The sequence below is a fragment of the Caretta caretta genome, chromosome 9, assembly GCF_965140235.1.
Source record: "Caretta caretta isolate rCarCar2 chromosome 9, rCarCar1.hap1, whole genome shotgun sequence".
Classification (NCBI taxonomy): domain Eukaryota; kingdom Metazoa; phylum Chordata; order Testudines; family Cheloniidae; genus Caretta; species Caretta caretta.
The window spans coordinates 8,322,338-8,459,139 of NC_134214.1; the positions used below are offsets into that span (position 1 = coordinate 8,322,338).

General features: G+C 59.7%; 4 protein-coding genes across 13 annotated transcripts in view; 2 read left to right on the plus strand and 2 right to left on the minus strand.

Moving 5' to 3' along the window:
* Positions 1 to 3,468: 3,468 nt before the first annotated feature.
* On the plus strand, positions 3,469 to 49,060 carry FAM131A (family with sequence similarity 131 member A). Of its 6 annotated transcripts, XM_048864580.2 has the most exons (6): positions 3,483 to 3,613; positions 17,656 to 17,795; positions 32,605 to 32,698; positions 33,030 to 33,212; positions 38,090 to 38,218; positions 42,192 to 49,060. In XM_048864580.2, exons 1-6 carry the CDS (start codon positions 3,583 to 3,585, stop codon positions 42,692 to 42,694), a joined length of 1,080 nt encoding a protein of 359 aa, XP_048720537.1. In that variant the 5' UTR covers positions 3,483 to 3,582; the 3' UTR covers positions 42,695 to 49,060. The 6 variants fall into 6 exon arrangements, with proteins under 6 accessions (XP_048720538.2, XP_048720537.1, XP_048720541.1 ...); XM_048864581.2 differs by lacking the exon at positions 17,656 to 17,795 and having other exon boundaries at positions 3,469 to 3,613; XM_048864584.2 differs by lacking the exon at positions 17,656 to 17,795 and having other exon boundaries at positions 3,524 to 3,613; positions 33,041 to 33,212.
* A 455-nt stretch (positions 49,061 to 49,515) lies between these two features.
* LOC125642663 (heat shock protein beta-7-like) lies at positions 49,516 to 51,701 on the plus strand. The gene is made up of 3 exons (XM_048864341.2): positions 49,516 to 49,737; positions 50,761 to 50,912; positions 51,115 to 51,701. Exons 1-3 carry the CDS (start codon positions 49,557 to 49,559, stop codon positions 51,301 to 51,303), a joined length of 522 nt encoding a protein of 173 aa, XP_048720298.1. The 5' UTR covers positions 49,516 to 49,556; the 3' UTR covers positions 51,304 to 51,701.
* Positions 51,702 to 52,312: 611 nt separating this feature from the next.
* CLCN2 (chloride voltage-gated channel 2) lies at positions 52,313 to 97,916 on the minus strand. Of its 3 annotated transcripts, XM_048865456.2 has the most exons (24): positions 97,817 to 97,916; positions 83,229 to 83,385; positions 69,000 to 69,131; positions 68,431 to 68,559; positions 68,115 to 68,248; positions 67,755 to 67,832; positions 66,886 to 66,964; positions 65,311 to 65,436; positions 64,815 to 64,899; positions 64,475 to 64,576; positions 64,066 to 64,150; positions 63,582 to 63,737; positions 63,269 to 63,338; positions 62,362 to 62,472; positions 61,659 to 61,872; positions 61,181 to 61,314; positions 59,577 to 59,761; positions 58,166 to 58,268; positions 58,010 to 58,083; positions 57,775 to 57,834; positions 55,811 to 55,849; positions 54,228 to 54,332; positions 53,787 to 53,873; positions 52,313 to 53,463 (listed from the first exon to the last, which is right to left on the minus strand). In XM_048865456.2, the coding sequence occupies exons 1-24, from the start codon at positions 97,865 to 97,867 to the stop codon at positions 53,254 to 53,256; spliced, it is 2,706 nt and encodes a 901-aa protein (XP_048721413.2). In that variant the 5' UTR covers positions 97,868 to 97,916; the 3' UTR covers positions 52,313 to 53,253. The 3 variants fall into 3 exon arrangements, with proteins under 3 accessions (XP_048721413.2, XP_048721414.2, XP_048721415.2); XM_048865457.2 differs by lacking the exon at positions 57,775 to 57,834; XM_048865458.2 differs by lacking the exons at positions 66,886 to 66,964; positions 67,755 to 67,832; positions 68,115 to 68,248; ... (2 more) ...; positions 83,229 to 83,385; positions 97,817 to 97,916 and adding an exon at positions 66,044 to 66,872.
* Positions 97,917 to 125,220: 27,304 nt separating this feature from the next.
* The window catches only part of CHRD (chordin), a 21,432-nt gene continuing 9,850 nt past the window's right edge, over positions 125,221 to 136,802 (minus strand). For all 3 annotated transcript variants that reach the window (XM_075132087.1, XM_075132086.1, XM_075132088.1), the window contains exons 13-23: positions 133,820 to 133,976; positions 133,393 to 133,625; positions 132,973 to 133,086; positions 130,243 to 130,443; positions 129,108 to 129,201; positions 128,756 to 128,812; positions 128,521 to 128,624; positions 128,041 to 128,143; positions 126,939 to 127,093; positions 126,552 to 126,645; positions 125,221 to 126,097 (exon numbers count right to left, since the gene is read on the minus strand). In XM_075132087.1, the coding sequence (XP_074988188.1) occupies positions 126,039 to 126,097; positions 126,552 to 126,645; positions 126,939 to 127,093; positions 128,041 to 128,143; positions 128,521 to 128,624; positions 128,756 to 128,812; positions 129,108 to 129,201; positions 130,243 to 130,443; positions 132,973 to 133,086; positions 133,393 to 133,625; positions 133,820 to 133,976 (1,371 nt within the window). In that variant the 3' untranslated portion in view covers positions 125,221 to 126,038. The remainder of the gene's footprint in view (positions 126,098 to 126,551; positions 126,646 to 126,938; positions 127,094 to 128,040; positions 128,144 to 128,520; positions 128,625 to 128,755; positions 128,813 to 129,107; positions 129,202 to 130,242; positions 130,444 to 132,972; positions 133,087 to 133,392; positions 133,626 to 133,819; positions 133,977 to 136,802) is intronic.

The following is a 136,802-nucleotide window of genomic DNA, read 5'->3' on the forward strand; positions in this document are numbered from 1 at the left end:
AAGGCAATTTGACTGACCCTAAATCAGCAGGGATGCCGTTCGGGATAAACCAAAATCCCTGGCAGCCTGCCCTGACCTGAGCAGAGCTAATCTAGCCTCCAGCGAACTCACAGTGAACCCACACTGAGTCCCAATATAATACCCCTAGGTCAGATAAAGACCCCTTACCTACCCGCAGCCCCAGCCCATTACATGGGTGAGTAGTGAATTAATTATGGGGCACTTCCTGAGCATAGGCTCCAGCTTCCAAAACGAGCCCTTTGCAAGGGGCTTTCTGGCTCTTCCCAGGAGCAGAAATTTCCTGCATCCCAATCTGTTCGCTCCTTCCTGTTTGTTTCGCAGGCTTTCACTATGTAGTTCAGCAGCAAATGTGCATGAGAAATGTCCCCTCTGAGTCCCTAACTGGTGCTGTTGTGGGCTAAGGGGATGTTCGCGGTGTCAGGGCTGTTTAGAATTATTGCTAATTGTTTGTGTTATGGTAGCCGCAACTGGCCCCAGGTGAGCAAGGCGCTCCATGATGCGAGATGCCCTATAAACACCTAGTAAAAGGCTAGCTCTGAAGAAGAATTGACAGTCGAAATAGACAAGCCAGACGGGGGTGGGAGAAAGGGACGTTAACCCCATGCCTGTATTTGAACCCCTTGCCAAGAGAAACCCAGAGGTATCATTTCCTAGTTGTTAGTCGCCTCCCAAGTGCTTCTCTCTCTAGGAGGCTGCAGCTAATGAGAGGCCCTGCCTCAGAGAGCCGACAGCCCGAAAGCTTGATCCGGTGAGGACCAGGTCCTATCAGATGTTTTTAAAGCTGCTCTGCCCTCATTTGGAAGGGCGGGGTGGGGAGCTCAGCACCTTGCCCTGCACCGCGACCTCATTGAGATACAGAGCCATAGCTCTTAGAGACGGAAAAGGCCGATGGTTCCAGCTGGTGCAAAGCAGGGCCCCGTGGGAGGGTTCTTTACAGTCTAGTTCCCAATGCTCTGGCCACGGGAGCCCACCACAGTCTAATTGGCTGTGACAACTCTGCTGTGAGGGCCTGATTCAAAAAGCTATTGAAATGCCATGAAAAGGCTCCCATTGGCTTCAGTGGGCTTTGGAAAAGGCCCGTACTGTGTAGCACTCATAAGATGAAGCAAATAGTCTCCCCCTAGCCTTGCTACAGTGAACAAATTGCAGAGGAGTTCATCAAATAAGGCTAGCATTGAAGCCACTGGAATTTAAAGGTACTTCCTCTATGAAGATCGGCCCCACGCACTTCAGCTGGTTTGCTTAGAAACAGACATTTTTATCACCCCAACAGCAATTTCCTCCACATTGTGTCCAGCAGCCCGAGTGCAGGGGGGGGGCGGGGAGGAAGCAGGGGGGGCACCTCTTCCCAGCCCCTTTGTTCTGCAGAATTTCATTTCTTATGTCTGCGGAGGTTTCCTCCCCAACCTTTTGCTGCCTGGATTTATCAGTCCATTTCATCATGTTATACTTGGTCACCGACGTGACACCTCTGTCATAAATACACAGGCAGGGGCTGGGCTGGGTGCCTCTTTGTGAATGTGATGGCTGGGGGGGCGGGGGGAATGCAGAGCAAAAGAGGGCTGGAGCCAGCTGTTTGTCCGCAGCGCCAGCAGAGCGTGGGCATCAGAAGGGCCTGGCTGCCCCCCCTGAACTGTCCCTCAGGGTATGTCAATCTTAAACTGGAGGGACCATTTGAGGAGTGAGCGGGGAGTTCTGCCTTTGTGCTTGTTTACTCCTTGGCCTCTGCTGGGCCTGCCAGCTGGGGCACCGCGCGACTGCCAGTTACCCTGGGGTTTGTGATGGGCATGCCTTGCTTGCTAAAACTGTGCCCAACGTCCCCCATCCCCTCCCCCCCACTACTCTCAAATGGCAAAAACTCCCTGTCACTGGTGAGCCTGGCTGGATGGGAACCAGGCTCCATAACCCATTATGATCACACCCTGAGCCAGCCGGGATTTATGACTCACAGCTAATACCAGGGACAACAGTCACACAAGGAGCCATTGAACTGGGGCGTGATCGATGCTGCTGAGTGCTTTGCAGCCAGCTCTCTGCACGGCCGGGAAATGTCAGGGTGTACCTTGCTCTCCGGTCCTGGGAGCCCGAGCCCAGCCCTGTGACAGGTGCCGTGTTCGGGGTCCCTTGTGTAGCTGCCATCCCAGGGTGCTAGATGATTGGGCTGACATTTCTGGGATTGGTACGAACACCCGGGAACCACGAGGAAGGGCATAGCTACTCCCAACGCAGCTGCGGTGGCTTGGGCAGCTGTTTCATGAGCCTGTCTCATCTGTGTAGGGATGAAGGGAGAGTGCAGAAGGGCTGGGGGGTTGCTGGTGAAGAAGCAGTGGAATGAAGTGGGGCTTTATTCTTTGTTGGGGGAAATGTCTCGATCAGGGCCCCGGGGTCCTGGGGGCTGCACACACCCAGTCCCTGCCCCACAGAGGCTGACAGTGGGTGGGAGAGAGGAAGGAGTATCCTCTCTTGGCTGATGGGGAACTGAAGGTCAGAGAGCTGGTCACCCAGGCAGCTTGCAGCAAAGCCAGGAACTGAGCCTAGATCTCCTGAGTCCCTCCTCGTTCCACTGACCCAGGGAGGCCACCAGACCCAGCAAAGAGATGGGATGAAACCTCTAGCGAGGTTATGGGGCTCGTGTTTGCCGGAGCGGGGGTGGACCTTTGGGACCTTTGCACCAGAGGGAGGTACTCGAGTAACTACAGGTCCCCTTGCGATGGCTCAGCGCTGCCCAGCCCAGCCTGGCCCAGGGCTTTTTCAATGCTGGATGCTTTCCTTCTGGATCATGTCCTGGGCCGTGAATCCCCGGGCAGGCAAAGGCGGGTGGTGTCTGTTGTGGCAGAGAGGGACGACATTACTGCCGGGCTGGAGTCCCTGCCAAACCGGAGCTGAGGGCCCCTCTGCCTGGGACCATTTCAGGTTCAAACTGGGCTGACCTGGACCCTTTAGCAGGAGCAAACTCCCTGGAGCAGGAGAAGGAACCTGGGCGAGTGTCACCCCACCGGGGTCTATTTAAATGCCCAGCGGTCTTGGGGCGCCGAGCCCCTTGCACCCCCAAAGTCCCTGGCCCTGCTTTCTGAGCCGCCTGGGGTCTGTGCGGGGCGAAGGAGTGCGCTGGCTCTGCTTCTGGGCCAGGGGCTGCGGATGGTTTGGTTTCAACTCGGGGTTGAGCAGGGGCGGCTGGATGGGCCAGCCCCACTTCTGGGTGCAGCCCTCCCGCTCCCGTGGGGGCTGGCTGGGCGGGGGGGACTCTGCCCCCCCCCCGCAGTGGGGGAGCAAGGCGGGGGCGGGCCGGCGCCCGGCGGGTCCCCGCGCCGGAGGCGGGCTCGCAGGGCCCGGGGCCGAGCGGCGGGCGCTGCCCAGCGTCCTGAGCCGGGCCCCGGGCAGGCCGCTGGCCCCGGTGCTGAAGCCCCGCCCCGCCGCGCGGCGCTGACGTGGCCGGGCGAGCAGCCGAGCCCGCCGCTCCCGGGCCAGGCAGAGGCGGCGTGTGGCCGGCGGCGGCGGGTCTGCGGCGATGCGAGCGGGCTGCGCTCGGCTCCGCTCCCCGCCAAGCCGCCCCGGCCGAGCATGGGCTGCATCGGCTCCAAAGGCACCCTCGGTAAGCGCGGCCGGGCCCCGCGGGACGCCCCGAGCGCAGCAGCCGGGGCGGGGGGACCCCGCGGCCGCGGGATGCAGCGGGGAGGGGGCCGCGCCGCAGCCGGGCGGGGTCGCGGGCCGGCGGGAGCCGGCGCGGTTAGTATGCAGCCGGCAGGGCCGTTGCCCCGGCGCCAGTCTCCTTAGGAGACCTTCAGCTCCCCGCGATCCGCTCCCGGAGGGAGGGAGGGAGGAAGCGGCCGCGGCTGCGGACGCCGGGCCGGGCCGGTGGGGAGCGATTTCCCGCCTCGGTGGAGCGCGGCCGAGCCCGCTGCTTCTCCTGGCCCGGCTCGGCAGGCGCTGGCCGGGCTGCGGGAGGGGGCTGGCGGGGACGCGGCGCGGAAGCACCAGGGGTAGGGTCAGCCCGGCTCGGCTCGGCTCGGCTCAGCGCTGGTTCGGAGCGGGCTGGCCGGTGGCAGCGGGGCGGGACGCGCTGGGAGTCGCTGTGCCCGGTTGGCCGGAGTGCGGGGCCGGGGGGCCCCGGGCTGCTGCGCTGCGTCAGCCCCAGGGCCCCCATCCTGAGCTTGCACTGCTCGCTGAGTTGCTCGAAGTTGCTAGGAGGGAGGTGGGCCGGCCCCAGAGCTCTGCCTTGGCCGCTGCGGGGAGAAAGCCCCCGGCCTGGATGTGATTGACCCACCCCCCTTCCCCAGCGCGCAGCCCCGGAGCTCGCTCTCCCTTCCCTGCGTACCCGGCCCCAGCAGCGGCTCTGCCAGACCCACACCCCAGTTGCTGGGCCAGGGTGGTCCTGGTGCTACTGGGGCCTGCCTTGTTGCTCTCTGGCCAGCTCGTCCCTTCTCCAGGGGGCAGCTCTGGGGCCTCTTGCTGTGAGGGTGAATCTCCTGGGCCCTGGGATTGCGGGGAGCCCTTCCCCAGACAGGGCCAGTCCCCCAAGGGGAGGGATTCCATCAGCTGGGCCGGCCAAGGCCATGGGGAAATGCCCCTGAGCCCCCACAGCACAGGGGGCTTGTTAGCTAAGGCCAGCCCCAGCCATGAAGGCGGGCAGAGGGCGGCTGGGGCCTGTCTCTATATGGACACCCTATACTGCAGCCCCTTCAAAACTCATCTGCCTCCGAGGCCTGGCAATCCTAGTCCCGGGTTAAACCACAATGGTTCCCAACGTCCTGGCCAGCTGGGCTCAGCTTCTGCCGGGGTTGGGTGTACTCCCCCGGGGGGAGGGGACCAGTCCCAGGGTCTCTTACCATGTCAGCATCATTGTGTGCAGATGCACCCAGACACCCCACTTCCTCCTCCCTGCTCTCTGAGACCCCGTCCCAAGAGCGATAGGGACTCGGGGTACTGGTGGGTTAACGGCTGCTGTGGACTGGTCGGGCACCATTACTGCCCCGGGGAACCCCACTGGTACCCCTGAGCAGCAGCTGTTCAGGGAGATTGTCTCTTCTCGCCGAGCCTGTTTTTGAGAGGAAGGATGGTCTTGTGGATAAAACCCTGGACTCAGACTCATGCCCGTAAGGGCCTGAGTGGGGCTTACGAGATGCCTAGGCCTCGTCCAGCTCTTTGCAAGGGTCGTCCCCCCCTGCCACTGCATACCTGGTGCCTCTACTTTGTCTCCTGCAGAGCCCTAGCCTGGGCCCAGGAGTCCCTGTGCTCCAGCTTCCCCAGCTCAACTTCTTGCTTTGAGGGCACTGTTCTGTGGACACCTACATCGGCAGGGGGGTTTCTGCCAATGTAGTTAATGCGCCTCTCCGGGAGTCGGTAGCCAGCTGGCTGGAAGGATTCTTCTGTTGCGTTAGCTGCAGGGATTAGGTCTGCACTTGGGGTGCAGAGAGCTTCACAGCCCTGAGGGGGTCCCTAAGCCAATCTGTTTCCTAAGTGGAGACCAGGCCTGAGTTTCTCTCATTCTCTTTGGAGGCCTCACTGATTTGCCACCCCTTGTGTCTCCGGCCCACCAGTATCCCCATCGCTCAGTGTCCCACAGCCTGGGGCACAAAGTCTGTGCTACCCTTCTTCACCATCCCATTTTGTCACCCCCTGGACAGCCTAGGGCCCCACAATACCCTATGCAACCGCTTCACGCCGAATGCATCCCCACCCCTTTGGATATATCTAGCTCTGATGACCTGTCCTTCGGCCTCTCACTGCCTTTTCTGGGCCTTTGTTTTGATCCCACTTAAGTCAATGTGGGTTTTTGTCCAGTGACGTCAGTGGAAGCAGGATCGGACCTTTTCTTTCCAGTGCGCATCCAGCCGGCACTGGCTCAGGCTGTTAGGAAGGATCCCTGCTTTGGAAAGGCCCAGCACGCTCCTGTGTCTCTCAATTTAACTCTCTGCCTCGCTGTTTCGTTTGCTCCGAGGTCTAGGCAACCAGCTGTGCCTCTAATCCAAGGTTTGAGGTAGCCTCCAGCCTGACCCTGTGTGGTGAGCTCACAACTCAGCCTAGCAGCCAGCTCCTTCACTGGCTTTAAAATCTGCCCCTTTAAAATCAACCCTGTTTAAACATCCACCTCTTTTAGGGTGTTATTACACCAGACCTCCAGGCCTGTGCAGGCCTGATCCTGCACGATCCTGAGCCCCCTCCGCTCCTGTTGAGTTGGGTCGCCATTGCGGGTGCACCGCAGGATGAGGTCCTAATTATATCTCTGGTGCTCAGTGGGTCTCCAACGCTTCCATCGAAGGCTGGTTGCATTCCCCTTTGTCGGCTCCCAAACAAAAGCTGCTCTCACCAGTCATAATCCAGTCATTTTCCCTGTTGTGCCATTCAGCCGGCTAATAGCAGGGTCATTACAATTGCCGGTGAGTCTGACTGTCCCCGTGGCTTTTGCTGCTTGGACGCTCTGAGTCCCAGGGCTTGACCCCTACCGGACCGGGAGGGTTCCTGTTACCTGGCAACTTGTAACCAAACTGAGTCGGCTTTGGTAAGCTTAGGCTGTGTAACTAGCTCCCCTCCCCATCTGTTGGTTTGTTTCACTTGTTGCATTGGGTCTGAAACCAAAGAGATAAGCTCCTCCAGGGAAGGGAATCTCTTCTACTCAGGGCGTACAGCTCCGAGCACGGTCGGGCCTGGAGCGCGCAGCTGTCCCCAACGTGGGATAATCTTTGGGTTCCTTGTTAGGTAGCGAGCGATTACCCCACCAGCCTCCCCCATGCTGATGTAACGTTTCCTTCCTGTCAAGTTTGGAGTCGTCACCATAGCCAATTGATTTTTATCATCTCACCACGCAGCGGAGGCATGAGTGATGAGCTTTGCTCCCCCCGGCAAGCATTCCAGCGAAGCCCTTTTTTGGCCTTAAGCTTTTACTCCAGCATTAGCATCAAGCCGGTTGTCACTCCCCTTGCTATGAGCTCCGTTTAGCTGACAGCTGGCTTTCGCTTGGCACAGGGCCATGCCTCACCGTGTGCTCTTAGCCTGGCTACTGGAAATGTCACGCTTCCCCACACAAGGCAGTGCGCGCTGGGAGTGACACACGGCTGGCTGGGTGGAGTCTGAGGGCTGGGGCCTGATTCTGCTCCCACTGAAATCAACGGTACAACTCCCAGGGACTTCAGGTGGAGAGCAGTATCCAGCCTGATGTGGGAGCTAGAGACCTCATCTAGGAGGACCTCCAGCTGGGGCTTGGGTCGGGAAACTCCAGCTAGGGCATGGACCTTACTGGACAGGCTGTTCTGAGAGAAGGAGGCTGCTCCTTTCTCGTCTCCCTGTCCCACAACTGACCCAGCCCCTAACACAGAAATGCTGAAACCCCCCGACTAGCCCAGCCCCTGCCTACGTCACGACATCTGTATAGTGTGTGCTCACACGTGCCACACTCAGCCACGCTCACTAGCATGACACACTTACTGTACCCCCAGTTAGATCAAATCCACATTTGCTAACGTAGCAGCAGCCTGGATACCCGCCGGGGGTCATGGATACATGGCTGTGTCCAGGCAGTGTTAGTCATAGCGGGTGTCCCATCCTGGGTCTTTGGCAGCTGTTGGACTGGCACTGTAGTGCCAGGTCTGAGACAGGAAAGGATCCCACCTCATGTACGGGATCTGTCCCCAGCCCTGGTGCCCGTGGGTCTGGTCCACACCATCAAGGTTGCAGTTTTGTAGTCCCAGAGCAGTGACCAAGGCAGGTGGGTCCTCTGATGTGGCATGGAGACAGAGCTGTGCCTCTCCCTGGCTGTGAGACGCTCCTGGCCAGGATCAGCCCCCCCGGGGCTGGCGGGGGTGCATGAGTGGGGTACCCAGGAATGACTCCAAGTGGGTGGGTTTGAGGAGTCACTGTGGCTGTTGCGTGTGAACGTGGAGGCAGGTGTTGCATTGCCTGAGTCTGTGTGTTCCGGATGAATTTGTCACGTTCCATGTGCTTAGGGCAGTGCTGGGGGGGGGTGGGGGGGTCCCGGGGACAGTGCCTCCCTGCTCTCTGTCCCTCTGCCCACCCCCTCCCCAGCATCCTGGCTCTGATATACCATCTGGGGGGAGGGGGGAATGAAACCTTCCCCGTCCTTGGTCCATTCTGTGCCTCTCTTCTCCTCCCCCGCTGTTAGCAGCGGGAGGTCACCTTTGCAGGGTGCTGCGGGTCAGCCCCTGGCCCTCTCTGCTCTCCACCCTGTGGGATTCCAGTGCCGGCTGACGCACATTGCCTCTCCCTGACCCCGCTCCAGCTGGCCACATGTGCCCAGAATCTCTGATGCTGGGGCTGTCCGTGCTGGGCCAGCGGGGGGAGCCTGTCCCGGGAGGAGGCGTGTGGGAACTGGCACCCGGCTGGCTCATGCCCGACACTGGGCAGGAGGCTGTCTCCTGTCCCAGCCCTGACGTGTGCTCGTCAGAAAAACTCACTGTGCCAGAAGCACCGTCTCCCCCCTGGAATATTAATGGCTCCATGGTGGGAACATTGTGTCCCTCGAATGGAGCAGGCTGTAGCAGAATGCACGTTCCTTGGAAGGAATCTTGGCTGGAAGGCACATTTCCCACCCCCCATGCAGTGGGGCTGCCCCTCACCCCTGATCTGCGGGGCCCACAGCCTCCTTCCAGCCCCCATTGCCTTCTCCTTGCCCCACCCCACAGGGCTGAGTGTCTTGTCACCCCTCACCAGGGTCCAGTGCCTTCTCCCACCCCCCCCACTCCCCTCCCCGTCCCCCCCCGCCACATGGCTCAGTGCCTCCCCCGCATGGCCTGCAGGGCTCGGCCCCTCTCCTGGAGGGGTGAACAGGTGGTTCAGGGGCGCAGGATTGTCTAGGATCAAGCACACGACAAATCAAGCCCTGTCCCCAGAACTTATGCCGAAAACACCCAGCTCCCTGCGCCCCACTCCCCTCCCTGCCATGGCAATCCCGTCTCTCTAGCCCCTAGCATCCCAGCCGGCGTTCACACCCTGTGTCACGGAGTCCCCGGGCGCTGCTCTGGAACTGCTCCCTACGCAGCCAGACAGGACTCTGGGGAAGTCTCCTCTCTGGGAGCAGCCTGTCTGCAGGACACACAGCTCACACGGCTTCCACCTTCCTGGGTCTAAGCTCGGAGCATTCAGCATCCTCTGCCCCTCTGTGCGCTTCCCACAGCCAGTCTGCCCAGGTGGGGTCCTGGGGAAGCCAGAGGGTCCTGCCCCCCAACTTCGCAGTCAGACATGACTCTCAGCCAGCCAGTAAAACAGAAGGTTTATTAGATGACAGGAACAGAGTCTAAAACAGAGCTTGTAGGTACAGAGAACAGGACCCCTCAGCCGGGTCCATTTTGGTGGGCAGGGAGCCAGACAACCACGTCTACACGTCCCCAGCCAGCCCCCAACTGACTCATCCTCCACCCCCTCCTCCTCTGGGCTTTGTCCCTTTCCCTGGCCAGGAGGTCACCTGATTCCTTTGTTCTCCAACCCTTCAGCTCTCACCTTGCAGGGGGGAAGGGCCCAGGCCATCCGTTGCCAGGAGACAGAGTTTTGGCCATTTATGTACACTGGCCCTTTGCTCTTCAACAATTACACCCCCTTATCCCACCACCTAGAGACTTAAGAAATGCATAGGGGAAACTGAGGCACCCCTACATTATTCAGAGGAAACATTAAGAACAGTCCTGCTTCGTCACACCCAATCACTAGTGCAATGCAACCACTGCTGGGGTGGAACGGGGACGTGAAGAAGAATCCTGTATCCTGAGGCAGACAGGCTATCCTTACGCGAGCTGGGAGTTGTCCGGGTCTGTGGAGATACTGTCCCAATGCGCGTAACAATGACCACGGTCCATTGGGTTTACATCGCCTGTCCAGCGAGCCAGGGCCTCCTAGCACCAGGCTGGGGAACTGACTGAATGCTGACACGGATGGAAGGGTGCCCTTTGCTGAGTCACCCCTCCCTGTTTCTGCAGCTAGCTGGTCCTTGGAGGTCTCCCATCCACACTTCAACAAGGCCTGCCGCTGCTTAGTGCATATGGGCTCCTGGTGGTTTGGCTCTGTGCCTTCCTTCCTTTCTTTTGGGCTGCGAGCCCGGTGCACTGCCAGCCGCCACGGCACCTGCCCAGGGTCCTCGGCTCTGCTCCTGATTTGCCACGGTAGCACAGAGCGGTTGTGCCCCATGGGGAAAAAATGCTACGGCCACGGCCATCCATGCCCAAAGGTCACCTGCCAGGTGGCCAGGAACTGCAGCAGAACCCAAGCCGCAAGCCCTTTGCTGTTCCTGTGGGATGCAGCCAAGCTTCTGGGAAAGGGGGGAAGCACTTGGCTCTGGCTAGTGCAATTCCACCTTCCCAGCTTCCAGGCATCTCTGCTCTTCCCCGCTCTAGTACAGCAGCTCCCCAGCTGTGGGAAGACTAGCGGTGGGTCGTGCGTGCCCCAGAAGCGCTCTCCCCCTTTGCCCCGTGCTCTCACTTCCCCTGGTGCAGCAGCAGCCCTGCAGAGGAAGTGTCCAGAGCCTGGCAGTGATCCGGGCCCAGCTGGGGGCATGGCTGAGGAGAGCCAAACACGGGGGCTTGGGCTGAGAAGGGGAGTGGGGAGCAGGGGGTTGGAGAGTGGGGGAGGGGAGTGGAGAAGGGGGTCAGGGGGCTGGAGGGCCCCCACTTTAAAGGCACTCTGCAGCCTGGTGTGACAGCTCCTAGCAAGCCCGATTTGTTTTCTCTCTCACTGTCTCTGTATACGTCACGGGGGATCCCTCAAAAGACACGGTGCGGCTGGTGGGTCACCTTAGTAAAAGGTTTGGCAACTTCTGCTCTAAGAGGCAGCGCTGTCTAGTGGTTTGAGCAGAGGACTGGAATCGGCTCCTGCTTATGCCTGGGTAACTGGGGCGTGACCCCACTGGTGTCAATGCGAGGAGCCAAGCCTGGGGAAAGAGGAAGGGTTAATAACATGGACAGAAGCATGTCGGTGCTTGTGGGAGAAGTGGGCAAATCTGGGCGTGAAGGTGGCATTGCTGGCGAAATGGAAGGGGCTGGGGTCTCGCCTCCAGTGTAGAGGGTGGCCTGTAAAGATGGGCCCCAGGATGAGAATCTTCCTCTTGCTATGCTTGGCCTGTGGGCCTAAACCCACAGTGAGGGGTGCACCCGGCTGGACAAAGAGAAAGCATTGCATGCTGGGAAATGCAGTCCCTGGATTACAGCTCCCCATGCACGCTGAGCTCTGTCATGGGCCCCGCTGGAGTACGGTGTGGGCTGCAGCTGGTCCGATGCAGCGTTCCTTTTCCTTTTTCAATGTGTGCATTGTGCCTGCCGCTGGGAACTGCTGTGGTATAAAGCCAGGCCTGCCTTTGCCTCTTGGGTGGAAGATGTTCCCTGCTGGCACCTCCCCAATGACTGCGGGGCTGGCTTTGCGGGAGCGTCGAAAGCTCTGGCCAGGATCAGGGCCCCATGGTGCTGGGAGCCGCACAGACACGCCGGCCCTGCCCTGATGAATTTACAACCCGGTGAAAAGCGGGGGGGCAGCGACTGTGTTAAGCAAGAGGAGAGAGGAAGGGTGAGAGGGTCAGCGGAGCTTAGTGACCTCCTGGAGTAGATCGGAGAAGGCGTTAACCTGGGCTGAATTAACACTAGGAAAACCAGATTGGTCTTCTCAGCCCTGCATTGACAGGCCGTGGGGCAGGTTAACCTCCCATGGCTCATGCCTGCCATTTCTATGCCTTTCACAGGGTGTAGGTCTCTTGTTGTGGCTGCAGGGTGAAATGCACCCCTGACCCGGAGGGGAGGCACAAGGCCTAGGCACTGCTTATGACTTGTGCTGGCCCCTGTGCACCGGGTGAATTACTCCCCTAAAGAACCTGGCCTGGTTTGCAGCAAACAGCTACAATTTTCCCGGCACTTCTCCAGGGAGGGAAGCTCTGCTTGTGCTTTGGGGGCTCTGTGCTTTACATAGTGACCCAGGCAGCTTTGTAAACGAAGGCACAAAATTGTCCCCACCGGCAGAATCCACATGACGCTAAGATGCAGCAGGCCGAGGCAAAGGGCTGCTCTCGGTGCTGCCTAGGGAAGCCTCACGCTGGGATTCTGCTCCATTCCCTACCTGTGCAGGACTGGGACTTTCCCATGGAGCGGAGCTGGGAGGGTACGCAACCCGTCAATCCCATCCTCCTTTACTGACCTGCCAAGTCCTTGTGTTCTGGACCCCCAGGGGTTTTCCTGCCACCCGTGAGGACATCCACAGCCTACACTGGAGGCTTCCCCTGGTTCATTTGAGGGGGTCTGGGATGACGTCAGCTCTTGCAGGGGAACCCAGAGCCCTTCTAGTCAGGTCTTGGCAGGTACGTAGAGAGGACATTGGTTTTTCAGCCCTTTTGTTCTGCAGTGTAACAGTGTGACGAAGTGGGACTGTTCTTAATGTTTCCTCTGAATAGTGTGGGGGTGCCTCAGTTTCCCCTAGGCAGTTCTTAAGTATCTAGGGGGTGGAGTAAGGGTGTATGATCATTGCAGAGCCCTAGAGGGCAGGTGTGTGCAGGGGTCTGGACACAGAGAATGGCCGACACCCTGTTTCCTGGCAACTGATGGCCTGGGCCCTTCCCCCCCTGCAAGGTGAGAGCTGAAGGGTTGGAGAACAAAGGAATCAGGTGACCTCCTGGCCCGGGAAAGGAACAAAGCCCAGAGGAGGAGGGGCTGGAGGGAGTTTTCAGTTTGGGGCTGGCTGGGACATGGAGTGAAGTGCAGACGTGGTTGTCTGGCTCACTGCCCCCCAAAATGGACCCAGCTGAGGGGTCCCGTTCTCTGCACCTGCAAGCTCTGTTTTAGACCATGTTCCTGTCATCTAATAAACCTTCTGTTTTACTGGCTGGCTGAGAGTCACGTCTGACTGCGAAGTTGGGGTGCAGGACCCTCTGGCTTCCCCAGGAGCCCCGCCTGAGCGGACTCGCTGGGGGAAAGCGCATGGAGGGGCAGAGGATGCTGAATGCTCCGAGGTCAGACCCAGGAAGGTGGAAGCTGAGTGAGCTGCGTGTCCTGAAGACAGGCTGCTCACAGAAAGGCGACTGCCCCAGAGTCCTGACTGGCTTCATGGGGAGCAGTTCCAGAGCATCGCCCAGGGACTCCGTGACAACTGGTGGCAGCGGTGGGATGTACTGCACCCCGTGGATGGTGCTTCCTGCAGTAAGTGACTGGGGAGCAGTAACACGAAGGGGGATTGCCGAGGACCAGGCCTGCTGAAGGCTCAGAGAGGAGCGGTTTCGGGGGGCGGTTAACCCCTGGGAGTGTGTGACCAGCGAGAAGGACTGTGCAGTAGCAGGGTTCCCCTGGGGATTGCAGCGAGCAGTCCAAGGGGCGGAGGAGTCTGCAGCTCGACTCTGGCAAAGAGGTGGTGACCTCGAGAAGGGCTGGCACACTAGGGGTTCTCCCTGGAAACCGTGGGGAGCTGAGAACACACGGGCCTGTGAGTCCACAACAACTTGGGAGGAGCGGAGTGATAGCCTGTCACCGTCTCCTTAAGAAGGACATTGTAACCCTGTGCAGAAAGAGAGGGTTGAGCGTTGGAAAGTTCACCAAAGCAGAGTTAATCGTGCAGCTGGAGGAGGATGACCGCTCTAAGGAACAGATTCCTGACCCCAACTGGGGCTATAGCAGGATCTGAGAGCAGCTGAAGCGGGAGCCAGGCATCGCCAAGACTCCTGTCCCCGACCAGACGAGGGTCTTCACGATCGGGTTCCCCATCGGGGGATCGAGACGGACGGGATTGGAGCTGAGTCTGAGAGAGTAAGAGGACCGTGGGAGACAGCGAGAGCCCGAGAAAGAGCTGCAGAAGCAGCAGCAGGATGAACTGGCGGTGGGGGAGCGGAGAGGCCTAGGGGACCTCCCCGGGGTGAGTGGGGATAGATCCCGGGGGGCCAGTTCCGCAGGGAACCTCGAGACTAAATTGCTGCCCCTGGTTAAGGGGGGGGAGTTTGGATGCCCACCTCACTGCCTTTGAGCAGGCTGGCGATTTGAACCAAGGGGACCCTGCGGAAAAGCCCCGGTGTCTAGCTCCCTTGCTGGGTCCCAAGGCCATAGACTCCGTCAGCCAGATGGTTGGGGATGTGGACGGGCTCCCACTCCTGACCCCAACCTATATGTCTGTGTGGAGTTTCCTGGGGCCAGGCCCCTCGGACCTCCAGTGGGAGTAGAAGGTGATGGTCAATGGGGAGACATTCTTGGGGTGGCCAAAGGGCATGGGCTGCATAAACCTTCCCACATGCGGCCTGCGAGTGCTATCGACCACCCTGACCTAAGGGAGGGCGTGAAACTGGAAGGGCCTGGTGTAACTCCTACCAAGGAATGGGAGAGATGCTGGGGCATCCATGGGAACGTTGGTGGCTTCGAACTTCCCCAGGTCACCGGCTAAAGTGACCCCGCTCAGTTCGATCTCGAAGGGGGGAGAGATGTGACGAAGTGGGACTGTTCTTAATGTTTCCTCTGAATAGTGTGGGGGTGCCTCAGTTTCCCCTAGGCAGTTCTTAAGTATCTAGGGGGTGGAGTAAGGGTGTATGATCATTGCAGAGCCCTAGAGGGCAGGTGTGTGCAGGGGTCTGGACACAGAGAATGGCCGACACCCTGTTTCCTGGCAACTGATGGCCTGGGCCCTTCCCCCCCTGCAAGGTGAGAGCTGAAGGGTTGGAGAACAAAGGAATCAGGTGACCTCCTGGCCCGGGAAAGGAACAAAGCCCAGAGGAGGAGGGGCTGGAGGGAGTTTTCAGTTTGGGGCTGGCTGGGACATGGAGTGAAGTGCAGACGTGGTTGTCTGGCTCACTGCCCCCCAAAATGGACCCAGCTGAGGGGTCCCGTTCTCTGCACCTGCAAGCTCTGTTTTAGACCATGTTCCTGTCATCTAATAAACCTTCTGTTTTACTGGCTGGCTGAGAGTCACGTCTGACTGCGAAGTTGGGGTGCAGGACCCTCTGGCTTCCCCAGGAGCCCCGCCTGAGCGGACTCGCTGGGGGAAAGCGCATGGAGGGGCAGAGGATGCTGAATGCTCCGAGGTCAGACCCAGGAAGGTGGAAGCTGAGTGAGCTGCGTGTCCTGAAGACAGGCTGCTCACAGAAAGGCGACTGCCCCAGAGTCCTGACTGGCTTCATGGGGAGCAGTTCCAGAGCATCGCCCAGGGACTCCGTGACAAACAGATGCCTTGAGAATGCGGATATTAAAATCCCCTCCCTAGGCCATGAGCAGGAACCTGTTCAAGTCACTGGCAACATTCTTAATGGGAGCAGAATCAGGGCCTTAAACTGCTAAAAAACCCAATTCCAAACCGCCCCTGTAAATAAGAGAATGTAGTAGTGTCCCCTGGTGGGAGCCCAGCATCCGACCTCGTGTGTGTGTGTGGGGGGGGGGGCGGGGGCAGCAGCCCAGCCCCACCCCAAACTTCATGCCTTTTTAACAAACAGCCATGAGTGTGAGGATCAGGCCTTTGGCATTTCACACTTGCAGTGAGTTTTGGATGGTCTCAGACACACACTAGGGAGAATCCTGGCTCCCAGGATTGCCCTAACTAGTGAGATTTCACAGCATGCCGAGTACGGCATTCCAGGCCATCCTGACCCTGGTGGTGCCTTGTCTCCCATCGATGTGGCCACAGCTCGGAGACAGAACCCCCCCCAACCAAAACCACAGCGCCTCTGAAAGGGTTCCAAGCAAGCCACATGAGGATGTGGCTGGGATGGCAGGGTGACAGAATCTCTGCTGGAATAGCATGCTGAGGATGGGCCTGGCTCACAGGCCCCAGGGTGACATTCACCCTGAAGCAGAGGGCCAGCAAACTGCCTATTCATCGCTTACGCCCTGTGGCCTAGTAGAGCGAAGTGCAGACCTGCCCCTCCTGAGATAGAAACGCACGTGACCCACTGGTGGGTGAGTGTGTGGTCAGTCCCCTTTCATGCCTGATCCACAAAGAATGGGATCCTGTTCCAGCTGCTGCTGGGGAGCCCGGAATCCAGTTGTGTGTGTAGCTTTGGGGGGGGTCCCAGTTGGACCCCTGGTGTTTTGACCAGGATGGCAGCTGTCACAAATGCCTTCTATGATAAGTATTACAGTAGGGCGTAGGGGCCCCAATCCCACTGCGCTAGGCACAATGCAAACATATAACAAAGGGAGGGTCCCTGCCCCCGAAAGCATGCCGAACTAAGCAGAAGAGTCAACAGGTAGATGCAATAGACAGGCGGACAGGAGAACAATGAGACGATTGGGGTCAGCGGCGCACCAGTTGCCGATCGTTTATGTTCCATCCGGTTGATACAAGAGAGAACAACACAGTTAGTGCCGACAGCGTGTCTGCTAGGAAATCCGGCAGCCCTGTTCGGGTGTGTCTGTGCACGGTAGCCTGTGTGCGCGTGCGTGTGCATTTGCACGTGTAGGGACTTTATGCTGTTCTCTTTTGCTAGAAGAGTGCAATTCGCTCCCTCTGCGTGGCAGGTTTGTTCAAGGTTCCACACACACCACCTCCCGCCGTGTGGAGGGTTTGCTGCCCTGGGGTTTACATGGCACTGCGTTGGGGTGGACTTCACTGGACGCACTCACAAAATCGAGGGGGATAGCCCTGGGGAAATGCAAAAGATTGGCCTTGGATTCCGTGCTGCAAATCCTAGTCCAAAATCCCACCCCCTTTCAACACGGGGGCTGAAACCCACAGGGAGGTCCGCGCACCGAGGTCCCTCTTTGAAGTTGGTTTGACATAGCTGCGTTGGTTGGAGGTCTGTGAAGAAACCACACCCCGATGACACGTTTATACCGACCTAAGCCCCAGGGTAGATGCAGCTCTGTTAATGGAAAAAGGAAGGCTTCCGTCGATTGAGGCTCTGATGACAGGCTCTCGTGGTGCAGCTGTACGATGGCCGTGGAGGGGGTTCTTCGGTCCTTGCTGTAAATCCACCACTCCACGAGGTGGTCGCCAGGTTGATGGAAATTTTTTTTTTTATTTTAACCTAGGGGTGTCTACACCAGGGCTTAGGTCAGCTTTATTACATCCCATTTTTCACAGCCCTGAGCGTGAGAAGTGAAGCGGACCTATCTCGGCAGTGTAGATCAGCCCGTAGCAATGGTCGTTCGGGGACGTGGTGTCCCTACACGGACAGAGAAACCCATCCCCCTTCCCCATCGCTGTCTGCACTACAGGCTTATGCTGGCCTAGCTATGCCGCTGTTGTCTCCGGGTGTAGACACAGCTGGGCCTCCATGGTGCCTTAGTGCCTGTTAATACTTGGACTAAAACATTAAACCAGCCTCTCCTCTCCCCTTCTCATTGCTTCTATTCCCCTGGGGAACAGAAAGTAATACCCCCTCTGTGCTTTTATGGTCCCACTGGGATGACTAACGTTAACCCCTCGTTGTCACTGCCCGCTGCCTCCTGATGGCGCTCGGAGACCTTAGAAAGAGGCTCGCTGGTAACAACGGGGTGACATTTACATTCAAAGTCTGGGATTCCTTAAAGGGAAGAATCAACCCCCGCTGTTGCCCAGAATCGGAGAGATCTGGTCCCAGCGGAAAGCGCAGAGCTGGAGTCTGGTGCAGAGCAGAGGGGACACAGCCAGTGTCCTGCCCACGGCAGTCACTTTCCTGGAGGGAGCAGTGCAGTTTAGGGTCCCCAGAGGGCCCCGCAGCAGGGCTAGGCTCTTGGGGGCTGACGTTTCTCTGTGCTCTCCCCACAGTGGCTGTGGACACGACTTTGCATGTGGAGTGGAATGAGGTGAAGGCCCTGCCTGCCCTCTCGCCCTTGGGGAGCACCAGGACGTCGCTGGTCCACAGGCTGGTTCGGCAGAGCTCGGTGGACAGCCAGGACTCTCTCGAGGTGCCACGGTTCTCATCCCTCTGCCTTTGGGGACGGGGGGTGCTCCGTAGGTGAAATGAGCTATGAGTGGGCGTGTGGGTCTATGGGGCAGCTGTTTGGGGCAGGGGGAGATGGGGAGGAGGGCCATGTGCGTAGCTTCTCTGCCTTTCCAATTCAAGTGAAAGCCAGCTGCCGGTTATCTTAAGGCCCCAGCTGCTGGAGTCAGGCCTAAGTCTCACTTCAGCCCTACTTACGTGGCACGTAGGCCTTGTGCGATGAAAACAGCACCTGGGGTTTGGCTGGGGCTGCTGTCCTCCCTACCATCAGGATAGACCCACAATAGCAACACTTCCCCCTTTGCCAGTGCCTTGCAACTGAAGATCCCAGAGTGCTTTGCAACCCAAGAATGAGCCTCACCTTGCAACTTTCCCCCGGGACGCAGGTGGCAGCGGTAGGCCTATATTGGAGGAGGGGAAACTGAGGCCCAGAGGGAGTACGGCCTCCGTTTTCCACTGTAGCATCCAAATATCAGTGGCTTGTTTTGCAATCGTGGATCTAAGAGACTTGCTCAAGGTCAGGTCCAGCGTGGGCAGCTTTGCCAGCCCAGCCCCATCTTGCACCAACCCACCCTGGTGTGGCGCTCAGATCCCACAGTAACTGTCGACTGTGTGATACATCAGAAATCTTTATTGGCATGACAGGCAAGGGTAGAACCTTTGGGCAGGGAGGAGCTGGCTGCAGGGGGACATTACTGAATTCCAGTCATCTCCTCCCCTGGCCTTTCGTTTCAGGGTCTCCCACATCTCACGGCTGCCTGGTTTAACTTTCTGCCTAAGGCTGCTGTATCCCCGGGGCTTTCTGAGGTTCTGTCTACACTGAAAGTGAAGATGTGCTTATAGCACGGGTAGGCACCCCTGTGCTAGCTTTAACCTGGGCCACGATAGTAGTGGAGATGTCCATCCAAGGCCTCATGTTCGTACCCATCCCGCCGCTGTGACCAGCTCCAACCAGAAAACTGGCTGTCCCCTTTGCCCTTGTCTGGGCTAGAGTATTTTGCCACCGTGAGCACCACTGCGTGCTCCAGGCTCACGTCACCGGGCGATTGCGCGCGCCCTGGGGAGCAAAGCTGCCTCCGCGGCCATGTCCCTCGGCATCGTTGCAGGGCCAGCGTGCACAGGAATAACAGGCTTTGGTGGTACAGTCGGTCTTCCCGCTCTGTCTGTCTCCCTGCCCGGTACTCTAGCTCTGCTCCCTGCAGCTGTGATGGGTTGGGGATCACTCACATCCGTAAGGGGCTCTGTCACCACCCGTCTTGTAACTTAGGGTGCTGTACTGTTTTGCTGCTGTGGCTCAGAACCTTGACACCCATAGCTGGTCCTTGAGTATAAAGGTCACATCGTGGCTTCCACCGGCCTCGTTACACCTTGCAGGGTGACCCCAACAGCCCTTCTGGTCCCCAGATCCGTGTAACCTGAGTTCTTAATGACTGGCCACACGGATTTTCCCCTCTGGCTCACCGGATCAGTTCGCTTTCGGGACACGTGCTCCAAACAGTTTGCACAAAGGAGAGCTGCTAGGCGTAAAAATAAAAAGTTTATTTAATAGAAAAATCCCAGGTTCAAAGATGAGCTAGTGAGGAAAAACAAACCCAGGCAAGTAACGAAGAGAATTAACAGACACACAACTCCAGGCTTCACGCTTCTGTGTTAGTTAACTTGTATTAGAAAAGGGACATTGTCTATTGCCCCTGCACGGTTTCCCCGCATGCCCTTATGATAGAAGGGATCCAACCTTTCCTCAGCTTCCCATTTAGAGGCTGTCCCTCACCCCCATCGTTTCTGGATAAAAACCCTCAGACGCAAGCCTGATTTTAAAAGGCTTTCCCCCCTCACGCCTCTCTTTCTCCTGGCATGATGACTCTCAGTTATTCAGAGCAAACTCCCTCCTTCCTTAGGTTTCCAAGACTGGGGGTTTCTTGTCAGTTTCAATGTCTGTCCATTAACTTTAATGGTCCCCCATTGTCTGTTCCTAGCTGGACAATGGGTCATTGCTTGGAGCCAGTTTCATGGAAATATCTGGCTTGGGAGAAACCACCCCTTCTGGGCGGTGTGTGTGAAATCGTAGAACAAGTCATGAGTTTAGTACTTTAGATACATAGATTGATCACCACAATGTGTCTCCATATCTTATAATACCCATCACGCTCAGAACATCACAGGCTTTCATAAGAGACTTCACTCGCTGCACTTTTCTAGTACGATAACGTTGTGTGCAAGACATTGGTTCAGTTACTTGCTCTCTGGAGTTCAGCCCCCCTGGTTTCCCCTTGGAGTGTCTGGCCCCTGATTGTCACAGCAGCCTCTCTATGGTTAGAGTGCTGGGGGACTACGGCTCCCCCAGGGGTAGAAATGGGTGCCCAAAATCAGGGGTGTCTGGGCCAAGCTAGGAGGCCAAGTGGGTCTGCACACGCTCTTCCCCCTCCCCCAGCCCGCCCCCCAATGCTTACACCCTCAATGTACTTACACTGCCCGAGCCACCCGTGGACTGCCTCAGCCGTGTCCCCCGTGCTACTGAGACCTGAAAAAGTAAGAGCGGGGAAGGGTCCTTGTAAATCCACCTACACCCCAGGTTGCTCCAGCACCCACTTGTCCTCCCCGTCACCCCAAGCAGCAATCTATCCCCCCAGACCCCAACTGCGCTAGGTCAGGGAAGGAAGGGAATGTCTCCTCTCCAGACCCAGCGAGTGCAGATGGATGCTCTGTAAAAATAGGACACGCAGTGTGACTGCTCTGCACTGCTGCAGCTTGCAGGGGCTGTGACTGGACCAGGGCTAGCAAAATCTGGGTGTCCTTGTTCTGCTCTGGTTTCTTCCTCCATGCAGCTCCCTACCCCTGATCCAGTCAGACCCACATGCCCCCCACTCTGCTCAAAACTCTCTCCTGATTTGACAATAAAGCCAGTCCCTTGCCTTGGAGTAATTCATCAATTCCCAGGCCAGAAAGGACCACTGTGGTCATCTAGTGTGACCTCCCGTATCACCCAGGCCAGAGGACTTACCGCAATAATTCCTAGAGCAGATCTTTTGGAGAAAACATCCAATAGTGGTTTAACAATTGTCAGGGATGAAGAATCCACCGTGACCCTTGGTCAGTTTTTCTAGCGGTTAATTAGCCCCATTGTCAAAAATGTACACCTTGTTTCCAGGCTGAATTTGTCTAGCTTTAACTTCCAGCCATTGGATTGTGTTGTACCTTTCTCTGCCAGACTGAGGAGCCCATTATTAAATGTTTGTTCCCCCTCATCAGTCTGGATTGTAGGTGGCTTTGTCCTCCCAAGTCCAGACCAGGCTCAGGGCTGTAGAGATGGTAGATAAAGTGAATGCCCAAGCTGTGGGTCGGCCCCAGGGGCATTCTCTGCCGCTCATGAGCACCCTGCTTCGGCCACATAGGCGCTAACTCTGGGGGTGTTCCGGGGTTGGAGCACCGATGGCCGGCAGCCTCCCCATCAGCTCACCCCCCTCCCCCAGTGCCTGCTGGCGGGCCCTGCAGATTAGCGCCTCCCCACTCCCTCCCCATGCCTTTCACCCACTGTGATCAGCTGCTTTGCGGCATGCAGGAGGCTGGGGAGGGAGGAGGGGGGAGCAGTGAGGATTAGGTGCGCTTGGGGAGGGAGTGGAACTGGGCGGGGCCGGGGTGGGGCCTTGGGGGAAGGGGTGGAATGGGGTGGGGCCTGGGGCAGAGCCAGGGGTCGAGCACCCCCGGCGCTTTGGAAAGTCGGTGCCTGTGTCCTGCCAAGCTTCCTTTCTGAGCAGGGGAGAGACCTTGCTGAGCTCAGAACATGGGTCTAGCCCCGAGCTCTGCACCCAGGAACCCCCTGGTTCAGCCCTGGGGAAACCAACCCTTTTGCTGTCCTGTGAGGAGCAGCGCACCCACAGTGCACCCAGCGGAGGCTGGGGCAAATGAGGCAGAGAGATGTTGGGAGTGTGGAAGCAGCTGAAGTCTGTCTCTTTCCCCCTAGGTACAGCCTCCATGATCCCCAGTGGGATTGGGGGTGCTCAGCAGTGCTCATAATCTCCCGCTTTGATGCAGGGGCCTAAATACGGCTTTAGGAGCCAGCTCTGGGGTTCCAGGTTTGCCAGTGCGTGAAGCCCCATCAGAGCAAGGCAGAGCCTTTTAATGGATGCCTCTGGGATGGCTCTCTGGGTACCCAGGGCAGTGAGTCCCCCTGTTCTCCCTCACGCTGGAGGCAGGGGGATACTTGCTTGTGCTTAGCTGGGTGTCGGCTGCCTGACACCTCCAGCCTGGTAGTCCCCAAAAGTGCCCTCCTCGGGGCAACGCCAGCCCTCCCTTTGTCTTGCAGGCTAATGATAGGTGCACCCCACTCCCGGAGCCCCTCTGCAGGGTGCCCTGTAGTGTCCAGCCCCGTATCCACTGAACGCCCCCAGAAACACCAGGTCTGCTGTCCCCAAGGGACCAGTGCACACACCAGTTTGTAGGATTCAGCTCAGGATCGGCTCCTTGCTTAACGTCACAGCTCTGAGATAGTCAGAGTGAGCCATGGAGACGTTTAATATCAAAGATTCAAGAGGGAATGGGAAAGGATGTTGGAAACAAACTCGTAATGTGCTTTCTGGGGGGCCAGGCTGACCTCCCGGCTAAAGCTGTTTACCTTACCCCCAAAGTCCTCTGCAGCATTTCAGACAAGGCTGGTTGTGGTCCCATTTTCATGCCTGTCCGCACGCTGCCCGGTTACTTCCAAAGTGCAGGCTGACGGGGGTCGTCTTCCTTGGTTACTTGTGTCCTCAAAGTAACCAGGGAGCTAAGCAGGGGGCAGCATCCATTGTGTTCGCTGAGAGTGCTTAATTTACAGCTCAGCAGAGAGACAAGTGAGTAAACATCCCTTGGCTGACAGAAAACCTGTTTGTCAACTCGGCTTTGAGACGGAGTCGAAACCTTGTTTGCTGTACACATCATAACTCCTCGGGTTGTGTCTGTACCTACCATTCACACCACGAGTAATGACCAGTGTGAGCCCAGCTTTCATTTAAGACCTCCCAGTGACGTTCCTTGGTGAACCAGAATGGACACACCAGAATCAGGACGTGCTTGTAACCGCTCTAACCCATTGGCATTGAGGGATTCTTGGATTACAACCTCCCACGTGGTTTATGTGCGGGTGACTCCCTGGGCCTCTGGGCATTGGCATTCTGCAGCCGACTGAGAACACAACCCCCCCCCCTCACTCCAGCACCCCACATACCCTGTCCCTACACCCTCCCTCCCCTCCTTTCCCCAATGCGCAGGCCACTCTGGCCCCCGTACACACACTGCCCCGTCCCTGCCCCTCTGGGGTGATGGGCTTGGAGGCTGCAGAATGTGGGAATAGGGGGATCCCAGTCCCAAGGGGATGAGCCTTCCAGTGCCCTGCTGATCAGGGCAGGACGGCGTGGAGTCGCACCAGCATTCAAAGCCCAGAGGAGACTAAGGTCTCGGCACCTTTAGACTTCTCGGCATTCCTCCCCAGCATGTAGCCAAGCACCTTGGTCAGCCTTGCCCACTCAGTTGGGTAACCAGAGCCCTTGCCCCTGGGCAGGTGCGGTGTCTGGGCTGAGCAGACATGGGCCTTTGCACTGGGGAAAGGGCAGGAACCATGGTGAGCCCCAGGGATTCCTGCTGGCACCATCCCCAGGGATTTGGACCATGTCCCTGGGGGCTTGATTGTCCTGGAGCTCTCAGGCATTCCTGGCATCACCATTACCCCCCAGAAACCCAGCGCTTCTCTTGTGGTCATTCCCCAGGGCACGGCTGGTCCTGACACACCCTCTGCTGTCATGACCTGGCTCCCGGAGCACCCCTGGGGTTGGGGCGGATCCAGCACTGGGCTCGATGGGAGGGGGGGTCTGTGTCTAAACAAAGAGAGAATTCAGGGAACCCCCACAAATGTGCCGGGGATTGGCACCGGGCTGGGCTGGGCTCATAATCAACAGAGCGAGTCCTCTGCAGGCTGCAAAAGGCTTCTGGGCCCAAAGAGCCCAAGGGCGGCTTCTAGACTCCAGCCTGAAACTGTCCTTTGGATCATCCTTGTTTGCTCTCTTATGGCTGCCTCTGAAACAAGCCTCCATCTTCTGCCTCCCCCTACCCTCTGCCACCCCTCCTCACTCAGTCTCCAGCTGGTGCACCCCTTTCCCCTCCTGTGCCCTTTGAAATGCAGCCTGGAATGCGGGACACGACTGGGAGCTCTTTAGGGCAGGGCCTGTCTCTTGCACACCTGTGCGTGGTGTGCCCAGTGCCATGGGCCTCTCTCACAGCTGCAGTGACACAAGCGCACAGAACACCAGTGACTGGTCCCAGGCAGGGGCAGCGAGCTGCTGAGCGGGCAGGTTAGTTGCTCTGTTCGGTGCCCTGAGCCCGGGACTGTATTATTGGGTGCTCTTAGCTCAGTGCCCCCAGCCTGCTGGCCCCTGGATGAGACCCAAGTGCTGGGCAGTGAAGTGGGGTCTGGATATTGGAGAACCAAGGAGCAATTTAGCCTTATCTCAATGAACCGCAGAGCAGCAATAACTGCCTGGCCTGTGACAGCCTCTGCCCATAGCTCAGCCAGCAAGGGCTGGGTGCTCAGCATGTGCCCTGCACCGAGGGACCCGGGGGAGCCTGTGCAGTGTCTCTCCACTGACCCCCTCACCTCCTGGTCCCTGACTCCCTGCTGGCTTGGCTGGGGTATTGATAGTCCCTGGTCCCTGACTCCCTGCTGGCTTGGCTGGGGTATTGATAGTCCCTGGTCCCTGACTCCCTGCTGGCCTGGCTCGGGTATCAATACTCCCTGGTCTCTGACTCCCTGCTGTCCTAGCTGGGGTACTGATACTCCCCGGTCCCTGACTCCCTGCTGCCCTGGCTCGGGTATTGATACTTCCTGGTCCCTGAGACCCCAGCCAGGCCAGCAGGGACTCAGGGACCAGGGAGTATCAATACCCCAGCCAGGCCAGCAGGGACTCAGGGACCTGGGAGTATTGATACCCCAGCCAGGCCAGCAGGGACCGGGGAGTATCGATACCCCAGCTAGGCCAGCAGGGACACAGGGACCTGGGAGTATCGGTACCCCGACCAGGCCAGCAGGGACTTAGGGACCTGAGAGTATCAATTCCCTGCTGGCCTGGCTGGGGTATTGATACTCCCTGGTCCCTGAGTCCCTTCACGTGCTCGGGCCAGACTGGGTGTCAGGGCTGCAGGATCAGCGGGAGGGGAAAGCTCAGGGCTCACTTCACACTGACCACAGCCACGGAGGGCTCCTGGCAGCAGGGGCAGCAAGGAGAGGCCTTCCCGGCATCTGTGCGAGACAGATTCACTATCACGGCTCCAGCCTCAGGGGACGGGAATTTGAACATCAGCAATGAGGGAAGAGATGTGCCCCAGTCAGGCCAGCAGGGAGTATCGATACCCCGGGCAGGCCAGCAGGGACTCAGGGACCTGGCAGTATCGATACCCGAGCCAGGCCAGCAGGGACCAGGGAGTATCGATACGCCAGCTAGGCCAGCAGGGACTCAGGGACCTGGCAGTATCGATACCTGAGCCAGGCCAGCAGGGACTCAGGGACCTGGCAGTATCGATACCCCGGGCAGGCCAGCAGGGACTCAGGGACCTGGCAGTATCGATACCCGAGCCAGGCCAGCAGGGACCAGGGAGTATCGATACGCCAGCTAGGCCAGCAGGGACTCAGGGACCTGGCAGTATCGATACCTGAGCCAGGCCAGCAGGGACTCAGGGACCTGGCAGTATCGATACCCCGGGCAGGCCAGCAGGGACTCAGGGACCTGGCAGTATCGATACCCGAGCCAGGCCAGCAGGGAGTCAGGGACCAGGGAGTATCAATACCCCAGCCAGGCAAGCAGGGAATCAATACTCTCAGGTCCCTAAGTCCCTGCTGGCCTGGTTGTGGTATCTATACTCCCAGATCCCTGTGTCCCTGCTGGCCTAGCTGGCGTATCGATACTCCCTGGTCCCTGCTGGCCTGGCTGGGGTATTGATACTCCCTGGTCCCTGAGTCCCTGCTGGCCTGGCTCGGGTATCGATACTGCCAGGTCCCTGAGTCCCTGCTGGCCTGCCCGGGGTATCGATACTCCCTGCTGGCCTGACTGGGGCACATCTCTTCCCTCATTGCTGATGTTCAAATTCCCGTCCCCTGAGGCTGGAGCCGTGATAGTGAATCTGTCTCGCACAGATGCCGGGAAGGCCTCTCCTTGCTGCCCCTGCTGCCAGGAGCCCTCCATGGCTGTGGTCAGTGTGAAGTGAGCCCTGAGCTTTCCCCTCCCGCTGATCCTGCAGCCCTGACATCCAGTCTGGCCCGAGCACGTGAAGGTTTTCCCACGAGCTTCGCTGAGCCTGTCCTGTGCAGCCAGCAGCCTGTGAGCTCGGCTGGGGCCTGCCCCCTCCATCCCCCACTCTGCCCCCTTCCCCACGCCCTGCTGCAGCCCCAGCTCCCTGGTATCTTTTCCTGCCGTGCTACACTGACGTCAGTGCCAAGCCAGGCCTGTATCCTGGGAGAAATCAGTCCATGGTGACTGGTTGCCATGGAAATACACCTTGTTGCAAGCTACAAGTCCAGAGTCACTTCCTAGGAAGCCACTGGCTGTGAGCCACTGGGGCTGGGTCTAGGGCTGCTGCCAGGGAGGCAGGGGGCAGCTGGCAGTGCCAGGTAAGACCACGCGGAGGCTGCGCTTCTCCCGGGTGGTGCTGGGACTGTGCCCAGGGGCCATACACGGTGACAGGAGCGGAATTGGCTCCTACTGTCCCTGGCTGTGGGAAATGCATCCCCAGCTGCTGCTGTTCCTCTTCCTCGCCCCTGCTGGGATCTGACCGGCCGCCGGGACAGCACCCGCAGAGCATGTGCCTGAAGTCCCTCTTCCATGCTTGGCACCTGTTGCATGAGTGTTTGCAGAGGCCCCGAACTGCATGTGGCTCCCAGGGTCTGTCTACGCTGCACAGTAAGCCCGGGCTCTGACTCAGGCTGGAGCTCAAGCCAGTCTGGCTTAGGTCAGCAAGCACTCAGGGCCCGGGTCCTAGGATCCTGCTAGGGGGGTGGGTCGGAGCCTTGAGACCTGCTGAGACCTGGGGCCAAGCAGTGGCTGCAGCTCAAGCCGCAGAGCCGAGTCTCTGCGTAATGCAGTATGGCCTCAGTAGCACAGCCTTGAGACCCGGGTCCAACAATGGCAAACCCAGGCTTGCACGGCCGTGCAGATACATCCATAGAGCTCTGCAGGTGCAGGTCTCAGGGGAGGGGGTTTAACTCCCTGGAGCTCGCCTGTGCTGGTCTCCCCAGGGTCCGCCGTGGGGCTTAGCAAGTCCAGCAGCTGCTGCCAGGTTCCAGGCCATGTGCAGCCCCCGTGCTTCTGTATTTAGGGTGAAGAGCAGGAGGCCCAGCCCCGTCCCGCGTCAGAGCTGTTCGCTACCTCGGCTGCTGGGGTGGCTTCTCCTCTCCTCTCCTGCAGAATGGCAGGCGCTTTCAGCAGGGGTGTGCGAAGCGCGCTTCCCCGGTCCCAGCGGGTGGCTAATTGCGAGGGCGGCTGCGGGGCGTTCATGACTGAAGCATTCGGAACCATTATCTTGCTTTTATTTTCCCTCCTGTCACTCGCGATTGCTCTCCCGCACGCAACCGATTTACTTGTTTTCTTAATGGTGCTGATAAAATGATGACAACGCTGCTCCCCTGCAACCCTTTCCTAAAGCTCTGGGAGTTTTCCAGGCTGTAGCTCCGGGCCCAGGCCAGCCCCTGCAATCCTGCCACGGGCAAATCCACTCCAGGGCTTAGCGGGAACCCAAGAAAATATTTATCCCGAATGATGAAATAGTCTGCAAAGTTACAGGAGCAGCCAGCTATACTCAGTTAAACAGCCTAATGCTATCAATGCTCTTCTTCAGCACCCCGCACAGCTTCCTGCTGGGGGGGAGGAGGCAGGCGTGTGCGTGCATGTGTTGTGTGGGTGTGTGTGTGTGTGAGAGAGAGAGAGACTGTACGTGTGTAGTGGCAGAATGTATGTAGGTGTATATACAGTATGAGTGTGTCTATATATATGTATAGTGGGAGAATGTGTGTGTATATATAGATAAAGATGCAGGTAACGTAGGAGACTGTGTATACTGTCAGTATGTGTGTGTAATATATAGATACACACAGTGTGTACGGTGTGAGAATGCATGTGTATATTTAGTGTGTGTAGTGGGATAACGTGTGTATAAAATATACACGTATCTACACGCCTTTGGGCCTAAAATATACACGTATCTACACGCCTTTGGGCCTAAAAACAGACTAGCGCCATTGTTGAATTATAGACGTCAGAGGTGGACAAGGCCTAGTGGTTATTCCCCAGTGGCCAAGGCAGGTTCTTTGTCTAGTCTGGTTTGAGCTGACTTGAACGAAAGGATTTCCATCTTCGGTGTAAAGGGATGATGTTCAGGAAGGACACCGGGAAGAACTGTCTGAATGTGACATCACCCTAGGCGCTGACTCTGTACTGAGGGTCGCTTTCCCCTCAAACCCCGATTGTATTTCCCCAAAAGGACTCTCTGGTGCTGTTATTTCCTGCACACCCCCTCTCGTACTATTTCACAGTCATCTGATGTTTGCAACACCTCCAGGGTGAGTGTCATTGACAAGCAAAATCTACACGCTCTTTACCCATTCTTGCAAATCATTCACACTCGCTGTATGTACTACAGACAATGATGGTAAAAGAATATTAAGGTTGCAAATTGCCCGTGCAAACTTAATTCAGCCCCCTTGTGTCTATGTTTTATGAAACAGTCTTTAATGACATGATCACATACATTTTTTCCCTGCCTCATTCAATATTTCTTTTTGTCCCCTCATTCACTGTTTGACCCCCGACCTTATTTACCACATGCTGTCCAAACCCTGCACTGAATACAAAACTATTCATTTCCTCAGGGGTGTTTCTAAGGTGCTCTCATTATAGTATCCGAATGCTTCACAAACATTGATGAATTTATCTTAACCGCCCCCCTCTCTTGGGGTTACTATGATCCCCATCTTACAGATGGGGAGCAGAGAGATAGAGTTTAAGGCCAACTGTCCATTATCTTTGGATGCCCGACTTGAGATAGCGAGGGCCTGACTGAGAACTTAGCAGTTTTATAACACTTGATACCGTCAGAGCACAGCTGTGATCAATTTCAGTTGCAGTTGTGAGCATGCTGCATTTCTGGACAGAAGAGCCCAGAGTCTCAAGTCAGAAAAAGAGGATCACGCAATTAGTGATTTGTGAAAAGGCTGGAGTACGTGATTTGCCCAGAATTACACAGGCAAAGGCAGGGATAGAATCCACTTCTCCAAGGTGACATTCAGCTGCCTTAACCAGGAGCCATCCTTTCTCATCCTTCAGTTCCTTCTCTCTGTCACTAGCCACCTTCCAATTATTGTGACAAACGAACCAGCGTCCCGGACAACAGCCTCATTCACTATACAACCATGATTCATCCCTGAGCAGATCTATCCCCTCCACTGAGTGAGGGGGAGGGGTCCAGTGGAGAAAAGAGTATGTGATCATGTAATGAAAGACTGTGTCAAAATAATGGAGTGGTTAATACAGGACTCAATTAATAAAGAACTAAAGGTCGATAATATAATGAATGCCAATAAACATGGGTTTATGGACAGTCGAGCTTATCAAACTAACTTGATGTCTTTTTTTGATGGGATTACAAGTTTGGTTGATAAAGGTAATAGTGTGGATGTAATATGCTTAGCCTTCTGGAAGGCAGAGGACTTGGGACCACGCAACATTTTGATTAAAAAGCTAGAATGATACAAAATTAAAACGACACACATTAAACGGATTAAAAACTAAGAGAGCGGTCTAAAAATGTGATTGTAGTTGGCACTGATGTGACCGCTGCTGGAATCCTGTTTCCAGTTCTGTTGCCTACAATTCAAGTTGTTGATAAATTGGAGAGGGATCAGAGAGGGGCTATGAGGAAGATTAAAGGATTAGAAAACATGCCTTATAGTGATAACTCCCAAGAGCTCAGTCTAAACAAATAGAAGGTGAAGGGGTGACTTGATTACAGTCTGTAAGTATCTACATGGGGAACAAAGAATTAATAATGGGCTCTTCAAGCTAGCAAAGAAAGGTACAACATGAGCCAATGGGTGGAAGTTGAAGCTAGACAAATTCAGACTGGAAATAAGCCGTAATTTTTTAACGGTGAGAGTAATTAACCATTGGAACAACGGACCAAGGGCCGTGGCAGATTCTCCATCCCTGACAATTTTTAAATCACTAGTGGATGTTTTTCTAAAAGATCGTTTCTAGGAATTATTTTGGGGCAGTTCTCTGGCCTGTGTGATACAGGGGGTCGGATTGGATGATCACAAAGGTCTCTTTTGGCTTTGGAATCTGTGAATCTGTAACAAGATCCAATGGCTGGAAGTTGAACGTAGGCAATTTCTGACTGGAATTAAGGCACAAATGTGTAATAGTGAGTGTAATTGACCATCGGTACAATTTACCCTGGGGCATGGGGGACTCCATCACTGGGAATTTTAAAACTGGATGTTTTTCTCAAAGATGCACACTAATTCTGGGAAGTCCTATGGTCTGTGTTACACAGGATGCTAGACTGGATGATTACAATGGTCTCTTCTGGCCTTCTGCTCTGTGAATCAGTGAATAATGCATACGCACAAGAGGGGGCCGAATTAAGGTTGCACAGGTAACCTAAATTCTGGCATTTCCTAGCTTCTGAGTGCTTGCCTTTGCAACCTTATTCTTTGAACATTTTAAACATAATTTCCCAACATAAAAAGCAAACAAACTAAACCCCACCATCAAACCTAAAAAAGAAGAAGAAGAAAAAAAAGAAAGAAATTCCATTATGTGGAAATATGCTGACTCCAACTGGACACATCAGCAGGGTTCAGACCTTTAGATCCACAGCACAGACTGTGATGACTTATGCTCACAGAGTAACTGGTAACAGCAGTAGGCTGTTATCCTCTGTCTACTAGAGGCAGGATGAGACACGCTTTGCTGATGGGTTTTATAGCTATTTTCGGACAGCAGAGGAGACTCAGGACTCCTGGTTCCATTCCAGAGTATGTAGGGGAGTGTTCGCTAGTGCTTATAGACCCTTCTGACCCATGCCCCCAGCCTCTCCCTTTCCCCTCTGTTCCTATCTAGCCCTCCAGTTCCTGCAACCCCCTCCCTCATCCCCATCTGTTTTTCATCCCGCTGTATTCCAGTGTGGCTGCTTCCTCCTTCTCCATCTCCTCTCTGACAGCTGGGGGAGCACTGAAAGCATAGGACAGACAATCTCCCTTCTCTCAGTTCTGGTCCCCAACAGAGAGAAGCAATGGCAGGGAAAGTCCTGCTCAGGCCCTGCCGTGCAGCCCCTGGCTGGGGTATGCTCAGTTGCTTTGTGGGGATGGTGTGTGCATGGTCTGGTCATACAGTAGAACTTCAGAGTTACGAGCACCTTGGGAATGATGGTTGTTCGTAACTCTGAAATGTTTGTAAGTGAACAAAACGTGATGGTGATTTGTTCAGAAGTTTACAGCTGAACATTGACTTAATACAGCTTTGAAACTTTACTATGCAGAAGAAAAATACTGCTTTCCCTTTGGATTTTTTTAGTAGTTTATGTTTAATACAGTACTGTACTAAATTGCTTTTTTTGCATGTCTCTGCTGCGGCCTGATCGCGTATTTCCCTTTCCAAATGTGGTGTGTGGTTGACTGGTCCGTTCGTAACTCTGGTGTTTGTATCTCTGAGGTTCTGCTGTACTTAGGAGCTGTGAGGGGATAGAGCGTGCTCAGTGCAGATAGTCTCTTCAGAGAATTTAGTTGCCAAACTCTAACGAGTCTTGACTGAGTGTGTACACACAGATTTTTTCAGAGATGTATAACTTGGTCAAATTTGGGCGGATTTGCCTGGAAACAGGAAAAGCACATCTCTGACACCAGTGTTATGCCCCGGCCAAATGTTGTGACCCCCCTGCTCCAAAGGATGGGGGTGCTGGAGCTTCCAAAGAAAACAAGTTGTGAGAAATTTTAGCAAATGCAAAACAACATATTTTTTCCTAACCTTGCTCTTGGAAATAGCTGAATCATTTTAGCTGAAAATTTAAAATATATAAATATATTCAGCCTGAGGCAGACACCTCACATGGAAAATTTCAACCCAAACAGTTAAAGTCTGGCAAGTTATAATCAGCTGAAAACAGGGACCTATAATGATAAATGTCAGGTAAACTTAACTATACACATCACTATCAGCTCCACCTATAATATATGGTGTAGATTTTTAAAGGCAAAATGATATTTAGGCACCTAGTTCCTACAGAACATCAATGAGTCTCGAGCCATCGGTCTATCTGGCCTCTGTTGTCACTGCAAATATCTGAGCACCTATCAGGATGCTCTGAGTAATCTCTTGTCTACGTGGGCCATGCCATGTTCAAGCCAATCTGTATTAATGTTTCAAGTGAGATTTCAGGCTGTATCAAACATTTTGGGAGAATGGGGTGTGTCTTTCAAGCCCCCTGCTGCGTTTCCCTCTAGTGCTTTTACACTGTAACTGATAAAGTACAGTGGGGCAGAAGACAGAGAGAGGGTCCCCGTCCTGGACTCAGGGTGGAGCCTCTGAGGCAGCTGGACTCAGGGGTTCCTCTGTGGGGAAGGGGGTTAATTGAGTCAGGGAGTGTTGATTGATGGCTCTCTCCCTCTCTCTCCATATGGGGTCTCTGTCTCAAGGGATAGCAAATGGCAGGTGCCCAGAGTGCTGGGGCGGGGACTTACCTACTTCTCTTCTGTGTTGAAGGTAAATGTTGAAGACACTGTCGAAATGTTACCCAAGTCCCGGCGAGCGCTCACAATCCAGGAGATCGCTGCCCTCGCCCGGTCCTCCCTGCACGGTAATGCCGGGGGGCCTCGTGTGCGTCTCTCAGAGGGGTGTGTCATGAGGGTGGAGTGGGACTGGGGTGTATCCTTCTAGGAGAGGGGCGTTTTATGGGATTTGGAGTGGGGGTGGGGATGTCTCATTGGGGTTTGTGTCACCCGTGGGACGAGCTTATGGGGACAGAGGGTGTCTGATGGGGGGGTGCCCCAGGGATATCTCATTAGGGGGTGGGGGGTGTCCCATTGGGGGTGACATGGGGTGTCCCATTGGGTGGGTGCTGGGTTTCCATAGGTCCCCCTCCTGGTCCCCTGCCCACTGCAGTCCCTGATGCTGCCCGGTGTGTTCAGGTATCTCACAGGTGGTGAAGGACCATGTCACCAAGCCCACAGCCATGGCGCAGGGCAGGGTGGCGCACCTCATCGAGTGGAAAGGCTGGTGCAAGCCCACGGACTCCCCGGTGGCTCTGGAGAGCGCCTTCAACTCCTACTCGGACCTGAGCGAAGGGGAGCAGGAGGCCAGATTTGCAGCAGGTGGGAGTGGTGTGACGGGCCCGGGCACATGGACCCCAAGAGGCTCACTTGAGAGGGAGATGGAGGCGGGGTGTTCCCCCCCGCTTAGAGGAATGGTGGGAGGGTTATTGCCAGGCACGTCACAGAAATGGGGTGAACAAGGACTAAGCCCCCACTAACCCGGGCACATGGACCCCAAGAGGCTCACTTGAGAGGGAGATGGAGGCGGGGTGTTCCCCCCCGGTTAGAGGAATGGCGGGAGGGTTATTGCCAGGCACGTCACAGAAATGGGGCGAACAAGGACTAAGCCCCTACTCTCGGTTTGGGCAAAGAGGGGGGTTAACCCCCCCCCCGATGTTGGGGGAGTTATGGGAGTTACCACCTAGTTGTGAAGCACCCCTGTGCGGTCCTCTGCAGAACCTGGAGGTGGTGTGGCTGAGCTCTGAACAGCGTCCCCTAGCCCCTGGCTGAGCACGGCTCCCTCCCTGCTGTGGTAGAGATGGGCACGCCCTTCCCACCAGATCCACCCTCATGGCCGTTCGGTGCCACTCCCTTGCTGGTGGCGATCCCCATTGTCCCATCCCTGCTGCTCAGACCTGGGCCGGGGAACAGGGGACAGCAGGGCGGCGCTGTCGTGTAGGGCACCCCCTCTGCCCGCTGTGGGGGTTCGCCCTGACGCCTCAGTGAGGCCTCCACATGCGCTGTAGGGATGGACACAGCAGCCAGGCCACAGCGAGGCAACATGGAGAGCGTGTCCCCCCCGGCCATGGTCTGCAGACGGCACAGACAATAGCCAAGGCTCTGCGCTGACCCCAAGCGCCCATGTGGGCTTTGCTCACGAGCTCTTTGCCCGGCACTGTTTGCAAGTGGCTCTGTTTTGCTGCAGCCCACAGGGGATCCGGCCTGCCAGGGAGGGAGGTGAAGAAGGGCCTGTGTCCAGGTTATCGCTCTCTGTTCCCCTGGGTGGGCTCTTCTGAGCTGGCAGGGCCCGGCAGGCTCTGTCCTTGGAGATCCAGGCTGGGAGCTGAGTCACTGAGCGAGTGGGAAGGAGGGAATGGAGCCAGAGAGAGAATCATTAACCTGCCCCACCCCAGGTAGGCAGGGGCTGAGTTTAGTGCCACCCGTCTCAGCTGACCGCCAAGCGTCCCAGCCCCGCAGCACCACCCTGGCCACTGCCCCGGGACAGGCAAGTGCCCGCTCAGTGGAGCCCTGTCATGTGATTGTCACCCAGGCAGCCAGCCAGCCCCGTGGGCTGCAGAATTCACTGGCAGAAAGAGGGAGCGGGGGCACAAGGACATGCATGTTGCCAGATTTGATCAGCTTATTGTCTAGCACACAATTTAACCGCCTGCCCCTGGCAGCGGGAGAAGCCAGTACCCTATCGCTTCGCCGGGAGGGGAACCCCCTCACCTGGCTGGCAGTACATGGGAGTGCAGTGCAGTGCATGGGGGTGTGCATCCCTTGCGTTTATTAAGGGCCCCATCCAGGAGCTCTGCCTTTGCTTAATCTGCTAATCCCTGGGCTCTCAACCTGGGGGTCACAAACCAGTGTAAGGGAGACACAGTTACCCTGCCCTTCCCATATTGCTGCTACGTGGGAGGCTGGCTGCCCAGATGGAGAAGGTTGGGAGCCAGTGCATGAATTATACCGACCTCAGATAACCTGAGCTCCTAGCCAAATCCAGCCTCAGTAACAAGCCAGGACCCCCATTCCACTGCAGACCCTGATGACGGGGGTGGGGGAATGGGGGAGGGAAGCATTCCTTCCCAACCCCCACCATCGCCTTCCCTGCCCTGGCAGTCTGGCATCTGCTCACCCGTCCAATGCTCCTATCTAGAGAAATGTTCCTGGTGGCTATCAAATGATCTAGTCTCTTTAAAAGTCCAGGCACAGAGTCCGTCTGCACGGCCAGAGCATGCTGCTGCCTTGTGCTGAGACACAGACCAGACAGGGCTGGAGCCGCTGTCCAGCCCTTGCCTTTGCTGCTGTAAATCACCACCAGCTTCGTCCCCACCCATAGCACCAGCCGTCTGGAATGAGGCACAGCCGGCCTGGTACCATCACCACCCTTCCCCCTCCCAATGTGGTCTTTCCCTTGTCTCTCCCATCCTCCTGTGGGGGTCTCTCTGTAAGGAGGTCTCTGATCTTCAGTGCAGTCCCTGGGGCTGTGGGGAAGGCAGATAGGCAGGTGAGACACGCAGGGCAGGGGGAGCAGGGGCTGAGGCAGCTGCTGGCCACTGGGAGGAGGCTGCAGGAGCGGCACCCCCTTGGGTTGGAGGCCAGGGTCAGGGTGAATACCCCACATGGGACAGGTGAAGGGTAGATTTTAACGAGCCCCTCGCTGCCATGCAGGCTGCATTGCAAAGAACAGCAGGCAGGGCTAGGTGGGAGGCAGGTGGGGCTGGACTTGGGGAGCAGGGGGACCCTAAGTTGTGGAGAAAGACAAGATCTGAAGGAAGTGCCATAAGTAGCCAATGTGGGCCCCAAATCTTCCCCAGAGCCCTGGTTGCAGGGCCAAGGCGGGAGGCTGAGTCAAAGGCTGGGTCGAGGCACATTCCTATAGTGGGCCCTACTGGCTCCGGAGGTCACACAAGACCGGGGAGGGGCACAGGGCTGCTGGAGGGAGCAGGGAGTCACCTTGGGGTCCGTGTGGGGGCTGCATAGGTATGTTCATAGCTGCTGGGCATTTGCCTTTCTCTGAAGTATCAGGAACTGGCTGCTGTTTGTGGGAGGAGAGGTAGACACGCTGGAGGGTAAGGATAGGATACAGAGGGCCCTAGACAAATTAGAGGATTGGGCCAAAAGAAATCTGATGAGGTTCAACAAGGACAAGTGCAGAGTCCCGCACTTAGGACGGAAGAATCCCATGCACCGCTACAGTCTAGGGACCCAATGGCTTGGCAGCAGTTCTGCAGAAAAGGACCTAGGGGTTACAGTGGACGAGAAGCTGGATATGAGTCAACAGTGTGCCCTTGTTGCCAAGAAGGCCAATGGCATTTTGGGATGTATACGTAGGGGCATTGCCAGCAGATCGAGGGACGTGATTGTTCCCCTCTATTCGGCATTGGTGAGGCCTCATCTGGAGTACTGTGTCCAGTTTTGGGCCCCACACTACAAGAAGGATGTGGAAAAATTGGAAAGAGTCCAGCGGAGGGCAACAAAAATGATTAGGGGACTGGAACACATGACTTATGAGGAGAGGCTGAGGGAACTGGGGATGTTTAGTCTGTGGAAGAGAAGAATGAGGGAGGATTTCATAGCTGCTTTCAACTACCTGAAAGGGGGTTCCAAAGAGGATGGATCTAGACTGTTCTCAGTGGTAGCTGTTGACAGAACGAGGAGCAATGGTCTCAAGTTGCAGTGGGGGAGGTTTAGGTTGGATATTAGGAAAACCTTTTTCACTAGGAGGGTGGTGAAGCACTGGAAGGCATTACCTAGGGAGGTGGTGGAATCTCCTTCCTTAGATATTTTTAAGGTCAGGCTTGACAAAGCCCTGGCTGAGCTGATTTAGTTGGGAATTGGTCCTGCTTTGAGCAGGGGGTTGGACTAGATGATCTCCTGAGATCCCTTCCAACCCTGATATTCTGTGATTCACCCAGAGCCCTGCGTCTATGGGTCTGACCTGGCACCCCAGCCCCTGAGCCTGGGTTTGACCTGCCTCTCATGCCCCTTCCACTAAGCTTGGGTCTGTCTCAGCACCCAAGACCCTGCTCCCACAGCCTTCCCCACCCCCGCCAGTCCCACCACTGAGCCTAGGTATTTCTCCTGGCAGTGGACAGGGCTTTGCAGACCAGAGACAGCTCAGCCGACCAGCCCTTCAGCTGCATTACCTGCGTGGATGCAGAGCCTAGAGCCTGGCAGAAGCTGCAGAGTTAAGCCTGGTTCCCGGGAGAGCTGGAGCATCCAGCAGGGAACTGCCCCCTCCCTGGCATCTGGGGGAAGGTGACGCACAGAGGCAGCTGCAGCCCTGAATTAACCAAACAAGCGGCTCTTAACAACAGGGTTTGTTGTTCGCTGACAAGCAAAATTAGAAAGAGCGGGGCCGATCCTTCATGGTGCTGAGCACCCATTGAAACTGATGGGCCCGATCCTGCGCTGAGCCCCACCGCAGCCCCCATTGACTCCAGTGGGCCCGATCCTTCACGGTGGTGAGCCCCCACTGACTCCAATAGGTCCAGTCCTGCCTGGTGCTGAGCCCCTGAGTCCCCACGACTGATGGCCACAATCATGCATGGTGCTGAGCCCTCTCTGCCCCACTGATTCCACCAGGCCGGTCACCCTGTGAAGTGCTATCGGTTCTCCTGGGCCCAGCTGCCTCCACGTGGGCTGCAGTGTCAGGCCCCCAGTGAGAACAGAGGGGTGCCCTGCCTTGCTCCCAGACCACCTGTGGTCTTCCTTCAGCTCTCCCATCGGGGGACACACAGTGGTGGGTTCCCTAGCCTGCCTTGGTAGGAGGCTTCTCCCAGCAGTGGGGAGCCCCGGGCAAGCCGGAAGCCATCTCTTAGCACAGGGCTGGGCCCAGGGGGCCGAGTGACACACGAGGATCCGGAGTTGCGGCCTGTGGGACCAGTCCCTGCACAGGTTTCGGTGGACAGCGCAGGTCGTGCCGGTGGTGTGGGGTTCCCCCGCTCTGGGCCGTGTTGGTGACGGGGCTTCCTACACACCTGCTCTGAGATTGAGGGGCCAGCGATCAGGAGTCCAGCCTGGGCTGTGGCTAGGTGGCCAGGGCATGTGATGCTCAGCCTTGCTTCTCCTGGTGCAGCAGTACCCCCCCTGAGGGGTCCCTGCCCCGCATCCTGGGACGGGACACCCAGTGTTACTCTGCAGCTGCGGGGGGCCAGCGTCTCCCCATGGGGCCCCTCCTGAGAGCTCATTGGTCTCCCTCCCTGCTTCCCCAGGTGTGGCCGAGCAGTTTGCCATTGCCGAAGCCAAGCTGAAAGCCTGGTCTTCCATGGACGGGGAAGACTCCAACGACGAATCCTACGACGAGGACTTCGGGACAAACACCAACAGCACCCAGCCAGCTGGTGAGTGAGCAGGAGGCATTACCCACATCCGTGGGGACCCAAGGGCCCCCACCTACAGACTCTGGGGAGCAGGAGGCCCCACGCATGTCAGGCAGTGGGGCAGGGGCTCCCCACCTGTGTCACGTGCCAGAGCAGGGCCTACCTCCACGCCCCCCAGGGGAGACGTGGGGGGGGCTCTGGGGCCTCTGGGTGCCAAGCTGGACCGAGTAGATCTGTGTGGGTTAGTGCCAGACACCGTGGGGCCGACCCCTGGCCAGTAGGTAACTAAATATAGATACCCCCTGTCACGGAGTGTGCGGGAGTCCAGGCCCTGCACCCCTCTTCCTGGGATTCACTGAGACTCTCAGCCAGCCAGTAAAACAGAAGGTTTATTGGACAACAGGAACACAGTCCAAAATAGAGGTTGTGGGTACAACCTGGACCCCTCAGTCAAGTCCTTCTGGGGGAGCAGGGAGCTTAGACCCCAGCCCTGGGGTTCCCTGCGCTCCTCCACCCAGCCCCAAACTGAAACTAACCCCCCCCAGCAGGCTCCCTCCTGCAGCCTCTGTTCACATTCCTGGGCAGACCCTCCTGGCTCAGGTTACAGGCTCTCAGGTCTCCCATCCCCAGGGCACATTCCCAGGTCAACACTCCCCCCTCCCTGCTGCGTCACACCCCCTTTACAGAGATGGGGAAACTGAGGCAGGGAGCCCAAGGCCTTGAGTCAGTGGCAAAATCAGGGATAGATCTCTACAACTCAGCTCCTGGGCCTTCACCTAGCCCCCAGCACCCGTTTCATACCCACAGACTGACGCTGCTATTTCCTAGGCCAGGGGCGCCTCAGGGTCTGCTGGGTCTGCAGTGACCAGAGCTTAACGCCTCATTCCCAGGGAGGGCGCACTGTACCGCTGGGGGCTCTTCCGATCGGCGCGCTTTGTGCTTTGCAGGCGAGCCGAGGGGATGGCGCTGAGATGTGGTGGACCGAGCATGTCGTGCGTCATTCCCACTCGAATCGCCCTTGTGGCCTTGCAGAGTGTTTGTGAGCGGGAGCTGAGTAAAGCAGGGAGAGCTGGGTTGGGTGCGCATTCGGCACATGGGGAGCAAGGAGAAAAGCATGCAGGCAATGGGCCATGGAGGCCAGTCCCAGGGCTGGGTGCCGAAGGAGCCCCTTCCAGCCACACACTGGGCTTGTCTTACGGCCGGCTGCTGTGCACAGGGCAGGGGCTTATCGAACCGGCCAGGCGACGCCCAGGTCCCTCCCCTGAGAGCGCCAGGCGGTGCTGAGTGGTTCCCCTTCCAAAGCACCAGCGCTAGGCGTGCCCTGCCAGGGCGCTGCCTGCTCTCCTGGCTCCGCCAGGGCCCGAAGACATTCTCCACAGCCTTCTGCAGCTGGCTAGATACGTATGTCTCCCCGGCCCATGTAGCTGCCTCACTGCTCCCCCCTTTTCCAGGTCATTCATTCGAGCCTGGTCCCCCTGCAAACCTTGGGCCATGCTGCAAGTTGGCCATTGACTCCTCTTTGCCTTCTGCCCCACCGCTTGTGTCTCTCAGGCACCGCACCTCACCTCTCCCCACTCTTGTGAGCAGTGGGGACCAGCGCCTGCACAGGTCTCAGTGGGCAGCGCAGGGCCTGCCAGTGCTCCCCCCTTTCCGAGGCTCTGCGGGGGGCCAGCCTGAGAGGGACCCCAGGGCACGTCCCCTACATCAGCCCCTGCCGCTGTGGCAAACAAGAAGGAAGGAGAGGCCAATGCACGTGTCCTCTCCAGGCGTGTAATCCGTGTCCTGTGCAAACAAAGGTGCTTTCTCACAGTCATTAGATGCCCACTAATCTCGGGCAATTTGCATATCAAAGGCAGTCAGCAATAATCTGCCCACACTCCATCCAGAGAAGGGTCTAATTGCTCTTCTGTAATTAGAGGCAAAGTGGAAGAGCTGGCGGATGGGCGCCCGCCCCTGATTGGGTTTGTGGGCATGGAACGGCACCACGGGCATTGGTCCCGTGGCACCCTCCCCCACTGCTGCTCTGACATGCCCCCAACCCCTGGGCATACTGACATGCTGCATTCCCTGGGAGGGACCCTGGCTGGGGCGCATCCTTCCCGGGGGGTTGGGGCTCTGAGCCTCAACAGATGGCGGCTTGTGGGAGAGGGAGCAACCCACTGATTACTGCTGCAGCCCCAATGTCCAAACTCGTTGCAATTTCATGTGTTAGAATCAAACGTTTAGAAGGATTTTTTTACAAAGTCCCTGGTTGGATTTTCAGGAGCAGGGAGGGTGAGAGGGTGGCATGGCTGGGGAGCGGGCTCTGAGAATGCTGGCGAACGTTAGGCACAGTATGGAAAGAGGCCTCCCCGCACACGGCTCTGCCCGTGCCACTCAATCCCGACTCCCTGAGCTCCGCACACACAGCTCTGCCGGTGCCCCTCGGTCCCGACCCCCAGAGCCCCTGAGCTCTGAGAGTGCTGCTGTGGGGTGACCTGGCACAAAGCCCCCCAGGACATGTGTGTCAGAGCAAGTGCTGTGACCTGCCCCCTCGCTCCTGGGCATGGCCTCCCCCGAAGGGGCCTTCCAAGCTGCCTCTCCCTGGGGCCAGTCAGGCGTCACTGAGCTGCCCAAAAGGGTGCAGGGCCAATCCAGAGGGGTGGAGAGAGCCAGGCAGAGGCTACAGGGGCAAGAGAAGGGGAGTCTCTGCGCTGGGCAAGCTGCAGGGCCTCTTGCCAAGTGAGCCAAAATACCCCTCCGCTCAGAGGGTCTGATTTGCAGATCCCCTGAGGCACCCAGCTAAGGGCCAGGGTTTCCGACATGCCCCACAGCTCTCATGGGGACGCTCATGGGCAGATTTCCCGAGGGTCTGTGCACCCAGCATGCTGGGCACTGCACAGAACCTGGACCGTCGTCCTTGCAGGTGAGCAGGGCTTTGGCTCGGGTCAGAGGCTGCCCAGGAGCACAGCACTCACTGGGGCTTAAAGGCATGGGCCCTGTGGGGCTAGGGTCCAGCCCTGCCTCTAGCCCATGCTCAGGTCCTTGGGATGTGTTTGTTTCTGTTTAACCAATTTATTTGAGCATAAGCTTTCGTGAGCTATAAACACCCATTTTTTCATGGTCTGTGTGTATAAAAACATCTTCTGTATTTTCCACAGTATGCATCCGGTGAAGTGAGCTGTAGCTCACGAAAATTTATGCTCAAATAAATGGGTTAGTCTCTAAGGTGCCACAAGTCCTCCTTTTCTTTTTGCGAATACAGACTAACACGGCTGCTACTCTGAAACCTTTGTTTCTGTTGCGTTTCCTTGAGTCACCCTTTTCCACAAGTTGCTTCCCAGGGGCTGGGCCTGTGGCATTATTCTAGCCATTGCGGGATCTCCAAAGGCCTCCCCCGAAGAGATCAGCCCAGCCCAGCCCTGGCTTGGGTCAGCCATAATGCTGTCACTTCCTGGCTCCCCACCCTTCATGTTCCCAGTGACACAGCTACGTGGCTGGATGCACACAGCTGCCAGCAGCCCCATCTGTCCGGGGCGACTGCTGGCCTGGTCAATGTCCTGGGTGCATGATGAGCTGCTCGTGTCCTGGCCACAGCTCCCTCCCTCACCCATCCCTTGGCTGCAGCTGGTATCGCATCTCAGCTGTTCGCAATGGGGCTGCAGGCAGCTCTTGTTGAGAGACAGAGGCAGCCAGGCTGGAGCAGGGGAGGGCGTCTCTAAAGCTAATGGGAGAGGAGGTGCAGTGCATGGGACAGAAAGCTCCCTCCCTGGGGGCCATGTGGGGAGGGGGAGTGAAAGGGCCGGGGGAAGCAGCCAAGGTGGGGGGAAAGACCCGCTTTAATCCACTTCTGCCCAGCAGCAAGGATTCTCCCCTTGGGCACATGCAGGAGGCCTGGCACTGCCTAGCCGGCTGCCAGGATACTCCCCCGCCCGGTGCTGTGGGGAGAGAGGGAGGCCAGGCCGGGAGGGGGAAACCGTGCTGCTGAAGCCAGGTCCCCCCTTGTGTGTTGCAGATGCTGCAGGCCACCTGCCGCCCGGCTCCTTCCTGAAGGATCTCCTCCGCAGCCACCCGTGCCAGCTCAGCGTCCGGCAGGGCTCCTGCGAGCCCGAGAGCGACTCCTCCCAGACCATCTCCCCGGAGACCTTGTGCTCCAGTCTCTGCAGCCTGGAGGACAGCCTGCTGCTCAAGGAGCTGGGCTCGCCGGGCGAACTGGCCGCCAAACTGCTGGGCTCCATGGCCGGAGGGGAGGAGATGCTTCTCTCCAAGCTGCCCCCTCAGACTGGAGAAAGTGCCTTCCAGAGCCTAGGACAGCTGGAGTGCCAGGACTCCCTGTACTCCATGTCCTGCACGGAGTCCTGCCTCTCGCCCACGGGAGACGACAGCCTGTCCTGCAAGGACGACCACACGGCATGCCCACTGCACGGGGACAGCTGCGGGGTTCGGAGGAAAGTCTCCGACGTGGCCTCTTCGGGGGTGGTGTCACTGGATGAGGAGGAGGAGGCTGAAGAGCAGTGAACTGGTCTTGGTCTGTGGCATGCTTCACCTGCCATTTCTGTCCCACTCCGTGACACCCCCGCCCCCCTCCGGGCCCCGTTCCCTGTTCTTCTTGTGGGCGAGTCCTGTTTGGGGTTGGCGTGAGCCTTAGCCGGGCAGAGGAGGATGGTGGAAGGAAAATCCAGCCCCCCCACTGGCGGAGACTGGTGAAGCCTGAGGCCTCGCGGCCGGCCACCGGATGGATTTGCTTGCTGCGTCTCTCTCTCTCTCCCCCCTCGTCTGTTTTTTTGCATGAGAGTGTTTTGGGGATAACCAAAAGCCCTGAATTGGAGCCAACTGGACGTGACGCCATCTGAGACGGTTCTGAGCATGTTCTGCACCCCACCTCCGAACCCCTAGGGAGGCGCCTTTCGCTGTCGGGGGGCCTGGCTAGTGCTGTTAAAGCAACACGTGTACGTTCCTAACGAAGAGTAAACCCCCTGCTCCGGCCCCCCAAGCCCCGGCTCAGAGCACTGTGTTGGGCTGCTCTGCACTTGACTTGGGAGGCCGTTTTTCAACCCTTTGGCACAAACCAGCTCTTTGCTTTTATTGTACTGGGTTTTATATCGTGAACCGACTCAAGGAGACGGCCGAGGGCAGAGCAGGTTTGTCGGGACGGAGCTGGACAGGAATCGCCATCTCTGCCGGGACAAGGGGGCACGGTCTGAGTTGGTGGGAGCGCGAGAGCAGATCTTTTTCTATATTTTTGTATGTTGTCTCTGTGTGGCCCTGGCCGGGAATGTTGGGGGACGCTCCAGGGTGACATGGTGCAGGGATTGGTACCACCCCAGGCTTGGCAATTAAGTATTAACTTCCCCATTGGACATCTTGGCCTCCGGAGAGCTGCCGTCTTGGGCTGGGCAGTGGGTAGAGCTCACGTTCCCCTTGCTGGAGTAATTTCGAATGATCCCAGGGATACTTTCTGCATGCACAGACACGGGCATGCACCTGTGGTCCCACGTGTGTGCACACAAATGCACACAGACCCCCCCCCCCACGTGCGCATGCACATGCCCCCCACCCCCACTGTTCATGAGGGTGCTCAGCATTTTACAACCCCCATTCCTGCCTTGGAGAGCTGACCCTCTGCTCCGAGCCCCAGTGAAGCTTGGGCTGGGGTGAGATCCAGCCCTGCCCCCAGGTCTGAGTTGGGGGCTGGATCCAAATGGGCTGTTTTCTGGTTCGGCCATGGCCGTGGGATTTCATGCAAAGCCTCGCCCCCAGCTTGGGATCAAACCTAGCCCCTAATGCCCGCCCCAAATCCAGCCCTGGAGCTGACTGCCAGCCCTTGGGTCTGCCGGGGCGCACACGCAGATCTGAGCGCACACAACAATGCCAAGCGCCTGCCACAGGCCAGTGGGAAACAAAACCCAAGTCCCAGCTGTGGTGAGTGCCACAGGTTCCTGTCCCTCTAGCTGAGGTGGGAGCCCCCTCCCCTCCGGCAGGGGGGCTGTGGCTGGCTCCTGGCAGCTGCCGCTTTCGGCCTTACGGTTCAGGAATGCTGAGCCTGGCACCCAGTGGAAATGCAGGGGCCCGGCGGGATCTCAGCCTCGCCCTGCAGGTTCTCCCTTGCTGTCGTGGCTGTGACGGCCCCATAGCATTTGCCGCCCCATGTCAGGCTGTAGCTCCAACGAGTCGGCAGGCACCAGCCCCTGATGTTTGAGAGGCGCGGGGGGGCTGGGCTGGGTGCGTGGACTATGACTCACGTCTGTGCTCCTTCACTCAGGCGCTAAATGGTGCCACGTGTGACCCTGGGAGATCTTGGGCATCGGAGCCCCTGCACTGTGCGTGTGCCCACAGCCTGGGGAGACAGCCGGGCGAGGTGGGGGGGGAGGAGAACGTGGCAGCCACCCCCAAACTGGGCTTGTTCATGGTTAAGGGATCCTGCAGCTTTAAGGGTCCTGCTTGGCTGCTAGCTGGTGCTCACAGGTAGGGCCCTGATGGGGAGCTGGCTAGGAAGGGACGGCAGCGCCCCTGGGCCTGTGTGGGTGCCCAGGGGGAAGGGGGGGGCTGGACCATGCCTTGCAGGGGCAGCACCCAGGCACTGCCAGCTGGAGCAAGACTGGCTGGGTGCTGATGGGGCTGCTCGCCCTGCATTGCTCCCAGCAGTGATTCCCAGGGACAGGGCAGGGCCCCAAGCAAGGGGACTACCTTGGGCAGCGAGAGCTGCAGCTTCTGCCCCTTCTGCTCTAGCCAACCCCCGGGCCATAGGGAGCCCTAGCACCCATGGCCAGCCTGGGCGGGCCCAGGCCCTGGTGTGCTTGGCCTGGCCACTCTTCCCACCCCCCATGCTATGGCCTCCCCCATGCACCCAATGGCTTGTGTCCATCCCCCCTCACTATAAGCTATGACTTGTCCCATCCCTCCCCCCCCCACTGGCTCGTTCCACCCTCCTACAGGTACACAATGGTCTGTCATTCCCTCCCACCATGGCCTTCCCCATGCATCCAATGGCTTGTGTCCCCCCCCAAGCTATGACTTGTCCCATCCCCCCTGCCTGTTCCACCCACCCACCCACACAGACACAGTGGCCTGTCATTTCCCCCTCCCGCCCCCCCACTCTATGGCCTTCCCCAATGGCTTGTGTCCCCCCTGCCCCCACACACAATGGCCTGTCCCCTGTCCCTGCTTCACAGTGGCTTGTTTCCACCTCTCACACACAAAATTGCCTGCCCCCCCCCACTGTAGCCTGTTCCCTCCCTAGCCCCGCCACTGACCTGTCCAGTTCCCCCCGACACACACTCTATGGGCGGTTTCCCTCTCCCGCCCCCGGCACACACAATGGCTTGTCTCCCCCCCAGTGCCGGATTGCACCCTGGCCAGTTCCACTGTCAGCTACGTTATGTTTACCAATGCAATTCATTAAAGCAACGGGTGGGCCGGGAGCATTGCTGCCTGGCTGCCGTGGGACCCTCTCCTCCCCAGTCCCCGATCTCCCCCGACACTTCACACTGCCCGGCAGTCCCCAAATGTGCCAAACACTCCTCCTGCAGGAGCCAGTGCGGGATCTGGGTGCAGGGAGCCCCAAGGGTATGAGGCAGCCTGGGGCCCCTGTGCTGCCCCCCAGGTCCCCAGAGCTCCCAGCAGGGCCTGCCCCCTCCTGCTTTATTGAAATTCAACCAGCTGATCAAGTGCCTAAACTAGGGTTCAGGCCCGGCCTGTGGAGCTCCTGAGGAACTGACTCTGGGCAAGGGGAGGTTGCATCTGACCCCGGGGCTCGGCCCGCTCCCCAACCTGGCTCTCGAGCAGCCAGTCCGTGCCTGCACCTTGGCAGAGCGTCTGCCTGCCTCAGAGATGCCTGCTGGATGCTGAGTAGCACCGGGCATTGCCCGGGACTGCCCCAGTCTCTGGCCAGTGCGTCTGCTCAGGGCCCGGGATGGGGAGTGAATGGGGGTCAAGCTGTCACCGTCTCCCTGCAGAGAACCGGGGATGTGGGAGGGTGTTAGCAAGCTCTTGGGCCAGAGAGTCAGTGTCCGGGGTCCAGGGATGGATCCCAGGGCACTGGGACACGTTGTGCTGGGAAGCTGCCTGACCCAGGGAGGCGGGGGGTGCCATTGTCCCGTCTAGGCCATGGGCCTGAGGAGGAAACGTGCCCCTGATTGGAGGGCTGATGTTGCTCCCCGAAGGCAGCAGTGACTTTCCAGCCGGGTGACATGAGGCCAAACCTGCTTCCGCCAGCGGGCACGTGCCTTGCTCACAGCCCAGGGGCAGGCAGCGGGGCCTGAGGGCTTGGGGACGGTGTCCCAGAATGGCTGGCACAGGCTTAGCGCTTGCAGTGACCTTGTAGCAGACAGCAAGGGGACATGGAATCAGGTTTTCTCCACTGTGCCTGGTGGTTTGTTATCGTAGGGTCGCACGAGTGCTGTGGGCTGTGCATGCTGCTGTATTATTACAGGGTTGCTTGAGAGCACTGGACCACGCATGCTGTTTTGTTATTGTAGGGTTGCTGACAAGTGCTGGGCTGGGCTGAGCATGCTGGCTTGTTATTGTAGGGTTGCTTGCACAAGGTCTGAGTCAAAGCCCTTTGAAGACATTGGAAAGCCTCCCCTGGCTCCCCCAGGCTGTGGATTGGGCCCAGAGGCGAGCACGAGCGAGCTCTGTGCCTTCTCTGGATTGCTCGCCTGCGAGCCCTGGACCCTGCACCCCTGACGGGCTGGGCTGGAAGCTTCTCCCCAGGCCCTGGTGCCTGAGCCAGCCTGAGTGGGTGGCACGGTGGGCTACTAGATCTAAATGCTCGGGGGGGAGGTGGTTCTCGCTGGGCAGGGGGAGCAACTGGCTCTTTTAACTCGGCCAGGGAACCCCAGGATTTGGGGGAGGAAGGGGAAGCTGACCTGCTCCTCCCCAACCCTCTGCCACAGACCCCTTCAATCTTCCCTCCCATTCAGGCTAAGGTCTATATGGGCCCTGGGCAGCAGTCTCTCCTGGGGCACTCCCCACCCCACGTTTCCCCACATAGCCCAGGCCCCACTGTGCCCCACCCCGGCAGTGCCCACACGCCGCTCCCCACCGCTGTTGTCGGGCAGCCCCCCGAGCAATGAGTCTGAGTCTGGTCCCAGCAGGGAGCAGGTGTTTGCACCCCCCCCCCCCCGGCCCGTGCCCTCACACCATGGACTCTGGCCCCCTTGCTGATAGGCTGTGGGCTCCCCACCCTCTAAGGGACTGAAGCCTCCCTCGCTCTGGGAGACACTGGCAGGTGGGCTCCCCCGGACACACAGATGGGCACTACCTGCAAGGTCTGAAATGCCCCTTCCCCCAGGAACATAAGGCAGCTCCGCCCGCCCCTGCTCCCTGCTTGGAGTGGGCGACAGTGGCCCTGTGCCAGCGTGCCGGAGACTCGGCCGTCAGAGGGGCAGCTCCCAGCTGCAGCCGTGGGGCAGAGGTAGTGGGAGACCATGCTGGTTGCTAGCCCCTCCCGTCCGAGAGACTCTGGGCACATTCACAAACACTCCCATGTTAACCCGGCCCATGCCCAGGGCGTGGGCATCACCCCTTTATGACAGCTGGGGAAACAGAGGCCCGGGGAGGAGACGGCCCAGATCCTTAAAGGTATTTAGTCACTGAATGCCCATTGAGTTCAATGGGAGTTAGTCTCCTTCATATCCTTGCTGATCGGTGCTGAAGTGGCTTGCCCAAATGAGGAAAAGAACCCAGGAGTCCTGACCCCCAGACATCTGCCCTACCCATTGTAGCACGCTCTCTCCTAAGGAGCCTGGCTCACTGAGGGGCTGCCCGACACCCCAGAGAACCTAATAACGCAGCATCTGGAAGGGGAAAGGCAACTAGGAGGGGGTGGCTAGCAGCGCTGGGCAATTGCTAGTCCCTGGGCCTTCCCCAACCTGTGGCAGGAGCGGGTGACTCCGATTGCACTTCACCTGAAGGGGCTATGCAGGCATGTGGCCGCGTGGTGTGCGTACGTGTGTGCTTGTGTTGCCCACATACAGGTGGGTGTGTGTGCACACGCATGTGAGAGGTGGGCATGTGCATAGGCACATGGATGTGAGGGGAGATGTGTATGTGCCGGGAGGTGAGGTGTGGGTGTCCATGTCCATGCACAAATGTGGGGGGGTGCGCGTGTGTATGTTGCACAGGTCTGAGGGGAGATGTGTGCATGCACACTGCTGTGAGGGATGTGTGTGTGTGTGTATGAGGGGGAGGAGGTGTGACCACACATGATGTGAGGGGAGGGATGTGTGTGTTCACACAGATGTGATGGGAGGGGTGTGTGTAGTCAGCGATGTGAGGGGAGGGGTGTGTGCATGCACACGGCTGTGAGGGGAAGGGGGTGTGTACACACACAGTTATGATGGGAGGAGTGTGTGTACTCACCGATGTGAGGGGAGGGATGTGTGTATTCACACAGATGTGATGGGAGGGGTGTGTGTACTCACCGATGTGAGGGGAGGGATGTGTGTATTCACACAGATGTGATGGGAGGAGTGTGTGTACTCACCGATGTGAGGGGAGGGATGTGTGTATTCACACAGATGTGATGGGAGGGGTGTGTGTACTCACTGATGTGAGGGGAGGGATGTGTGTATTCACACAGATGTGATGGGAGGGGTGTGTGTACTCACTGATGTGAGGGGAGGGATGTGTGTGTACACACAGGGATGTGCTGGGCAGAGTGTGTAGTGGGGCAGCAGGCTGGGAGTGGGGAGGAGTGTCCCATGGACCCTGTCTTGGTCCCCAGGAGCCAACCCCGGGGCCGCGTGGCCTCGCACTGTGCTTGGGGACCGTGAGCCGCCGGCCTGGCCCTTTGGCTGCTGAGAGCCGCTCTCTGTTGTCCTGTGTCCCAGCTGCCTGTGGCCGTCCTGCCAGGCCTTGAATAAAACAAGTCTTGTTACTGCAGTGCCGTGTGGGCGCATCCTTGGTGGGTCTCATCCACTTCCCTCCATGGGCGCCTTGCGTTCCCCAGGGGCCCGACCCCGGCGGGGACAATGGCCAGCAGGGGCCAGGGTGACCACCTCTGAGCGGGCCGGATCTCGAGGGAATGGCATCCCAGGGTCCTGCCTCCTGCGCCATAGGGTCCTGCTGAAGTACCCCAACCATGGCCAGTCCTGCCCGAGAGTCCCCCTCCCTGCTCCAAAGGGGATCCAGCCCCTTCTCCATCCCCGGGGGCTGCGGTGGCCATGGTGATGCTGCCCCCCCCCCCACTCTCCACATGCACGCGGCCCTGCCAGGCGCTATCTGGGAACAGGGCCGCCTTATCTCGCATTCCAGGGGCCGGTGCCATCGGACACCTTGCTAATTATGGGCATCTCCAGGCTCTGACCGCCTTCCCGCCCCTCCCCTCGCTCCCTCTCCCAGCAGTGACCCGTCTCCTCCGCGGGCCGGCACCAGCGCCATGGCGTCCGTCAGCTCGTCCTCCACCTATCGCTCGGAGCGGATCAGCACCTACAGCCAGAACGCGCCCCCTGCCGAGCCCTGCTTCGAGCCCCGCGGGCGCTTTGGGGAGGAGGGGGACAGGAGCTCCCTGCGCCACGGCCCCTTCGCCGCGCGGGCCCGGGACTCTTATGGATACACAGGTGGGGGCCATGGGTGTGGGGGGACCCAACCCCGCACATGCCTCAGGGTGCTATAGCCACTGCTTGCACAGGGGCAGGACGGTGGGGAGGGGCTCGTGGGCCAAAGAAGGTGAGAGCCTACTACTGCTACCAGCTCCCGGAATCCCTCCTGTTGGGCGAGTGGGCGAGGCCTGTGCTTTCAGCGCTATGGTGCTGGTTCAAAGCCCCTGACCACCCAGGCAGGTCCTTGCCTTTACACCCAGGGAGGGGAGGGAGATGCAGCCCCCATGGGGTGTGGGGTGGCCAGTCAGCCTCTGCAATCCCGAGGCCCAGGGTTGTGCTCACCCTTTGGGGTGAGGGTTCTTCATCCCATGCCCCCCTTCCAGCCCCCCCCCGCTTGTTAGCCAACCCCCCCACACTCAATCCTCCCATCCCCCACTAGCCTGACCCCCACCCCAGCAATCATGCCTCCCCCCCCCCCCCCGCTAGCCAGATCCCCTTCCAGCCCCTGGCTTGCCAGCTAGATCCCACCCCCATCAATCCTCTGATCTCCCAGTACTCAGACCCCCCCCTTCAACAACCTCCCCCGACCCTGGCTTGCTAGTCAAATGCCCCCTTGAGTCAGCCCTGACTGCCAGCAGACCCCCTACCAAAAGCCAGAGAGCCCCATGAGCAGGCAGCCCCTCCCCCATGCCTGCTCTACAAATAGCCTGGGTGTCCTGAGCAAAATCAAGGGACCCCCCCCCCCCCGCCGCTGCAAAGGCACCTCGGGGTGACAGACCCAGTCAGCACCGGCCACACTCGCTGCACCAGCAGTCCACCATGGGAGGCGGCAGCTTGGCTTTCCCCCTGCCTGCCGGGTGCCAGCCCCCGCCTGCCCCCCCCCACTGCCCCCCGACACCCCACTGTGACCCCTCCCATAGCTCCTACTGACACCCCCACGGCTCGCCAGGCCGTCTCAGCACCTGCCACACGGTGCAGCCCCCGGGCCTCTGTTGGCTCCTGGGGCCTCATCCCTCCCCCTCACTGCCCCGCTCCGTGCAGGGTCTCCGGGCTCCGTGCGCCCCTGCAGCCTGGGCAGCAACGTGCGAGCCGGGGGCGACACGTACCAGGTGACGGCCGACGTGAGCCAGTTCGAGCCGCAGGACGTGGTGGTGACCACGTACAACTACCACATCATCATCCAGGCCGAGAAGGTGAGGAGCTGGGGTCGGGGGGAGCGAACAAGGCACGGCGGGAATGGGGTGGCTGGGACAGGAGCAGGGAGCTGCCCGCTGCCCCCACGCCTGCCCCAGTCCCTATGGCGCCCCCTCCTGGGAGAGGCGGGGCTGAACGGGGCTGTGCTCAGCAGGAACGTGGCTCGTACCCGCGCTCACAGGGTGTTTGTGTCCCTGGTAGGTGGCAGAGGACGGCACCGTCTCCAACACGTTCACCCACAGGTGCCAGCTCCCCGAGGACATGGACCCCCTGTCTGTCAGCTGTGCCCTCACCGACGCGGGCCTGCTGGTCATCAAGGCCAAGCGGGGCGTGGCTGCCAAGGCGGGCGAGATGCCCCTGCCGCTGTACCGCACCGAGGTCCAGCTGTGAAGCCCCTGGGCACATCACCTGCCCCCCCACCCCGCAACCTGACAGATGAGCTGGGCAGGTGACCCACCACCCCGCCCGGCCACATGTGTCGAGGGCGGGGGCAGCTGGCGGGGCCCAGCATGCCCCGGGGTAAGGCAGGCTGGCTCAGTAGGCGGCCGGGCAGGCTGGGACCACGGGCTCCATGGGCCTGCCCGGCTGCATGGCTGGGGCACGCACGCTGCTCCTGGCGTGCGAAGGGCTGCCCTGGGCCAGGCTGAGCCAGTCACTCACCCAAGCCCGTTGCACTGGGGCTCCCTGGGCCTGGCGCCGTCCTGTGCGGGGGCCCGTGCTACTGGCTCCCAGCACCTGGCTGGTGGCTCACCCCGGCTCCTGTTTGGAATAAAGGTTTCTCCCACACATGGCTGTGTCTGGGCCATTCCTCGCGGCCTGCGGCTTGCCCCAGCCCCCCCCACTCTGGGCGCTCACCCTCCCCTTGGTACAACACAGCAGCCTCCTCTGCTGGTGACGCATGTCTCAGCCCCTTACCCCGACTCGCCAGGACCCTGCATCCCCCCCCCCGTGCGCTCTGGCTGCTCCCTGAACCCACTGCTGGCTGCAGAGCTGCCTCCAGGGTGGTGCCGGCCCAGGGAGCGGGCCAGCCGGCATGGGGAGCTCCACACCCCAGGGCCAGCGCCAGCGGGGCTCCCCCGGTGGGGAGCACACAGGCTCCTCGTTTGGCAGTGAAGGGACAGGGAGACCCAATTCACAGCAGCGTGGGGAAGGCCAGGCCTGTTGCCAACCTTCCCACCCGCCAAGCCCACCCGGCCCCCAGCTGTTTCGGTGCAGCAGCTCCCTCCACTGGCTGGTTGGGGTAGGAGCGGCATGCAGGCCCACCCCCCCTCACCCCCCCGCTGGTCCCCTTTGCAGTTGCAAGGCTGCTGAGCAAAATCAGCTGGTGCCAGGCTGTAGCAATGTGCCCCACCCCCCAGCCCAGGTGCATCAGAGGTGCCTGGCATGCAGCAGCCGCTCGTTGAGTTACTTTATTGCTCTATTTATAAAGTCCTTTTATTAAATTAATATAAAAATCTCTGTATTTACATCCTGGCCCGCGCAGGGCCCAGAGAGACCCGGTCGCTGCCCGCCCCCGGCTCCGAGCCCCTGGGACCCTGCCCAGGGCCAGGCAAGAGCAGCCATGCTGGGGAGGGGGGCTCAGTGAGACTGGGGGTGTGGGGGGGGGAAGTGCTTGTGCTGTTCACCCTGGGCTCCAAGCCAAACTCACCTCTGGCCTCGGTTAAGCCCAGCTGCCCTCTCCCCACTGCGCCCTTGCCCCGTACCACAAACCACCCCCAGAGGTAGCATGGTTGACAGACTCGACGGGAGATTGACTAGCGAGGGGGGGGCCTGCGGCTCAGGACTGAGGAGCACCGGCAGGTCGAGCCAAGGGGGAGGGCTGTGGGTTGGGATTCAGGGGCACTGGCAGAGCTGGGTGGGGGGCAGAGCCCGTGGCAGGTGTAACCAGGGGAGGGGAGCAGCTGTGGGTCGGGATTCAGGGGCACTGGCTGAGCTGGGGCTGGAGGGCCCGGGGGTGAGACAGTTGCAGAGTCGGGGGCGGGGGGATTAGCCCTCAGTGCTGTTTGGGGACCAAGGGGCCCCTGGCAGCGGGGGGTAGTGCTGGATACGGCCTTCTGCCCCCAGGAGCCCCGCGCCAGCTGCCCAGAGAACCTCGCATGCGGAGCCCGGGGGCTGGACTTGGTTCACCCTTCCTCTTCACCACACGGGGGCTGCCGGGGCAGCTCCGGGGGCAGGGCTGACGGCAGTGGCTTGCTGGGGCTCCGGCTCCGGCTGGCAGTGCAGGGTGCCAGGCCTGCAGGCTCCAAGGTGCAACGGCACCGGTGCCACCGTCGCGGGGGCTGGCGGTGTCTGTCGTGTCCATCAGCAGCCAGGGCGGGCTCTACCCGCCGGCCCCGCCCCTCACGGGCTCTTCTCGTCCGTCTCGGCGGGGCTGGACTCGGCGGGGCTGGACTCGCGGGGGATGGAGAGGCGCCGACACCGGTCCCACAGCTGGCGGACGTCCGCGGCCTCCACCTCGCTGCTGCTGGCAGTGCTGTCCCGGAAGCTGGCCAGGGGCGGCCGGACCTTCACGCCCTTGGCAGTGACTGAGCCCTCGATGGCCTTGCGCAGCTGGGGGCAGAGAAGGCTCAGCCACGTGGCATGAGGAACTCTCCCCGCCCATGTCCCCAGCTGCATGAGGGCACCTGGGGCCCTTCTCCCCCACCCCCAGCTGCAGGAAGCACAGGGGAGCGGTGTGCAGGAGGGTCTCCAGAGACACCCTCCCCGGAGATTGGTGGCACCCTATGCTCCTGGGCTCAGGGTGGGGGGAAGGCACCATTGCTCACCCCCCAGGAGGGCTCAGGGGTTCTGTTCCTGCCTCCATGTGATGAGTCCCATAGGGCTGATTCCCCCCTTTCCCGGGGTGTTTGGGAGGTACCCCAGGACCTGCTCACCTCTTTGAGGGACACCATGCCAACGAGGCGCCCAATGCTGGTCACATACGCGTGGTCCACGCCCAGGAGCGAGAAGATGGTGTGAGTCTGCAACAGAGACGGGGCTCAGGGTCTGCGGGGCGGGGAGCTGGCCAGGCTCCACTGGGGCTTGGGGCCTACAGGGTTGGGAGAGCCAGAGGGGACCCCGCACTGGGGGAGTCTGCTGAGACGCAGCCCTACGCACACTGCAGAGGATATGGGGGGTGGATCTGCAGAGTTCAGAGCTGAACCAGCCATGCCAGCATGGGGAAGGGGCAATATTGATGAGCCCGGGGAGCCAGGCCCCAGGGCAGAGGACACCAGATGGGGAGCTGGGCTCAGGCTGTCAATGCACCCCTGTGCTGTGCACATGCAGCCAGCTGCCAGGCGCCCCAAGGAGCACGGGACCCCTGCCCACCCCACCTTGTGCAGGGAGGTGCTCTCCACCAGCTGGAAGGGAGCAGGGTCGATCTTGCTGTTGTTGAAGTTCACGGGCTGGTCCAGCTGCTGCTTCTCCCACTCCATGATCTGAAAGGCAGAGGGGCTGTGAGCGCCAGAGACGGGGGGAGAGGCAGGGTGGGCCTCAACAGATGGGCAGGGCAGTCCAAAGCCCAGTGCTCTCCCAATGCTCCACCTGCAGCCCCATGCCCTGCCCAAGGGGGGGGGCGTGGGGGGGAAGGGAGGGCACTGCCTGGCTCAGGGCCAAGGAACAGGACACACGGAGGTGACAGTTTTGATCCAGGCCCAGGACCGGGGGACTGGCTGGATATGGCAGGCAAGGAATCGGACATGCAGCCTTTCCCCCTAGAGGACGCTGGCTCCGATCTGGCTCCAGGGTGGAGGACTGGCCGGCTCAGGGGATGGGGAATGGGACGCCCCCACTAGGGGGAGATGGCTTGGATCCAGCCCACCGGGAGCAGGCCCCATTGGTTACCGGGGGTTGCGTGCCCAGCTCGACAGCCCCCCAGCGGGTGCCCGACTGTCACTCCCTGGCCCCGCTCAGCACAAGGCCAAGGCTGCATGGGCCCATGGGCAGAGCCTCCTCGCCCTCAGCTGCACGGGGCAGCGGGCTCCCCTGGCGGGAGCGGGCATCCCGGCCATGCTGCCTGTGGCCCAGCAGGGTGGTGCATGCGGCTCCCCCCGAGCTGCGGGGGCTGTTCGAGCCCAGCCCTGCCATCAGCCGCTGCCGCAGTGGGACCTGCCTCCTCTGCCTGGCACATGCACAGAAGCCCCGCAGCCTCGCCCCACACCTGGGGGGCTCCGCCTCCCCTCCCCAGTGCCCAGGGCCTCCCCCCGGGCCCCGCCTGGCCAGGATTTGCCCACGGAGGGGCAGCTCTGACATTTAATGCGAGGGAATTGAGGAGATCCTCTCCCAGCTGCCTCCCCCTACAGGACTGAGCCTCTCCAGCCAGTCCCTCTCCCCTCCCCAGCTCCTCTCCTTGTGCCCCCACTGCTACCTCCCCACATTCCCTCCCTTTCTCCACAGGACCCATGGGCAGCATGGGGGAGGGGAAGAGCAGGGGGTGGGACTGCCCTGCCTCCAGCCCCCTGGAGAGCAGAGCTGGGCAGGGGCCCTGGGGAGCAGGACCTCTCAGCTCCTGGCAGGCGGAATGGCTGGGGCGGGAGGGGCATATTCGCTGGGCGAGTGACACGGGTGGTGCCATGAGGACTTGGCAAGGCAGAGCAGGCTCCCCAGGGCCCGGCGGCCCCCAAACTGTGTGTGTGTGGGGGGGTGGTCCCCTCGCTGCGCCCAGGAAGTGTGGGCTTCAGCAGAGCCGGGGGAGCAGGGCAGACAGATCCCTTTGCTCTGTGCCAGCTGGCCCAGGGGCAGCTCCTGACCAAGGGGTGAGGGAGACTCAGCCCTGGGCATCCCACCAATGTGGCCCTCACCCTGGGGAGGGACAGGGCCCAGCTGGCCTGGCCCCCAGGAAAGGACTCAAGTCCCTTCCATCTGCAGGGTGCCACAGTGGCAGGGCCTGGCGCATGGTGCCCCTGCTGGCACTCACCTCGGAGGGGCTCATCTCGCCAGGCAGCTCATACTGGTCCTGCAAGGGAGGGAGGGAGGCGGAGTGTTAGCCAGGCTGTGGGGACGTGGAGCCGGTGTGTGCCACGGAGCCAGGGTGGGCATGATTGTGCCCGATCCGGCTCTGACTCGGGGAGCTTGTGGCTCCCTACAGCCTCCCGGCTCAGAGCACAGTGCTGATTGTGGGCAAGGAGCAACCCGGCCCACCAACACTACCTGCTGCGCCCAGATCCCCACTCTTCCCCCTTCAGCCCAGCTCAGCTCCCTCGCCCTGCCTTGTCTCAGGCCCCTCACACTGCCCCGCTTGAACGTGGATTTTCCCCCTCCCATGCCCTGCATCCCAGCTCCCGACTCTGGCTCTGCAGGACACTGCTGGCCACAGAAGCCAGGCTGCACCCCACTGCTCAGCTCCCCCCTCGACGCCCCAGACACCTGCTCTCCACACTCCCTCTCCCCATGCTGCTCCAGAGCTCACTCCTCTGCTGCAGGGAGCAGTCCCCCTGCCTGCCCTGCCCAAGGCCCAGGGCCCAAGGAGGGTGCAGGGGTTCAGGCTCGAGCCTGGGAGCTGCAGGTTCTAGTCCGTGCCCCGCCATATATTCCCCTTTGGTGAGTCCCCCAAGCCCAGAGGCCCAAGGTATTTAGACACTGAACTCCCATGCCATCGATGTCAATGGAGGTTAGGAGCCCAAATACCTCGGAGGGTCTGGGCTTTTGTCCTTCTGTGCCTCAGGTCCCATCCAGTGCTCAGCTGCTCCTGGGTCAAGGGCAGAAGCAGGGGGATCTGCCTCTCTGGTTTGCCTGCCCGGGTGGGAGCTGGCTGCAGTGTTACTCCCCCTCTCAGCCGACTGCCGCCCCTCGCTCCGGGCCTCCTACACCTGGGGGCCTCCCGTGAACACACTCCAAGCTCAGCCCCCTCCCCCAAAAGCTGGCACTGTGCCCCTCTCACAAGGGGTTGCATGTAGTTGGGGGCGCCTGGCTCTGGGGAGGGATCACAAGCCCCTTTGCGCTGGCAGCCCCTCGCTGCTCGCAGCCTGGCGTGCCCTCAGCCATGCTCCTCTGCCCTCAGGGGCTCCCGGAGCCGCCTCTGCAGTCTGGCTCATCCCAGGCCAGAAAGGCACGGGAGGGGAGCACCCACAGGCGTGAATCGGGAGAGCTCACTGGGGAAGGGGAGGTAGATCGGCAGGGGAAGGAGCGATGATCTAGGATGTGCTAATTTCCGAGTGGATCGTCGCCAGATTGGTCGGTTGGAAGGAGCGTTAAAAGGCTTCCATTGGATCAGCTGGGAGAGGGGAATCAGATCAGCTCAGGAGGTATTGATTTCTGATTGGCTGGTAGGAGTGGATCATTGCCAGATTAGTCGGTTGGAAGGAGCGTAATTAGGCTCCCACTGGATCAGCTGGGAGAAGGTGAAATGGGATGGGGGGGTCAGATCAGAGACCATACTGTGCTGAAAGTCCCCAGAGCTCAGGATGGCTCCAGGAGTGGAGCGGGGGGTGTGTCTGTGGGGTGGGGGGATGGACATAGGAACTCCGCTCTCCTTGCCCATCCTCTGCACGTGGCAGACAGGCTGTATAGGGGCGGGGCAGGCAACGGCCGGGGCCAGTCTCTGCAACACGGGGATGCTTCTGCTTCTTGCCCCTTGGGCCACCCTGATCGTCACCCGTGCGCTGGGAGTCAGGACGCCTGGGTTCTATCCTTGGCTCAGCCACTGCCTGGCCATGGGGAGGAGGTCCCTCCCCGCCTTTGCGCCTCGGTTTCCCCACCTGTAAGCCGGTGTGGTGACCCCACAGCAGGGCCCGGGGATTCATTAAGGCGTGCCAGGAAGGGCTCTGCAGCTGGAAATCCCGAGGGAGGCTGCAGATGGTTGGAGGTGTGGGGCGCCCTCAGCACAGTTTGGGGGAGGGTGGCGGCTGGCCTGTGGTTGGCCAAGGCGCGGCACACACTTACCGCGATGGAAATGCGGACGCGCTTCAACTTGCGCTTTTCGGGTGGTGCTGAATTCTCAGACTTTTTAGCCACGAGAAAAACAGGAGAGAAGACAGAGGCATTATGGGAAACCACAGCGGCCTGGCCGGGCGCCATCGCCCCAGGGCCTCGGGTGGGGGCTGGGCACAGAGCAGGGGCCAAGGTGCCATGGTGGTGGGGAACACCGTCTGGGGGGGGGGGGTGGAGGGGCACTCACCTCAGCAGGCTCCATGGCAGCGCTGGTGCAGAAGAGGCTCTTGAGGGCAATGCCCGAGTGATCTGGGCTCCTGGCTGGGGACACACAAGCAGAGAAACCGTTAGTGCAAAGAGCCGGGAGCCTGGCCGGCACTATGGGGCCCACGGGGGGGCTCACCTGTGGGGCTCTCCACGGTGCTGGGACTTCGCTTGAGTGCCGGCTTCAGGGGCTTGCGGGACGCTCCGTGTGGCGGGGCCGATGAGGATTCCTCCGTGCTGATCTGGGGGCAGCATGTACAGGGGGCTTGAACCAGCACCTGAGCCTGGTAGGGTGGGGTGAGTCCAGGGCATCCCACCCCGAGTTCCCCAGGTGGGATGGGGAACGATGTGACGAAGTGGGACTGTTCTTAATGTTTCCTCTGAATCGTTTGGGGGTGCCTCAGTTTCCCCTAGGCAGTTCTTAAGTATCTAGGTGGTGGGATAAGGGCGTATGATCATTGCAGAGCCCTAGAGGGCAGGTGTGTGCAGGGGTCTGGACACAGAGAATGGCCGACACCCTGTTTCCTGGCAACTGATGGCCTGGGCCCTTCTCCCCTGCAAGGTGAGAGCTGAAGGGTTGGAGATCAAAGGAATCAGGTGCCCTCCTGGCCCTGGAAAGGGACAAAGCCCAGAGGAGGGGGTACTGGAGAGAGTTTCAGTTTGGGGCTGGCTGGGACATGGAGTGAAGTGCAGATGTGGTTGTCTGGCTCACTGCCCCCCCAAATGGACCCGGCTGAGGGGTCCTGTTCTCTGCACCTACAAGCGCTGTGTTAGACCATGTTCCTGTCGTCTAATAAACCTCTGTTTTACTGGCTGGCTGAGAGTCACGTCTGACTGCAGAGTTGGGGGGCAGGACCCTCTGGCTTCCCCAGGACCCCGCCTGGGCGGACTCGCTGCAGGAAGCGCACGGAAGGGCAGAGGAGGCTGAATGCTCCGAGGTCAGACCCAGGAAGGTGGAAGCCGGGTGAACTGCTTGCCCTGCAGACAGGCTGCTCCCAGAGAGGAGACTTCCCCAGAGTCCTGCCTGGTGTCGTAGGGAGCAGCTCCAGAGCAGCGCCCAGGGACCCCGTGACAGGCGAGTCCAGGGCATCCCATCCCCAGTTCAGCAGGGGTGGGGGGCAGAATTTCCCACAACCAGCCAGGTGGGATGGGGAACCATGGGCCTGGGGCATCCATACCCCATCCAGCCCAGCCCAGTTCAGGGAGGCATAGTTCTGTGATGCCCCATTACCAGGCCAATCCAGAGCATCCCAGGCCAGAGGGAGGGCGGGTAGGCAGGGGCCCAAGGTGCACCATCCAGGCCAGGAAGATTTAGACCTGCGCTCACAGCCAGCCCAGACTTGACCAGATTGGCGTGAGGAACCGGGGGGGGGGGGCACTCCCAGACAGAAGCCTCTCGAAGGCCTGGGAGCGCTGGGTGCTTTGGAGTTTCCAGCCAGCGGCTCCCTGCATGGCAGTGGGGTGAGGGTGCAGCGGGCCCTGGGCATCCCATCACCAGCCCAGCCCTGGCAGTCGGGCAGGGGATCCCCATGCTGCCCCCTGCCTCTCACCTGGAACTGCACTCCCGGGTGGGAGGCCCCGTGGCCGGCCTTGTCCTGGGGCTTCTCGGTGACGCTGCTCCTCCCGGCCTGCGCCCTCTCCTGCATGTACTGCAGGCGGTGCTGGTAGCCCAGCTGGCTGCTCAGCAGTGCTGCCACCTGGGCCCGCTCGATGGAGCCCAGCAGGATCATGGACTCTGCAGGAGACCAGCCCCAAAGGGCCGCCAGCCCGTCAGCTTGGGGGTCACAGCTGGGAGCGGCGTTAGCTTCCCCGGGGGCTAGATCCACCCCCTCCCCAGCCCCCAGGGTGGAGACCCAAACCTGAGCCCTCAGGAGAGCTGCCATGCCTCCTTGCAGGAGAGCTCAGGCTGCCAGCCCATTGGCAGGGCTCGGGGAGGGGATGCGGGGAGGATGGGACAGGTGTGCCCTGCAGGACTCCTGGCTCCCAGGCCTGTCCGTCCATCTGTCCATGGAGCAGTAGCTGAAAATGAAAAACCCAGTCCCACCCAGGCCGGAGGCACCGGGGTCCACCCTCCCCGGGCAGGGTGGGGTGTCTCTAAGAGCAGCTGCCACATGGGACAGAGCCTGCTTGGTCTTCCTGTTTCAGCACGAGGATGCGGGAGGCCCAGGGCTCTGAGCTTGGGGCTGGGAGACAGCAGGACTCCTGGATCCTATTCCTGGCTCTGCCCCAGGCTTGCTGGCTGACCTTGTGCCAGTGCCTTCCCCTCTCTGGGCCTCAGTTTCCCCTATTGCAACCCGGGGATAACTGCTCCGGGGGAGGGGGCAAAGGCGCAGTGCCCAGAAACGGGAAGGGACCATCAGGGTCTCCTACAGCTGGGCCTGAACTCCCCGCTCTGTGCCCAGGTCTGCTCCCTGCCCACCAGTGTGCCCACGGGATGCTGGGTCCAGGCTGATGAGTCTGGGACCTTTGGGTCTGCTTGCTCTGGAGCAGGGCCTGGGACTCTGGGGCAAGCAGGAAGGCCCCACGGTGCCCACAGGCAAGAACTGAGAGGTTCTGCTTCAGGCACCAGCCCATGTGTGAGGAGTTGTGGGGTCTCAGCTAACAGAAGAGCCCTGAGCCCCACCCTCTGCAGTTAGGAGGCCCATCCTCCTCCCCTTCCCCACCACTCCTGTTTATTTGCCGTCTGGCTCTGAAGTGGGGTGAGGAAGGATCCACTGAAAGAGGCTGCACTGGCCTTCCTGTTTCCGTTAAACTTTACAGATTGCCATGGTAACGCAGCATCCTTTGTCGCCACAGTAATGGGCATGGCAGACAGGCAGAGGAGATAAACGTCAGAGTGGGCTGTCGTCTGGCACAGGGCCGGGCAGAAGCTCAGGATGATCTCAGTGCCCGGCCCCTCGCCAGGGAGACGGGCCCAGTGCCAGAGCACTGCTGACCCGGGAGTCTGCTGGGGGCGCTGGGTGGGGAGGGGCTCCTGATGGCCACTCTGCGGGCAGCCTGCTCTGCCCAGGAGGGCTGTGCTGGCCCAGGGGCTGGGCACACATGTTGGCACGGCCCAGAGTGAGCTGGGCACAGCCCAGGCTGGCCAGGGCACGAGGCGCTCTGGACCGCCCCCGCGGCGTCGCCTGCTCCCTGTGCAGCCCCCACATCTCACCAGCCGACTCCACCAGCGCCAGGCTCTTCAGCTTGGTGTTGCACAGCACCTCCTGCAGGTTGCGGTACTTGCAGTTCAGGGTGAGGTAACGCACGTCCCGCACCATGATGTCCTCCACCCGCATGTTGTACTTCCTGCAGAGAGGAAGGCACGGCCCTGAGCAGGGGGCGGGAGGGCTGCTGCCGAGCGCTCAGCCCTGCCGCGCGGGTCCCGTCCAAGCTACGCTCCCCCAGCACCTTGGGGGCAGGTGAGCGGCTCATCTGGGTGTGAACAGGCTGGGTCCCGGTCCCAGCAGTCCCCCAGGCCTGGGAACCACAGCAGCTGCTGCATGGTTCTAGTGCCCATCACCAGTGTGTCTGGGCACCGAGCGGAGCTCCTGGCCTGGGTCCCCTGAGCTCCCAAGAGCCTTGGCTTTGAGAGGGGCTTCCTGCAGAGGCTCCGGCTCCCCCCGGGGAAGGAAGCCCGGGCAGGCCCTTACTCCTGGTGCCCCCAGCCCAGCTCAGGCAGGTACGGCAGCTTCTTGATGCGGATGATGCTGTCGTAGAGTGAGGGCTGCAGGCTCTGGGCCACGGCGTTGGCCAGGATGACGGCAATCATCACGGGCAGGATGTGGGAGATCTGGCCCGTCAGCTCGAAGACGATCACGGCGGTGGAGACTGTGTGGGTCACGGCGCCAGAGAGCGCGGCTGCTCCTGTGCGTGGCAGAGAGCGGCACAGTGAGACCCTGGCAGGGCTGGAATGGCCCTGAGCCAGACCCCACGGAGCTGCCCCACAGTGATGCCCCCCAATGAGCCCCAGCCCCCCCCAGCAGCCCCAGGGAGGGGGACCAGTATGTGACCCCATGGCATAGCCCCCCCCACACCCCGAGGGAGCCCTCAAGCTGCTCTGCCAACCCGTCTGCACCAGCCACCAGCCTCCTGCTGCCGCCTGCTCCCATCACGGGCCCAGAGGAGAATTGGGCCCTGGCTCCCTGGTCCTGGCGCCCTGGAGACATCCCCCTCCGGGGAGGAGCCTAGACACGTCTCTGTGGTCGTACAGATTTGGGTTCCCCTGAACAGCCTGGCTCACTCCAGGGGCTGGCAGGAGGGAGATGCACCTGCACCACGAGTAGGTTCTTTGGGCGGTCGGACTGGCTGGAGCCCGTGGCAGCCTCTCCTCGGCCACGGAAACGTGGCGCTTACCTACCACGGCGTAGCCCCCCGGCACGATGCGGTAGGTGTTGCTGTCGGTGTGGATGCCATCCGGGAACCAGGCTGCCATGCTCTCTCCTACCAGCCGACCGAAGGCCGCACCTGCCCAAGGAGACAGGGGTCAGAGGGGGTCTGGGGGCAGCCCAGGCATCTTCAGGGAGGGGAGAAAATCGGTTGTATCCTGTTGCCTCTGGCACGGTGCCCATCCCTGTGGCGACGCGGCTGCGCAGGGGGCAGTCACTGCTCCACCAGTTCTGAGCTCCACAGCAGGGCCCTGCCCAGGGCTGCCAGCTGCTGTGCTCTAGGGAGCCAGCTAAGCAGACGTCCCAGCCCCTTAGTGCTGCTGGGGAAGTGGGAGCCGGAGCAGCACCATGAGAGGTGGCCCAAGGTGGCACTAGGGTCTGTACCCCCTATGGCTATTCCCTGCCCCTTCCTTCCCACCCTGGGTGGTTGGGGCTCTGGAGCGAGGATGGTGCTGGCTGCATGCTCCCGCAGGGGCAGGGGAGGGGTGCTGTGCCACCCAGCGCTAGTGAACACTGGGCCACCACCACTCCGACCAGGGCTGAGAGGTACCAAAGCTCCTTCCCAAAGCCCTGAGCAGGCCTGGCACTCCGGGAAAGGGCCTGCCCCGAGGGGCAACCCCCGGCATCAGGACCCCATCACACTCACGGGGCACCAGCCACACCAGGGAGCTGCCACTGTTGCCGGAGGACAACGGCCAGCACAAGGGGACTGTGGGCAAACCAGCTCTCTCCTCTCTGCCTGGAGGGGCTGGTTAGTAGCTCGTGGAGGCGCTGTCCCTTTGGGAGCTGGGTGGCATGGGTAGGGCTGCCCTGGGCTCTGCACAGGCAGGCCGGCTCAGGGCGAGGCCAGGAGTGCCTCCGGGGCTGGTACTCACCAATGACAAAGACGGGCATGAAGGTGCCGCAGGGCACTGGGATGGTGGTGGCCAGGGCTGACATCCAGAACTAAGGGCAGAGACATGAGTCAGGGGTCATCCAGCCAGCCAGATCCTCCGCACACCCACCCAGCCAGCGCCATGCCCATGCCCACCCAGACCACACGCACCCATCCAGGGGCCTGACCACACCCCAGCCAGGGCCACACCCATCCAGCCAGGGCCCCTCCCACACCCCAGCCCCGGTGCGGGGGAAGGGGAGGAGGAGAGGGGGTGTGAGCTGGACAGCCCCAGCCCTGGCGCGGGGACCCACCTTCATGAGGATGAAAACCAGCAGGGTGACGAAGACGTTGGCGTGCGAGTGCTTCCAGGCCTCAGAGATGCCAATGTACTCGAACTCCTCAGCCAGGCCCTGCTTGGCCCAGGTGCGGTTGTCAAACAGGGTCACCAGGGTGTCCTTCTGGCTGAGCTGCGGAGAAGGAACGTGGCAGACAGGGTGAACCCGGGGCAGCGCCTCCACCCCATCTCCCCACCCTCCCGAGGATGCTCCCTGTCAGGGACCTCGTGGGGGCTGGGTGCCCTCCCCAGCCCAGCCCAGCCCATCACAGCATCTGGCCCTCTGGCTGCTGGAGATCTGGGAGACATCAGGGCTGACACTACTGGAGCTTTGGCTCCAGATGCCAGGGTCCCGGGTTCAAGTCACAGCTGGGGCAAGCACAGAGCAGCAGGTTCTCCAAATGAGTGCCAATGATACCCACTGGGCAGGGCTGCCAGGCTAGGGTAGGGGAGCAGGTTACCTGGCCGGCCATGAACTGTCCGAAGCCAGGCGGGAAGGTGAGCGTGGAGATGAGCAGAGTGACCAGCGCGGGGAAAAGCAGGCGCCTGCGTGGGAGCAACATACACAGCAAGTGATCCCACCGCACCCACCACAACTGGCCCCAGCCCTCAGGGAAGGACTAGCACCACCCTGTGCCCAGCAGCTCCCATGCCAGCAGCTGCTTCATAGGGAACCAAAGAGCCCAGCCAGCATGCAGCGCCCCACCCAGCTCAATCCCCTGCTCCCCAACCCCAACTCGCCCCAGTCTGGGTTCTCCCTCCACCTGCTCTTCAGCCAGGCCTGGTTCTGGGGGTGCTGTACTCAGCGCCCCCTGCTCTGGGATCAAAGGGCCCCTAGTCTCAGGGAGGGAGCCAGCAGGCACCACTTACTTCTTCATCAGGAAGCGGTTGATGGTCTTCTGCTTGCGCATGAACTGGACGATCTTGCGGTTGAAGTAGACAAAGAGTGCCCCTCCGAAGCCACTGGCAATCCTGGGGAGAGGGGCGTCCGAGTGAGCCACCACCAGGAAGCTACTGCTGGGGTGGTCCTGTCAGGGATGGGGGGGGCACTGAGGATGCCCCCTGCCCCAGCACAGGGGGCCCAGAAAGAGGGGAGAGTCCCCTCATATATCCCTCCCCGTCCCACCCAGGAAGTCTGATATCTCTCCCCCCTGCCCCGCAGCAATGCCCCCCCCAGTGGGGTTGGAGTGACAGAAGGCACTGGACTCACCCGATGACAGCAAAGGCGGGCAGCTCCTGCAGGTCGAAGGGGAAGTCCAGCCGGAAGCGGGTTTTGAACAGAGCCGTGATGGTCTCTGGGGGGGACGAGACACCGCGGGGGGGAGCGTGTCACCCAGGGGACCTCCAGGGAGGCCTAGCACCCGGACGCCCTGCTCCAATACTGGGCAGCTGCTCGCCACTCAGAGCACTGCGGCCCCTTGGGCCCATGCCATTAGGCCGGGCCTGGCTGGAGACCCCCATGGCCTTGGTTGGACTCTGCTCCCCCCCAGCTCTGCCAGTGCCCCTTAATCCCACCCCCCAGCTCTGCCAGCGCCCCTCAATCCCAACCCCCGACTACCCCAGCCCTGGGCTTTCCCCACTCCCCAGCTCTGCCAGCGCCCCTCAATCCCAACCCCCGACTACCCCAGCCCTGGGCTCCTGCCAGCAGGGCAGTAGCCGGTGCAGGCTGGAGGGGCCGGTTCCCTGGGGGGCTGGGCGGGCTGTACCTTCGTCCTTGTTCCACACGGCGAGCACGCGGAAGATGAAGGCACTGAAGGTGGCGGCGAAGAACCCCCGCCAATAATTGCGGACGGCGAAGAAGGTGGACGTGACCTCGATGCTGAAGAGGACGCCTGGGGAGGCAGAGGGGAGGGGAAGAAGCAGTGCCACCATGGCCCCTTGGCACACTGGGGGCTCCGCTCCACACAGCCCGCGGCCCCAAGATGGGCCTCCCGGCCTGCACAGTCCACGCAGGGGCCGGCACAGGGTCACCAGACCCAGACACACCTCCTGGGGCATCTCCACTTCCCCAGGCTTTACATTTGTGTGCCAAGGCCTCTTGGGACCAGACTATAACCGCATGGGCAGCTCCTGGGGTTAGGTGGGCACCTTGGGTCCGTGAGGTTAGCCGCGTATGGGCACGGTCGCAATTTGCAGCTGGCTGGCCCTGAGGTGAGGATGGCAGCTGGGAGAGGGCCCTGAGCCACCCCCTGCCAGAGCCAAGTGGTCCCCTCTCCAGCCAGCTGGGCAGCCACCCCCAACAGCGAGCGGGTCCCGCCTTGGGGGCACAGGGGAGTGGTGCGAGTGAGTGGGCAGTGCTGGGGCATAAGCAGGGACCAGCCCATCTTGGGGGAGAGGGGGCAAGGCACTGACAGTCCAGCTGGGGCAAGCAGGAGGAACAAGCATACACAGACAGATGGACAGAGGGGGACACTGCAAAGAGTTAGACACGTCACCAACCTAGGAGCGCAAAGCAGCGAGGGAGCCATGGGGCCGGAGCTGGGCCTCCCTGGAGCGCAGAGAGGAGGGGAAAGGAGGAGATATTACATCTTCTGGGGGGATCGCCCTCCACGCAGTGGCCTCTGCCACCCCCGCCATGGGCACAGAGCCTTGGGGACCCCCCTAGGCACCCGGGAGGCCAGTCCTGGCCGGTGCGTGTCTCTGGAGCCCAGGGTACCTGCAGCGTTGAGGTGTGGGGGGGTTCTGGGGGCTGCTGGGCTCCGTCCCGGGAGGCCCGTACAGACTGGGTTGGTGCCCTGGGGCCTGTGTGCCCGGGCATGGGCAGGGCAGTCGGGGAGCGGCTTCCCTGCAGTTGGGGGGAAAGCGAGAGGCAACACAATGGCAGAGTGCAGGGGGGATCGGGGGCTAGTCCGGGCACAGCTGTGAGGAGAGAGGAAAGCAGGGGGCTGGGCCCAAAACCCTGTGTTCATCTGGCCTGCACGCCCCATAGCATCCACCTGTGTCCACCCGTCCCGCCGCTTGGGGGGTGTCAGGTGGGGACCCCAGCGACTTGGGGGGAAGAGGCGGTGGCCTGTCCCGGGCCTCGCTCCCGGCCAGTTTGGTGGCCAGCCAGGCCCAGGTATGCAGGGCCTCCCCTGCCATGTGGCTGTCCCCACCAGATCAGGGTCTTGGGGACACGAGGTGCAAAGGCCTGTGAGGGGGATGGGGCCCCCTGGCCAGGCACAGCTCCCATGCTGCCCTGCTGGAGGGCTGGGTTAGCTCAGAGCCATGGGCAGCTCTGGGATCAGGCAGGGCAGGGGCAGGGGAGGGTCCAGCCCCACAGCCCGCATGGCCGGCCCTACCTCCGATGGGGGCGGCAAAGCAGCAGCCGACGCCCACGGCACAGGCAGCCGCCAGCATCTCAATATTGCGAGACTCGTTCTGCAAGGCAAGAGAGAGCAGGAGACAATGGAGGGCAGCGCCGGGACGGGAGCTCCCTGCGGGGACACGCCCCAGGCAGCCGTGGCCAGAGAGACCCTCCCGGGGCTCACCTCTCCCCTGCCATGGCCGGAGACACCCCCGAGGGGCTCACCCGCTCCCCTGCCAGGGCCAGAGCCACCCTTCCACCCCAGCCAGCCATGGACAGAGACACCCCCCGTGGGGCTCACCCTCTCCCCTGCCATGGCCGGAGACACCCTCCTGCCCCACCCAGCCATGGACAGAGACACCCTCCCTTGGGGCTCACCCTCTCCCCTGCCATGGCCGGAGATACCCTCCTGCCCCACCCAGCCATGGACAGAGACACCCCCTGTGGGGCTCACCCTCTCCCCTGCCATGGCTGGAGACAACCCTGTGGGGCTCACCTGCTCCCCTTCCAGGGCCAGAGCCACCCTCCCGCCCCAGCCAGCCATGGACAGAGACACCCCCTGTGGGGCTCACCCTCTCCCCTGCCGTGGCCGGAGACACCCTTCAACGGGCTCACCCTCTCCCCTGCCAGGGCCAGAGCCACCCTCCTGCCCTGCCCAGCCATGGCCAGAGACACCCCCCATGGGGCTAACCCTCTCCCTTGCCAGGGTCAGAGAGAACAAACCTCCTGCCCCCCAGCCCAAAGGTCCCTCCGCATACCTGAGAGCCCCCACCCCCCGCCCAATAGACCTGCATTCCCAGCCCAGACCTGCCCCCGGTACCCGTTTGGTCAGCACCCGCAGGCCGCACAGCGTCAGCCTCTCACCTTGTAGATGCCTCCAAAGAGGGAGAGGAATTTGCTGAGCAGGGTGGCACACATGCTGGCAATGTGGACAAAGGGCCCCTGTGGGAAGAGTGCCAAGGACCGGTTACCACGGGCACCCAGCCTCAAAGCAGGGAGCCTTGTGGGAAGACTTGCTCATGGGCAGAGCTGCCCACCCACTGCACCTGGCACACGCCCCTCCAGCACCGCCCACCCACTGCACCTGGCACATGCCCCCCCAGCAGCGCCAACCACCCACCACATCTGGTACATGCACCCTGGTAGGGCCACCCGCCCACTGCACCTGGCACCCAGCTTGTGCCCCCTCCAGACATGGCCCAGTAGCTCCTCTGCCCCTCTTACCTCCTTGCCCAGGGGCATCCCGCTGCCCAGAGCACAGGTCAGGCCGATGACCTTGGCCACGAAGGTTTTGAGGGTGAGATATTCCTTCAGCACCACACCCCGGAGAATGGTCTTCATCTCGGGAATGCCAGAGCCTGGGGAAGGGGATGGGTGAGCACCCAGACAGAGGGTCCGTACCCTTTTGCGGGGGAAGGGAAGATCCAGGTTCAGCCCCCCACCCCCAGGCCGGAGAGCTGGGCACAGGAGGGGTGATTCCCCCAGGCGTGGCCTCGCACAGCGGGCTGGGGGATCCCAAGGGGCAGGGGCTGGCTCCTACCCACAGCCTGCGGGGCCAGGATCTGGGTGAAGCCGGCCGAGAAGGTGATGAGCACCACGGGGTAGGTAACCCAGGCCATGTACTGCAGGAAGATGTTGGTGTCCAGGCCCCCGTACATCCACTTCTGGGCTGCAGAGAGATAGGGGGAGTCACTGAGGGGGCTTGCTGGGATCAGGGTCACTGACTCCCCAAAGGGACTGAGCCTGGCCCAGCCCAGGGGAGGGAGGGCACAGATGGGGCCCCACTCAGGGTGACAGGGCCCCATCCAGAGGGGCCAAATGCTTCCACTGCCGGGAGCCTCTGCTCAAGGCAGCCACCATGTCACGGGACTGAGCCCAAACCCACGGGAAGAGACAGCACCCCTGGGCAGCAGCCTGCCTAGCCATGCCTCGGACACATCCCTGCCTGGCTGACACCTACCCAGCTCCACACCTGGGCCCAGCCCCCTGGCTGACAGGGTACCCAGCCCCCCACCTGGGCAATCCTGGCTGTGCCCTCAGGGTGCCAAGTGGACCAGCTGCCTGGCTCAGGTTGTGGGCATAGAGGCGAGTGGCCCCGGCCCCCCTCACCTTGCAGGCAGGTGGCTATGGCGAAGTCCATGGCCCAGCTCACTAGCGCCATGACCAGCCCCAGCAGGATGAGGAAGATCCAGTCCTCGCCCACCTTGGAGATGAGGAACTTCTGGCATCGCACGGTGCAGACTGTGGGGAGAGCGCGGGAGCTGAGCGTGGAGAGCGAAGGGCCCACCCTCCCTGCCCAGCCCCTGGAGGCAAGATTAACCGACCCCCCGTAACCTGTCTCCCACACGGCCACGGGGATGGGCACGGCTCAGACGCATGGAGAATCCGCACAGATCTCTTTGCAGCGATCCAAGCTCTCCAGCAGTGGGCCACTGGGGCACCGGGGGTGGGGGAAAGGGGAAATTGTGGGCTGGGGGAGCGTCCAGGACCCAGGCGGCCAGGTGGGCTGGGACACGGCCCCGGCAGACCCTCAGGGGTTAGCGCAGCCTGGGTATCTGCACTGAGCTCCGGGTCAGCTCCTCAGGACAGGGCACAGGGGATGGGCAGAGCCAGCCTGTGCCCGCTCCGGCTATTTGCCCTGGCTCCTGCCCTGGCCACAGGGACCTTGCAGGCCGGGCTCAAGCCTCTGTCGCTCAGGGAGAGATGGGGCTTGGAGGAGAGAAGTCAGAGCAGTCGGGCGCAGGGCCAAACTCCAGGAGAAGGGACACCCTCGGGTAGGGCTGGCCAGGGGTCCAGGAGGGTGCTGAGCCTGAAGGACCCAGGGGAGGGAGGAGCCGGCTCAATGCTCCCTGGGGACCCCAGCTGCCTTTGCATGGGTCAGCTCCTAGGAAAGGCATGGGCTGTGCCCCCCGGGGTGCCCTGAGCTCAGGGGGCACAGGCTGAACTGGCTCCAGGGCAGCGAGCCAACCAGCAGCTTGTGTTAACTCACCTGCTCTCGCCCAGACCTCAGCCGTGCTGGGCAGAGCAGCCCAGCCCCATACCCCCAGCTGGGGAGAGAGACAGGGAAGTTCTCACCCCCAGGGCTCTGCCTGGCCAGGGAACCTGGCACAGGATGGCAGAGAGGAGCACTCAGCAGGCGGGTCACCTGGGGCCCACCCACCCACGACTGACGCTGCCCCAGCCCAGAGCGCCCCTCAGCCAGGAACGCATGGGCACAGAGCTGGGAGGTTGCTGGGCAAATGGTCCTCCCACCCCACAGCTCTGCCAGCGCCCCTCAGTCCTGACCCACAGCCCCCTGCTATCTCAGCCCTGGGCTCCCCACCCACAGCGTCGCCAATGTCCCTCAGTCCCAGCCTAAGCTCCCTCTAAGCTACGTGGCCACGCAGAAGGCTCTAGCGGGCCACGCAGGCAGGGAGAGGCACCTCTCCCCTGGCCCCAGCCTTGGAGTTGCTGCAGCTGGAGAGAGGCGCCTTTCCCCCGGCCCCAGGCTGCTGCAACGAGAGAGGGCTGGGGGCAGTCCTCTCTCCCTGCCGCAGCCCCAGGGCAGCCTGCACCCCAAAGCCCTCGTTTCTGGCCCCCCTCCCAGAGTCGCCCCCACCCGCCCCGGAACCCTCACCCCCCTGCGTACCAACCCTCTGCCCCATCCCTGATCCTCCTCCCGCACCCCAAACCCCTCATCTCTGGCCCTACCCCAGAGCCCACAGCCCCAGCCAGAGCCATCACCCCCGCACACCCCAACCCCTCTGCTCCAGCCCTGAGCCCCCTCCACACTCCGAACCCCTCGGCCCCACCCCCGCCACACGTCACCTCCATCTTGGTGCACATAACAAAATTCATTCCGCACATGGATGTAAAAATTTAAGGGAACATTGGTCCCAACCCACATCCCCCGCTGCTATCCCAGCTCTGGGCTCCCCCCATAGCTCTTCCGGTGCCCCTCAGTCCTGACCTACAGCCCCCACTGCTATCCCAGCCCTGGGCTCCCCTGACCCATAGCTCTGCCGGTGCCCCTCAGTCCTGACCTACAGCCCCCACTGCTATCCCAGCCCTGGGCTCCCCTGACCCATAGCTCTGCCGGTGCCCCTCAGTCCTGACCTACAGCCCCCACTGCTATCCCAGCCCTGGGCTCCCCTGACCCATAGCTCTGCCGGTGCCCCTCAGTCCTGACCTACAGCCCCCACTGCTATCCCAGCCCTGGGCTCCCCTGACCCATAGTTCTGCCGGTGCCCCTCAATCCTGACCTACAGCCCCCACTGCTATCCCAGCCCTGGGCTCCCCTGACCCATAGCTCTGCCGGTGCCCCTCAATCCTGACCTACAGCCCCCACTGCTATCCCAGCCCTGGGCTCCCCTGACCCATAGCTCTGCCGGTGCCCCTCAGTCCTGACCTACAGCCCCCACTGCTATCCCAGCCCTGGGCTCCCCTGACCCATAGCTCTGCCGGTGCCCCTCAATCCTGACCTACAGCCCCCACTGCTATCCCAGCCCTGGGCTCCCCTGACCCATAGCTCTGCCGGTGCCCCTCAGTCCTGACCTACAGCCCCCACTGCTATCCCAGCCCTGGGCTCCCCTGACCCATAGCTCTGCCGGTGCCCCTCAATCCTGACCTACAGCCCCCACTGCTATCCCAGCCCTGGGCTCCCCTGACCCATAGCTCTGCCGGTGCCCCTCAGTCCTGACCTACAGCCCCCACTGCTATCCCAGCCCTGGGCTCCCCTGACCCATAGCTCTGCCGGTGCCCCTCAGTCCTGACCTACAGCCCCCACTGCTATCCCAGCCCTGGGCTCCCCTGACCCATAGCTCTGCCGGTGCCCTTCAGTCCTGACCTACAGCCCCCACTGCTATCCCAGCCCTGGGCTCCCCTGACCCATAGCTCTGCCGGTGCCCCTCAGTCCTGACCTACAGCCCCCACTGCTATCCCAGCCCTGGGCTCCCCTGACCCATAGCTCTGCCGGTGCCCTTCAATCCTGACCTACAGCTCCCACTGCTATCCCAGCCCTGGGCTCCCCTGACCCATAGCTCTGCCGGTGCCCCTCAGTCCTGACCTACAGCCCCCACTGCTATCCCAGCCCTGGGCTCCCCTGACCCATAGCTCTGCCGGTGCCCCTCAGTCCTGACCTACAGCCCCCACTGCTATCCCAGCCCTGGGCTCCCCCGACCCACAGCTCTGCCAGTGCCCCTCAACCCCGACCCTGCAGCCCTCTGCTCTCCCAGTGCTGAACAAAGATGCCCCTGGTGCCAGTTCATTGTGGGAGCTGCGCTGCGGGCAGTCCAGCAGAGACGGCTGCAGACGGAGACCCACAGTCCACTTGTCTCACACGCCAAACAACCCTGGACGTTGACATTTACATCACTCAGGGACCTGCCACAGCAGAGTGCCCTCAAAGGCCACGCTGGGGCAGAGTGAGAACTGCAGGGCCCCTCAACACCAAGCTGGGGTGTGGGGGAAAGAGAGGCAGGGCAGCATCTAAAGCAGCACAGCGCCCCCTAGTGCCAGGCTGGGCACGCGGAGATGGGCAGGGTGCGGCGGGGCAGCAGCACAACGCCCCCTAGTGCCAGGCAAGGGTGTCATTTCAGAAAATCCAAAGGATGTGGGGCAAACTAGTGTCGGCATATGGAACATGATAGGTGATTATATTATATCCTGCAAAGTGGGGAGGCAAGTGGAGCATATTGACCTATGACAAGTCTGGGGGACAACTGCCCTCTTGCCCCATAGCCAGTGATGCCACTGAGGCTGGGTGCAGGGACACGGGCTGGGGCCATCAGTCTCATCTCTCCTGGAGCGAGGTCTCTCACTCCCCACCGGCCGTGTTTCTTCCTCCCAGCCCTGGCACGCAGGGCACAGAGTGCCTGCGAGGTCTCCAGGGAGCGGGGTGTTGGGGGAAGTGAGGCAAGGCTGCTCACAGCACAGAAAGCCCTCCGCTGGGATAGCAGCGGGGGATGTGGGTTGGGACCAATGTTCCCTTAAATTTTTACATCCATGTGCGGAATGAATTTTGCAACGGGGAGATGTCCCGGGGGGAGAACAGAGCAGAGGAGGGGGCATTGCTGCGGTGCAGAGGGTGAGGCATGAGGCAGGCCAGAGGGATGGCTTCCAGGGCTCTGAGTGGGCCTCTAGAGACCCAGCCAGCGAGGAGCCAGCCCCAAGGCTGAGCAGGCACCTAAGGGATGGGCACCTCTTGAGCCCCGATGGCTGGTGGCTCCCTGGCAATGAGCCAGCCGGTCTCCTGGCCGATGTCTGAGCAAAGCAGGGGCTGATGCCGATGCTGCTGTGCCCACAGCAAGGTGCCCCACGGCAGCTCCACGGCCCAGAGCCACAGTGCTTGGCAGCATCGTGGCTTGGCAGCCCCAGCTGGCCCCAGCAGCCAGCCCGAGACTGAGGCTTCTCTGCCCCCACCTGTACCTGGGGCAGCTGCTCCGCTCAGCCTGCCACCCTTGGGCCTGGGCTCCCATAGAGATCCCACAGCCCCCATGCTCCTGGCCTGCAAAGCACTGGGGTCTGGGGCCGGGTCCTCAGCCTCGTCCGCCCTCTCGTGGCCACTACCATTAGTGCAGGCCCAGTGGATTGCTGCAGGGAGTCAGCACTTGGCTAACACCGGACAATTGGCACCAGCACTGGGAGATGTGTGTGTGTGTGTGGGGGATCAATCAGACCCAGAGCCCAGAAGAATGTGGCCTGCAGTGAGCGGCCCGGGATCAGATCGCACCCCATACTGGCTCCCCCAGCCCTGGCGCCTACGCTCAGGATAAGCCCAGAGGGGAGGTTGGGGGAAGAGGGAGGTGTTTCCAGGTCACCTGTGCCCCACTCATCCCAGCAGCTCAGAGCCTGCAGACACTGTGCCAAACTAATATGTAGATCCCAGACCCTGGGTATCCCTATGTGATGTTATTGATTTGAACGGGGACCGTACAGAACATTGTTGCAATCAAGGTCCTGTAGTGGCACCAAATCTTGTAGAAAGGGAGTCAAATAAGGTGTCTCAGACAAGGTTATGGTTTGCTGGTTATGATTATGCTGTCTGTGTATGTGTATCATTTTTGTGGTTAAAGTTATGAATATTGGCTCTATACTGTCTGTAGTTCAAACTTGTGCTGTGCTTCTGGGTGACACCCCAGACAAGTTGGTGTCAGCTCTGCCTAGCCTGCTTGATGGCCCATGAAGAACCATCAGCTACACAATTGACCCATTGAGAGAAGGCAGATACGCCTGGTGACTCAGCAAGGCACGCAGGGACATGCCTAGGGACAGAACTCAGGTTTTTCCATGCCATGTGCTGGGTAGCTTGTCTTTGGAACAAAGAAATAAAGACTACATGGCAAGAGACTATAAAAGGCTGTCAAGTATCAGGGGGTGGCCGTGTTAGACTGTAGCCACAAAAACAACAAGAAGTCTGGCGGCACCTTAAAGACTAACAGCTTTATTTGAGTATAAGCTTTTGTGGGTAAAACCCCACTTCTTCAGATGCATGGCGTGAAAATTACAAATGCAGGCATTACATAATGACACATGAAGAGAAGGGAGTTACCTCAAGTGGAGAACCAGTGCTGACAGGACCAATTTGATCAGGGTGGATGTGGTCTACTCCCAATAATAGGTGAGGAGGTGTCAATTCCAGGAGAGGCAAAGCTGCTTTTGTAGTGAGCCAGCCACTCCCAGTCCCTATTCAAGCCCAAATTAATGGTATTAAATTTGCAAATGAATTTTAAAGTTCTGCTGTTTCTCTTTGAAGTCTGTTTCTGAAGTTTTTTTGTTCAAGAAAAGCTACTTTTAAATCTGTTACTGAATGTCCAGGGAGATTGAAGTGTTCTCCTACAGGGTTTTGTATGTTACCATTCCTGATGTCCGATTTGTGTCCAGTATTTGCAACCTGAAGCAAATACTCACCAGCAACAACACACCACACCACAGATACACTAATCCAGGAACCAATCCCTGTAACAAACCCCGTTGCCTACTCTGTCCCCATATCTACCGTAGTGACACCATCAGAGGACCCAACCACATCAGCCACACCATCAGGGGCTCATTCACCTGCACATCTACTAATGTTATATATGCCATCATGTGCCAGCAATGTCCCTCTGCCATGTACATTGGCCAAACCGGACAGTCCCTTCGTAAAAGAATAAATGGACACAAATCGGACATCAGGAATGGTAACATACAAAAGCCAGAGGGAGAACACTTCAATCTCCCTGGACATTCAGTAACAGATTTAAAAGTCGCTTTTCTTGAACAAAAAAACTTCAGAAACAGACTTCAAAGAGAAACAGCAGAACTAAAATTCATTTGCAAATTTAACACCATTAATTTGGGCTTGAATAGGGACTGGGAGCGGCTGGCTCACTACAAAAGCAGCTTTGCCTCTCCTGGAATTGACACCTCCTCACCTATTATTGGGAGTAGACCACATCCACCCTGATCGAATTGGTCCTGTCAGCACCGGTTCTCCACTTGTGAGGTAACTCCCTTCCCTTCATGTGTCATTATGTCATGCCTGCATCTGTAATTTTCACTCTGTGCATCTGAAGAAGTGGGGTTTTACCCACAAAAGCTTATGCCCAAATAAATCTGTTAGTCTTTAAGGTGCCACCAGACTCCTTGTTGTTTTTATAAAAGCCTGATGCCTCATCTCCATCTTATCTGCAGTCCTGCTTCTTACTTCTGGAGGGACTTTGCTACAAATGGAAGCTCTACACAAAGGACTGAATGATCCATCCCAGCTGTGGATGTTCTCCAGAGACTTGATTTGAACCTGCAGCTTATTCCATTATTGCTACAAGCCTGAACCAAGAACTTGGCCATCACTGTATGTCATTGATTCCATTGAACCCATTCTCGCTCTCATCTCTAGCTTTTTCCTTTTATGAATAAACCTTTAGATTTTAGATTCTAAAGGTTTGGCATCAGCGTGATTTGTGGGTAAGATCTAACTTGTATATTGACCTGGGTCTGGGGCTTGGTCCTTTGGGATCGAGAGAACCTTCTTTCTTTTACTGGGGTATTGGTTTTCATAACCATTCATCCCCACAACGAGTGGCACTGGTGGGGATACTGGGAAACTGGAGTGTCTCAGGGAATTGCTTGTGTGACTTGTGGTTAGCCAGTGGGTAAAACCAAAGTCCTCTCTGTCTGTCTGGTTTGGTTTGCCTTAGAGGTGGAAAAACCCCAGCCTTGGGCTGTAACTGCCCTGCTTTAAGCAATTTGTCCTGATTAGCACTCTCTGTTGGGTCCCGTCAGAACCAGCATCATTACACCCTATAACCCTTATGCACCTCTCCGCTGCCCTCTGCTAGTGGGCACCAACAGATCCCTAGGGCACAGACACTCCCCCCATCCGATGGTTCCTCTCTGCCCTGGAGACTGTGGTCACCTGAGCTCACCCCCTGAAAGTAGACAGCCTCTCCTCACACCACTACCCACTCATCACCTCCAGGCACACCCAGGACCGAAAGCACATTCCCTGAGCAAGAACAGCCTGGCTTGGAGGGGTGCACTTGGGACCCTTCCACACCACACGTTGCGGCCAGCTGCCCTGGGCTCGGTTACAGTCATAGCGAAGACAAGGCCCTGGGCAGGCTTGGCGAGAGACAGGAACTGCCCCCATCACGGCCTAGCCAGCGCGGACCCAGCCTAAGGACACCAGCGATAATTGGGGCAGGCAGTTCGGCAGTGCCGATGCAGGCCCAAGGAGTTCCCAGCCTCACGTTTGCCCATGGAGTGATGCTCCCTGCGACAGTGACGAGAACTCTGAGCTTGGCTACTGCATCAGGGCCCTGGCAGCAGGCTGGCAATGGTTGCCTGGAGGAGTGATGTGACTTGGGTTAGGAAATCCCTTTGCTGAGCCTGTTCTTAGCTTTCCTGCCACGCTGTCCCTGAAGGGGGGAAGCCTGGAGCACCCACAGCCTCCACAGAGCTCTGAGGGAACATGGGAGATCAACTGGGGGGCTCAGATACTGGTGCCCCTTGTCCTAACAGAGGATGTCAGACAAAGGTCTTTGTCCCGGGGTGTGTCTTAAGGCCCCAGAGCTAGAAGCCAGTGACAGGACTCCACCCAGGCTCACGGGGCTTGGAAGCACGTGGCACCCTGCCACTGGATCCACTTGCAGCAAACTGGCGACTGGCTGCCTGGGATTGGCCCGCCAGGGTCTCCTCCTGTTGCATGACAGTAACCCCTGGATTGTGCCAAGCTGGCATTGTGCCAACCGCAGCTGCTGCAACCGGTCCCTACCAGCCTCACACGGCCCAGCCTCCTGCGACACTCGCTGGGGAGGCTGGACTCACTGGACACAGCATTCCCCAGAGCACTGCCCCCTCTGGGCTGCCCAGCATGGCCTCACGGGGCAGCTTCAGCACCCAGCCCTCACGACTGGGGCTTGGAAACAGACAGCAGCATCCGGGGCCCTTCCCTCCTGAGCTGGGGCCCGGGTGCTTGGGGGAGCCCACTTGTGCCCCCCTTCTAGGAGCTCTGACATGACACAGAACTGCTGGGCTGAGGGATCATGCGGGTGAGGGGGTATCTGACATTGCCTACGGGCTAGTCCTGAAGTGTCCATCACCCTGGTCTCCCAGCTGCTGGAGTCCCCTATTACCAATTGCCCAGATTCAAATGTGGGGGGTGAGGGGTGCAGAATAAGCCCATACGGGGTCAGACCAATGGTCCATCTAGCCCAGTACCCTGTCTTCTAACAGTGTCCGGTGCCAGGTTCCCCAGAGGGAATGGACAGAACAGGTAATCACCAAGTGATCCATCCCATCGCCCATTCCCAGCTGCTGGCAAACAGAAGCTAGGGACACCCAGAACATAGGGTTGCATTCCTGCCCATCCTGGCTATCCTCCATGAACGTGTCTAGTTCTTTTCTGAGGCCTGTTATAGTTCTGACCTTCACAACATCCCCAGGCAACAGGTTCCACGGGTTGACTATGCATTGTGTGAAGAAATACTTCCTTTTGTTTCTTTTCTTTTTTGAGGTGTGGCGACCACATCTGCCCGCAGTATTCAAGATGTGGGCGGACCACGGATTTATAGAGAGGCAACATGATATTTTCTGTCTTGTTATCTATCCCTTTCTTAATGGTTCCTAACATTCGGCTGCACATTGAGTGGATGTTTTCAGGGAACTATCCACAATCAGTCCAAGATCTCTTTCCTGAGTGGAAACAGCTAATTTAGACCCACTCATTGTATATGTATAGTTGGGATTATGTTTTCCAACGTGCATTACTTTGCATTTATCAACATTAAATTTCATCTGCTATTTTGTTGCCCAGTCACCCAGTTCTGTGAGATCCCTTTGTCACTCTTCGCAATCTACTTTGAACTTAACTATCTTGAGTAATTTTGTATTGTCTGCAGATTTTGCCACCTTACTGTTCACCCCTTTTTCAAGATCATTTATGAATATTTTGAACAGCACTGGTCCCACTACAGACCCCTGGGGGAAACCACTATTTACCTCTCTCCATTCTGAAAACTGACCAGACTGGAGAGAGGTAAATAGTTTCCTATCTTTCCTACCCTTTGTTTCCTATCTTTCAACTAAAAGAAAAGGAGGACTTGTGGCACCTTAGAGACTAACCAATTTATTTGAGCATGAGCTTTCGTGAGCTACAGCTCACTTCATCGGATGCATCGGATGAAGTGAGCTGTAGCTCACGAAAGCTTATGCTCAAATAAATTGGTTAGTCTCTAAGGTGCCACAAGTCCAGACTAACACAGCTGCTACTCTGAAACCTATCTTTCAGCTAGTTACTGATCCATGAAAGAACCTTCCCTCTTATCCCATGACTGTTTACTTTGCTTAAGAGCCTTTGATGCGGGACCTTGTCAAAGGCTTTCTGAAAGTCTAAGTACACTATATCCACTGGATCCCCCTTGTCCACATGCTAATTGATCCCCTCGAAGAATTCTAGCAGTGCTGAGGCAGGATTTCCCTTTACAAAAACTATGCTGACTCTGCCCCAACAAATCATGTTCATCTATGTGTCTGATAATTCTGTTTGGTACGACAGTTTCAGCCAGTTTGCGCAGGACTGAAGTCAGGCTTACCGGCCTGTAATTGCCGGGATCGCCTCTTGAGCCTTTAAAAAAAATTGGCACCACATTAGCTCTCCTCCAGTCATCTTGTACCGATGCTGATTTAAATGATGGGTTACATACCACAGTTATCAGAGTAGCAGCCATGTTAGTCTGTATTCGCAAAAAGAAAAGGAGGACTGTGGCACCTTAGAGACTAACCAATTTATTTGAGCATAAGCTTTCGTGAGCTATAGCTCACTTCATCGGTGAACTGTAGCTCACGAAAGCTTATGATCAAATAAATTGGTTAGTCTCTAAGGTGCCACAAGTCCTCCTTTTCTTTATACCACAGTTAGTAGTTCTGCAATTTCACATTTGAGTTCCTTCAAAACTCTTGGGTGAATCCCATCTAGTCCTGGTGACTTATTACTGTTTAAGGTATCAATTTGTTCCAAACCCTCCTCTACTGACACCTCAAGCTGGGACAGTTCCTAAGATTTGTCACCTAAAAAGAGTGGCTCAGGTGTGGGAATCTCCCTCATATCCTCTGCAGTGAAGACTAATCAAGGAATTCATTGAGTTTCTCCGCAATGGCCTTTTCATCCTTGAGTGCTCCTTCAGCACCTCGATCGTCCAGTGGCCCCACTGGTTGTTTAGCAGGCTTCCTGCTTCGGATGTACTTAAAAATTGTTACTTTTTGAATCTTTGGCTAGTTGCTCTTCAAATTCTTTTTTGGCCTTCCTAATTATACTTTTACACTTCACATGCCAGAGTTTATGCTCTTTTGTATTTTCCTCACTAGGATTTAGCTTCCACTTTTTAAAGGATGCCTTCTTCCCTCTCTCTGCTTCTTTTACTTTGTTGTTTAGCCACAGTGGCAGGCACTGCTTTGATCCTCTTACTATGGTTTTTAATTTGGGGTGTACATTTAATTTGAGCTTCTATTATGGTGTCTTTAAAAAGTTTCCATGCAGCTTACAAGCATTTCACTTTTGGGCAGAGGTGAAAGTAAGCCAGTATGCCCCAGTACGGCGTACCGGCAAGAGCCGGTGCACCGTACTGGGGCAGCCCGGCTTCCCCAGGGGGCAATTTAAAGGGCCTGGGGCTCCCAGCAGTGGCTGGAGCCCCAGGCCCTTTAAATTGCCTCCAGAGCCCTGCTGCTGGAGCCCTGGGGTAGCGGCTGCAGGGCTCCGGCAGCTATTTAAAGGGCTTGAGGCTCCCCTGCTTCTATCACCTGGGCCCTTTAAATAGCCACTGGAGCCCCGCCACCACTACTGCAGGGCTCCGGCGGCTATTTAAAGGACCGAGGCGGTAGAAGCAGGGGAGCCGCGGGCCCTTTAAATAGCCCCCGGAGCCCCGGGCTGCTGCTGCTACCCCGGGGGGGGGACGGGACGTACCTTACAGGGTGGGCTGGGGCTGGCTCTGACCCCCTCAACCCCGCCCCTTCCGGGGGCCAGAGCTGGCCCCAGAGTACCCTCGACTTACTTTCACCCCTGCTTTTGGGGCTGTCCCTTTTAATTTCTGTTTCACTAACCTCCACATTTATGTGCAGTTCCCCTTTCTGAAATTAAATGCGACCGTGGTGGGCTACTGTGGTGTTTTCCCTCCCACAGAGATGTTACATTTTATTGTGTTATGGTCACAATTACCAAGCGGTTCAGTTATATTCACTTCCTGGACCAGATCCTGTGCTCCGCTTAGGACTAAATCAAGAATTGCCTCTCCTCTGGTGGGTTCCAGGACCAGCAGCTCCAAGAAGCAGTCATTTATGGGGTCAAGAACATTTATCTCTGCGTCCCGTCCTGAGGTGACATGTACCCAGTCGATATGAGGGTAGCTGAAATCTCCTGTTAGTATTGAGTTTTTTATTTTTAAGATTTTTACCACATTTGACTCTCTCAGAGCAGAGCCTGCCTGCAGAACACCCCCACACCCCAACTTTCCATGTCCTCCCCGCCCCATGCCGGCACATAGCTCACACTCCCCCCAGCCATGGGGGCATTCAGGTCCCTTCCTCACCCATAGAGGCTCTGTAAACACTGCGCTCAATACACACCTGCCCATCTCACACCCCCCTGCCCGGCAGCGCTCATGCCCCTTGAGTGCATCAGATGAGCTTGCCAGGGGCATGAGGCCATAGGGAATCTGGGCATGGCAGAACCCTAAGAGACCCCCGCAGCTCAGCAGGGGCCAGGAGCCAGCTGAGGGGCTGAAACAGAGCCCCCAGCGCCCGCCAGAGCAGCTAGAGAGGCCTGCTCTTTGCCCAGTCTCTAGTAGGTGGGAGCAGCTCCTCTGATTTCTGCCATGGGCAGCGCCAGGGCAGCACCCCCAGACCCGGCCATGGAGCCAGGCCTGGAGCAAGCACATGAGGGACCCAGACCCAGAGCCAGGAAAACACGTGTCACAACATTGACACCACAGCCCTCAGCGGCACAGTGAGCCAGCTGGCCAGGGGCTCCACCCTGCCCAAGCAGCCGGGCGAGGAGCCAGCGGGGCAGGGGCCTGCTGGGTGGGGCCCTGGGACACATGGGGCCATCGGAGCAGGCTATGCTCTGACAGAGAATGTGCCTCAAGAACAATGCGAGCCAGAGCGACGCCAGTTGTCAAGGGGACTATTTTAGGGCCCCCAAGGGCGGGGGTGGGAGGTGCCCAGCGCCACAACCATGCCTGGGGGAGCCAGGGAACAGAACGTCCCAGTGCCGGGAGCCCACAAGTCAGCACAGCACGGGGATGGAGGGTAGGTGTGGGGGGAGGACCCCTGCTAACCTGGCACTCAGAACAGAGCCCCCCCTGCAGAAAACACCCACACCCCTACTTTCCACGCCCTCCCTGCCCTACGCAGGCACACAGTTCATACTCCCCCCAGCCATGGGGATAGTCAGGTCTCCCCCTCACCACACACATCCAGGCTCTGTTCACACTGCACTCAATACACGCCTGCCCAGCTCGCCCGCCACCCCCTGCCTGGCAGTGCTCATGCCCCCTGAGTGCAGCAGATGAGCCCGGCTCACCCGTCTGGGTGAGGAGTCACGGGACTTCCCGTCACAAAGGGAAATGCGCGTAATCGAAAAGACCAAAAGAAATCACACATCTCCCCTGCTCCGACACACATGGGGATGGGGATTGGCTCCGTGTGCTGAGAACAGGGGATCTGGGTCCCTCACGTGGGCACGGGCAGGGAGGGAGAATCATCCCGTCTCCACCCCGGCGTGGGCACAGGCAGGGAGGGGCCGCTAGTTATTTTTGGGAAGGCCACGTTTCTGCGGGTGCCCAGTTGGGCGGGTGTCGCTGCCCTCATTTGTGAGTGTCCGATGACAATGCGTGAGTAATTTTCTCTCCAGCGGCCCGGTTTGCGCCAAGGACACGGCCCAAATCCCCGTGTTGCAGAGGGTGAGGTCACGCATGCTTAGCCTATTGTTACGGGTCACTGGCTGCTCTCCCTCCAGGAGGCATGGCCCAGCTCTGGGTCTGCGGGGCGGGCAGGGATGGAGACTTGGAAGGAGACCCAGAGCCAGGGAGCGAGAGAAAACAAAGAAGAAAGGGGACTGGTGAGCTCAACAGTGCCTGGCTGGGGGCTGTGAGCCCCGGCACAACCACTGAGCCAGCAGCACAGAGTGGGCCAAATGGGACAAGAGAAGAGAGGCAGAGAGGAGAGGGAAGGGGGGCAGGCTGGGATGGGTGGAAAGAGGGAGGTGCAAGGGGGAGCGCTGAGTGTGCACGAGGGCCTGGGCATGCACCGGAGTGTGCACCAGGGTATGCATGGGGGCCCAGGCATGCACCAGGGAGTGCATGAGGACCCGGGCATGCACCGGGGTGTGCACGAGGGCCTGGGTGTTCACCGGGGTGTGCACGAGGGCCTGGGTGTTCACCAGGGAGTGCACAAGGGCCTGAGTGTTCACCAGGGTGTGCACGAGGGCCTGGGTGTGCATGAGGGCCCAGGCATGCGCTGGGGTGTGCAACAGGGAGTGCATGAGGACCTGGGCATGCACCGGGGTGTGCACGAGGGCCTGGGTGTTCAGCGGCGTGTGCACGAGGGCCTGGGTGTGCATGAGGGCCCAGGCATGCGCTGGGGTGTGCGCTCAGGCCTGGGCGTGCACTGGGAGTGCACGAGGGCCCGGGGTGTGGTCGTGTGTACACTAGGCCTGAGCGCACACACCCGTGCAGCAAGGACTCCCTGTGTGAGGCTGTAGGGAGCTGGGGAGGCTGTGGTCTCACTGGGCTGGAGGCCCGTGGGAGTGGGTTTCACAGGAGGCCCCCCCATCCCCATGCGATGGGGCAGCCTGGCCCGGGTGTCTGGCCCCGGCGGGCTCCTTACTGCGGCAGCGGGTGCAGCGGCTCTGGTCGTACTCCAGCAGCTCCGGCCCGAGGGCGCGCTCCTGCGGGAAGGCTTTCCAGTGCTTCTGCTGCAGCCGGATGCGCGCCGCCTCGTCCTTGGCAAAGGCTCCCAGGTCCTGAGTGTAGCGGCCATACATCTGGCAGAGAGAGCGCGGCGTCAGGGCGGGCGGCAGGCCAGACGGCGGGATAATCCGCCCTGTAGGCCCCCACCCGCACCAGGGCTCGGTGACCCTGGAGAGGAGCCTGCGGGAGAAGACGGGGGGGGTTGCCTCTGGCTCCCCCCCCCCCGGCACAGGCAGAGCTGGGGGAGCTGGCAGCTTGGGGGGGGAGAAGCCCATGGCTTAGCCCTTCCCCGAACGTCCCAGCCCAACCCCATTGCAGCCGCTCACACCAGCACCCCACACGCTGGGGTCTAAGGGCCGGCACACCTGCCCCCTACTCTCCACCTCCCTGACTGCCCTGCTTCCCAGCCCCGGGCCCCATTTACCTCTCAACCCCCCCCACCGGGTTTCCTTCTCCTCCCCCTGCATGGTGCCTTTACCCCGCACAGCACTGAGGTCACAGCAGCGCTATGGAGGCAGGGCATGTGCTGAACAGCCCTGGGCCCATGTAGTGACGGGCCACGCCGCTGGCAAGCAGGGCACAGGCCAGCCCAGTGGGCAATGGCCCTCTACAGTGTCCCAGCCTGCCCGGGCAGGCCTAGCCCAGATCCAGATCTAGGCGACCCCGTGCAGAGGTAGGGCTTCCTGGCTCCAGCCCTTTCCCAGCCGCACGAGGCAGGGGGCCGAGGGACGAGACAGCTGCAAGGGAGGGGGAGCGACAGGACAGCAAGGCCGGGCGTCCGTATGGGGCCCTTCAGGTTCCCAGCACTGCATGGACACAGCTACCCTCCCCCGTGGATGGGGAAACCAAGGCTGGGGAGCAACTGGCTCGGGATCAAACTCTGTGCGGGAGCTGGGAGTCTCGAACCCAGGAGTACCAACCCCCAACCACGTGCTCCTCCCATTGGGAAACGCTGCCAGGAAAGCAGGGCAAGAAGCAACAGGAGCAAACAGCTCTGCGTTGGCTGGATCCAGTCCTGGGGCCAGCCTCCAGGTCTCAGCCCCCCCTTTCCCACAGCAGAGAGGGGAATCCACAGGCAGACAGAGGCAGGGGTAGGCGCTGGGCTCCCAGCCTGGCCAGAACAATGCCAGGCAGATAAGGAAGCTTCACAATCAATAGCAATTGTTCCCCCAGTGCAATGCGTCTCCCAGCACCAGTGCCCAGCTGGGGTGGGCTGGCATCAGCACACAGCACCGCCCACCCAGTGACCCGCCCGTGGCAGCCTGACATCAGTGGCGGGCGTGTTCCCCACCCTGCCAGCTCCAGATCAGGGGGACGGCGGATTCCAAACAAGGGGGACAATCCCAGGGCTCATACCCCCCCACCCCCGGTTACCCAGAATGCAGCAGGGGCAGCTCACAAGAGGCCTCCCCACCACCAAGGGGATGGGCAGCCACTGGGTGCCAGCGATGGGCCAACCAGGCTGTTCTCAGCCTGCTCCACCGAGCTGGGCAAAGCCTTTCAGAGTGGGCTTCCAGACAATTCCCTGCCCCTAGGCCCCACCCTGCTGGGCCGCAGGCCAGGTGCAGGCCCAGTGAGGGGGCTCTGCAACACCCTAGACTCTGAATGTGCCCACTGGGAGCGGGGCCCGGCAGCTTGCTCCTTTCAGTCCCAGCGTTGGTGAGCTCTCAAGCTGCCAAGGCTCTTCAAGGGAGAGGCTCATTACAGCTTTTCGCTTCTCTTAGATAGGGGATGCCAGCTCCCCCAGTCAGGGAGTCCCTGCAGGGGCAGACCAGGGCAGCAGATGTAGAGCAGGGTGGGTCCCCTGGGCTCTGGGGGGCACAGAGCAGCAGGGGGGCAGATGCAGAGTGGAGGGACCCCTTAGGGTCTGGGGGAAGCTGCAGAGTGATAGGAGGGGAAGATGTAGAATGGGTGGGGGATTCCCCATGGCTTATGGGGGCAGGCACAGAGCAGGAGGCGGGGGGGGGGAGGGTCCCTGCAGAGCAACAGACTTGCATCGTCCAGTGGAGCTGATCCCGCTACCTGTGCCTGAACCGGTGGGTGAGCAGGGGCGCTGGGACGTAACCCGGTGCTGGCCCTGCTCAGGGGACGGTGACTGAGGACCACACCCAGAGATGGAGCCTTTCACCTCGAGGTCATTCTGGGAGCTCAGATGCAGCCCCAGTCAGTTACCGGATAGCCACTGCCAGCTACCAGCTGCCTAGAAGCCTGGGTGAAGTGACCACATGGATCCAGCCAGGGCAGTGAACCAGCTATCGCAGCCTTCTGGCTACAGCCAGGGCTGACGGTGCAAGACAGTGGGTGAAGGACTAACCTGCCCCGACCAGCAGGTCATTCGAAGCCTGACAGCTGGGGGGTCTGAACCTTCGCCCTATCAAGTGTCCTTGCAGGGAAGTACTAGCTAATGAACGGCCAATCCTCCACTTCAAGCCCGCCAGGGTCTGGGCCTCACTGATCTGGTGGCAGGGAGTTCCACAGGCTCATCGTGTCTTAGGGACAAAACCCATTTCCTTTTATCGTTCTGAAATACAAGAGCTGGGTCCCAGGCCAAGGAGCTGACAATGGGAATTGTCCCTCTCCCTCCCTGAGATTCGCAGAGGGCTGAGGTCAGGAGCATTGTTCACAGATACCCTGAGGGTGGAGAGGGCCAAGCCGCGTCTCAGGGGAAACTCCCCAACACACAGTGGGACAGACACGGGGGAATTACCCTAGTAAGCAGGGGCAGCTCACAAGAGGCCTCCCCACCCCCAAGTAGATGGGCAGCCACTGGGTGCCAGTGATGGGCCAACCAGGCTGTTCTGCACTTGAGACTTTAAAAGTGAGGCTGGCTGTAGCTGCGGAGACAGGAGCCCGGGGTCTGAGGCTGGCACGGCCCCTGCTGCGAGCTCCCTGTGCCCTCTCTCCAGCAGGAGGGGTGCGCAGGCGGGCATTGATCCTGTACTGTAAGGGCACTGCCAAGGACTTCCTCCCCCGTGGCAGGGCCGGAATACAGAGTGCCAGGAACAATGGGAGGCTTTAGCGAGAGACGGCCCCTCATGGGAAGAAAAGCCGAGGGGCCTGACAGTTCTGGCACCAAGAGCACTGGAGCCTCAGCACAGGAGCTCCGTGAGGGCCATGCCGATTCCCCCGCAGTCCCAGGGCCAGGCTGGACGGGCCTGCCTGAGTCGGCGCAACCCGGGGCCTTGTCCGACCCAGCCCCAGCAGCCCCGGACACAGCTCAGCCCATGCGGGCCGCAGGGCTCGGCTGTGCTGTCCCTGCAAGCTAAGGGGTGATGGGGCCCCAGGAGGCAGAGGTCTCGGGGTCCCCTGCAGAAGGCAGGCTAGACTTGCCCCAGCCTGCTCCTTGCTGGCCCATGCAGACTCCAGGCCAGAGCCGGGCTCTGCTTAGCGTCTCCCAAATCAGCACTGAAGGCGGGGGCCTAGTGGTCTGGGCAGGGCAGGTGCGGCAGCCCGAGGATGCACCAGGACACCCAGGTTCCTCTCAGACCCCCTTTGAAAAGCACCAGATCCTTTGCAGCCCCCTTGGAGAGACAGAAGTGATGCACTGGGGGAGGAGGGGGCCTGCACTGGGGATGAACCCGGCTCCAGGGCGGGAGTCCAATCTCAGCCCTCTTGCCCAGAGACATACGCTCCGAGCTGGCCCGGTGAGCAGGGAAAGGGGTGGGGAGAGGGGAGACCCAGAGACACTTTGGACAGGACGGCAGCTTAAAGCCCCCCTCAATCCACCCCCTCCCCCGCTGCTTTCCCCACATCCCTTGTCTGCTTCCAGAGAGGGCACTGCTGGGGGGCGGGGGGGGTGCAGAGACACAGAGACAGCAAATGTCTGGGCTGCCCTCAGAGTGCTGGGGGGGGGGGGGGGAGAAATGGGGCCAGACCCAAAGGGATTCCCGATGTGCTCCCTCAGGAGTTAACCTGGGGGGCACCCGGGACTGGCCTGACTTGGCAGAGTCCTGCCCTCCCCCCCACCCCCACGCCACCAGGGCAGCTGAGGGAAACATCTGGTTTGAATGGAACTGGGTCCGCCCCCAGTCTCAGTGCTGCCCCTCGCCCCGCAGGGGAGTGCAGGCTGCCCCCAGCGCAGGCTGGCATGTGGGGAGAGGCGAGGAGGGGCACGGGGAGCAGAGGCCCACGCTGCATGGGAGGCAGGCAGGGAGCATGCACTGTTGCCAGAGAGCCACAAGGGGGTGCCAGGGAGAAATGGAAGAGTTGGGCCCTGTGGATAGGAAATAGGCATGGCACCGAGGGATAGAAATCCGCAGAGCGCAGGGGGTGGGGAGAGCAGGATGAACCGGGCCAGTCCCTGGGGCTCTAGGGCCTGAGCATGGGATCAGCCCCATAGCTCAGCAGGTCTGGCGAGGGGCCCTGCAGGCCGGGTTCCCGTGACGCACGTGAAGTGTCTTTCCCCATAGCGTGCACTAACCCCAGAGTTCGCCCTGCAAGGGCGGGGACGGATGGTAAAGGGGGTCAGGCACTGACCCAGGAGGGCTGGGTTCAATTCCCTGCTCCGCCACAGATGCCCCGTAACCTTGGGCAACTCACTCAGCTCCCCATCTGCCCCATGGGGATAACAGCTGGCCTGGGCGGGAATCTCTGTCCACCTAGGCCTGGCTGTCCCCAAGGAGGCTGCTGGCAGCAATACTGGGTGGGATGAGGCTACTTCCCCACCAAGACCTTGGCCTGGGACCTAGCACTCATGTCACAATCGAGGAAATGTCTTTGTCCCTAACCCAAGGTGAGTCTGTGGAACTCCCTGCCACCAGATTCAAGCCTAGTGAGCTTGAAGTGAAGGACTGGCCATTCCAGTGGGTGACGTGTGCATTGGCACCAGTGAGGATAAACACATTAAACATTTCACGCCCCCATTAGGGAGATGGGGGCTATCGAAGTACTTTTGATAGAGGCTGTTACAGCTTCCTGCTGCTCGGCCTGCATCCCCTCAGATCAGTCTAAACAACCCCTCCCTCCTGCCGCTAGCCCGTGTGACCTCCCCCAGGTAAATGCAGGTCCTCTCAGTCCCTCCTGGTACATCACTCCCAACTCCCCCAGCTCAGCTTGATGCCAGTCTCTGAACTCCTCCCCGACAAGCACTATTTCGTTCGGGTGCCAGCTGGTGGCTCAGGCAGGAAACGCCAGCGATCGGGGCAGCTGCACTCCGGTGTGGAGAAATCGGCATAGGAACCAAGAGGAGCCTGCAAAGCTGTCCCTGATCACCACAATGACAGGCAAGGCGGGGCGCACCCGCCGCCAGAACTTGACCTTTCCTGAGCAGCGGCAATGCGGCATTCACGGAGCTTCACTGGGGGACGTTACGAGCGGGTTTGTCCTTGTTTAAAGGGGAAGTAAAATGAGAAACGCCTATGGGGAGAAGAACCACACTTGCTGGGTATCCTGCCCCCGCCAGGCGCTTTACGAGCCCTGACAAACACATGCCCAGCAGAGCCACACGACAGCATCGCCAACGGCTCATCACTTGGTCGAATCAAAGCCAGCTTCCTCTGGGGGAGAGCCGGACCCCTGCTAAACTCCAGCCACTTCAGCTGCCGAACTGATCAAGGGGAAAACAAAGTCACTGCAGGATCTGAGTGGAAGACAGCCCCCACCTGAGCCCCCTTCCGCTGGCTGAGCCGATTCTGTTCAGACTTCCCTTCCCGCCAGTGGCCAGCCCTTGGAGCACCAGCAAGTGCCACGGCAGGGGCTTAGAATGGAAACCGTTACGCACCCTCAACTCTAGCTGCCCCTCCAATACCTGCTTTCTGGGACTGGGGTGCCTAAGCTGAGCGCCGCATCCGGGTGGGGGTGGGGGGCATGTGCAGTTCATGCTTAATGCAGGCACCAGTGCGGCTGGGAAGGGGACAATGGGCTTGTGGTTCACACAGTGGACTGGGACAGCCGAGCCCGGGGTTCAGTTCCCTGCTGTGACACAGACTCCCTGGTGCATCTTGGGCTAGGCTCTGTGGGCTTCAGTTCTGGGGCTAATCCTTCCTTTCTCCCAGGCTGTCGGTCCACGCTCTGGCCTGTCCCTCTCCCATCACGCACCAAGCTCAGTCAGACAAACAACCTTGTCCTACGGTGGGGCATGCAAAGCTCGGCCCCGAAACTGACTCCCCGGCTTGGCAACTCAAACCTGCTCCCATTCTCTGAGAAGGCAGTCGGGTGCCCAGGCAAGACATGGGTCGGGGGCAGTGGCAGAGCACGCCCCACTGAATACACTGGAACCTCTGCCCAAGATATGCCCAGCTGCCGCCCTCTCACCCCCGTCACTCACTTGCGCACTGACCGACCCAGACACACTCTGGATTGCGCCCTGTTCGGACTTAATTTGTTTTGTTCTTTTCCAAGTAAAAATATTGATACAACTGGGGCTGCAGTGATCCCTGTGTCCGGCCTGCCGGCTCACCCCAAACAGCAGGGTGGGGGCGTGGCTCACAGCACCCCCAGGAGGCACCGATCCTCTCTGAGAAGGGGGTCCCGGGCGAGCCTCGCTCCCCTAAGGACGGCGGATTCTCCTCTGCGGTCTTGGCAGTGTCCAGCCGCAACCCCGCACTCCCTGCTTGCTCTTCCAATGGCCGGGCGCTTTGTTTGGGCTCCCAGGAGGGGTCTGGGCACAGCTCGCTGCCTTCCCCCGGCTTATTTTTCAACAAAGGCCTTTTGAAAACAAACAGCAGTGAGGCTCCAGCCTCCGCAGAGAAACAGCTGAACAATCACAGCTCTGGGAGGGGTAGGGGGGGCTGGGACGTGGGGGCAGCGGGTGGGGGTCTCTTTCCTGGACCTTTCACTTAAATGTCCTGCCTCGGGTGCACTCAGCTCCAGGCCCCAGGTTACCCCCCTTGGGCAGTGCCTGAGCCCATTCAAAGCGCCCCACCCCATGCCCAGTGCAGCCCCGAGACAGCGCAGCGAAAACGCCCCAGATCTTCTGGCCTGGGGATCAGAGGACTGAGGGGGTTGTCAGTCACCCAGCCCCAGAGTGCCCCATCCCAGGGACAGAGGAATTCATCAAGATGCCCTGGCATTGATAGGGGCATGGGGCACCCTGTGTGGCCAGGGAGAGGGCGCTGTGCTGGGCATGCATTTGTATTTTCCTGCTTGCCTGTGACTCCCCTCCCAGAGCTGGGATTTGCATCTCCAGCTGCAGGAAGTTAGGCCTCGGAGATAAACGAGAGGGGAGGGGCTGGGCACCGCTGCTCCATGGCTCTTCCTCCAGTGTGGCAGGCTGGGCAGACTAAGGGAGGGAGCTCTCTGTAGCTGTGTCCCAGGGCAGCGCCAGAGTGAGTCTGGGTTGCAGGGATCCTTCTCGTGCCCAGGTACCCTGGCGCAGCTGCACCCAGGCCTGCTTTTCTGGGCACCCGGGATGGTTACACTGGCACCGATGCCCCACCAGCCTGCACTGGTCCATCGTCATGGGTACCCCTGTGTGCCAGCCGTGTCCGGTCACTAGGGGCTTCACAGCCGCCCAAGGCCCTGCCCCGAGCTCAGCCATGGCACAGAAGGCGGAGCAGCCGCCCCCCACCTTGTCCCTGATGTCACCATGTGAATGGGCAGCAGGGAGACAAGAATCAGGCACCAAGCCTCCCCGGCGCCCTACAGGAAGGAGCCAGCCCTGCGGGCCCCAGCCAGGCTGCGGGAACCAGAGCCGGACACAAGCAGCAGCCTCCTGAATTTGAGGAGGGCTGAGTGATGGTGGTGGGGAGATCTGGGGGTGCTCAGCAGCTCTGCATCAGGCCACTGCCTTACAGGTGCCTGCCACAGGCTCTAGGACCCTGATCTTGACCCAGAGTTGAAGATGTTGGTCCCTCCCTGCTCCCCAGCCTAGATCTCCGGGACCCATAGGGGGCTGTAAAAAGGATCAGTCCCAAGCCCACACAGACTCGGGGGCCGCAGGGCTCAGGCAGGAGTGCCAGGGGTCCCAGAGGGGCTGGGGAACCACGTGAGCATGGCGGGGCTGCCCCCACCCTCCGCACAGGGACACTCGGCTTCTCACAGAAAAGGCCTTTTCTTCTGGACCGCGCTGCATCCCGAGGCGCCAGGAGCATCAGGGACAAAGGGAATGGCAGCAGCAATCTGTGTCACGCTGCTTTTATTACATGGAATCGCCCTGATCTGCTACGACGACGGGAACAAGAGGCGCTTGTGAAACGTAAGCCCCTTCGTCCCGGAGCCGCATCTCTGAGCAAGGGGGCTGGGCGTGAGCCGGGCGCACGCCCTAGCCAAGGGGGTTCCATGCAGCACCTGCAGGAGGGCTGGGGGAGCCTGTCCATGTCCACACCGGGGGGAGGAGGGGTACAGCCTTTGGCCCTCCCCCGGGCGGGCTTCTCTGCCAGGACACCGGGTGGAGATTGTGGCAGCCCATGGGGGCACGTGCGTCTCCCAGAGCCAAACGTCCCTTTGCCCGCTGTAACCTTGAGCCACCCCCTGCGACGGGTTGCACAACACCCACAAGGCCAGGTTGGGGCAAAGGGGAGAACAGCTTATCCATTGAGATAAGGAAGGTGGATAAGAGTTCAAGGCTATCGGAGAAATGGAGAAGGATGGAGCTGTCAGCGGTGGCAGAGGGGGACCTGTCCCAGCCGCAAGGAGGGAGACTGGGGCCTGATCAGGCCACTGGGTTATTTTGGGGGTGGGAGATTACAGGAGAGAGGACAGATGGGGGGACAAAGCATACAGACTGTTTTCTGAAGGAGCACTTTAAACCCCAGAGCGATTTGAAGGGCACAACGGGGGTGGGGCTGGACCAGGACGGCTGATCCGCTGGGCAAGCACAGGGCACGGAGCGCTGGGAGAAGGCCCCTCTCGGGAGCCATGGACTAGCTGGGAAGAGAGGGTGCAGATGAGAGAGGGGTGGGGGGTACTGATCAGCTGACACCCTCCTGCTGCCTGCTGGGGGCAAGTGGGAGCGGGACTGGGATGCAGCTGGGGGGGCGATTCCCACCGCTCCCTTGTTCAAACCAGCCGGGCCCGGCTGGAGCTGAACTTCCCTGCGCTGCAAAGGAGCCGGTTCAAATCACCAGCCCGGGTGTGAAATTTCTCAGAGGAGGAAACAGAGAGTCCGTGTCATGCTCTCGGCCGGCCCTGTGCCCACAGGCGCTTCCCCCAGCCTGGCACAAGGCAGCTGCAGTGCCCCTCCGCTGACCACTGTGCCCTGCCCTGAGCCCAGAATGGTGCAGGCCGCTCCCACAAAGGCAGAGAGCACACGTGGTGGCCCGGTTACCCTGGCTTTCAGAGATGGAGCCGGCTGAGCCAGAAAGGGGACACATTGTCCCCTAGTCAGCAGGGAAGCCTGGGGGAAATGTACCATTTCACCCATGCTCACAAGAGGAGGCACCGTGTGGCTCACGACTGCTGGCATCAGCAGAGACAGGGTGGGCACCACCTGTCTCCAGAGCACCCCGCCCGCTCCATCAGCTGGGCCCAACGTGCCGCATGAGGAGGGGATTACAACAGCCCCTGGGCTCCCGGGTGTACGGCGAGGAGGGAGGCGGAAGCGTCTGTGCAGCACAGGGGCCAAAGTGCTGGGGGCCACGTGAGCACTTGGACTGGTCGGTGCCACTACGTCTCAGGGGGGTTCACACCCCACACGCCCCCGGGTCCTCCCACCGTGTGGATTCTCCCACAAGGCAGAGGGCAGCTTGGCTGCGGCTGCACAGACGCCGACCCCATCCCCCGCACAGCAGAGGGGATCTACACCCCCCTTCCCCATCTCTAGTTTCACAAGTGCAGCCCCACCTCGCCCCACAATGGGTGGGGAGCCCTAGGGAGCTGCCCAGGGATGGAGGGGCTTGCGACAAGGTGAGCTGGGGGGCGGGGAAGGGCTATTCCAGAGAGCGCCTCCACTGATTGGGGGGAGGAATAGCTCAGTGGTTTGAGCATTGGCCTGCTAAACCCAGGGTTGTGAGTTCAATCCTTGAGCGGGTTGAGGGGGCCATTTAGGCAAAAAAAATAATAATAAAAAAAAAAAAATTGGGGATAGCTCCTGAGCAGGGGTTGGACTAGATGACCTCCTGCCTCCTTCCCCCATTACTTGGCCCAGCAGCAAAGTTACGCAGGGCCCCAATGCCTAAGGAACTGGGCCCTGCCCAGCTGTCTGCCGAGGGAAGCCCACTGGTGGCATCATCCACCTGTGAGTTTGTGGTGTGCCCCTTTCTGTGCCCATCTGCAGAGGAGCTGAGCCTGTTACAGGCTCTTTAGCTCACGCCGCTGCAGTCCCTGGTTCAATCCCTGGTGTGTCAGCCAAAACACAGCAGGATGAAGGCAGTCTGCCCTGGCATAGGATCTTAGAGTAGTCAGCTGCACTCCCCAGGGTGTTCGGTACCCGCTGCCCAGCATGCCCATGCTCTGATGGCAGGGGCCTGGGAAGAGCCCCATTCCCCAGAGCAGCCTGTCCCACCTGCAGATATGCCAGGAGGCTATTTAGCCCCTGAAAAACAATGGCTGTCCTGCCCTCATGGCTCCCACCCCACCTGCCTCGCCCCAAGGCTGGGCTATAGTGCCCTGGGAACTGCACCAGCCTGTGTGCATGTCCCGGCAGCTGACCTCTTCCTAGCAGGGCATCGCCGGGAGAGACCCCGGGGCAGATGAACGAGGCCATGTCCCCCGAATGATGAGCACGGTGGGGATTTGGGGCTTGGCAATGCAGGTGTCCCTTGCAAGATGCCATCCTGCTCCCCATGAGGCAGCTGCAAGGTCTCCAGCTGGTCAACACGAGCCAGAGTAATGACACAGCAAGCTGGGAAGGAGAGTCCGCAGGGAACTGTCAGCCTCCTCACCATGCCACCTCCCCAGCATACAGCAGCGGCTGTAACCCCGGCAGCCTGTGCCAGAGACCAGTACAAAAGATTGGGGATAGGGTGAGTCAGTGTCCAGGGAGAATGGCCAAGGGAGGCCTCTCTCCCCACCACTAAACGGGGAGGGGGCTGCTGGGATCCACACTCGGTGCTGCCCCCAGGGCTGCTCCATCTGCCTCCAGGTGGCAGGTGTCTGAAATCCGAACTGACTGGGCTCCTGACCAGCCACAGCAAACACTGGCAGGGGAGGCTGTCTTCACTGTGTGGCAGCTCGGCAGGGCTCTGGCCAGCAGCAGAAGCACGGGGGCTGCCTGCCTGCGGGCTCATGCAGGCGGCAAGGCGTCGGTTAAGCTCAGGGTGCTTTCGGAGGACTTTCTTCCCAGGCAGGAGGGCTGGAGGCTTGCGTGCTTTTAATCAGAGCTGGGATAGTGCAGGAGCTGGTGGCTCCCGCTCACCCTGGCCTGCGGGCATGTTGAGCCCTGCCCTGCTGCCCGGGCCACAGAGCAACCCAATGCACAGCAAGGGTTATCAAGGTAGCTCACCCTGATTGCCCAGCAGGCTGGAAAGGCCCCTACAGAAGGGTTAGCGCAACACCCTCCCCTCCCCCAGGGGCAAGCTGCAGGGACTTGGGCCTCCCTAGAGGTGGCTGCAGCTTCATTTGAGAAGGGATCGGAGCTGGCAAAACCTCGCACTCCTCTCCTCAGATAACACCTGGCACCCACAACAGCTAGCCCTGCAGAGGGGCTCAGTGCACGACACCAGCACCGAGGGCTTCAGCCAGTTCCCAGGGCAAGAGCTACCTGGCCTGGCTCAGATGCCCCTGGTTTGCCCCACACGGGACTGGGCCCCCAACCCTGGTGCCTGCTCCTCTCTGAGCCACGATTCCCCCCCACATCACTACCTTCTGTGCCCCTTCCACTTGGCAAAGCCCTCAGTCTTGTGCCCCCACAACCTCCTTCTTCCTTCTCGACATCTCCCAACTGCACCTCAGAGGGGTCCTCTAACCCCTTCCTTCCTGAGGGACCCAGAGACGTCCCTGCAGACATGCAGCCAGCTCTGGGGTGCAGCGTGAAAGTCCAGTTCACGCAGGGCACAGCACAACAGCAGGGACACCGGTGAGCTGCTACTTCGTCCCTTGGGGCTCGAGCCTCCAAGGACCATCCAGGCACATGGAGTTTCAGCATCTCAACAGCTGAGCCTTCCAGAGCCCACCGGGCAGCAGAGAGCATCCTGCCAGTGGTGCCCCCTGCAGGGAATGTGCAGTGCTGCAGGCTTCTCCCAGCTGAGAAAGGGCTGCACGGGCATTAGAGCAAGGAGGGGAAAGTCCCCTCTCTACACAGCTCTGGAGAGATGCCACAGGGGATGCTGCACCCAGCTTGGGGGGACCCCGGCCTGGGGGAACACAGAGCCCCTGCCATGTGGGGGAAGGGGTAATGGGAGACAGGCCAGGCTAAGCGTGCGGGAGGGGTGAGGGGAGCCCCTGAATAGAGGGGGATAGGAGGGTGGCACACAGATGTTGTGGGGACGGAAACGGAGGGATGCAAGGAGCTCCTGGTGTGCCCCATGAGCTCAGCCTAATCAGGCTACGGTGTGTGAGGCCCTCAAGCAAAGCTAGATTCACAACTGCAGCACGTTGGGTTTACGGGAAGATGAGCTCACAGGGCACAAGACGAAGCCTGCAGGGTAAATTATCAGCTCCCCGAGCCCCGAGCCACCGAGAGCCAGCCCAATCCCACCCCTGGATGGAACAAGTCCAGGGACACAGAGGACACATCTGCCCTGGGAGCTGGAGGAGGAAAGGGTTGATGTGGGGGCACGTGGTACCCATGGGGAGATGGCAACACCATGCTGGGGTCTGGAGGGGTGGGACAGAGGAGGGAATTGCCATGAGGGAAGCAAGGGGCATGGCTGAGCATTGCAAGAGAAGTGAGGACAGGGAAATGCTACAGGAGTCGGGGAAGCTCAAGGTGAGGGATGTTCCATTCCCAGGTTTCAGGGAAGGCAGAGGGAGGAGGGAAGAGAGGGACTGGACCTGGGATGGAGGCTGGATCCCTTCGCACTTTGGTCTCCCAGACGTTCAGCTTCAAGGAGCTGAGAAAAGCTGCTTGTTTACTTGGTGAGTAGAGGCAGGAGTCATTCCAGGAATCAGGAGATATGAAGACATCTAGGGTGCAGGGCTAGCACCATAAACATGGGAGCTAAGGTTAAAGGCAGAGGCGCAAGGAGGGAGCTGAGTGGAACTTGCTGGAGAAGGGGTCTGGATGCAGAGGAGAGGCACCCCCAGAGACAGGGGCGGTAGGAACAGGAAGGTGGCAGCAGGAAGCCAGGGACCCACCGCTACGCAAGCTCGGAGGGAGAGATTACAGGAGCTAAATAATCCTCGCTGGGCTGCACACGCTACTGGGGGTGGGGGAGAAAGGGAACAGGCTGCAGGTATTAGCGGTGTTAAGGGGGGATTGTAGAGGGGACAAAACGGATCAAATGACAATTTAGGCTGAAGATCAGTGGGAAACTCCCTGTCAGGGGGATGAATCCGGCCAGGGATTGCCCACAGGGCAGGACTGGCAGCCCCGTCGCTCCCCAACAGGGGGTGGACGTGGCCAGAGAATGGTCCCCCAAGGATGAAGGGGAAACCCCATGACTTGTGACATTTAACATTGTTACAGCCCTGGGGAATAGACTGCAGGGAGCAGTCCTGCCCTGGCCCTGGGGAGGGGAAAGTGGGAGAGGGGACCTAGTGTGGGTATGTGTACCTCGAGTTTCTAGGAAGGAGTGTCTGGAGGAGCACAGAGAGCCCCCAGTTTGGCCCCCAGGTCAGGGCCAGCAAATGACATGCCAACTTCCCACACTAGCTAAGGTCTGGCTGGCGTGAAAGTGCATGGTGGGACTCTCCTAGAGGCACCAAGCCCCCTCTGCCCCTCGCAGGCCCCCGAAGTTCACACACACACACACACACACACACACACACACACGGAGAAAGTCGAGCCACTAGACGAAGTTATTCTGCTAACAGGACTTGGTGCCAGAGGCAGCGAGTGGGGAGACGAGGTCCTGGGCACTGGCAGAGCAAAGGTGGCGCGACCGGCACCTGAGAAAGGGGCAGCCTGGTGCCAAGCGCAGGCATCGAAGGGCCTGAGCCCCTGCGGGTAAGAGGAAAGCAGCTGAAACTTTACGGAGGCAGAGCTGGCATCGACCGACCGACCGACCGACTGGCTGCCTACCCCCCGCCCCACTATTCCAGTGCAGGGCTGGCCCCGGGGGCGGAAGGGGGGGGGTCGATGCCAGCACAACAATTCACTGAGGCAGCCACCAGAGTACACAGCAGCCACATGCCAATGGTGCGTGCCCACCCCCCACGCATCTTTTCCTAGAGGTGCCCAACACACGCCCAGCCCCGGAGCCTCCTCCTGGGGGTGCCCGCAGCCCTGGCACCTCCCCGTTCCCAGTGTACCATGTGTTGGGGGGGGGCTTGTCCCCAGAGCGCACCCACGCTCGGGGCCCCCTTCTGAGGGGTGCCCGCAGCCCTGGCACCCACCCATGCCCAGTGCCCCGGCACCCACTCATCCCCAGGGCGCTCTCCTGGGGGGCCCCCACGCCCGGCCACAGCCCATTAGCCGCCAGCGCTAGGGTGCCCACCCTGGCATCTCCGCAGCGCCGCGCCCCTGCAGAGCCCCGGCCCCCGGCCCGGGCAGGGCTGGCAGGGGGAGCCGCAGACGGCTACACTCACCAGGGTCTGCTCATAATGCAGCGCCCGCGCCTCCATCCCGTCCGCGGCCATCGCGCCTCCCGCCCCGTCCTCTGCCCCAGCAGCGCCCCGGCCGCGCTCCGCTGCCCGGGCTGCAGGCGGCGGCTCCTGCCCGAGCCCCAGCCCTCGCCCCGCCCTGGGGCGGGCCCGGGGCGCTCGCTCCACCTCCGGCGGGGAAGGGGCTGGAGCCGACCGGGGGAGCCGTGGCCGCCGGGCCCCTCACCCCGGCAGCCCCCTGCCTAGTGCCCGCGGGAGCGAGTCCCCCCCAGGGCCAGGGCTGAGCGGGGCGGGCCGGCCAGCACGGACCCAAGCAGCCCGGCCTGGGACTGGCACAGCCTGCCTGGGGCAGAGCCACTCGCTGGTGACTGCTGCGGCTGCTGGGCGCAGGAGAAGGGGCTGTGGGACCCTTTCCCCGGCCGTCTGCCCCCTAGGGATGGCACTGCCCGGCCCCGCCCATTGGGGTCACCGCAGCATCCGTGCCCTGGCGTGTCCCATGGGCCTGGCTCCATCCCAGCTGCTGAATCCTATTTCCCACCTAGCCACCCCTGGGTGCTGGGGACAGAGAATGGGATGGGAGCAGGGCGCTGGTACAGGGAGAGATCAGGGCCAGGAGACCTGCTCTCTCTTCCACGCTACGTAGAGTCCCCCCAGGGACTCCTGGGCTCAAATCCCAGCTTTGCCACTAAATCACTGGGGCAAGTCACTTCATCCTTTGCCTCCCTCGGCCCATAGGCTGGGGCTGCTGAGACTTGCCACTGGGCCCCTTCCTGGTGCCTTCAGTTTGCTCAGTGCTCTGTTGTGGGCTGCCCTGGCTGGGACAGGCTGGAAGGAGCCCAGGGCCATTTCAGAGGGGAGCAGCAAGTCACATGGCAGGCGCAGCGTGCAGGAGGGATAATTCCTGAAAGCGGGGGGGCTGGCGGTTGGGTTGGCAGTAGCCCTTCGCAGAACAAGGAGCTGTGTGTGAGCTGCTCATTAGCGAGCCGTCCCAGGTTAGGGAGCTTTGCTTGCAGGCAACAGAGGGGGCCCACTGGTCCGAGGACAGCGTCCTTTCCCGTGTGCCCTGACAGCCAGATGTGAGGGGGGCTTTCCCCTCAACAACACCCTCCCCCCCCCCCCCCCACAGGCCTTTAGACAGCTAGAAACTGGGTGTTCTGCCAAGGCCAGTGAGTTTGACAAGCCTCCTGTGGCCGGATTTAAAAGGAGGCCCTCAAGGATGGGGCAGCAAAGGGAAACTCATGTGCCAGGCGGGGAAGTCTCTGTAGTGGGGCAGCAAGCCTTTGGCTACTCCAGACGCGCATGGCGAGCTCTTGGTGTTTTCCAGCCCTTGACTCTAATGCTATGCTTTGTTCCTTGCCTTGACTAAACTAAACGTGGGTTCTGAAGGCTGTTGGCACTGTATTGGATAAGCCAGGGGAGAATTGCAGGTACCCAGCCCAGTAGGATCAGCTGGGGAAGCCAGGTCAGTACACAGGGTGCTGCAGGCCTGGAGTCCAGTCTAAGAGCAAGAGAATCATGGGATTCCAGCCCAAAGAGAGGGGGTGCACTCAGAGAGATCAAGGAGGGGTGCAGCTAGCCTGGAAGGGGCTCAGCAGGATCCTGGTCGTTGCAGCAGTTCCTGGCAGGGTCCCCACTTGGTATCAGCACTGACGTTGCCCCTGCAGGAGATGGGAGGAGCAGGGGTGCTGGGTGCAGCCGGGACATGGCTGCATTGGTCCTGGAGGCGGCTTTCTCTCTGTACCCTGGGTCTGGTCTCTGGGAGGCGGTTTGCTGCAGCGTTGCAAGGGAGGCAGTGTCGGGCAGCCAGGCACGGGCAGCAGGCAGCATCCTACAGGCAGGAGCATGTGTGAGAGGAAAAAGCTGGGGTGGACACGCCCCGGCATCCATCGGGTGGGGTGGAGCAGGGCAGAGGGGATTTCATCGCTCTCCAACTGGCCACTGCCTCCGTCCCAGTCTCAGTTAACTGCACCTTTGACCCCCCCTCCCCCCACCCCGGTTTTCTCAAGAACACCCACTTGAGGCTTCCGGCGCCCAGACATCCCCTCTCTTGGGTGGAGACCTGTCCCTCTCTCCCTCCAGAACAGGGAGTTAGGTTGCAGTCCCTCTGCACCTCACTGAGGTTCACCTTTCTCCAAATGCTGCCCCTGGGTACTCCAGGTACCAGCCAGCCTGCCCAAAGCCAAGGGTATTTATTCTTCGGTTAAGAGTATTACAGTGACAAGAAGTTCCTATCCGCTTGCTGAACATTTCCTGGAGGTCACCTGCCATCTTACGGGACCCGAAGTCTGACCAACCCTTCCCTGTGGGCGGGCTCCCCTTGGACAGAAGGTCCTGTCCGTTTGCTGGATCGAAAGAAAGGCTTGAGTTAGTTTCAACTCAGCCTCTTTATACCCAAAGCCCTTTCTGTGGGTGTTGATCTCTGGAAAAGCCAGTTTGACTCCGTATATGCCAGCCTCCCCAGGGGGTGGCACCTCTCTGCAGTGTTTATAAGCTGCATGATTTGCCTTAACCACCCCCTGCCCCCTACACTCACACACATCCTGTTTTTGGTTCCTGGAGGAGCCTCGTAACCCTGGCCATTGCATAGGGCCCTGGCCCATGGTAATACGTCAGCTTAATACAAGATGGTCCCCAAAGGGATTGCAATGTCTGTCGCCTTCTGTCTTCAGGCTCCTTCTCCATGACCCAGCATGCCACAGCCATGCTGTGCCATCCCTTTCACGGGTGCCTTCGTTTCCCAGCCACCTCCCCTCCCCCAGCCCATTCACTGGCCCCATCGCTATCCAGCTCCGAAGCCAACATGCACTTGCCTTCCTGGTTGGCTTGCCAACTCTGGTTGGATCTATTCTGGGAGGTTTTGTCACATGACCTAATGGCACTAATGACTGACCGACTGTACTCTAAAACTCATTCACTGCAGAGTCATTATCTCACCTTGGGTGGAAATAAGGAGTGTGATATATGAATCATCAGGTCACATTTGAAGCCTGTTGCATAAATAGACAATATTGCAAAATCTCCAGTTGTAATATGAGTTATTTTTAAGTAGCATGATTGGGTTTAGGTGACGGGGCTTGTTGATGCGTTTAGATGTTTGGGTGCATGGGTGCATTAGTTAATTCCATTATGTAAAAATACGGAAAATAAAACAGCATCCCATTGGAAATGGCAGATCCAGTGAAAACTCACTGATGAAACTTATTGAACGGAAAAAGAAAAGGAGTACTTGTGGCACCTTAGAGACTAACCAATTAGTCTCTAAGGTGCCACAAGTACTCCTTTTCTTTTTGCGAATACAGACTAACACGGCTGTTCCTCTGAAACCTGTTATTGAACGGAAGATGCTTGACGACACAAAAGGCATCATTCTGCTGTAAATTCATCAACGCCGCAACGCCGGTTTTCAGAGTCAGGGTCTTTGCACCTGTCGGTATTGTAACGAAAGTACTTTTGTCTGAAAGTACCTCCAGAGCGGTTCTGTTTCGAAGAGCCCACCCCATCAGCCAGCGCTGTTCCCTTTTTTGGGAAGTGCAAGGCAGTCACAGTGCAGCGTGACAGGACTAAAGAGACAACGCAAACGTGCCTGCATGCGCGTGTGGATCAGTTACGGTGCAGACTTTACGTGGTGACATAAAGCCGCAGCCGCACAAGGTAAAGAAATGAGTGCACAATGCAACTGTTGGGCAGGCAAACACCTGCATTTTAAACACCGCCTGGACTAGCTAAGGCTCCATCCACTAGCTGTATAATTCAGATTCAACATTCACTGTTCCTTTGGGCAACTCTGCTTCCTGGCTGTCCAAGCATCCCCTCGATTTGCTCTGGCCTGAGGGCCACACTGTCATGTGACTTCCCTGCCAATGGGGTTTCCTCTCTGTCCCCCCCCTAGGGCTGGAGTCGGGGTTAAGTTTCTCTTATAGTTGTGGCCCGATCCCTAGCTGGGAGCACGTGCTTGTGGGGGGAGCGTGCTGTGAGTCTCCTCAGGCCCCCCTCTCCCTCGCACAATCCCAGAGCAAGGAGATACATGACAGTGCTGGCATGTGAGTGCCCATTAGGCTCCAGAGTCAACACCTCACTGAGGTGAATGGGGGCTGCTCACGCTCGGCCCTAGCTCAGCCCTGGTGAGTCGGAGGGGGGCAGAAGGTTGTGCCTCCTGGAGGGCTCTGGAGTCAGAGAAGCAGGCGCCCATCCTGATGGGGGCTGGGGTCTCAGAGGGGGGAGCGAAGCCATCTCAGCACATTCCCACTAACCACTGGGAGAGCAAGACTCAGGGGCCAGCGGTGCCAGACGGTGCAGCTGGAGGGAGTTCCCAGGGAAGGCCCTGTGACAAAGTGGGACTGTTCTTAAAGTTTCCTCTGAATAGTGTGGGGGTGCCTCAGTTTCCCCTAGGCAGTTCTTAAGTATCTAGGTGGTGGGGTAAGGGTGTATGATCATTGCAGAGCCCTAGAGGGCAGGTGTGTGCAGGGGTCTGGACACAGAGAATGGCCGACACTCTGTTTCCTGGCAACTGATGGCCTGGGCCCTTCCCCCCTGCAAGGTGAGACCTAAAGGGTTGGAGAATAAAGGAATCAGGTGACCTCCTGGCCCGGGAAAGGAACAAAGCCCAGGAGAGGAGGGGCTGGAGGGAGTTTCAGTATGGGGCTGGCTGGGACATGGAGTGAAGGGCAGACGTGGTTGTCTAGCTCACTGCCCCCCCAGAATGGACCCAGCTGAGGGGTCCCGTTCTCTGCACCTACAAGCTCTGTTTTAGACCATGTTCCTGTCGTTTACTAGACCTCTGTTTTACTGGCTGGCTGAAAGTCATGTCTGACTGCGAAGTTGGGGGGCAGGACCCTCTGGCTTCCCCAGGAGCCCCGCCTGAGCGGACTCGCTATGGGAAGCGAACGGAGGGGCAGAGGATGCTGAATGCTCCGAGGTCAGACCCAGGAAGGTGGAAGCCACTTGAGCTGTGTGTCCTGAAGACAGGCTGCTCACAGAAAGGCGACTGCCCCAGAGTCCTGACTGGCTTCATGGGGAGCAGTTCCAGAGCATCGCCCAGGGACTCCGTGACAACTGGTGGCAGAGGTGGGATGTACTGCACCCCGTGGATGGCGCTTCCTGCAGTAAGTGACTGCGGAGCAGTAAAACGCAGGGGGATTGATAAGGACCAGGCGTGCTGAAGGCTCAGAGAGGAGCGGTTTCGGGGGGGCAGTTAACCCCTGGGAGTGCGTGACCAGAGAGAAGGACTGTGCAATGAGCAGTCTCAGGGGCAAAGGAGCCTGCGGCTTGGCCCTGGGAGAGAGAAGGACTTTTGCAGTAACAGGGTTCCCCTGGGGATTGCAGCGAGCGCTGGGACCGGAGGAGTCTGCAGCTCGACCCTGGCAAAGAGGTGGTGACCTCGAGAAGGGCTGGCACACTAGGGGTTCTCCCTGGAAACCGTGGGGAGCTGAGAGCACACAGGCCTGTGAGTCCACAACAACTTGGGAACAGTGGAGTGACGGCCTGTCACCCTGTCACCGTCTCCTTAAGGAGGACATTGTGCAGAAAGAGAGGGTTGCGCATTGGAAAGTTCACCAAGGCACAGTTAATCGTGCAGCTGGAGGAGGATGACCGCTCTAAGTAGCAGATTCCTGACCCCAAATGGGGCTATAGCAGGATCTGGGAGCAGCTGGAGTAGTAGCCAGGCAACACCAAGACTCCTGTCCCCGACCAGACGAGGGTCTTCACAATCGGGTTCCCCATCCGGGGATCGGAGACGGACGGGATTGGAGCTGAGTCCGAGAGCAAGAGGACTGTGAGAGACAGCGAGAGCCCGAGAAAGAGCTGCAGAAGCAGCAGCAGCATGAACTGGCGGTGGTGGGGCGGAGAGGCCTAGGGGACCTCCCCGGGGTGAGTGGGGATAGACCCCGGGGGGCCAGCTCTGCAGGGAACCTCGAGACTAAATTGCTGCCCCTGGTTAAGGAGGGGGGGGAATGTGGATGCCCACCTCACTGCCTTTGAGCAGGCTGGCGATTTGAACCAGGGGGACCCTGTGGAAAAGCCCCGGTGTCTAGCTCCCTTGCTGGGTCCCAAGGCCATTGACTCCATCAGCCAGATGGGTGGGGAGGTGGACAGGCTCCCACTCCTGACCCTGACCTATATGTCTGTGTGGAGTTTCCTGGGGCCAGGCCCCTCGAACCCCCAGTGGGAGCAGAAGGTGATGGTCAATGGGGAGACATTCCTGGGGTGGCGAGATCCCGGGACAGAGAGAACTGTTGTCAGGCCCCTGGTGGTGCAGCCTCAGATGCTGAGGGGCTGTGTGAGCTGGGTGAGGGTCCCAGGGACGAAGCCCCTTGCCCTGCCTATGGCCCAGATTCCTGTGCAGACCCAGGAGGAGTGGGGCTGGCTGGTCGTTGGGGTTCTCCAGGATACCAGCTGCGAGACCCTGTTGGGGGGTGACTGTGTCTCTTTGGGACAGGATCCAGGCCCTGTTCCGGTAACTGCCAAGGGTTTGAATTTGAATCCAGGGAACCAATCGATGGAGAGGGAAATGGTCAGTGAAAATGCAGATGACCTGGCTGGCAGCAGGGAGGAGCCGCTAGGCTCAGGCTACCTGCCTGCCTGTAACCAGACCCCTGGGGCTGGGAGGGACAGAGAGATGCTCCCTGCCCCCTTGCACACAAGAGTGGGGACTCTCGCTGGCTCTGATGCATTGAGGAAAGCAGTGGCCTGCCCCACTGGGACAGCAAGGGCAGCGCTGAGCACAGTGGGAGCTGAGACCCCAGCTGAGTGGGGGGAGACACAGGCAGGGCAGGGGATCTGTGGGGAGTGGCAAGGTGCTTGGTAAGGAAAGTTTGGATGAGCCTAGGCAGCCTTGTAATTTGATGGCTGTGTCCAGTCAGCAGGGTGGGAAGGCGAGGAGAGTGGAAGATGAGAGTCCCTGGACCTTACCTGTTAGCTGGGTGGAGAAGTGTGACAGTGAAGGAAACGTGCCTGTGTCTGTCAGGGGTATTGACTTGCCTGTGGAGGGAACTACCCCGGTCTCCAAGCAGTTGTCTAAAGAAAAGGAGGACTCGTGGCACCTTAGAGACTAACCAATTTATTTGAGCATAAGCTTTCGTGAGCTACAGCTCACTTCATCAGATGCATACCGTGGAAACTGATTCATGGTCTCTGTGTATATAATGTCTTCTGCAGTTTCCACAGTATGCCTCCAATGAAGTGAGCTGTAGCTCACGAAAGCTTATGCTCAAATAAATTGGTTAGTCTCTAAGGTGCCACAAGTACTCCTTTTCTTTTTGCGAATACAGACTAACACGGCTGTTACTCTGAAACCAAGCAGCTGTCTGTGACCAGCCTTGTGTGCTGGGACAAGGGGAATGAGATCCCAAGCTGTGTGTCTGGTAAAGCAGAAAGCAGACCATGAAGGTGATTTCCTTATGTTACCTACTGAGGGTATGGAAACCTGTAGCAAGAAGGAAAAGATTCCTGAACTTGTGGGTGGCAAAGGGAAGGAGAATGCTTCTGACCTTTTATCTAGGAAGTCTGTAAATTTGCCTGAAAGGGGATTGTGTAGGAATCCACCGGATGGGCCAGAGGTAATTCTGGATGTAAGGGAGACCCAGAAGGAGTCTGTTGTTGCTCAGGAAAGTGTTCCTCTAGAGCAAGCCCTAGGTGAAGAGGGTGTCACGGAGTGTGCGGGAGTCCAGGCCCTGCACCCCTCTTCCTGGGATTCACTGAGACTCTCAGCCAGCCAGTAAAACAGAAGGTTTATTGGACAACAGGAACACAGTCCCAAACAGAGCTTGTGGGTACAACCAGGACCCCTCAGCCAAGTCCTTCTGGGGGAGCAGGGAGCTTAGACCCCAGCCCTGGGGTTCCCTGCGTTCCACCACCCAGCCCCAAACTGAAAACTAAACCCCCCCAGCAGGTTCCCTTCTGCAGCCTCTGTTCACATTCCTGGGCAGAGGTGTTACCTCCCCCTCCCCCTCCCCGTCCTGGCTCAGGCTACAGGCTCTCAGGTCTCCCATCCCTAGGGCACATTCCCAGGTCAACACTCCCCACTCCCTGCTGTGTCACATCCTCACATCTCTCCCCCCTTCGAGACTGAGCTGAGCGGGGTCACTCTGACCAGTGACCTGGGGAAGTTCGGGGCCCCCCCTCCAGGACAGCGCATCCGCTATCAGGTTGGCACTTCCCTTCACGTGGACCACGTCCATGTCGTAATCCTGCAGGAGCAGGCTCAACCTCAGGAGTTTGGCGTTGGCTCCTTTCATCTGGTGCAGCCAGGTCAGGGGAGAGTGGTTGGTGTAGACAGTGAAGTGTTGCCCGAAGAGATAGGGCTCTAGTTTCTTGAGGGCCCACACCATGGCCAGGCACTCCTTCTCGATGGCCGCGTAGTGTTGCTCCTGGGGCAACTTCTTGCTCAGGTACACGATGGGGTGTCTCTCCCCCTTTTCATCCTCCTGCATTAACACCGCCCCCAGTCCCATGTCTGCGGCGTCGGTGAACACCACAAAGGGCTTGTCAAAGTCTGGGTTTGCCAGAACTGGGCCACTGACCAGAGCCTCCTTCAGCGCCCGGAAAGCCTCCTGGCACTGCTCGGTCCAGACCACCTTGTCTGGCTTCCCCTTCTTGCATAGCTCAGTGATGGGGGTGGCTATGGCCCTAAAGTGGGGCACAAATCTTCGCTAGTAACCTGCCATCCCAATAAAGGCTTGGACCTGCTTTTTGGTGTGGGGAGCAGGCCAGTCTCTGATCACCTCCACCTTGGCTGGTTCCGGCTTTAGGCGGCCGCTCCCCACCCGATGGCCCAGGTAAGATACTTCAGCCATCCCCACCTTGCACTTCTCCACTTTTACAGTCAGCCCAGCCCCCTGGAGTCGATCCAGCACTTGTCTAACCTGGGACACGTGGTCCTCCCAGGTCTGGCTAAAGACACAGATGTCATCAATATACGCCACGGCAAAACTCTCCATCCCCCTCAGGAGCTGGTCCACCAGGCGCTGGAAGGTGGCCGGCGCTCCCTTGAGGCCGAAAGGCAGGGTCAGGAACTCATAGAGCCCCAGAGGGGTGATAAAGGCCGATTTCAGCCGGGCACCTGCATCCAGCGGCACTTGCCAGTAGCCCTTTGTAAGGTCCATGGTGGTAAGGTACCGAGCTCCTCCCAGCTTGTCTAGGAGCTCGTCCGGCCTGGGCATGGGGTAGGCATCAGATACAGTGATGGCATTGAGCTTCCGATAGTCCACGCAGAACCGGACCGACCCGTCCTTTTTGGGGACCAGCACCACCGGCGAGGCCCAACGGCTGGCAGATGGCTGGATCACCCCCAAAGCCAGCATATCCCTGACCTCTCTTTCCAGGTCCTGAGCAGTTTTCCCTGTGACTCGGAACGGGGAGCATCTTAATCAGCAGATGTGACCCTGTCTGCACCTGGTGGACAGTCAGATTAGTGCATCCAGGCTGGTTGGAAAACAGCTGTCGGTAGGGATGCAGCACCCCCCTGACCTCAGCTTGCTGGGCAGGGCTTAGCTGATCCGAGAGGGGAATTGTTTCCAGGGGGGAACCAGCTCTGGTCCCAGGGAATAGATCTACTAAAGGGTCATCTCCCTGCTCCTCCCACTGTCCACACTCGGCCAACACCACATTCCCCCTGGCATAATATGGCTTCATCATATTCACATGGTACACCCGTCGGTGGTGCGCCCGGTTCGACAGCTCCACCACATAGTTTACCTCATTTAGCTGCTTGACAACCTTGAAAGGGTCCTCCCAGGCGGTCTGTAGTTTGTTCTTTCTCACGGGGATGAGAACCATCCCCGGTGGCGTAGGCACAGGCCCGCACCGTGCGGTCATACCAGACCTTCTGCTTCCTCTGGGCTCTGGCCAGATTCTCCCTGGCCAGGCCCATGCGTTCAGCCAGTCTCTCTCGGAAGATCAAGACATACTCCACCACTGACTCTCCATCGGGAGTGGCCTTCCCCTCCCATTCATCAGGTCCAGGGTGCCCCTCACCCTCCTTCCATATAACAGTTCGAAAGGCGAAAATCCGGTAGACTCTTGGGGTACCTCCCTGTACGCGAACAGCAGATGAGGTAAGTATTTGTCCCAATCCTGCGGGTGCTGGTTCATAAAGGTTTTCAGCATCATCTTTAGCGTCCCATTGAACCTCTCCACCAGCCCATTGGACTGGGAGTGATAAGCTGAGGCCCCGTTGTGTCGGACCCCACATTTTTCCCACAAGCACCGGAGCAGGGCCGACATGAAGTTGGATCCTTGGTCTGTCAAGACTTCCTTGGGGAACCCCACTCGGCTGAAAATGGTCAGGAGCGTATCGGCCACGGTGTCTGCTTCAATGGAAGCTAAGGGCACTGCCTCGGGGTAGCGGGTGGCAAAATCTACCACCACCAGAATGTATTTCTTCCCCGACCGGGTCGTCTTGCTGAGAGGCCCCACTATGTCCATGGCCACCTTCTAGAAAGGCTCCTCTATGATGGGCAAAGATTTCAAAGCCGCTTTCCCCTTGTCCTGGGCCTTCCCCACCCTCTGACAGGGGTCGCAGGATCGGCAATACTGCCGGACAGTGGTAAAGACTCCGGGCCAGTAAAAGTTCTGTAGCAACCTCTGCCGGGTGCGCCGGATTCCCTGGTGCCCTGCGAGGGGGATGTCATGGGCCAGGGACAGCAGCTTGCGGCGATACTTCTGGGGGACCACCAGCTGCCTCCTGATCCCACAGGACTCCACTTCCCCTGGGGGAGCCTATTCTCGGTACAGGAACCCCTTCTCCCACAGGAACCTCTCCTGGCAGCCTCTCCTCATGGTCCGTACCACACTGAGGTCGGCCAGGTCCCTGAGCTTCCGCAAGGAGGGATCTTTCCTCAACTCAGCCTGGAACTCAGCGGCTGGGGAAGGGATGGGGACCGGTTCCCTCTCATTGGCCGGGTCTGAGGCCACAGCCTCTCTGAGCCGTGCCCCTCGGCGCTCACTCCCCACCAGGGTAGGGTCCTGCGCCTCCGGTGTGGTACCCTCCCCGAGGTCAGGGCGCAGTGCCCCTCGCCGGCTCTGGCTACGCGTCACAACCAGGGCGGTCCGGGGCTTGCTTGGCCAGTCCTCTAGGTCTCCCCCCATCAAAACCTCAGTGGGCAAATGGTGGTGTACCCCCACATCCTTGGGGCCCTCCTTGGACCCCCATTTCAGGTGTACCCTTGCCACGGGCACCTTAAATGGGGTCCCGCCCACCCCCGTCAGGGTCAGGTAGGTGTTGGGCACCACCCAATCTGGGGCCACCACCTCGGGCCGGGCCAGCGTCACCTCCGCGCCCGTATCCCAGTATCCATTGACCTTCCTCCCATCCACCTCCAGGGGAACAAGGCACTTGCTCCGGAGGGACAACCCTGCGCCCACCCTGTAAACCAAGAACCCTGAGTCCAGAGCATCCAGCCCTCTGGCGGAGCTGACCTGGGGTACTCTTCCCTCCCGAGTAGGTGGTAAGCTGGCAGCCCCCCTTGCCTGAGCCGTCTGCCCCACATCCAGTTGGGTCCCTACCCAGTTAACCCTGGGTAGGTTGGGTCTGCTCAGTCTGTCCCTGAGCCTGGGGCACTGGGTCTGTACGTGGCCTCTCTGGCCACAGTGATAGCAGCTCAGGGCACATTGGTCCCCTTGAGCGGGTCGGAGGGGCCCGACGCCAGGTGTTCCCCTTTGGAGGGGGTTCTCCCTATTTCCCCACCGGGAGGTCCCATGGTGACTCTCTCTCTGCATCGGGGGGGGCCTGTTCTTTTGGGACTCCTCCCTGCTACCCCCTGACCGACTGTTCACAAACTCGTCGGCCAGCTGCCCTGCGTGCTGGGGGTTCTCTAGCTTTTTGTCCACCAACCACAGCCTCAGGTCGGAAGGGCACTGTTCATACAGTTACTCTAGTATGATTAGGTCAAGCAGGTCCTCTTTAGCTTGGGCCCCAGTTGTCCACTTGCGGGCATATCCCTGCATCCGGTTGACCAGTTGTAGGTATCAGAGTAACAGCCGTGTTAGTCTGTATTCGCAAAAAGAAAAGGAGTACTTGTGGCACCTTAGAGACTAACCAATTTATTTGAGCATGAGCTTTCGTGAGCTACAGCTCACTTCATCGGATGCATACCATGGAAACTGCAGCAGACTTTATATACACACAGAGAATATGAAACAATACCTCCTCCCACCCCACTGTCCTGCTGGTAATAGCTTATCTAAAGTGATCATCAAGTTGGGCCATTTCCAGCACAAATCCAGGTTTTCTCACCCTCCACCCCCCACACAAATTCACTCTCCTGCTGATGATAGCCCATCCAAAGTGACAACTCTCTACACAATGTGCATGATAATCAAGTTGGGCCATTTCCTGCACAAATCCAGGTTCTCTCATCCCCTCACCCCCCTCCCAAAAACCACACACACAAACTCACTATCCTGCTGGTAACAGCTCATCCAAAGTGACCACTCTCCCTACAATGTGCATGATAATCAAGGTGGGCCATTTCCAGCACAAATCCAGGTTTTCTCACCCCCCCCACCCCCCTCCCAAAAACCACACACACAAACTCACTCTCCTGCTGGTCATAGCTCATCCAAACTGACCACTCTCCAAGTTTAAATCCAAGTTAAACCAGAACATCTGGGGGGGGGGGGTAGGAAAAAACAAGGGGAAATAGGCTACCTTGCATAATGACTTAGCCACTCCCAGTCTCTATTTAAGCTTAAATTAATAGTATCCAATTTGCAAATGAATTCCAATTCAGCAGTTTCTCGCTGGAGTCTGGATTTGAAGTTTTTTTGTTTTAAGATAGCGACCTTCATGTCTGTGATTGCGTGACCAGAGAGATTAAAGTGTTCTCCGACTGGTTTATGAATGTTATAATTCTTGACATCTGATTTGTGTCCATTTATTCTTTTACGTAGAGACTGTCCAGTTTGACCAATGTAAATGGCAGAGGGGCATTGCTGGCACATGATGGCATATATCACATTGGTGGATGTGCAGGTGAACGAGCCTCTGATAGTGTGGCTGATGTTATTAGGCCCTGTGATGGTGTCCCCTGAATAGATATGTGGGCACAGTTGGCAACGGGCTTTGTTGCAAGGATAAGTTCCTGGGTTAGTGGTTCTGTTGTATGGAATGTGGTTGTTGATGAGTATTTGCTTCAGGTTGCGGGGCTGTCTGTAGGCAAGGACTGGCCTGTCTCCCAAGATTTGTGAGAGTGTTGGGTCATCCTTTAGGATAGGTTGTAGATCCTTAATAATGCATTAGAGGGGTTTTAGTTGGGGGCTGAAGGTGACGGCATTTTACGCTGACTTCGGAACCTTCTCTGGTACATCTCGGGGGTCAGCCCAAACTCACGGAGCAGGGCCTGTTGGAACAGTTCGTAGTCCCCTGCCTCCGCGCCTGTCATTCGGCTGTACACCTCCACGGCTTTGGGGTCCAGTAAGGGGGTGAGAAACTGGAGCCTGTCTGCAGGGTCAACCCTGTGCATCTTACAGGCATTCTCAAAGGCTGTCAGGAAGCTATCTATGTCCTCCCCCTCCTTCCGATGGGCCAGGAAGCACTTATCAAAGCTCCTTGCAGTCTTGGGTCCCCCCGCACTCACCGCAGCCGGGGCCCCACTGCTCCTCAGCCTGGCCAGCTCCAGTTCGTGCTATCTTTGTTTCTCCTTCTCCTACTGCTCATGCCTACGTTCCGCTCCTTCTCCTGACGTTCCCGCTCCTTCTCCTCCTGCTCATGTTGACGTTGTTTTTCATGATCCTCCCGCTCCCTCATTTTCATCTCCCTCTCCCATTCCAGCCGCCTCCACTCCAGGGATGGGGAGCTCCGCCGGGAGGATCCCCTGCTGGCTGCTGGGGTCAGGGTGCCCTCGGTATTCACCGGGCTTCCCCCAACCCCTCCCCCAGGCATAGGTAGGAAGGGTCTGGGGATGTCCTCGGCAGCCGTCTGACCCCTCCCAGCCCGGTCAGACCCCAGGGCCCACGCTGCGTCCACCGGGCGGCTTCCCTCAGGGACAGGGATCGGGTCATCCAAGCGATCCCTCTCCTCCAACTGGGCAATCAGCTGGTCCTTGGTGGACCTCCCAATGCGCAGCCCCCTCTGCCTGCACAGCTCCACCAGGTCACCTTTAAGGCGTTTAGTGTACATCTCCCTGCCGGCCACTCGCAGGCCGGGCAGCTTTCCACGGTTTCCAGGAAAAACTCCTCGTGTGCCAGTCCTTCTTGAGGTCACACACTCCCAGGGGTTAACCGCTCCCTGAAACTGTCTCTCCCTGAATCTTCACCACGCCTGTTCCCCGTCAATCCCCCTTCTTTTTACTGTTCCCCAGTCACTTACTGCAGGAAGCGCCGTTCACGGGGTGCAGTACATCCCACGGCTGCCACCAGTTGTCATGGAGTGTGGGGGAGTCCAGGCCCTGCACCCCTCTTCCTGGGATTCACTGAGACTCTCAGCCAGCCAGTAAAACAGAAGGTTTATTGGACAACAGGAACACAGTCCAAAACAGAGCTTGTGGGTACAACCAGGACCCCTCAGTCAAGTCCTTCTGGGGGAGCAGGGAGCTTAGACCCCAGCCCTGGGGTTCCCTGTGTTCCTCCACCCAGCCCCAAACTGAAAACTAAACCCCCCCAGCAGGTTCCCTTCTGCAGCCTCTGTTCACATTCCTCGTCAGAGGTGTTACCTCCCCCTCCTGGCTTAGGTGACAGGCTCTCAGGTCTCCCATCCCCAGGGCACATTCCCCCCTCCCTGCTGTGTCACATTGTCACAGAGGGTAAGAGCAGAATTTCTGTGAGGGGTGAATTGTTGCATAGAAAAGCCCTCAGGAAAGGAATCCTCATGGAGTCTTTGCAAGCAGTTTACTGCAACTGAAGGGTGTGAAAGTGATTTAATCAAGAAAGTTTCAGTTCCTAACAGCCAGAAATTTTCTGTTGTGAATGGATCCACTGACTTTCCTGTTGAAAGGTCCAGTGTGGATAGCTTTGAGAAGGTCTCAGATGAAATGAAAGCTGTTAAGAAAGTTAAACAGTCTGATAACCAAGTGGCTGTGTTTGGCCAGCTTGTTGGGGAGAAGACCCAATCCCAGTTTGACCCCCTGGGGTTTTGGGGTGGCCAAAGGGCACGCGCCGCATAAACCTTCCCACATGCGGCCTGCAAGTGCTATGGACCACCCCTGACCTAAGGGAGGGCGTGAAACTGGAAGGGCCTGGGGTAACTCCTACCAAGGAAAGGGAGAGATGCTGGGGCATCCATGGGAATGTTGGTGGCTTCGAACTTCCCCAGGTCACTGGCTAAAATGACCCCGCTCAGTTCGATCTTGAAGGGGGGAGAGATGTGACGAAATGGGACTGTTCTTAATGTTTCCTCTGAATAGTTTGGGGGTGCCTCAGTTTCCCCTAGGCGGTTCTTAAGTATCTAGGTGGTGGGGTAAGGGTGTATGATCATTGCAGAGCCCTAGAGGGCAGGTGTGTGCAGGGGTCTGGACACAGAGAATGGCCGACACCCTGTTTCCTGGCAACTGATGGCCTGGGCCCTTCCCCCCTGCAAGGTGAGAGCTAAAGGGTTGGAGAACAAAGGAATCAGGTGCCCTCCTGGCCTGGGAAAGGGACAAAGCCCAGAGGAGGAGGGGGTGGAGGATGAGTCAGTTTGGGCTGGCTGGGTATGTGGAGTTAAGTGCAGACGTGGTTGTCTGGCTCACTGCCCCCCAAAATGGACCCAGCTGAGGGGTCCTGTTCTTTGCACCTGCAAGCTCTGTGTTAGACCATGTTCCTGTCGTCTAATAAACCTCTCTTTTACTGGCTGGCTGAGAGTCATGTCTGACTGCGAAGTTGGGGTGCAGGACTCTCTGGCTTCCCCAGGAGCCCCGCCTGAGCGGACTGGCTGTGGGAAGCGCACGAAGGGGCAGAGGAGGCTGAATGCTCCGAGGTCAGACCCAGGAAGGTGGAAGCCACTTGAGCTGTGTGTCCTGAAGACAGGCTGCTCACAGAAAGGCGACTGCCCCCGAGTCCTGACTGGCTTCATGGGGAGCAGTTCCAGAGCATCGCCCAGGGACTCCGTGACAGGCCCCAGATAAGGAACCAGTCCCAGCGAGAGCAGCACCGTCTCTGCTAGTCCCAGTCTGAGACCCCACTGGTAGGGGGCACTGGCTGAGGGGAGGGGACAGCTTGGCTAACCCACCCTGCCATGGGCTGGCAAGGGTGCCCCATGCAGCAGCTTTTGGAGTGTGTCCGGACGGGCATGTGGCATTCCCTCCTGGCAGGAGACGCTGACGGTCCTAGGTGCTCCTGGCTCAATCTGCCAGCCAGGAAGGGCTGGGGCCAGAGCCGGTGCAATGGCTGGGGTCTGCTGAAGTGCTCCTAGAACATCTTGTTGGCTGAATGAGCCCAGCTCTGGAGGCATCAGTTTGCTAACAATCCTGTGCTTGGTCCTATGGGCAAACTTTAGTCCTAACCCTGCCTCCTCTCCCTGGCTGGGTCTCGAGGCATCCCACTCCTTGCCCTGCACCCCTCATTTCCCACCCTCCTGGACTTCGCTCCTTCCAGCAACAATAAACAGATTTACATTAAAGGAAGGAAACAGCCTGTTTGGGCACAGAACTCGCAGCTCGTGAGCCTCCTCCACTATAAACCCAGACCTGCCCAGCCCCATCCCTTCCCAGCAATGACTGCGCCCAGCCCAACTTCGGAATGCTTTCAGAGCACTGGGCTAAAGAACACGCCACCCCCTGTGTCAAGGCTGATTCCCCACCCTGGCACTTCGAGGGCAGAAGTTGGGGGCCTGCAAGGATTCTAAAAATTAATACTGGCCACTCCAGGCTTGTATTAAACTTCCAAGGTTACAGCTTCTCTCTGACCTTGGATGGGTAGATGCTGCCACCACCCAAGTGCAAAAAGCCCCTTTGGAACCCAGGAAGGCGCACTTGGGAATTCCTTCCTGTGGGGCACCCTCAAGCCCTTTAACCCTCCCCCCTGCCCCCAGGGAAGAGCTGAGAAGAAAACAAAGGCAATCAGCTGTTGCCACCAGCTAATTACATAACATGCGCACAAACCTTTTAGGGACACAAAAATCCAATTCTGTTCTTAAAAAGTGTAAATTGTATTAAAAACAGAAAGGAAAGAAAGAAAGAAAGAAAACACATCTGGAACATGTGAAGCTTATTGCTTTGTTAAAAAAAAAAACAATTACAAGGATTAAGCATCAAGAATGGTTTTCTTGAAGTCCAGCTTAAAGGTTACAAGCAAAACAAAAGCACCTGGGGTTAGCACAGAGGAGTCCACAAGCCATAAAGAAATAAAAGAGAGAAACCGAATCCCATCTCCCTAGACATTCCTGGATCTACTTCCATCTCTGGGGTTTCAAATGGGTAGTTTCTAGGTAGGATCTGATGATTTTCATACCTGACCCAAAGCTTTTTACAGCATAGCTCCAGCCCTGTCTCTACTCTGTCCCCTCTCTCCGGAGAACAATAACAGACAGACAAAGGGGGCCCGTTTTCCCCCCATTTTAAAAAGTTCTAGCCCTCCCATTGGCTCTTTTGGTCAGGTGCCCACTCCCTTCCTTTTACTTATGGACTTTTTTAACCCTTTACAGGTAAAGCAAGTAGAGAATAGCTACCAACAGGGATTTCATAGCTAACTGGCTGGGTGGGTGTCCATAAAAGAGAGCTACCTCCCCCCTTCATTTCTAACACCCTGCGAGCCATTTCCTCCCCTCCCAGCTCAGTCTGAAGTCCCCCCACACCTCTGTGCAGTGCATTCTGGGACACTGGGATTGGGATGAACTGGGACCGTTTGCCCAGTCTCCCTCCAGCATTAGAGCAGCCAGGGAACATGCAAGGGCTGGAGGAACAAGCAATCGGAGGCCAGATGTTCACACACTCGACACCCACAATGAGAGACAGTTTCCCAGCTATCTCCCCTGTTCTAACCCATGCGTCTGAGGCCCTTAGATAAGATGTCTGGGACACTTATGGCCAGCAGGCCCATGCTGCCTACAATAAGAAGGGGTCAGTCTCTTTCCCTAAAGCGTCTCCATTCGATGGATTAGCACCACTGGGACACCAGGCTCTCACATGCAAGCTGCACTCAGGGCCTTGCCCTTGTGTTGGTGCACCCAAGCCGTGGAGGGAGGGAGGAGGAAGCCGGAGGCTAGGATTGTAAGGTACAGGCAGTTCTCCCCTGCAAGCTAACAGTGCTTTCCCTGTTTTGATTCAGGTATTTTATTGTTGAGCATAATCTGGTTTATGGCGAGGGTACAATAAAATCCTCACACATTGTTATACCCTAGAACATAGTTCATTTCCCTGGCTCAGGCATCTGCTCCCCCAGGTGTGTTCAAGAAAGACAGCGCCTCGCTTGCTATAAATCTGGAGGAAACAGACCCCACGCGGGTGAAATCCGATGCCAGCGGGCGCATTCCTGTCCAACCTCGTGGCACGCAGCAGCAGACATGCTCATGCCAGGAACCTGGCATCCAGGAGGGATGCTGCCAGATCAGAGCCCTGGCCTGCCAGGAAACCAAACCAGGGGTTGCCTGCCCCAGCGATCTGGACAGCAAAAGAAGTCAAAACAGACCTCCCAGGCCCACGGAAAAGGATCCCTCCACTGGCAGGTCACTGTCCCCAGGGGAGAGTTGGTGTTTGCTAGGGCCACGCTTGGTTTAACGGAACTGGTATCACTGGCAAACTTTGGCCTTGTCACTAGGATCGTTTTGTTGGTATAAGGCAGCTTGGCCGCACTCCAGGACTTTCGGTCCGCTGACGCAGGGTCCATGCGAGACGCTGCTGCCCAGCAAGCCGGTGTGCTATAGATTCCCACCTCGACTTGCCACGCGATAACTCACCATGTAGACGGGCCCCCGGGTGGGGAGCTCCATGAGCCCCTCTGGGCAATGGACAGGTGCAGTCACACAAGGAAAGCAAAGGCCAGGGGTGGCCTAAGGGGGTGGGGAAACCGTCCTAGCTCCATTGTATGACTCAGCTGCGTGGGCTGGCCGGGAGCACCTGCGGCTGCCCATATCAGACAGGCAACAGCAGCAAGAGATGGGGATCGGCGACAGGAGACAGCACGGACAGGCACAGGCTCCAGACAGGGAGAGACTGAAAGACCTGCGGCTGTGTAGTCTAGAGAGGAGGCGAAGCAGTGGGCACCCGACCTGTGAGCGGTGGAGGGAAGGGAAGTCAGGCCTCCCACTTGCCTTCACTCACTATACAAGGACACAGGGCCACTCAGCAGAAGTGACAGCAACACTTCTAAAGCAGCCAGAGGGACAAGCCCTTTTTACACAGCACCCAACCTGCGGAACTCCCTGCTCCTGGGGATCATTGGGGCCAAGTACTTAGTAGGAGTCACGCAAGTGTCAGACTGTGAGACCATCCATAATTCCACTACTACGAGAAGGAACCCCCCACCACTTCAGGGTACAAGTCGCTCACGAGCTGATGGGGTAGGAAGGAACTGCCCCGAGGGGCGGGTTTGTCCATTATGGCAGTTCTTGTGCCTTCCCCTGAAGCAGCAGGAACTGGCTGTCACCAGAGACAGGAGATGGGACCAGATGGGCCCCTGGTCTAATAGCACCTGGCAATTCCTCTGTCACAAGCCAGAAAAGGGAGTAGGAAGAGGTGGGTTCTTGGGCCCCTCCTGCCTGTCCTGTGCGGGGCCCCTGCAGGATGGAGCTCTCCCCGCTTGCAAATGGCCAGGTGCTGGGGCTCTGCACAGGGCAGACGATCCCGTGGGGCTCAAACTCATTGGCAGCAAGTTTCTGGCTTTCTTCCTTTCATTCCAGCCCTGCCAGTGAATACCCCTTGGCCCGCCCTCCCCAGCCTTGGGGATAAGGCCCCCTGCAGCCTCCTTCCTTGTGCTAATCTTGTGTCCTGAATCGACCCCCACCCCCCCAAATAGTTAGTTCTGCTGCTCTTCTCTTCACCCCTCCCCGTTAATCAGCCGCATTCCGGCGCGGATGTGCCCAGGACTGGACGCCGTGTTCCAGGCATGGGCTCACCCCCTCCCCAGCATCGCCTGTAATCTCCCGACCCATCTGTGCTGATAAGGGCCAGCCTTTGCTTTTGAAGAAGCCCCGTTATTGGCATACCAGGGGCCTGGGCATGGGGAAAGGAGGGCTCCCGCTAGCTGCCTAGGGCTGGTATGTGACCGTGTAGATCAGGGGCAGGCAGGTAGGGCACAGCCTCTGGGGGCCAACTCCCCACCGGGTGTAAATCTGCGTGGTTCCACTGATGTCCATTTGCACCAAACGAGGATTTGGCCCTGCACCTCGATTGCATCGGGGGGTCACCCCACCACTCAGTCTCCCCAGTAATACACACCAGAGCTATTTCTGTCTCGCCTGCATGGTCTTGGGGTCACTGCTGACAGGCCCAGCAGCATTACACAGCATGTGACAATCCCATGCATCAGCGGGGGGCACTCCACTGGGGAGACAGGCTGCAGGCCCTACCCAGGTCTTCACTGCCTCTGGGCCTATTTCAGTCTCTCTCCCTGGCTTTCAGGGCTCGGATCTCCACGTTCCCAGCCAGATTCTAGCTGCTTTGAAGCGACAGGCCATCTGGAGAGAAGAGACCCCAGGGTAGGTTGGGGCGGGCTGGGCCCCAGGGCATGGTCTGTTTCAGACTGGGAGAGAGGATTTTAGGCAGAAATGTGTGGGCTGCCCAGATGCCTTCTGTCCTGGGAAGCTGGCATGCAGGGCTGGCAGCAGCCCGAGCCCATTTCATGTAAATGGCAGCCTGCCCCCGGCAGACAGGAATGCTCCTGCTTTGCATGAAGGTGGGTTTTGCCCTGGCCCTGAGTCCCAGGCTCTGCCACCTCCACCACTTTCCCCGGGGACAGACAGCGGCACTGTTCCCAGTGCCAGACCTGTGGGTGCCTCTCCCCTAGACCCGAGAGGGGGCCAGAGTCAGACACCACCGGCACTGGGTTCCTAGAAGCATGAGTGCCCAAAACAGAGCAAAAGGAGAGCGAGAGTGAAGGGCTCCTGGCAAGTCTCCCTGGGCTGGGCACAGCGGGCATACCTCTCACTGGCCCCAGGACAGGCGGGCACCTGCTCCTTTGCCCCAGTGCCACCCCAAGGCACAGCTCTGGATTTCCCTCTCCTCCCAGATGGTTTGCTGGGGTCATCTCCGGCCATGTGAAAGCCTGCCCCAGGCCACCGGAAATGCACTAGTGCAAAGGGTGCTGCCCAGCCAGGCCCTGTTGCAAGCACCACACGCCCCGCTTCAGGGCTGGTGTCTGAAAACTCCATCGAGGCCCAGCCTGGGTCACCGGGGGAGTGCTGTGAACCCCCCAGACCTGGGGTCTCTCCCATTGCAGGGTAGCTGCTCCTTCCCACTGTCCCAGCTCAGTCACACAGGCTGGTGGACAGGCTGCCCTGACAAACCACCACACCAGCAATGTCACCCCAGGGGCCCATCTGGCCCAGACAGACCCTGGCAGGGGCCAGTGCCAGGTGCTGAGGGGAAAGTGCAAGAACCCCCCTAGTGGGCCATTAGGGAATAACCTGCCAAGGGGGAAGGTGTCTTCCTAAACCTGCCAGGGTGGTTAATTTGTTAATTAGCCCTGAAGCTGTGTTATGCCCTGAAGCTGAAGGGTTGTATCCCATCAAATAGAACAGGGGATGGTCTCTTTCTCCATAGTAAACGTCCAAGCCTATCCAATTTCCTGTCTTAATTGATATCTAGTGGCAGAGAGTTCCGCAGGCCTTGTCTGCACGCTGTCAAAAAAGAACTTTCCTTTCATCTGCTTACCCTGCTGCTCAGACTCCCCTGAGACTCCCCTGCTCAGACTTACCCTGCTGCTCAGACTTGCCTTCAGCCCATTGGCTGCCAAACAGCCTAGCATGTAATGCAATAGCCAGCCCCAGCCAAAGTCCTCTTGCTCATGGGCTACTCTCCAGCTGACAAGCACGAGTACCAGGTATGTCTTGCTGTGCTTGTAAAGCTCAGCGTAAGGGCAGTGCATTGAAATGATTCATTAACAAGAAGACGCTGCGGGCAGCAGCAGGCAGGGCCCAGCGGCTCTCCTCCCCAGGCTGCTCGTCTAGCCCCAGGGCCAGGGCCCCATCACCTCCCTGCGCTGATCCAGCCCCAGCCCCTGCCCTGCCCTGCCCAACCCAACCCTCCGTGGCACCCGAACTGGGGAGTGAGCCGCAGATTTGGTGGTGGGTCACATTACAAGGGCTACATGTGTGTGTGAGAGAGACACACTCTGGGTGTGTGCACGTGAGCAATAGGGAGCAGTAGAGGTGAGGGTGGGGCTGTGTGTGTGTGTGTGTGTGTGTGTGGAGGGGGGGTGTCCCTGGGGCAGACAGTGAGGGGAGATGATGTGAGTGTGAGACGAAGTGGGACTGTTCTTAATGGGTCTTCTGAACAGTGTGGGGGTGCCTCAGTTTCCCCTATGCAGTATCTAGGTGGTGGGGTAATGGTGTATGGTCATTGCAGAGCCCTAGAGGGCAGGTGTGTGCAGGGGTCTGGACACAGAGAATTGGCCGACACCCTGTTTCTTGGCAACTGATGGCCTGGGCCCTTCTCCCCTGCAAGGTGAGAGCTAAAGGGGTTGGAGAACAAAGGAATCAGGTGCCCTCCTGGCCTGGGAAAGGGACAAAGCCCAAAGGAGGAGGGGGTGGAGGATGAGTCAGTTTGGGCTGGCTGGGTATGTGGAGTTAAGTGCAGACGTGGTTGTCTGGCTCACTGCCCCCCAAAATGGACCCAGCTGAGGGGTCCTGTTCTTTGCACCTGCAAGCTCTGTTTTAGACCATGTTCCTGTCGTCTAATAAACCTTCTGTTTTACTGGCTGGCTGAGAGTCCCATCTGACTGCGCAGTTGCGGGGCAGGACCCTCTGGCTTCCCCAGGAGCCCCGCCTGAGTGGACTTGCTGTGGGAAGCGCACGGAGGGGCAGAGGATGCTGAATGCTCCGAGGTCAGACCCAGGAAGGTGGAAGCCGTGTGAGCTGTGTGTCCTGCAGACAGGCTGCTCACAGAAAGGCGACTGCCCCAGAGTCCTGCCTGGCTTCGTGGGGAGCAGTTCCAGAGCAGCGCCCGGGGACTCCATGACAGGGTGTGTATGAACTGTGGGGGGCAGTGTGTGTGAGGGCATGGGGGGGGCTGGGGGGCCATGGGGTACAGGGTGGGGGGCCATTGTGGGGGGGCTTATGGGGGCGGTGAGTGTGTGGGAGCAGAGTGTGTGTGGGGGGGGCAATCCCTGGGCCTTCAAAGGTGCCCCATGCTGCTTGCTGCGCACTGATTCTGCTGGATTGGCCCCCTCAGCCTGGAGGGTCCACACCCCTAGGAGCTGCTCCTCCTGGAGACACACGTGGACCAGTCACAAGTGCACACACACACGCATACATGCACACACGCATCCGACGAAGTGAGCTGTAGCCCACGAAAGCTTACGCTCAAATAAATGGGTTCGTCTCTAAGGTGCCACAAGTCCTCCTGTTCTTTTTGCGGATACAGACGAACACGGCTGCTACTCTGAAACACACACACTGTTACCCTTTGACTCCTGAGCCATGCACAGGTGTTACAACCATTTGTATCTCAGGGTTGGGACGCTGGTTACCTCAGTGCAAATGACACTACAGCGCCACCCCCTCAGCACCCCCATGAGCCCCCCCAAAACTGCGTGAAGGTTGTTCTAAAGGGGGCGTTGCAGTGAGCCTGATGTCTGGTACGTAGCCAAGGCCCTGTGCTGGTAACAGCCTAAGGCCACACTAGGGCTGATTGAAGTTAACCCAAGTAAATAACCTCCGTTAGAGGATTTAGTCGTATCCCTCAGGTGAGCCACTGTCTGGCCCGCGTAGGCTTTGTTTGGTCAGACCCTGTAATGGCACGGGCCAGAGAGCCTTTGAGCTGTGCAGACACACACTGTTGTCGGGCCGCCCAGCACAGGGGGCAGGAATTGCCAATCTGGACCTGAGGCAACAACCTAATCACATAGGTGGGCGTAAGGAGGTAGAGAGGGCATCAAAAAGGGACCTAACCCTAACCCTCAGCAGGCCTGCGGGCTGGCGACAACCTGTGCCCTCATGGGGGAACCCGGCGGGCACGTGGGGTTCCGTGAGGCGCGTCCGGCCGCTCTCCTTAACTGGTTGTTCTTGTTCTGGGATGTCGCTGACAGCAATCGTGGCAATAATAAAACTCCTCAAGACTCTCGGTGGGTCTCACTCATCATCGTCCTAATTCTCCAGACAGCCCCCTGAGAGCGACCCTGGGATCAGTGACATGTGCAATTAGCGCCCCGCATTAACCGTAAGGCCACAAGGTGCTCACGGTGCCGAGACAGGCTCCAGCTGCCCCTCACTCCCAGCTATTTGGCTCTAGACGTAATTACAATGCCATCACGCTGCCCCCGAGGGCATGACGCTCTGAGATGCCACGTCCCTCCCCCTCCCACATTCCCTTCCAGCTCCTTGGCCTCTGCCCAGCTCTCGTCTCCTGGCCATGGCACGCGTGCGTGACGTTTGCTGCCTCACACAAGGCCTCACGTGCTGGTTCCTTCCCACTGTGGCAGCGAATGTGCACAGGAGTGCCCAGAGCTATGGGGCAATCACCGCCTGGACTTTCAGCTGGGGAGCAAGGTCCCAGTGCACAATACGGGATACAGCAGCATGGCACAGCCCAATGTGGGGCGCGCAGGCTCGGGGCCGGGAGGCAGGAGTGCTGGTCGGGGCTTGCTCGGACACTGGCTCCCTCTGCACTCCCCGGATCTGTGCCCTTTGGCGCCTCGCCACGTGCATCCCCACGGGGGGACTGAGCATAGGGGGAGGTGAAGCAGCCGGAGTGGTTCCCGTTGATGTGTTGCCAATCACAGCTGGTGCTTTAACTCAGTGCCAAGGTGCCCAGTCCCCCGCCCCCGCTGGCAGTGCAGAGCAAGGCTCTTCCTCTAGGCAGGGTGACTATTGCTGGCAGGCATCTGGGGCTGCTCCGGCTCACCAAATAACCCCCCACCCCCAGGGCCCAGGCCTCCAAGCTCCTGTAGAGGGCACTGGCAGCCAGGCAGCGTTCAAACACTACAGCCCTGGGCACTAATCATCATCAAAGTGGGCCCAGCATGGCCCAGCGCCAGGCGCTATCAGCGGGGAGGGCTGGCTGGGGCACTCTGGCTGTCACCCCCCCGCTGAGCATTTCCAGTTCTCTCAGGGAGCTCGGGGAGGGCAGTGCTTGGCCCCCAGGTTTCATAGCCTCCTGGCCCTGGGGTTGGGAGGTGACCGGGAGGCTGGCGAGCAGCGCTCGGCCGGGGCTCAGCTCTGCGGGAGGGGCAAACATCTGCATTGGCCGAGCACGTATCAAATGGGCCACAGGGCAACTCCCAGCTGATTCTAGCCTTGGCTTAGGGTCCACTTAGCCAGAGCCTTGTGAATGGCCCCCAGGATTAACCCTTTCCTTGAGGATTTCCTCTCTCTTCTAGTGGCCTCGCTGGCCTGCCCAAGAGCTGCAGGCCCAAGTACTTCCCAGAGCAGCCAGGCCCAGGGCTGGCTGAAGTATTGAACCTGCCACCCAGGGCCTTCTGCAGGGCTGAGGAAGAGAAGGAGCCTGGGGAGCTGACACAGCCGTGTCCCCCCTGGAATCCCTGCACCTTTCCAAGGCCCCCCAAAGGGATCTGCCAGCCATGACCTTGCTGGGGCCCATATCCCAGGAGAGGAGAGCCTGGACTGGCCAATGGGCCCTTCTCAAAGGCTTGGTCTGCAGCTGCCGGGGGAGCAGCCCAGCTCAACAGGGACCATTTAAACGGCTGCAGTTTGACCCCGCAGACTTCACGCAAGCTGGTACATGGCTCCTGTCCTCACACAGAGCCTCTCCCCCGAGCCTGGTGGGACGTCACGCCCAGGCTAGCTGGTCTAGGCTAGAGCTTGGGTGCTGCTTACACTCAGCTGGTAACCAGCCCTGGCCCTGCGGCCGCTGGCTAACCCTGCACATGCCGATGGGCCAGCAGCGCCCTCCCACAGTGCCCCAGCCACCCAGAAGGGCGGACAAGTTCTCCCACCGTTCCTGGGAAAGAATTCGGGGCTGGCTCGGCTCGCTGCCGCACTGACAGCCCGGAGATGCACCTCCAGAGCGTTTGGTGACACGGGGGGTGAGCGTAGTGCCAGGGAGGGCCCAGCAAGCAGGCGTTGCAGGGTGGCCGCTCACACCCACGTGAGGCCAAGGCAAGTGGGCTGCCCTGGGTGCCAGCCCAAGTTAACTCTGCAGCGAGGACTTACCCCGCCGCCACAGGCTGCGGCCACACGTAACCCTGCGCCTACAAAGCTCAGCCCTGTGCTGGGCCTTGGTGGGAGAGCTGGGGGCTGACTGCAGGGCCGGCCACCCGCCTCCTTCACAGCAGCTGGAAGGACTGAGACCACCCCGTCTCCAGCCCTGTCCAGCCGAGGATCTCAAAGCACCTTACAAGGGTGGGGAGGATCATCGTCCCCATTTCAAAGATGGGGAAACTGAGTCACAGAGAAGGAGGGACTTGCCCAGGATCACTCAAGTCAGTGGCAGAGCCAGGGAGAGATCCCTGCCTCCCTCCCATGAGCCAGGAAGCAGCAGGGTCCACGCTGGGAAGTGAGACCCAATCACAAGCTGGCAAGATTGGAGAATGCAGGGGGTGGGGTGGGAACAGGCAGCGTTCTCCAGGAGGGACAGGGACCCCTGCCAACCCCACCTAATCCACACAGGGAGGAGCAGGCCAGTGTACTCCAGCCAGCCCATCTGCCTGTGCTGTGAGCCTGTCTGTATCTCTGCTCCCACTCAGCCCTCCATGTCTGGTCTCCCCAGCCCTGCCTCCCTCCCCGGCCGTTCTTCTGGCCCCGCCCTGCCTGTCTCTCCCCCTCGCCCAGTGTTTCAGGAGTACTCAGGCTCAGCTTCATGGAGCAGCATCTCTCCCTTATTTACCCTCAGAGCCTTCCCCTGGCTCGGAGGGACAATTGCTTTCTCACTGCAGCTGCTCCCTGCCTTGCCCTTTTCTGCCTGCTGCCCGGGCTGGGAGAGCTGCCCTGCCATCCAGACCCCAGCAAAGCATGGGAGCCCCTGGTCTAGAACTTCCCCTGCATGGAGCCCAGCCCCGCGGCTGTCCAGTGACCCCAGCCAGGGGGTGAGATTCCTTCCCCACCGGCCCAACCTCCCTCCTTTGGGTCTTCAAAACACAGCCCAGAGGCACCCATTCCTCTAGGCAAATCCCACCTCAGTGCCACCAGGGGGTGCTCTAATCCCACCGGTGCTAAGCCTGAGGGAAGGGGAACAGCAGAGATCTTGGGCAGTGGAGAGTGCTGGATGGAGAGTGGGGGGGGGGCTGTCTCAGGCAGAGGGGTGCTAATCCCAGGTGAGGGCAGGAGGGCAGGACATGCGTGTGGCCGGTCGCAGTGGTGCTCTGGCTCCGCGCGCTGACGGTGCCTCCCAGCAGGGGGCAGCAATGAGAGGCAGAGCCGCAGTGGGGCAGGTTCATTTGTTTTTAATAAATACACAATCTCCCCAAATTCATTTGTCTGCTCAGGGCGGGGAGGGCCCGGGGCCCCGCCCTGAGCGAGGCAGGGAGGGGCCCGCCCTGAGCAGACTAAATTATTGAAGATTAATTTGTCTGCTCAAGACGGACAGGCCCTCCTAGAACCATAAATTACACGACAAACCCAGACAAAGAACAAGCAGAGAGAGGAGAGGGCGGAGGGACAGGGAGATTTTACACTATGTACAAGCCAGGCCTGGGCCATGCCCAGGGAGCCCAGCTGGGACAGGACGCAGGGCTGCACGGCCACAGGTATTGATGGAGAGGCTCACCTGGGCCCCCATCCCCGCAGTGGCCGTGTGCCTCCCCAGAGGGAGAGTGGGTTTGGGGGCACAGGGAGGACAGCACGCCAGGATCCTCAGCCTCCCAATGGGATCAGGGCCGAGGCCCACACTGTCACGGAGCGGGGCTGTTGCCATGTGCAGCGCAGTCTCTGCCCAGTGTCATTCCCTGGGGGGCCCAGCTTTGCAGCAGAGCCAGCCAGCCCCCTCAGGGCAGAGGCAGGGGCCCGGGGCTCTCCCCAGAGCAGCGGCTCAGGCCTGGGTGGAAGCAGAAGGCTGAATCTGTCATGTTACACAAACCAAAGAAACAAAACTAGTCTAGGGCTGGCCGGGGGATTGGCCTGGGCCACGCACCCCAGCTTCCCCGCAGCCAGCAGGGAGCAGTGCCCTGGGCTGGGGCAGCACAGTTCTTGGTCACGCGACTGGGCGGCTGCTCCAGACCGGCTCCTCCTCCTCCCACTGGTGTCCGGCTAGCGGCTCCAGGCCTCTGGGGTGTCAGCTCTGAGCTTCTCCTGGGCTTCTTCTGGGGCTGCGGAACAGAGGCAGAACCACTGAGTAGGGTTCGAGACAGCGAGCAGGGGGCTCGCCCAGTCCTAGCTCTGCCCTTGGCAAGCATCCGGGCTGAGCTCTGCTCGGGCCAGGCCCCAGCGGGACCCTGCAGTGAGGCTAATCTCGACCCATGGCTGGGCTGAAGTGGCCAAGCTTGTACTCGGGAGGCCACTGGCCCGGGGAGGAGTCTGGGCAGACCTGGAGATCCCTCAGCAGCCGTGGAACCTGTTCCTGGGAAGGGAGGCGCCTTTGATACCTTGGGACGTGGCGACTCGGGGCCCACCCTCCCGGATCAGGGCCCACCGACCTGGCGCCGAGTGGATCAGGCACGCAGGAGCCATTGGAGAACACTGATCCCCAACCTGTGCACAAGTGCTGCGAGGAGGGCAGGGGAACAGACCGGGGATGGACAGACAGGCCTGCCGAACACTCACCCCGGCACCGGGCGCAACAGCGGGTCTCCTTCTTGGCATGACCGGAGCAGGAAGCGGGGGAACATTCCTGGCGCTGGCAATGGGTCTCCCCGGACTGCAGGGGAGGAGAAGGGAGTTAGACAGGGGCCCGGTGGGCCTGGGAAGAAAACCAGGGGCCTGGCCGGGTGGGGGTGTGGCCAGGAGGCCTGGCCAGGTTGGAGAGCAGGGGAGGAGGGCACAGGGGGCCTGGCTGCCCATAGGCCCAGAAAGCCTGTTATCCAACCTCTGATGACAGAACTCCCTGCCCCCTTCACAGCATGGGGCCTCTGGTTCCCCCAAGGGCTCAGAGAGGCTGTTCCTGGGCTTGTGTCCATGCAGCGATCCCGGGGGGCGAGCCCAGGCACTCACCACACACCAGCAGGTGATGCACTTCATCTCCCCGAAGGGGGGCACCGTGGGGTGCCAGCTCTCATTGTTCATGTACCACTGACGCCCAAACCGGCAGGCCCGGGGTCCGTCTGCCTGCATCACGTCCGCCAGCTCGGGGGGGCTCTTCTCCGGAGCTGCGGGGAGCAGAAACACAGGCAATGCCCTGCCTTCGTGTGGCGGAGCAGGTGTCCGCCGTGCCCCCCGGAGATGCCTCCTCACCCCCCAAGGCGGCGTGCCCTGCACGGGGTGGAGCAGGAGACAGAGCTTCCCCAGACTCGGCAGAACGGGGCCGCAGAGTCCGGAGGCCGGCAAGGGGGAGCAGGGATCCGATCAGAGGGGGGGCCCATCTAACCTGGCCTCCTGCCTCGAAGAAGGGGTAAGACTTCCCCCTAGTGGGCAATCATGGAATAACCACCCCGAAGTTTCTTCCCAGCTGGCTCCCCAGGAGTGTGTGGCTGGCAGGGGGAGGAAGCAGCCAGCCCACATGGGTGGGTGCAGGAGAGAGGCGGGCTGGGACCACAGATCCTCCAAGCGGACTGGCCTGCCCAAGGGGCCGAGGATGCCAAGCCTGAGATGGGGATGGAGCCGCAGCCTGGGGCAGCTGAGCATCATGGGAGCGAGAAGGGCGGCCCACCCTGCCCTGCACTAGAAGCCTTACGTGAAACCCTCGGGCAGCGGGTTCAAATCCAGTCCAAGCTGATGGTGCTGGCTGAAATGAGCTGGATGCTCTCAGCCCAGACCCTAGGTGCTCGCACTGACCACCGCCCCACAGCCAACGGGTCATGGGCGCAAGCACCCTTCACTCCACCCCTTCCCCACTCCCCGGCGTGGGGCTAGGCCCATTGCTCCTGTGGGAGCATCAGGGACTCCCGCTCTGGGTCCGGGCAGTGATCTAAGCCAGCTGGAGGAGGGGGGGCCTGTGCAGCACCCAACATGATGCGGCCCCCAATCTCATCCAGGGCGTGGGATGTTTGTGCATCCATGCCGGGCCTGGCAGAGCGGGGCCTTGACTGCAGCTGGGCGCCCTGGGCACGGCGGCGAGGCAGACCATGGCCACGCATGGTCCGGCTGGAGGACGCACCTGGGCACTGCTTGCAGCAGTCGGACGGGCTGACTCGGATGGGGTTGCTGCAGGTCAGGCGCGGGCACTGGACCTTCTCACAGTGCACTTCACCCGTCGCGCCCTGAATGGAGAGAGGATGGGGTGGGCTGAGACCACATGGCACCAGGAACCCTTCACCAGGGGGCCAGAATCCCAGGGTCAGGAGCCAGAACCCAGCTCTCAAGGGGCTGGGAGGAAACCCAAGGGGAAAGGGAATTGCTGGGGGCTCCTCACTGACTGGGGGCACATTCTCTCCCATCCCCCCACACTGGGCTCTCACCTGCCCCATGGATCCCATCCCTGGAGCACTCCTCCATGGCACACCCAGCCCCAGGCCTCTTCTCTTGTCCTGCAGGAGGGGGCCCAGGTTCAGCTGAAACACAGGGCCATGCCAGGAGGAGCCATGGCCAGCGCTGGGCCCACAGGGCTGCCCCTCCCTGGACAAGGGCTCCACGGTACCTTGCAGGTGCAGATGGCGCATTTGATCAGGCCAAAGGGGGGGACCACAGGGTGCCACCGGGTGCCAGTTCCTCGCCATGTCTTGTCGCCGTCGAAGTAGCAGCCTGGGGTAGCCGATGGGGAAAGCGTTAGAGATCCGGAGCCAGGCGGGGCAGAGGGGCCCAGAGAGAGCCCTGCCTCCCGGGTCGGGTCAGGGCTTACTGCCCGCCCTCCCCTCCTGCCGGGCAGAACTCACCCTCGCTGCTGTCCCGGGCCTTCTCCGCTCTCAGCTCTTCCTGGCTTGCCTTCCTCTCTGTCCAAACAAGAGGAATCCGTGAGGGACAGACACACGGACGCTGGCTGGGCCGGGCGCTCTGCCACAGCTGGGCCAGCTGCCTGGCACTGCCAGCCCCTTGCTGGGGATACACAGATGCCTCCAGAAGAGCTGCACCCTCCTCCCAGCTCCCCCTTCAGCCCAACACACCGCTCCAAGGCAGACTGCCCCTTCTGGGACCCCCTGAACATCTCCCTGGGCCCTGGGTCACAGGGTGTAGCCCCCTCCTCACCCCCACGGCCCTCCCCTCTGTCAGCAGCCCCCAGCCCAGTACCTTCACAGACTGGGCAGCACCGGTCCTCTAGGTGAACCTGCTGGGTGCAGTTCAGGGGCTGGCAGAGGATCGGGTCGCAGATCACCGTACGCTTCTGCAGGAGGGGAGGGGCGGGGCGGGGGGGGGAAATCACACATCTCATTAGATACCGCCCAGCAGAGGGCATCTGGTGCCTTTGTAACCCCAGGGAACTTGGGATGTGGATCAGCAGCAGGGGGAAGCTAGGGGTTGGCAGTCACCCCTAAACCCAAGGGAGGGGGCACAGCCCTGGGGTTGAATCCGTGCTGCAGAGATGGACAAGCCGTAGGCAGAGCCCACCTGCTCCCCGGGAGCCAGGCTAGAACCCTGGGCTTACAGCGCCAAAGCCGCAGGCTCAGCCCTGTGCTCTCCCTCGAGGCAGCAGCAGCCGGTGATCGCTTATCCTCTCTAGAAGCAGGCTGTCAGTGGCTACAGTGGCACATGCAGGTGCAAAGCCAGTTACACACTCAACCCAGAAGGGATCCCCCCCCCCCATCCCCGAGGCCTGAAGCAGCAGCCCTGCCCCGGGAGCCTACTCTGCCCACAAGCAGCCCACCCGGGGCTGCCGGGAAAGAAACGCCAGGCTCCACATGGGACGTGTCTCCCTGGCCCACAGCCCCTGAGCAGGGGCAGCCCAGGACCAGAGAGCTTGAGGTCCCTGCCCCCCATCCTCCCCAGGGGCCTATCTCCGGAGGGGAAGGAGCAAGAAGTGACAGGGGTGCAGGAGTTCAAGAGGCAGCTGGATGGGTGCAGCTTTACAGTGGGCTGGATGGAGAAAGGTGCCAGCTGGGGGGGAGTGCCTGGGGGGTGGAGGGTGACAAGGAGCTGGCAGACAGAAGGACCCAGCTCAGCTGGTGGAAGCCTGGCACACCAGGGCAGCTGCCAGCATTAGGGTGGGGATGGGGGTGCGTGTGGGGGGAGGCTGACTGAGAGGCCGGCCCCTCACTCCCACCCTGGGGGTGGCTGCAGTGACCAGGGGAAGGCAGGCACCCCTCCTGGCTCCTTGGCCTTAAGGAGCTAAATGCAGACCAATGCTGTGCCCAGCCCCTCGGACTCGGTCAGAAGCCATGGCAGGTGCCAGGGTGCGGCAGCAGCCTCGGGGATCCCTTGCACCCACCTGGCAGCTGCAGAGGGAGCACTTCCTGTCGTAGGCAGGGGCCCAACGAGAGCCGTGTGCTCGATGCTGCCCCTCAAAGAAGCAGGAGTTGGGGTCTTTCTTCAGTTGCTCGGGGTCCTTGGGCTTGGGCTCTTCTAGGAGCTCATCCTCTTCAGGGGCCAGCCGGACGCCCCCCGACTCGCACTGGTTGGGAATGTGCACCTGGCAGGGAAAGGGCACCAGCGGGTAAGGGGCAGGGCTGCAGGAGGTGGGGGGTTATCAGCCACGGCCTGGCCCAGAAAGTACATATGAATGGCCAGGTTGGGTCAGACCAATGGTCCATCTAGCCCAGTGTCTTGTCTTCTGCCAAGCGCCGGTGCCAGGTGCTGCACAGGGAATGAATGGAACAGGCAATCAAGTGATCCAGCCCCCGTTGTCCACTCCCAGCTTCTGGCAGTCAGAGGCTAGGGACACCCAGAACATGGGGTTGCATCCCTGCCCATCCTGGCTAATTGCCATTGATGGACCCATCCTCAGTGAACTTATCTAATTTTTTTTTTTAAACCCTGTTATAGTTTTGGCCTTCACAACATCCCCTGGCAAGGAGTTCCACAGGTTGCCTGTGTGTTGTGTGAAGAAATACTTCCTTTTGTTTGATTTAAACCTGCTGCCTGTTAATTTAATTGGGTGTCCCCTGACTCTTGTGTTATGTGAAGGAATAAATAACACTTCCCTATTCACTTTCTCCACACCCGTCATGGTTTTATAGACCTGTGTCATATCCCCCACAAGTCGTCTTTTTCCAGCCAGACAGTCCAAAAATTTTTTTAATCTCTCCTCACACAGAAGCTGTTCCAAACCCCTAATCATTTTGGTTGCCCTTCTGCATACCTTTTCCAACACGAATATCTCTTTGCTGAGAGGGGGCGCCCAGAGCTGCCCGCAGGATTCGAGGGGTGGGCACACCAGGGGTTTATATAGGGGCACTGGGATATTGTCTATCTTGTTCTCTCTCCCTTTCCTAATGGTTCGGAACGTTCTTTAACCTACGCAAAGGTGGCGCTGCTGAGCCAGGCCTGCAAGGGCACAAGCTTGCTCCCACACTGCAGGTATGAGGACAAACTTGCTCTGCTGCCTTCCACCCCGAGCTGCTGCCAGTCACGGTCCCCCTCGCCCCATGCGCTGCCCCCGCCGGATAGCGCTGGGGCTGCCAGCCAATCCCGCCTGCATCCCAGAGGGCTGCCCCCTGCAGGATATTCTGGCCTGCAGCTGGACAGCGCAGCTTGCACCTGCCCCATCTCCCCGTGGCCAGGGAAGCCCCCTACTTCCCCTCCCTGCTGTCGGGAGAAGAGGATTGAGGAGAATGGAGGAATTAATGCAAGTTTTCTTTAAAGAATAAACTTCCTGTCCAGCTCTAGCCCTGGCACCCAAGCAGCGGCCAGCCCTGCTACATGGTGCCAGCCAGAGCAGTGCCAGGGGATGCCAGGCAGCAGCTGCTCCTGTTCCTGCACGGTCAAGCCCCCTCCCTGGGGAAGCAAGGCTCCCGGGGTCTCCGGGGCAGCCAAGACACAAACATGCTGCAGCTGATGAATAGCGAAGAGGCAGCTGGAGGCGTCCCAGCCAAACATAGCTTCTGGGAAAGCCGCCGGGGCTCCGGGCCCAGCCAGGGAGCGGATGCTGCTCTGTCTGCAAATATCCCCTCCCGCTGGTTTTTCCATCCTGGGAGCCAGTGGAGTTAGCACCCGGGAATACCAGGGGCAGGGCTGGTGCCAGGGACAGGCACTGCTGGCCCAACACAGCAGCTTCTGAGCCCGGGGCCCTGAACCTGGACGAGGGGGTCAGCTGGAGGAGCAGGGGAGCAGAGGGGCCGAGGATGGGGAGAGACCGAGCCAGGCTGCTCCTTCCACTCCAGCTAGCCTTTGCCTTCTCCTGCAGGGGTCGGGCAGAGGGCAGGGCAGGAAGGGCATTAACTCTCCGCTTTCTGGCTTGGCCCACACCCCCTCTGGGAGCACTGATAAGGACGGGGCATCCTGAACCGCTGTCGGGAGGGAGACCTATGCTCTGGTTGGCCTAATCCTTGCAGGGGGGCAGCATGTCCCGAGTTTCCAAATGTCAGCTGAGCTGGCTCGGAGAGGGATGGGCTAACGCGTGTCTTTCCATCTCCTCCGGACTGGCTCAGGCTGTGAGCGACAGAGTTTGGGCTCGTCCCAGTCCCTACGGCACAGCAGTGCCCAGCACGGTCCCTGCACAATTTGGTACCATCGGCGGTGGCTGCTCGGCAGAGGCCTGGGATGGCAGGGGGCTGCGGGTCAGGAGCGAGGCATTGGCCCCAGAGAACTCTGCATGCAGTGCTGGGCGGCCCATTGCCCCAAAGTGGCAAAGAAAGGGCAGGGAGCTGGTACCGGAGGAGCCTGCAGCGACATGCACTCTTGGGAGGGTGGATGCATGGGCTAGCAGGGACGCTGGGCGCTCCTTGCTCCTGTCCGAGGGATGCGGAGCGGTCTCACAGCCCGGAGCAGGGTAGCTAGTGCTGGGGTCCCCCTCTCCTGGGCACCCGGGTGGAGCAGGCCCAGCAGCACAGCGCCCCCAGCCCGCTGCCGAGGGGGGGGGGGGGTCGCTGGCCCTGGCAGGCTGCAACCAATCCGGGCTGAGTCAGCCTTTGGCAGAGCCTGGCGCCTGGCTGGGTCTGGGACTCCCGCAGCTGCTGCCCAGGGAGCGGAAAGCCGGAGGGGGTGAGTCAGTGGCACCTACCCTCCCCCGCATCTCCCCGCGGGGGTTGACTTTGGTGCTGACTTGCAGGAAGGCCGTGCCCTGGGCCAGGTGGTGCCGCAGCTCTGCGTCCAGGTCCTTCACCACACCCTGGGCCTAGGCACAGAGGAGGGGGGCATTAGCGGGGCCCGTCTGCTCCCCTGCCCCGGAGCCAGGGCCAGCACAGAACTGCCGAGGTTATAGGGGGCACCGTGCTCTGGGGCGGCGCTGCTCCGAGAGCCCGGTACCCCCAGCCCCTCCCGCCAAGGGTCCCCCCTTTCTCCCCAGCCCCTCCCCCAGGCACCCTTCCCCCCCACAAGGGCCCCATCACCCCTCTCCAGCCACAGACCCCCCGGCCCCTCCCCCAAGGACCCCCTTCCCCCCCAGCCCTGCCCCAGGCACACTGCCCCGCAGGCCCATCACCTCGGTGCCGTAGAAGCCTTTGAGGAGCCGGGTGTGCTCATGGCCGCGCTCGCCCAGCTCGGCGACGCCGTGCAGGTGGGCGCTGATGGCGACGTCGTCCGACTTGCCGAGCCCGCCCACCACGATCTCGTAGTGTAGGTGGCAGTGTTCGTCCAGGGAGACCCAGGCGTGTCCCGCCGAGCCGGTCCGCACAGGGGGAGACACCAGCTGGCCAGCCAGGGGGATGGGCAGCTCTGGGCACAAGGGGCACGGGTCAGACACGTGCTTCCAGCTATGCCAGCAAAAGGTGTCACCCGCCCACTCTGCAGTCCCTGGGGCCAGCCCCTGGGGTCCCTGACCTACAGAGACCCACCCACCTCATGCCCTCCAGCCCAGTGGGGCTGGCAGCCGGGTGAGGGGAAACAGGACGCCACCCAGCAGCAGGTACCTGAATATCGTGCCAGGAGGCCGCTGTACAGCAGGGAGCTGATCTGTCCCCGCACTTCCCCCTCCTCAAAGTCCTTGGTGGCCACGTTGAGGAAGAGCTCGCTCTGCAGTAACATGTGGGTGTCCCGGGCGTTCATGTGCTGCCAGGTCCCGCTGGCCTGGCCAGGGTGGGGGGAGAGAGGTTAATGAGCTTGCTGGGGGAGCCGGGGAGAGAGACTATCACTTACTTTCAGAAGCACCCACATAGAGGGGGACAGAGCACCACGCTAAGTGGGAGTGGCCTACCCGGCCACACAACCCTGACAAAATGCACCTCCCATCCTCCTCCAGGGGCTGTGCCACTATGGGTAACAGTCTACTACTGCTACCAGGTAATGGAGTTACTCTTTTAGCTCAAGTGATTGATATCTGTACTATGGTGCTGAAGGTCCCAGGTTCCAACCCTTTGCTGAGGCAGGGGTGTTACCCCCCTGCCCATACATACTGAAACAGCATGGGCCTTGCCCCAGAGATCTTATGTGGGGCTGGAGAAAGGGGTCGGACATAACATGCTGAACTAGCCACAGCCAGATGACACTATCTTCTCATAACAGTACAGAGGGAGTGAGATGGGGCTAGTTAAATATACAGAGACTGGCCCCCAAATCTCTTCCAATCCAACCAATTTGCCTTCCTAGCATGGCATCTGCCCCTTCCACATCCCAGCCGCATGATCAGCAGAGGCAGATTTAATGCCCATGTGCAGAGGGGGATGGAGAAGAAGGGGCTCCACAATCACTATTGATCTCACGTGAAAGGTGCCCAGCCACTGCAGGGCGACGAGCGGACGACACGAACTCAGTGGGCTGCCCGACCTGGCATCCTGTGCTCAGCTCTGTGCCCCTCATCTCCCAGCGGAGAGCAGGGTTCAGAGACCAGCGACAATGGCTCAGCAGCCTGGCTGGGAATTCCCGTCTGGAGAGGGGCTGAGATGTCTGGGACAGTTTAAAGAAGAGATGTGATAAAGGGCTACAAGCGGATGGCAGAGGGGGACAGTAAACCCTCCCCTCATACAAGGGTGAGGGGACGCTCGTTAAATTTAAGAGACAAGTTCTAACACTGACCCAAGGGAACAGGATTGTCCTAGGCATGTGATAAACCTTGTGGCAATGAGTCCCCCAGGCATCACTGAAGCCAAGAACTCATTAGGATTCAGACCAGGAGGTGGGTAATGAGAACATCTCCAGCTACATTAGAGCGGGAGAAACACTTGCTAGGCGGGATATAAATCCTCAGGCTTCAGGGCATAAGGGTTGGCTGCCTGGGGTCAGGAAGGAAAGTGCCCTGTGGGTAAGTTATTCCATAATTGCCCGCTAGGGCATTTTTCACCCCTTAGTCTGGCACTGGCAATTGTCTGAGCTAGACGGGCCTCTGATCTGATCCAGCAATTCCTATCAAATCAGGAAGGGAGCAGGAGCCAAAGGGGAACATGCAGCGTGAGATTCCACCTGGACACATGCAGGCCAGGGAGTAGCCTCTACAGAGCTGGCAGGAAAGCCAGCAGGGGCAGGGAGGGCAAGAAAGGGCTTTGGAATCTAGTTAGAGAGGAAATGGGTCTATTCCGATGGGAGGAGAAAGGGGGAAAACGGAGGCTGATCTACACAGCCCTGGGGGAAGGAGCGGCTCAAAATCAGCGAGAAGAGGCTGGAGGAATGAGCAAAGCAACAGATCAAAGGTGACAGACGTCAGGGGTGATTCTGCAGGGCCCTAACCCAGGACAAGTGCCAGGTGGGTGTGAGACGCTGTCACTCCGCTCTAGTGTTGGGTATTGCGCACCCCCTGTGCCATGGTGGAGCACCGGGCCTGGAATACACACATCTCCGGACTGGACAGTACCCCAAACTGCCCCAGGGCTCTTGGGGTTTGGATCAGCCCCTCTCCAGCCTGGGACTGCCCCCCCAGTATTTGCCACATGGATTTTGCCTGCAATCTCTTTAAGCTCCTCCTCAAGGGAGATGCCAGCTGCAGCCAGGGCCAGGTTGCCCAAGGAGTCTTGGCTGTGCCTTTTCTCCGCAGGTTTATTCCCAAGGCCTTTGCCCTGGTGATCGGGGCCCAAAGGGCCTAGCTGGATCTGGCTTGTTCTGGCTGACTGGTAGTGGTGGTGGGGGGCAGGTGGTGGAGGTAAGTAGCATGAGGGTTCTGGAAAGGAAAACTCCGCTCTCCCCTGCTCACATACCCAGAGCCCCCATGACTTCATGGAGAGCTGGCAGAGGGCAAGAGGGGGCCCAGGCTGCTGTGGCAGCAGTAGATTGGTGTGGCTAGGAGAGCTGTCACCGGGACGGACCAGGGGAGCCATGTGGCTCAATGCCGCATGGAGAGGGGACGCAGTTACTGGGCAGCGCAGGGACATCGCTGAGGAGAAGGGAGGCCCTGGCCAGTGAAACACCCCAAATCCCTGAATCGGGGGCAGAACAGACACCAGCCATAGTGGGAGGGCTAGAGACAGCACAGGGGGAGGATAGGGCTGCGGGGGACGCCAGAGAATGGAGTCAATGTGACATGAGCCAGGAACCAGAGCCCTGCTTGAGAACAAACCCCCAGGATCTGCCTCTCTCCAGCAGCCTAGCTTAGCACCAGCTATCCCCCTTGGATCAGGGCCTCCTGGTCCAGAGAGCTTCCAGTGGGCAAGCTGGAGAAGGAAAGATCCGGACCCCAGCCCTGGGATCCTGACCAGCCGAGGGAGCGGGCAGCACATCAGACAGAAGCTTGCCATGAGGCACAGCCCCCTCAGTGGCCAGTGTGATTTGGGGGTGACAGATGCAGGAGTCTGGGAGTACAGAGCGCAGAGCGGGTCTTTCAGCCGGACACAGCTGTCCCGGGCCCTGTTCCCAGGCAAACAGAAGGGACCGGAGAGAGGAGCCGCCCAGGCGAGCTGGAGGGAGATCCAGAGGACGAGGCACGGGTCCACATCCAGGGGCTCTCAGCCAGTGCACCAGGATCTGGTC

Coding starts and splice junctions, on each gene's coding strand:
- FAM131A (XM_048864580.2), top strand. CDS start 3,583: ATGGGCTGCATCGGCTCCAAAGGCACCCTCG. Junction 3,614..17,655: donor CGGCTCCAAAGGCACCCTCG/GTAAGCGCGGCC, acceptor CTCTCCCCACAG/TGGCTGTGGACACGACTTTG. Junction 17,796..32,604: donor ACAGCCAGGACTCTCTCGAG/GTGCCACGGTTC, acceptor TCTGTGTTGAAG/GTAAATGTTGAAGACACTGT.
- LOC125642663 (XM_048864341.2), top strand. CDS start 49,557: ATGGCGTCCGTCAGCTCGTCCTCCACCTATCGCTCGGAGCGGATCAGC. Junction 49,738..50,760: donor GGACTCTTATGGATACACAG/GTGGGGGCCATG, acceptor CGCTCCGTGCAG/GGTCTCCGGGCTCCGTGCGC. Junction 50,913..51,114: donor TCATCATCCAGGCCGAGAAG/GTGAGGAGCTGG, acceptor TGTCCCTGGTAG/GTGGCAGAGGACGGCACCGT.
- CLCN2 (XM_048865456.2), bottom strand. CDS start 97,867: ATGGCCGCGGACGGGATGGAGGCGCGGGCGCTGCATTATGAGCAGACC. Junction 68,249..68,430: donor CCTGGCCCCGCAGGCTGTGG/GTAGGAGCCAGC, acceptor CCCCTTCCCCAG/GCTCTGGCATTCCCGAGATG. Junction 57,835..58,009: donor CTGCCATGGAGCCTGCTGAG/GTGAGTGCCCCT, acceptor GTGGCTAAAAAG/TCTGAGAATTCAGCACCACC.